Source organism: Physeter macrocephalus, chromosome 1, assembly GCF_002837175.3.
Source record: "Physeter macrocephalus isolate SW-GA chromosome 1, ASM283717v5, whole genome shotgun sequence".
NCBI lineage: Eukaryota > Metazoa > Chordata > Mammalia > Artiodactyla > Physeteridae > Physeter > Physeter macrocephalus.
This window is the reverse complement of record NC_041214.2, coordinates 26,981,466-27,082,993: the sequence shown is the minus strand read 5'-3', so window position 1 is coordinate 27,082,993 and position 101,528 is coordinate 26,981,466. Positions and strand designations below refer to the sequence as shown.

The 101,528-nt window shown below is 48.0% G+C and overlaps 1 protein-coding gene across 1 annotated transcript; it reads left to right on the top strand.

Annotated features, from left to right (window-relative positions):
* Positions 1-4,080: 4,080 nt before the first annotated feature.
* Positions 4,081-71,763, top strand: PXYLP1 (2-phosphoxylose phosphatase 1). Its single transcript, XM_055086876.1, has 10 exons — positions 4,081-4,139; positions 4,610-4,755; positions 5,336-5,582; positions 16,849-16,913; positions 18,311-18,403; positions 40,494-40,664; positions 45,641-45,940; positions 57,352-57,535; positions 65,794-65,933; positions 69,401-71,763. Exons 6-10 carry the CDS (start codon positions 40,547-40,549, stop codon positions 70,336-70,338), a joined length of 1,680 nt encoding a protein of 559 aa, XP_054942851.1. The 5' UTR covers positions 4,081-4,139; positions 4,610-4,755; positions 5,336-5,582; positions 16,849-16,913; positions 18,311-18,403; positions 40,494-40,546; the 3' UTR covers positions 70,339-71,763.
* The last annotated feature ends 29,765 nt before the right edge of the window (positions 71,764-101,528 follow it).

The following is a 101,528-nucleotide window of genomic DNA, read 5'->3' as shown; positions in this document are numbered from 1 at the left end:
CGGCATGTGGGATCTTCCCGGACCGGGGCACGAACCCGTGTCCCCTGCATCGGCAGGCGGACTCTCAACCAGTGTGCCACCAGGGAAGCCCGCCATCTCTTATTTTTACTTAACGTGGTTATTTTGTGTTCTGTTCTTCCAGATTTGCCTTTCTAATTAGATTTCACCCAGATAGATGGTAAAATGAGTTTGTGCTCCCTGGCTGCTCTTAGGAGGGGCAGGGGCTTGTACAATAAGCCTGCTGGGGTGGGGAGAAGAGGTTGCAGCTGGTAGCAAGTACAATGAATCATGCACACATAAATAATAGAGCACAGACCACCCAGGAGCTGGGAGGCCAGGATTGCTGTTTTGAAAAGTATACGTGTGGTAGGAAGAGTGCAGGATTTTTGAAAGAACCTAAGAAATGACCCCTAACCTTTTGCAGGATATTTATCTCCCTGAGGCCCTGGGGTGGCCAGTGGTGAAATGGAAACATGTATGGATTAGTTTCTCACTTTAAATCTTAGTTTGATGTTTACTATTTTATTTGACACCAATTTATTGCAGATAATTAAAATTTTCATCTTCATGTGTACTTAGTCTTTTCCCAAGTTTTCACAATGAATGGGAAATTTTATAATCAGAGAAACAAAACCCATGGTACATGGAACTTAAGAATAATATTTGTCATCTAGATATTGTGGTGGTCACAAAAGAAATGTTTTGTACAGATGTATAACTCTGTCGGAAGGCAGGGTTGTGGGCAGCACAGACCTTTGGAACTTAGAACCTGGTGCTAATAAACCACTTCACCTGGGCCCCTGGGGCCTCTCTGGTATTGTTAAGTTACCTCAGACGCTGTCAGAGACTAATTGTCTTCCCCCAGTCAACCCTTTCAGGGTGGGAGCAGTAACCCATTGTTTCTCTAAGTCTACAGTGCAGGACAAAGGAGGCTGTACAAATATTTGCTCAGCTTTTTTTTTGCTCAACGGATTGAAACTGAATTGAAGATGGCACCTGCTCCCAGCAGCTCAGGCAGGGACCGCTTGCATAAAACGACAGCAAGTGCTGCCTGGCAGAATATTCATGACTTGGCTGAGTCTGGGACTATTTTTATAAGATGGGAGGGTTGGACTTTAAACAAATTTTGAGTTTCCCTGGGGGGCCAAAATGTGTGTGTGGGAAGGACAAAGGGTGGGAATAGAAGGGGAGACTAAGGTTTTGAACAAATGGCACTGTGCTTTTTTCTTTCTACTCTGTTTTATGGTCATCGATGGGCACAGCTTGCTCCTGTATCCGATGAACAATGATGCTGATAGTTACTCTTTTGCAGGGACCAATGTGCCAGGAGCTATGCTATGGGTTTGTGCTACTCAGGACTCTTGGTTGCAAGTGATAGTAAAACCAATTCCAGTTTGCTTGGGGAAAAGCGGGGATTCACTGGACATGTACTTGAAAAATCCAGGTCCTGGTTTTAGGAGCAACAGAAAGCTGCCTGTCTCTCGACCCTGTTTTCCTCTGTGTCAGCTTTGGCATGGCATCCCCTGGTGCTGGCCAGAAGGCCACCAGCTGCTTCAGGCCCCATCTTACCTCAACAACAACAGAGGAAAGAGGTTTAATGGGGGGAATGGTTTTGAGATGCTGCCCAATATATATTTTCCCTGTGGAAATCTTTTTCTTTCCTGTAGCCCCTTCCTCCTTTAAGTTTCAGCCAAGAAGTGTTACTGCCCCAGGGGCAGGGAAGTGTGGGTACCGCTCTGAACCCAAAATCCACAGGGAGGAGGGAGAGGACACCTCCTTCAGAATGGAAGGGGGGATTAAGCCATCAGAGAATAGGGAAAGTGAGGAAAGAGATTGAAAGGGTGAGTCTATGGAGAATATGATGTCTGGTTCCCCAAGGGGCCTGAGGCCATCTCCATACCAAGTCTTGACTTACGGAGGGGGTATGATACAAAGACAGAAATCCCAGATAGGCTGAGGAGGAAGTTGTAAACAGAGAGGGCCTGTGCCCCACTTCTTGTTTGGAACAAAACACGCTGTGCCAACACAGGAGGGCTGCAGTTAGGTGAAGCGTATTGTGGTATATTTTGTGGGGAAATGGTTAGCAATGGTGTTCCCGTGTCACCTTCAGTCCCACTGTGACAGAGAAGAGATCCAGGAGCAGGCACTGGTTCCCTGTGGGGGATGAGAAGGTAGCAGAGAGGGAGGGGTCACAGTGGCTGGGAGAACAGGATGGACAGGTGACCCAGTCGTGCCAAGCAGATTCGGGACACAGGCTTGCGGAAATGGTGGGCAAAGAGAAGCCGTTTTTCTGTGAGGCTTGTTGCTGCGAGGTTGTGAGCCTGGATCTGCTGGGGTCTCGCATGGAGCCTGAGAGTATAGCTCACATGGGAGGAAGCAAAGCTGGGAGATGGAGAGTCCTTGAAGGCTTTGGTTTCCAGGGCCTGAAGCAGACGTGCCCTGAGCTTTTAATTTACGTAAGTCAATCAATTCCTTTTTGTTTAAGCGAGTGTGAATTGCGTTGCTTGTCATTTAGAGCAGGAAGTGTCCTAACTTGTGTAGGAAAGAGGGAGGCAGCACCAGGGAAGGGGTAGAGCCTGGAATTAGTGAGAGGACAGTCAGTGGGAAAGTGGAAGGAAGGAGGAGAGGTGTTGGGTGGGGTGTGGCAGACTGAGAGCCAGGTGGGAGAGTCTGGGGCGATGCTAAGGTGGACAGTGAAAGGATTTTGTGCTGGGAGGTGCGGTTCATGACTGGGAGGGGTTGTGTCAGTGGTCAGGGCAGGAAGGAGCTGAGCACAGTGTGGCATCCCAGAAATGGGGTGAGAAAAGCAGGTTATCAGGATTTAGAAGCAAAGCCTCCCTGGACATTGAGCCTTCAGCTGAGGAAGGCAAACCAGGGGGCTGCGTAAATGGTGAGAACATAGAGCAGATGCAATTGGGAGCTGGCAAGAGATAGAATTTGGTGCTGGGAGTGCTGAACTGAGATGGAAAGTTCTAAGCAGAAAACCAGAGAGTAGGTAGAAATATGGGTAAGGTATCTCCGTGTCGAGTGTGGATTTGGGAGCCATCAATACAGGAGTGAAAGCAGAGGCCAAGTGAGAAACTCCTCCAGAAAGTGCGCCCGAGAGGTCAATAGTAAATATACTTAGGAGCCTATTTTCCGCAAGACCAGTTGCTCTAAGGCACGTAGGGGTCACTGCAGATCTTGAACTGACACCAAATTCCTCTCTGACAGTCGCAGTTGGTCAGATCATCTCGGGCAGAGAAATCAGGTAGGAATCACCACCAGCTGGGACCCAACATTTGAAAGAAATGACCCCCAATACGGTATCATATCAAGCTCAACTGCACGTCTCTCGGGTGTCTTAACAGGGAGTTACAGAAATCAGTCAAGTGCTCTGTGGCTCTCCAGTAGCTCCGAGAACGCTGAGAACCAAGGCACGGGGAAGGGGTGGGGAGAGACGCTGCCCGGACCGCGACCTCGCCAGGGCGCCTGCAGGCCACCCAGAGACAGCAGCGTGAAGGTCTAGAGTTGACACACAGGGCCGGATGTGGTGAGAGCCGGAAAGGAAACGTGGAGTAGCCTGGGGGGGGGAGGGGGCAAGGTGGCGAGAATCGTGACAGTTTGGATCAGTCACCGGCAATGATGGACCCCAAACACGCGCGTCCAGCTCAGCACCGGCCCCCGGGTGGCGCCGGGTCAGGCACACGGTCCACAGGCACCCACACTAGGGCTCCGGGCCGTGTCTGTGTACTCGCATCCCTGATCCCGAGTCCCGCGTTGTTACGCGCGCAGAGGCCCTGCGCTCAGGTGGCCGCGGTCCCCGCGCACTCAGGGTGCCCGTGACCGTGACTTTCGCACGCTGGTATCTCTGAAGACTGGCCCGTCTCTGGGGCCTGTGTTTGACCTCCTCCAATCAGTGTCCTCTCCGCAGCCCCTTCTGTTCTCTTCCGGCCGCCTGGGCCGCACCGCATCGCCGCCTCCGGGGCGGAGCTCGAGGGCGGCGAGGCCACTAGGGGGCGCTGCGGGCCGTCGCGCTGCCCCGAAGTCGCTGCGCGCCGCCCTCGCCTCCCCTCGCGCCGGGCGGAGCGGGCGGCGAGCGCCGAGCGCCGAGCCGGGCGCGCAGTGGCGGAGCCGGGGCCGGGCCGGGACCATGGGCGGTGAGCGCGGCGCGGGCCGCGGTCGGGGTGGTTGCCTTTGAGGCTGAGCGGAGCCTCCCGCGGAGGCTCGAGGCGGGTGGGTGTCCCGGGGTGCCGGTCTCGGAGACCGAAGGGGTCCTCTGGACGCGCCAAGGCCGGGACGACCGGGCAGTGACTCCGGTGGGAGAGGGGTGGGGGGTCGGGGACGCGCTTGCGAGCTCCGGGTCTGAATCCGGTTACTGAGCTCCCTCTTCCATCCCCGCCCCTTCCCCAAACCCCAGCCCCCGACTCGCTTCCACTCCCCAAGCCACCCCCCCACGACCAGGCGCCCGGATCCCAGTCCCCGCCTTCTCGTCCACCGCCCCCTCTCCTAGCCCCAGCGCCCCCTCACCCGGCCTACGATTCCGCCGCCCTTTCCCCAGGCCTTTGCCCCGCAGCCTCCGGTGGGTGCCTCCCTTCATCCGCGTTGCGCCCTGCTTTTCCACCTCCAGCCCCGCACCTCGCCTGCCTCCATCCGCGGTCCCGCCCCTCCAGCCCGCTCCTGCCCGGCCCCCGCACTCCTGCCGCCTGATTCCTGCCGGAACTGGGGCTCGCAGGATCCCCCTTCCCCGGCCGTGGCGAGCCAGCTGGTCTCCAGGTAAGGAGGCTTAGGTGACGGCAAGTTCCCTGCCGTCTTCCTCGTGGGTGGGGCCGGCTCCTGCCGGAAGCTACCTGCGCCCGGCGCCCCCGGGAGTCCCGGGGCCCAGGGGAGGGGGCCGCTGCGTGCGCAGGTTAACATTCCGGGATGCTCAGGTTAGGACTGCGTGGTTTACACCCCCCAGCGTTGTTTTTGCTCGTGAAATTGCTTAGGTCGCAGTCTTTTAAAGAAGCCGGCTTTGTTACACACACGAAATTGGTTGTGCTTCAAGCTGGTGGCCTTCTTGGCAGCTGCAGCGGTCTTTCAAGGTGTAAGTGTGGGTGGTTAAAGGATTAGCAGTGCCGGAGGATGTGGAGCCATATTTTCCCGCTTCGGCGGGGCGTTTCGTGGGGAGGGAGGACATCCCTGCCTGGGTGGCCAGTGCCTTCGTGGGAACACAAGGATGCTTTGTAAGCATTCGAAAAGTAAAATCAGGAGAGTTATGGAATCAGATCGCGTGCGAATGGGCAAGTGTGGGGTGGACGGCCAAGGGAGCCGCAAGAAGGCTCCACAACTTGGGGACATTTGTTGCTGTTTGCAGAAGGCCCGCGGGTGAACCCGAGTGTGGAGCAGGCAGTGCCCAGCCAGCCTCACAGACGTGACGTGACTGCGGACAGAGCTTGGCAACAACTCCTCGGAGGTGTTGGTGCCCGTCTGAACATCTGTGCGAAGAGGATCTAAAGCAGGTGGTTTGAAAAGCCTCGTGTTCCCTGGAGAGAGGTGGAGATGCAGGGGGACAGCCAGAAAGCCAGTGCATGAACCTGCCCCATCCCTTCTCCTGGCTTTCAGTAAGTCTTGGATTAAGTTAATTGCCTATTTTAGAGAAAGGGCTTGTAGGAGTTATGTCTCCTCTACAGATTAGCTCCTGGCCAGCCCACCCTCACTGATGATGCTTGGGAGTCTACTTTGGGGCACCAGGGCCTAGATGGGCCACCTGACCTTTGGAGCACTGCATTTTGAGCATTTGCGGAACTGCGATATCTGCAGCTCTTTCTTTTTAGTGATTGGCTCGAAGAGTAATTAGCTCAATATTCGTTCACTGTTGAGTAGTGAATTAGTTAGTAATTAGCCCAAGGTCACACTGGGGCTGGGTAGGCTCCCTCTGAGTGCCTACACACTCCTGTGGGTATCCCCTCAACCCTCGCCAGGTTGCTGTGTGATGAGTTGTTGAATGTCAGATGCCCCACTGCCCAGGATCACCTTCAGAGGTGGGGTGGAACCATCTTTGTGGCCCCAGCACCCAGCCTGGCACCCTCTAAGTGACAGGTACTCAGTGTTTGTCTAGTAAAGAAGTGGGTGTCTGTCCTGAATCCAGGCTGAGTCCATTACCCATGGTTTTCCATTGTGCTGCACTGTTTCCAAAACATTATCCTTCGATTTATTAGATTTTAAAGAAATGTCTTATCTCAACAGAGACATTCATTTCTGTGTGTATTTGGGACAGAGAGCTCAATTTTTGGGTCAGGCTTGGACAACTGGGTCTCTAACCTCAGGCGGCACTCCAGAATTTCCATGAAGAAAAGCAGTTGTCCTCATGCCGCAGTGGGGGTGAGAGGGTGATGGGCCCTGTGGGGAGCTGAGGCTTTCTGCTGAGGGGTGAGTCCTCCACGGCTTAACCTCTAGGGCCCTGAGCTGTGGCCGCAGCCCCCTTCAGCATCCCTCATCCCCGCGCATGGAGGGGGGAAGCCACTGTGGAGCCCTGCTGGCAGCTTCAGACCACAGCATCTTCACTCCAGTGGATGCTGCCCACACCAGGGAGAGCTGGGAGCACCTCTTCTTGCGCTTTTCGGGCAATCTGATTTGCTGTGCTATTGGCGGGGGAGGGAGGCTGGTGTCTGGGGAAGGTGTTCTGTCTGTGGGAGGTGGCCGTGACCCACTGGCAGGTAGATCAAAGTCTAGCTCTTCGACCTCTGTCAAAGGCCAGCTCTGGAGAGAACGGCCAGAGGCTAAAGGGCTTGGGAGCGACCTGTGTCCCCTTTTCTCAGGAGTATGGGAAGGGCTGGAATTCAGAATGTCACTTTGATGTGGGAACCCGCACTGCCCACAGGTTCACAGCTGTCATGGGCTTATCTTCCTCACCTGGACTGTCTGTGTCTCCAGGTCTGGCTCATACCCAGGATAACTGCAGCTGGTGAAAATCTGTTTTCTAGGAGACATTTAATTAATGCCTGCAGTTTGTGAGTGAGAGAGAAAGTGGGGGAGGGAGAGAGGAAGAGAGAGAGAGAACTTGCTATATGGAGGGGGTAGGAAGAAGGGTAGCAGAATAGCCAAGGTCCTGCAAACTGACAGAGGTAGACTTCAGCCTTGGGACAAGGCTCTGGGTTGGTGGATGAGGACATGGGCCCACATTCAGGTGGAGGGGTTGCCATTCAGAGCAAAGTCACTGTGCTAGGAAAAACGGCCCCACAGTTACCTGGAATAAGGTGTGCTGGGCCCACTGTTCTGCTTCCTAGAAAGCCTTGAAAGCCAGGTGAGGGCTGCACATAGTGAGGGGGGAGAGCACTGAGCCATTTGAAGTTTTGGATGAGGGTTGTGCCCCTTTGGAAAAGGTGGCTTGAGCGACGCCATTGGTCTGGGGTCTGGCCTGGGGGAGGCAACTCACACCTGAGATGCTGAGGGGAGCGTTCAGACGGGTGCAAAAGAGATGCGGCTGGGAGGGTCTGTGCCCCTGCACTTAGGGGGTGGAGAAGAGGCAACAGCTGCCTTCTGGTAGGATGGTGGGCCTGTTGGCAGAAGCAGCCTCCCGCAGACTCTTCTTGAGCCTGCTGGGCAGCCTTGCAGGTGGAGTAGGGCCTGCTAAGGCCCCTCAACCTGGAGATCCTGCAAGGTAGCCATGAGGAGGCACCCGTGAACCGGGAATGACCTGTAGGTCTGCTCTGAGTCCAAAAGGCAGGAGGGCCAGGGTGGCCTAACTGAGCCGCAGACTCCAGGATAGTAAGTAGCCTTCATCCCTAGAACCAGGAGGCTGCTCCGAATCTTCTTGGGCCTTGGTTAGGGAGGCCACTGGCTTTGGAAAAGAAACAGGGCTATCAGTAATGAAGAGAGGAGACATCGCAGGAGCATGGAGGATGTTAATGATTAAAAAGGCATTGAGGGCTTCCCTGGTGGCGCAGTGGTTAAGAATCCTGCCAGTGCAGGGGACATGGGTTCGAGCCCTGGTCCGGGAAGATCCCACATGCTGCGGAGCAACTAAGCCCGTGTGCCACAACTACTGAGCCTGTGCTCTAGAGCTTGCAAACCACAACTACTGAGCCCTCGTGCCACAACTACTGAAGCCCACGTGCTCTAGAGCCCGCGCTCCACAAGAGAAGCCACCTCAATGAGAAGCCCATGCACCACAATGAAGAGTAGCCCCCGCTTGCCACAACTAGAGAAACCCCATACGCAGCAGCGAAGATCCGACACAGCCAAAAATAAAAATAAATAAATAAATAAAATTTGTTAAGGAAAAAAAAAACGCATTGAGAAGGCTTGGAGGAGGCTAGTTATGTGGTTCCTGCAGCCAGGAGGCAGCCTTCACCCATATCCTCTACTCCGCAAAGAGTATCTGGGATTCATCCCTGCGTTCCGGCCCCTCCCTCCCTCCCTCCTCTTCCCTTAGCCCCATCCTCCTGCACCGCACACATTGTTCGAGCCACCTCTGTGCTGGTACTAGGGTGGAGGAGAGGTTGGGCAACTCAAATATCTAGTGGTAGCAACTTAGGAACTTGCAAATTCTGTGTGTATTTGTGTAGTCACTTCCCCAACATATGTGTTCATGTGGCATCCTTTTGTCATCTGCTTACCACTCTCTCTGTCTCTGTGTATAACCGACTTCCTTAGAGAGAGCCACAGTCAACAGCATAGAAACCGGAGCTTTAAAGAACAGACTAAGATGAAAATTATTGCACGGGGTTCTGACACCGCCTCCCCCCTCCTCTCCTCTCCATTCCTGTTTGTGGTCAGAGTCATCATTTACACCCAATTAACAAATAGTTTGACTACTATTTGAACTGCCCCTCAATTACATGGAGACATGTGTCTTTCCAGCTAACAGAAACCACAGCTTACTTTCCTAGACCCACCTCATTCTTGGATCTAACACCAAACTTCAGGCCTTCAGAGATAGAGCAGTATCATTTTGAGCTTTTTAATTATAAAGCTCAAATGAAGCTCTGTTTGCTAATTGTGTCGGCTGCTCATATAGGAGAATTTGAAGTTAGAATAAGACATTTACTGCCTTGTTAACTCTTTATGCTTCTAAAATGAAAGGAGCTGTTGGATTAAGGTAGAGAAAGAAATGTCTGGAAACTCAGAAGTGATAACAGAGGGACACAGTCTTACAGAAATAAATTAAGCTTTAAACATTGTTGCTGAAATGTGGAGAGATGTAAATAGGAACTACGGTAGAAGTATATGCAAGTACAGAATTTTGACAAGTATAGATTGATAGGTAATAGAAATTCTGGTCTGTCATTTTATTGAAATATATTAATTGTTATGATCATATATTATGCTTATGTAGTAGCTTACCATTTAAATAGGCAACTATGTCCATGATCTTGTTCAATCCTTCTGGCAAGTCTGGGATCTTCTTAGAGATGGGGACATTGGACCACAGAGTATTTATGATAGAGTTCTGCTAGAATTCAGATCTCTTGAGTGGAGAAATACTATGTACGTAGATTTCCTGCTACAGTTGCTTGATAACTCAATGTGGTTACATAGTTATTTGAAAATTACAGAACATCTTCACAATGTTCTGTAAGTCAAACAAACAAAAACAGTGTATGCTTAGCGCCATCAGAAACCGTCTGGAAGGATTTTTCAGGGTTTGTGGGTGTCAGAGGGTCTCTCTTTTTATTTTAATTTAATTTTTTTTAATCGAAGTATAGTTGATTTACAATGTTGTGTAGAGGTTCTCTTTTGATGACTTCCTAATACAAAAGTTCCTGTGATTGTGTACTCAGCACAGTGCAGTGGTCCAGCATGTAGGCTCTGAAGCCAGATTGGCTTTAAATCCTGGATTTATCATTATTAAACTTGTACCCTTGGACAAGTTACTTAACCTCTCTATGCCTTAGTTTCTTCTCTTTTGTGAAATGGAAGTGATGATAATAATACCTACTTTATGGTATTGTTGTGAAGCTGAAATGAGATAGTGCATGACAAGGACTTAGAACACATAGTACATGCTTAAATGTTAGCTGTTTTTTGTTTGTTTGTTTTTGTTTGTTTTTACTATTCATTCATTCCTTAACATATTCATCCAAAAGACGTTTTTGGTACCAACCAACTGCACTGAGAGATAGTGGGTATAGGATGACGGGTAAGATACCCATAGCCTCTGTCCTCATGGAACGGAGGATATCACACTTAAGTTCACAGTGAAGGACAGGAATAATAGCGCAGGCATTTCCCAGGCACTCACCCGGCTCCAGGCAACCTTTTATGGCCGTGAGAGGCTAGGGTGTAGCCTGTAAAGGGTTCACCATGACGGGGGGTGGTGGCAGGGGGCTAGCAGATGATCTTCAGCTGGCACACGGTGGTGACGTGGCCTTGCCAGCTGTTGAAGACAGGCGCTCATTTGACTGGTCTGTGTCTGACACATGCTGGTTGTTCACGTTTTAACCATCACTCTTGGCCCCAGGTTGTTAGTGGGAAGCCTGATAAGAGACTGTAAGCCCAGTGTTTACTCACCTGGTTTGCCAGCGCTATTCTTGGTCCTGGTCGACAGCACCGGATGCCCTGACCTCTGTTCTGGGCTGGCTCTCTAGCAGCCCCGGAAGCCCACGATTCTATCAGAGACCCAGTTCTCTGAGTGAGGAGTGGCACAGCTGCTCCGGAGGGCGGGTAGGGGACTAACCTGAGGCAGAGGCCAGACTGCTGCTCAGACACACAATCCAGCCGAGTAAATGTGAAGGTCTAATTGGCTTTATTCAACGAGTCGTGAATTGGGCAGCGTCCCAGCTAGTAAATAGAAGCCCCCTCTGAGGGGCTGCACAAAATAGAAGGTTTTTATAAATAGAAGGAGGGAGGGGCAAGGAGGCCATTAGTAAAAGAAAGTCAAGGGTTGCTACAGGCCAGGTCACCTTCTTCTGGGTGAGGGGCAAGGGTCTATCATGTCGTTTACCTCTACTTCCTTTGGGGGATGCGGGGGAATAGAGGGGACCCATGTGACAGATTATTTCATTGGTGCTGGCCAGAAAATTCCAGACTGGCCAATTAAGATTACATTTCTGGGGAAGGCTGAAGCTGCAATTAGGTTAGGTAATAAAACTAGGTTTGGTATCATGGGTTTTAACGCAAGTGATGCCATTTGGGGCCTGTGGTTTTCTCTTTAACACTGTCATGTGTCCTGTGTCTGCCATAGCTGGAATCTTCTTCATCTGAAGGTCTCTGGGAAACTGTTGATAGGCTTGGGTTTAATAACAGGTCCTGGAAAGGGAGGTCCTTCCACCTCAGACCTCACCCTTCCTTGCTCCATGTGTCCTACAAAGAAACTGCAGTGTGGCAGCCTGCCCAGCTCGCCCTTGCCATCCTGCGGTGGCCCCCAGTGGTGGGCTGAGGACTAGAGAAACCTGTGCTTGCTGCCTCAGAACTTGAGCGCCTCTCTGCCTTGCGTGATGAGCACACCCGCTGCTCTACACTGGAGTTCTTTGTACTCAGAAGTCAGCGGTCAGACTGGAAACCTGATAATCAGTTCTCTTATTGGAGAGCCTGCTTATTTTATTCATTTTTAAACTTCTGGAATCTGAAGTCAATGAGGCTTTGTCTTTTTTTCTTAAAACACTTTCCCCATTCTTGGAAAGGAAAGAAATGGCAAGTAATGCCATTCATTAAAAAAAAAAAAAAAAATTTGTGTATAGGCAGCATTGAGTTAAAAGGAGGAAAACCTTTTCTCTAGTTTCCAGTTTGTTCCCTAGCTGCTCTAAGTTCTCTGGTTTGGTTGCCTCTTGATTTTCCAGATGGGGTTGACTTCTGTCACCAGTTTGTCTGCATCACAGTTCTTAATGGAAACACAGACCTGAGAATCGGAGCTTGGACATTTATGGTTGAAGGTCATGGCTTAGACATTTGATTCTTTTGGCTCTGTCTTCAAGGTGAAAAATTACTCTGTCCTTGAGAAAGAGAGTATATTTTAGGAGATCCTAATATCAACAGGCAGGAGGGTCTAAGCCAGCCTGCCTCATCCTCCGTTCACATAATTTCCAGCATTTCTAAGCGAGCGGCGTATGAGTTTTTATGTTCTCCTCTTGTGCATCTTGCTCTAATGACTGCTGATTATCTTGAAACAGTTGCATTAATTGATGGTGTTTAGGGACTCAACGTGCAGTACGTAGTTGCAGTTGGCTGGCTCGGCCGAGCATAGCACGTTCTTGCTGCTCGCTTTTGTAGCTTGAGGGGTGTTTGCTGTGTGTGCCCAGTGCCAGAGGGGGAGTGGGGAACTCCTTGCCTCGGTGCGCACCCACCGCCCAGTGCTCACCCCGCCCCCACCCCCAGGACATAGTGTGCCACTGCAGCATCCGTTCCCACTGCATGCAGATTGTCTGCTCAGAGGCCTTCTCCCCAGCTTGACTGGGAGCTTCTGGAGGGCAGGGGCTACACCCAGCTCACCCCTGAATCTTCATCCTTAGCCCAAGAACTGGCATGAAATAGGCCTCAATAAAGGTTGGGTGAATGAATGAATGAATGGTTGCAAAGCAGTTAGGATTGTATTTGGCTGCAAAGTAACAGAAAACCCTACCTTAGTGGCTTAAGTAGAGGATGGTTTATTTTTCTCATGTAACAGGATGTTTGAAGGTAGGTGGTTGCTGGCATTGGTTTCAACAGCTGATGTCTGTCTGGACTGACACTGTGTTATTTTCTTGGCCTTTTCTTCATGATGGCAAAATGGCTGCTGCAGGAAGGAGACACCAGCCACATTGGTACCTTTTATTAGGAAAGCAGACGTCTTCCCCAAAACATCCAGCAGACCTCCTCCGACGTGCCATGGCCAGAACTGTGTCACACGGTCACTCCCAGTTAAAATGGCCATGTGAGTATTTAGCAGGGCACATTGCTGCTTAGAAGAGTTAGGGAGGCTCACCGCTGAAACAAACAAACCGAATACAGTTGACCCTTCAACAACACATGGGTTTGGGGCACTGACCTCCCCCAACCCCCAAGTAAAAAATCTGCATGTAACTTTATAGTTGGTCCTCCATATCCACAGTTCCGCATCTGCGGGTTCAGCCAGCCTCAGATCATGTAATACTGTATTTACTATTGAAAAAGATTTGCCTATAAGTGGACCCATGTTGTTCAAGGGCCAGTGGTACATTTAATGACTCAAATATGATGGACATTTACTTTTTGCTCACACAAAGTCCAAAATGGCTGTTCCCGATTAGGCAGGTAGGGACTGTTTTCCAAAGGGCCATTCAGGGACCCAGGCTCTTAAGGCTGCCATGCTCATTTGCATCAATCAGTGGAAGAGGAAGGAACATGGAGGATGGAGGATGGGAAGATTTTATGGGCCAGACTTGCAGATGGAGAATTACTTCCACTGACATTCCATTGGCCAGGGCTCAGTCAGATGACCACACCTCCTGCAAGGGAGGCTGGGAAATGTGGTCCAGCCCTGTGCCTAGGAGGAAGAGGAGATGGGTTTCATGGTGAGCTGGCCATCTCTGCCACACTTTCCCTCCCCCGCCCCCCACCAAATCAAGATTCTGTTGGCAAGGAAGGAATGAATATTGAGGGGCAACTGGAGGTGTCTGTCTTGGAAAGAAATGCTGTGCTAAGAAAGCTCCAGCCAAAAATAGTCTCTATTCCCAGATCATCTGTCTTAAATCCTGGCCTCTGTTCCCGTCTTTGGGAACCGGACTAACAGGACAATGGAAAGTCCTCATTATCCCTCTTTCTTGACTCAGGCCATGTTCTTAACAGCTTTGAGGGAAGTGAGTCCTAGTGGATTCCCTTCAGCAGTTGGAGGTTACCCGAGAAGAAATGGCCTTCAGCCTCCTCAAGACCAGAGGAGCCTCTGAGAACTCGAGCCCGTGAGAACTGCTTGCTCATGAGCCTCCCTAGGGCCCCCACTCACCCAGCCCCCCAACGTTTCTCCTCCTCCCCATCCCCCACCCAGCCCCCCTCCGGAGAGGAGGAGAGGCCACTGCAGAGTGACCTCGGCTTCCCACTTAAACCCACTGAGAAGTATTTTCCTACCACTTCCTGCTATCTTTTCTCGGTTACCTTGTTGGTCAGTGGTTCATTGATCTGTTGGGTTTCAGTGCTTTGTTCTTGTTCAGTTTGCTGTAGGTTTCAGCGACAGGTGCTTCTCCATCCACAGCATCCTTCTTGGTGTCCTTCTTTCTCCCCTCCGTCCCTTCCTCCTTCCCACACACACCTCGTGAGTACCTGCTGCTTTCTCAGCTCCGCATCCACCGAGCCCTGGGGAGAGGTAGGCAAGGAAGCTGACACAAGCCTGTGGCATTGAGTATTGTGGGAGGGCCGTGGTTGCCCAGTGTGGGGGGACCTCACCCAGCCTTGGGTTCAGAGAAGGCTTCTGGGGAGAGGTGGGATTTGAGCTGAGTTTAAGGATGAGCGAGAGTTAACAAGGTCAAGACGGCATCTGGGCCGAGAGAGTGAAATGGCACAGACACTGAGTTAGCAGAGGGGGCTCTTGGGGTTGGGGGAACGGTGAGGAGTGCAGTGCGCCGCAGTTGACGCACTGGGAAGTGCGTCGTTCTCTCATTACACACTCCTGTGCTCCAGGCCCTGTGGTTAGAGCAGTGGACAAGGCAGATGAAGTCCCAGCCCCGAGGGAGCTCGAGGTCTGGGCTGTAATGGGGGATGAAGCTGCGGAGGAGGGTGGCCTTGGCTGCCGTCCTAGACTCTGCTCGGAAGGGTTTGCTGTTGGAGGCCGAGTAGGATGTGGGCCCCGTTGCTTGTGCCCTCGCCTCTTGTGCCCTGTCCCTCTGTCTCCAACTCCCTTCTGGTCCTTTGCATTACACAAGCTGTATAAAAATAGACGCTGGCACCAGAACATCAGCGTGTAGTTGGTGAGGAAAGCTGGAAACTGTCACTACATATCAAGATATGCGCCAGCTAGATTTTTGGTGGAGCTCATTCTTGGAGCCCCAAGGATAACGTCCTAAAGTTTGCTTACAATTTTTTTTTTTTTCTCCTTTCAACTCATACCAAAACTTCTGGCCACTTGGCTCAGAATGAATATGTACTGGTTGTGCCGATTCCCCACCTATGAGCTCATTGAAATGAACATTTAATGCTGAAATCCACCAAGTGAGGACTGGCCTTGCCCTGGGCCGGCCTGATTCAGAGGGGCTGAGTCATCTCCGCAGGGCAGTCCGTCCAGGGTGCGTGTCCAGGTGAGGACTGTGGTCATACCTGACAAGGGCCCAGCTCTCACCAGCCTGAAAAGTTTTGCTCATCTCCCCAAGGAAATGAGGGCCGAGCCAGGGTTTGGAAGAGCCTGTCAGCTGCCTTTTCTGTGACAAATGGGCACAAGGGTGGTTTCGTGCATTCTCCCTTCCCAGCCGTGTTTATTAAGGTGGAATTGACAGTGCTGGGGGCGGGGTGCGGAGAGCAGAGAAAGGAAGCTTCATGCTAGTCTGAGCTCAGGGCTGAATGAGGGGCACTTTGTTTCCAGATAGAGGGATCTCAATCTGTAGGCCAGTCCTGTGGTGTTTATTAGGTACCTTTTTGGAGCCAAGTGCTGTAGGGAACGTGCATAATAATAAAATGAAGAGAAGGAGGATCGTTAACAACCTGTGATGTTGTGATTTATAATAAGAAATATATATTTGTTCTTTGTCACTGTTTCTGGCACAGAGCTCCTACAACTCTTGATATTTCCTAGAGGAGACCAGAAAGGTGTCTTTTATTATGTTAATGAGGTGACTTTTGGAAAGCCCCCAGGGAACCTAAGGATGGGGGCTGGTTGCCAGGAGAACCAACCTTGTGATTAGAGGATTGGAACTTTCAGTCCCACCCCTGACCTCTGGGCAGGGGTAGGGGGCTGGAAGTTGAATCAGTTGCCATTGGTCAATGATTTAATCAGTTATGCCTATGTAATGATAATCTTGGTTCTAGTCTTCTTTGAAAAAAAAATTTGGAAAGAGATGGAGATTGTAAAGCAGGTAAAGTGTTTATTAGAAGCAGAGTACGTGTGAAAAGGACATACGAGTGGACTCAGAGGGAGAGTTACCCTTTTCGGGTGACTTAAATTGCTTATATGGGGCATTTTTCCAGGTTTCCCCAGGCCAATCATCTTGCTAGTTGTCCGTATCTGATCTGATTTAGGGCCCTGGCCAATGTGTGCGCGCATCTTTTAGCCAAGATGGATTCCAGTGTGAGAGTTTCTGGGAGGCTGGCAGGACATGTTATGGGCTGGCACCTCCTCCCTTCCCTGACCCCTGGGCGACCTTTCTGTGCACATGGTAGTTTGGGAGGTCTCCTTGACCCCAGGAACGAGAAATATGTGGCTTCCTTTTTCACCCAAGCAGGGATCAGCTCCTGCTGAGAATTATCTTTATCTTGAAGTTTCTGTCCTCTGGAGACAAATGCCAGCTGCTCAGCCTGGGGCCCATCTATCTCCTCCCTCAATGATGCCTCCATAAAAACCCAAAGGACACAGATTGGAGGGCCTCCAGGTTGGTGAACGCGTGAAGATGTAGGGAGAGTGGGAGAGAGTGGGAAAGCTGTAACACCTTTCCCACATACCTTGCCATGTGCATCTCTTCCATCTGGCTGTTCCTGAGTCATATCCTTTTGTAATACACCGGTAATCTAGTAAGTAAATTGTTTCTCTGAGTTCTCTGAGCCTCTCTAGCAAATTAATTGAACCCAAAGGGAGGGGGTTCGTTGGAACCTTCAATCTGTAGCCAGTTAGAAGCACAGGTGACAACCTGGATTTGCGGTTGGCATCTGAAGTGGTAAGGGGACAGTCTTGTGGGATTAAGCCCATAACTTGTGAGATCGGAGGCTATTTCCAGGTAGATGGTGTCAGAGTTGAGTTTCTCGACTGAAAAAAATGCATAACCTAAAATTTGAGAATTATGTTTTATTTGGCAGACAAAGCTGAGACTTAAGCCCAGGACACAGCATTTCAGATGCTCTGAGAGACTGCTTCTGCAGAGGTAAGGGAGGAGCCGGGATACATAGGAAGTTTTGCTACAAAGATCACACAGTCAGAACGTCAAAAGATTACTGTTAATTAAAGAAAACCAGATATCTCAAGTTAAAGAATTTAGCGCTTTTCTACGTATGGGACGATGCAAAAGTCAGGGCTCATTGAAATCATTCCTTTGATATGCACCTCAGCCATCTAGGGCTAGTATCTAGTGCTCTCTCATTCTCAGTCTCCTCAGGGTGCACCTTGGGGGGTGGGGTGAACAACCAGCTGGTGTTGGAGAAATGCTTGGTGCTGTGGGGAAGAAAACCCCACACACATTGGAATTAGATGAAGAATCATTAATGCCCTAAGTACTTTCCAGGAAATATCTAATCCCTTCCGCAAACCCAGGAATGGGGAATTTTACATTCCCCTGGAATGTAAGCTCCACGCGGGTAGGAATTTGGACTGATTTGGTCACTACTCATCCCCAGTTTCTATGACTGTACTTGGCATACAGCAGATGCTCAGTAGCTATTTGTTGGATAAATAATTGAATCACCATTTACAGGTGAGGAATCTGCAGCTCAGAGAGGTAAGGCAACTTGCCTGAGGTGCCACAGCCTGGATCTCAATCCCAGGGGAGGTATCATGAGCTGCGGCTCGGGGTTCCCAGCCCTGTTGCCCTTGGAATACGGATTACTTCTAGGATAGCGCTGACCAAGTGCAGCACAACTCTGACAAAAACTTGAGTTGAGTGGCCCAGAAGGTGGTCAGTCTTCTTTCTGCCAATGCCTTGTAACTCGAGGGTAGGATGAATATGCAGGAGTGTACCCGTCAGCAGATGGGTGCGTTCGGGAACCTCCCGTGGCTCCCTTCTCCTACGGGAACCTAGTCTGGTCCCAACCGTTCTCCAACGGTTCACTGATGAGTCGCTGCGTAAAGCCTGTCATCAGTCGACAGTTCAGGGAGGAGCTGGCCGCTCCGCCGCCCACAACCTTCACCCTCCTCCAAATGCCTGCTCACATCAGGCTCGCCCACTGATGTCCTCCTTGCCCTTTTAGTTTTAACACAGTTTCTGCCGCTTCCCTGAAGCCCTCTCTGGCCATTTTAGCACAAGCCACCGCCAGCTCCCTGCAGCCCCAGTCTGTTTGTACAGTGCATTTCCTAATGGTGTTCCCAGAACCCTGAATTCTGCAGTGTGCTGGGGCTTCTGCTGAGTGGGGCATGAGGCCCCTCCTAGCATACTCTGCCTTTATCTTTCTAACACGTCGAGTTCCATGTTGCATTGTGTTTTCAAAGGGGGTACTCTTTCAAAACCACTGGTCTGTTTATAATTTATCCTGTACCTACCTTGTGACTTCTTGCTTAACTACATGGTAAATAAATTTTACAGCTTGCTTTCTTTTCTGATTTTAAAAGTAAGACATGTCTACTTAAGAAAATTTGGAAAATGCAGAAAATTACCAAGGAGAAAAGAAATCTTCTGAGATCCCACCACCTCCTTAAAGAAATGTAAGCCAGTCTTCTGTCTTAAGATTTGTTTGTTTTAATTAGTTAATTTATTTATTTTGGCTGCATCAGGTCTTAGTTGCGGGATGTGGGATCTTTCACTGGGGCGCGGGCTCTTCTTTGTGGTGCGCCGGCTTCTCTCTAGTTGTGACGTGTGGGTTTTCTCTCTCTAGTTGTGGCACACGGGCTCCAGAGCATGTGGGCTCTGTAGTTTGTGGCACGCGGGCTCTCTCGTTGGGGCGCGCGAGCTCAGTAGTTGCGGCGCACGGGCTTAGTTGCCCCGCGGCGCGTGGGAACTTAGTTCCCCGACCAGGGATCAAACCCGCATCCCCTGCAATGGAAGTTGGATTCTTTACCACTGGACCACCAGGGAAATCCCAAGATTTGTTTGTTTTAAAGAAAATTAAGATTACTTGTAATCCCAGCTATAAGCACTCGTAACATTAAGGGCATTTTTTTCTCTTTCCATTGTTTTTTTTTTAATTGTTACTTGTGTTATTTTTTTTAAATAGTAATAGGTTCAAAGTTCTGAAGGGGAAACAATAAAAAGTCCCACTCCCGCCCCTGTTTCAAGCCACTCAGTCCAGTTTGGTAACATATCTTCTTTATAACATAATTGAGTTCAAACTAATTTTATGTATTAGAGCTTGCTTTTTTCATTTAGCAGTATAACATTTTCTGCTATCATTACTAATCTTATAAAATTTGTACACAACATGTTGTAAAACGAAAGCATTAAATATGTAAGTAGATATTGAAAAGTACACAATAGAGGTTAAAAGTCCACCCCTTTTAATTTAGGGGGCTGTCTCCTTCCAGACCTTTTTCTAGAAGTTTACTTGTTGTCTTAAAATTTCCATATGTCTGTTGAGATATGCAAATGTACATTGTACCTACATGAGATGCTCCTGTATCTGTTATGCTGCTACCAGCACCGGCTCGTCTATCTTTCTCTGGGCAGTGTCTTCTGGAGGTTTGTCCACCTCCACACATAAATCTGGGGCCTCTCCCGTTGCGGAGCACAGGCTCCGGACGCGCAGGCTCAGCGGCCATGGCTCACGGGCCCAGCCGCCCCGCGGCATGTGGGATCCTCCCGGACCGGGGCACGAACCCGCGTCCCCTGCATCGGCAGGCGGATTCTCAACCACTGCGCCACCAGGGAAGCCCCTGCCTCTTCGTTTTAAGGCTGAATCATGTTCCGTTGTATGGACAAACTAATTTTCCAGCCATTTCTGTATACGTGAACATTTCAGTTTTCAGATTTTTGTAGTTATTCGTATTGCTGCTTTGTACACACGAGTGAGCAATTTTGGGAACTAGATACCCAGAATACAAATTCTTAGGGCAAAGGGCATGTATGTTCATTGTTTTAATAAGACCACTGGTTCTCTCCAGATTCCATTCCAGTTAACCCTCTCACCAGCAGTATGTGAAAGAACGCATCCCTGTCGAGACTAGCATTCACTGGAGATGAACAATCTTTTATTTTTTTGCCTATCCGAAGGGTGAGAAATGCCATGTCATTTTAAAGTTTGTATATCTTTCCATCCTAGTTTTCCAAGCATATACATATATATTAGCGTCATGCGGTACATGGTTCTGTGTGCTTTTTTTCTTTTTCACATTAAGTCAAATTAAAATTTTCATATTTTCTTTTCCCAGTCATTGCATTGTCCTCAAAAGCTCAGTTGTTCGGGGGTGGTGTCTTAACTGAACTATTGCAGATCACCTGGAGTTTATTTCTGTCCTCGATCTCCAGAGACCCTGGGAATGACAAGGAAGAGAAAAGAAACCCTCTGTAGAGAATTGACACAGGGTCTGTCCAGTAAATTGGAGCCAAACTGAAATCTGAATTCGATGTTTGCTCAGGGGCTCACCCTGTAGGCATTTGGCAGGGAGGTGCCTAAAGAATCACCATGAGCTCTTGTTTCATGTAGGTATCGAATACCATGTGTTCAGTGGTAAGAAGCCTCACCGGTTTCATATGTTCCATTATAAAAAGCGCCCAGCTTTGTTTGTTGTTACAGAGCGTTTAACATCCGTGAAAATAGTGTGATGGGAAAAGCATTGAACTGGTGAGGCAGAGAGCTGGTTCCAGATTCCAGCTCTTCCCCTGACTGCTGTGTAGACCTGGAGAAGACGCTCAACCTCTTGGGTCTCCCGGGATCTGTGTGGTGAGGATGACCAGGGTGTGAGTAGATTTGGAAAGCCTGGTGGCAGATAGGCTAGTAGTTAGAGGCCAATGCTAGCTCAATATTAATGAGAATTCTAAGAATTCGCAACTTCTAACAATGGGATAGGCTGTTGTGGTATCATAAAAAACTTAATAGTCGGTCTTTGTCCCAGGTTCCCGGCACACAGCTCCTAAAAGCCTTGGAATCTCGAGTGCCAAGATTGTCTTTCTATGCTAATGAGATGACAGGTTGTGGTGGGGAGGCTGCATAGCTTCAGACTGAGGGCCTGCGTCTAAAAGACCAAGAAATGACTAAAGGGTTGTAATGATCAGCCCCACCCCAGATTTCCAGGTAGGGGAGAGAAGAGAGCTGGAGGTTGAATTCAGTCATCAGGGGCCAGTGATCTAATCACTCTTGCCTACATAAAGCCTCGATAGAAAACTCTAAACAGCGGGCTTCAGAGAACTTCCAGGTTGACAAACAGAAAGGTGCGGGGAGGGTGGCAAGCCTGGAGAGAGCGTGGAGGTTCTGAGCCCTTGCCCCATACCTTGCCCTTTGCAGTTCTTCTATTTGGCTGCTCCTGAGTTGTTTCCTCCATAATAAATCTATAGTAAGTAACAGAGTTACTTTTTCTGTTTCCACATTTGTGAACTGTCCTAACAAATGATCAAACCTGAAGTAGGGGGTTGTAGGAACCCCCTCTGGCTTTGTAGCCAAAGCAGGACAGAAGCAGGCAGCCTGGGGACCAAGACTTATGACTGGCGTCTGAAGCGGGGCAGTCTTTGGGACTGAGCCCTTAAACCTGTGGGGTCTGACGCTAACTCTGGGCACTCAGTGTCAGAAGCGAATTGAATTGTGGGACACCCAGAGCTGGTGTCCGGAGAACTGGAAAATTGCTTGGTGTGAGAAAAAAGCCCCACACGTTTGGTGTCGCATCTATTGTGAGTAAAGACAGCTGAGCTGAATATCGTTCTTCTCCAGAAATGTTCTGACGTGCCGTCAGCCGGCTCTGTGCCAGGCTTTGTCCGGTGCTGGAGACACGCTTGTGAACAGACAGACCCCGTCCCCGCTGTCGGGTGGCTTACGGTCAATCACAGGTGACAGCGGGCCAGGCAGGAATTTCAGTGTGCTTGGTTATGTTAAGTGTCATGAAGGAGAAGCACAGGGTGACTTGACAGTATCAGACAGGATGCTGATCTAGATAGGGGAGTTCAAGGGCAGCTGCCCTGAGAAAGTGATCCAAGGGCTGATTGGGAGTCAGCCAGGTAGGAAAGAGGGAGGGACAGGAGAGGTAGCATGCCGGCCGGCCGGAGGAAGGCAGGGAGGATAGATTGCCGGTGGCTGGAGTGAGCCTATTCTCTGCTCATTCATTCGTTCATTAATCCGACAGATATTGACTGAGGACCTGCTCTGGGCCAGGCATCGTTCCTGGCACTGGAGATACAGAGCAGGGAGCAAGACTAAAGTTCCTAGCCTCATGCTGTGCACTGTTGCTGCAAAACAAATCATCCTCAAACTGGATGCTGAAAACAACCATCCTGGGCTTCCCTGGTGGCGCAGTGGTTGAGAGTCCGCCTGCCGATGCAGGGGACGCGGGTTCGCGCCCCGGTCCGGGAGGATCCCACATGCCGCGGAGCGGCTGGGCCCGTGAGCCGTGGCCGCTGAGCCTGCGCGTCCGGAGCCTGTGCTCCGCAACGGGAGAGGCCACAGCAGAGGGAGGCCCGCGTACCGCAAAAAAACAAAAAGGTAAAACAAAAAAAACAACCATCCTTTTACTCTCATTCTCATGGTTTGGAGGTGAACCAGGCCCAGCCAGTGATTCTCACTCAGATCTCTCACACAGTCATTCAGGCAATGGCTGATCTGGAATCATCTGAACACGTTCCCTCACTCACATGTCTGCTGTTAGGCCTCCCCATCCCTGGGTGCCCTCTCATGTGGTCTGTCCTGCGTCGTGCCCTCAGAGCTCTGAAGCAAGTGACCCAGGAGAGAGTGAGCTAGGTAGAATCTGCATAGACTTTTCTGACCTGGTGTTGGAGCTCACACAGCATCATTTCTATGCCTTTGTACTCCTCAAGGCTGTCCAACGCCTCTTCCCAAGACCTAGAACCTCCTCCTGCTGGGAGATGTGACAGAGAATTTGTGGACATGCATTAAAACCACCACGCTCTCATGCTCTGCTCTCCCGAGCATTTCAGCCTTGGCTTCAAACTTACCTACCTGCCATGGCTCACTCACCAGAGTCTTCCCGAAAGAAGGCAGCCTAATGGCCCCTGGGGGTTCCACCTCCCTCCTCTGCCCGAGCAGCTTCAGAAAGGTACAGTTTTCTCCACCTCAGGTTCTTTCCTGTGAGGGGTTGTGCCCCTTGTGGACTAGCACCCCAGGCATCTGCCGAGCTGCCCCACCTCCTAATGGGTTGTCAGAGGACAGGCGTGGACACAGGTCCCAAGTTTCCAAGGAGCAAGGCTCTTCTGTGGGGCTGAGAGTTGGCCAGGATGGGTGGCTGGAGGGCTCTCGTGTATGAGCTTGAGGTGAGGCTGGGCCTGCAGGCCACGGGCAGGGTTTGGTCATCTTCCCAAGGGCATTATGGGAAACCACTAAAGTGCCAGAGTTCTAATGACCACCTGCTGGGAAAATGATAGAAGACCGTCCGTCTGGGGACAACAAGATTTTGGTTGAACATGGTTTTAAATGAATCTGTTAGAATGGTTTCTTTTTCTTACAAAGGAAGATGTCAGGTATGTTCCTAACTTGAGAAAAAGAAACAGATCTCCATCCTGATTCGATCAGTCATAACAAGACTAGTGATATGGCAGTCTGCGGTTAGTTATCACAAGGTTGGTGGGCAAAGCCAATCTTCCATAACCAACAGTTCACAGCACTGTTACTGAACGCGATCCACAGCAAACATTCCCACCACCGTGATGTCCTGTAATACACACAATAGTGCCCAACTAATAACGCCACAGATTTTGGAAGATGACAGGATAGCTCTTTGCCCTTTTTAGTAGACATACTTAGAAACTCAATTTAGAAACTCAATTTTATGGTGAGAATACAGAATAGGTATTTGCTCATCTAGCCTGAGTTTGTGGAAACTGGTGAGTAAACAGGGGTTCGTGACTATCCCCGTGCTTGGCATTCTCAAAAGCTCTTGCATCGACAGCTTCTTCCTTCATGTTTCTCATTAAGCACCGCTGTTTTTTTTAGAACCCCTAGTAAAGTACAAGTAAGTATGGCTCACTTTGGAAAACCTGAAAGGACCTGCCATCCACTGAGTGAGGTGGCTGTCTTTGTTCCGAGGTCTCTCCCTCTCTCAGCTCCAAGTTAGGGTTCAAGGCAAACATCATATCCCAGATCACAGTGACTTAAAGATGTAAATAGTCAGAACTCTGCAGAAAATGTTGCCTGATAATAAGCTTAGGGGGTTAGCCCTAATCTGTACATTTAAATATTCCTAGAAGATGCTTGTTCCAAAGTAAAAAAAAAAAAAAAAAAAAAAAAATTATTGGTGTATTTTCCGGTGGGTAGCAGACCCATGAGCAGAAAGGAATTAACCGTTACTGAGACTCAGGTGTTTCGTGAATATTTTGCTTAATCTTTATCAAAAGCTTATGTGTATGGGAGTTCCCTGGTGGCACAGTGGATAAGACTCCGCACTCCCAATGCAGGGGGCCTGGGTTCGATCCCTGGTCAGGGAACTAGGTCCCACGTGCGTGCTGCAACTAAGAGTTCGCATGCCACAAGTAAGGAGCCCGCGTGTCACAACTAAGACCTGGCAACTAAGACCAGATAAATAAATAAATATATATATTTTTAAAAAACCTATATATATGGACAAGTAACTGTTAGGATTACTGTTAAGCTGCTATAACACATAAACCCCTAAATTTCTGTGGCTTAACACAATAGATTATTTTTCCCTTACAAAAATGGTCCAGTTTGGTTCCAGGACAATGGTATCAAGGATGGTGGTGTGTGAAAGTGGTGGGAGCTCTGTTGCACACAGATTTGGGGCCCCAAGCTTGTGGAAGCTCTGCTTCTGTAGCATGTGACTTTCAAGTTGGCCTTTTTCTCTTTTCTTTTGGTTATTTTATTATTTTTTAACACTGTACATTCATATTTACTCAACATCAGTTTATATCCTATCTTCTTTTTTCCTCCAGTTTTATTGATATAATTGACATACAACATTGTGTTAGTTTAAGGTGTACAACATAATGGTTTGATACATGTGTATATTGCTAAATAATCACCACAGTAAGTCTAGTTAATATCCATCACCTCACAGAGTTACAAAAATTTTTTTTCTTGTGATGAAAACTCTGAAGATCTACTCTCTTAGAAACTTTCAGATATACAGTAGAGTATTGTTAGCCATAGTCACCATGCTGTATATAACATCCCAAGAACTTATTTATCTTATAGCTGGAAGTTTGTACCTTTTTACCACCTTCACCCATTTCGCCTAATGCCCACCCTCCACGTCTGGCAACCACCAATCTGTTCTCTGTTTCTGTGAATTCAGTTTTTTGGTTTTTTTTTAAGATTTCACATATAAGTGAGATCATACCATATTTGTCTTTTTCTGTCTGACTTATTTCACTAAGCTTAATGCCCCCAAGATCCATGCATGTTGTCACAAATGGTAGAATTTCCTTCTTTTTCATGGCTGAATAACATCCCATTGTGTATGTGTGTGTATATATATAAAGAACTTAAGTGTCCATCAACAGATGAATGGATAAAGAAAATGTAATATATGTATACAGATGTAGATATAGGTATATATCTTGGTTATTATAAGTAATGCCACAGTGAACATGGGATGCAGATATCTCTTTGAGGTAGTGATTTTGTTTCCTTCAAACATACACCCAGAAGTGGAATTACTGGATCATATAGTAGTTCTAGTTTTAATTTTTTGCAGATCCTCCATGCTGTTTTCTATAGTGGCTGCACCAATTTACATTCCCACCAGTAGTGCATATGGGTTCCCTTTTCTCCACACCCTCGCCAACACTTGTCATCTCTTGTCTTTTTGATAATAGCCATTCTAATAGGTGTGAGGTGATATCTCATTATGGTTTTGATTTGCATTTCCCTGATGATTGGTGGTATTGAACATCTTTTCAGGTACCTGTATGTCTTCTTTGGAAAAATGTCTATTCAGTTCCTCTCCCTTTTTAAAATCAGATTTTTTTTTTTTTTTTGCAGCTGAGTTCTTATATATAGTTTAGATATTAATCCCTTATTTGATATGTGATTTGCAAATATTTTAATCTCATCACATGGGTTGGCTTTTCATTTTGTTGATGATTTCCTTTGCTGTACAGAAGCTTTTTAGTTTGATATAGTCCCACTTGTTTATTTTTGCTTTTGTTACCTTTGCTTATGGTGTCCATAGGAGCCAAAGGAGTTTACCCTCTATGTTTTCTTCCGGGAGTTTTATGGTTTCAGGTCTTATGTTCAAGTCTGATCCATTTTGAGTCAATTTTTGTGTATGGTATGAGATAGGGATTCCGTTTCATTCTTTCTCATGTGGCTGTACAGTTTTCCAATACCATTTATCGAAGAGGCTATCCTTTACCCATTGTATATTCTTGGCTCCTTTGTTGTAAATTTATTAATCATATATGCGTGGGTTTATTTCTGGGCTCTCTGTTCTGTTGATCTATGTATCTTTTTATGCCAGTAGTATATTGTTTAGATTACTATAGTTTTATAATACAGCTTGAAATCAGGAAGTGTGATGCCTCCAGCTTTGTTCTTTCTCAAGATTGCTTTGGCTAATTGGGGTCTTTTGTGGTTCCTTACAAATTTTAGGGTTGTTTTTCTATTTCTGTGAAAAATGCCATTGATAGAATGTGTAGATTGCTTTGGTTAGGATGGACATTTTAAGTTCTTCTAATCCATGAACATGGAACAGCTTTCCATTTATTTTCCCTTCTGTTCCTTTCATCAATGTCTTATAGTTTTCAGTGTACAGATCTTTCACCTCCTTAGCTAAATTTATTCCTGGTATTTTATTCTTTTTGATGCAATTGTAAATGGGATTATTTTCCTAATTTCTTTTTCTGGTAGTTCATTTTTAGCGTATAGAAAGGCAACTGATTTTTGCATACTGATTTTGTAGCCTGTAACTTTACTGAAATTGTGTATTAGTTCCAAGTTTTTTGGTGGAGTCTTTAGGGTTTTTTGTATATAATATTACATCATCTGCAAATAGAGACAGTTTTACTTCTTCCATTCAGATTTGGATGCCTTTTAATTCTTTTTCTTGCCTAATTGCTCTGGCTAGGACTTCTAGTACTGTGTCGAATGAAAGTGGCGAGAATGGACATCCTCGTCTTGTTTCTGATCTTAGAGGAAAAGTTTTTAGCTTTTCACCATTATATATATGAGTACCTTGAGGCTTGTGTTTCATTACAACTTTAAGCTGAATCATTCTAAATGGAGCTTATTACAGTGTTATTCCCTATTTTATGGGAAGGGAGCTGGGACTAAATAGCAGTTCGGATTCCTTCCATGATAAATGTCTGTGATTCTATGTGACCGTGTTCTTAGCTCCATTTTTGCTCTACCTGTCTCTTTATACATGCAAAGAAACCAAAACACAAAACAAAACAAAAAAAACAGTTTTGAGAGTTTCTCAAAACATCTGAATCAGAGAATCCTTGGATCTCAGCACATGGATGCTTCTACAGGTCACCCATGCCAGCCCCTCCACAGCACTTCCAGCAGGTAACTGCCCATTTGACCACCTCCTTGGGCAGGAGGGCTCATTCTGTATTGACACTGATACTGCCAGCCTCCCACTGACTCACCCAGCAGTTTTCTGAAAGTTTTTTTTAGAGGCATGGAGTTCCTGCCCACCAGCACTGGCAGTGATGTTGAGACACAGAGGACCTGGGGCCCCACACCCACCGAGTCACGGGATGGGCCAGCAGTGAGCACAGGTTTTTTTTTGTTTTTTTTTTTTAATTTATTTATTTATTTTTGGCTGCATTGGGTGTCTGTTGCTGTGCACGGGCTTTTCTCTAGTTGCGGCAAGCGGGGGCTACTCTTCGTTGCGATGTGCAGACTTCTCATTACAGTGGCTTCTCATGTTGCGGAGCACAGGCTCTAGGCACGTGGGCTTCAGTAGTTGTGGCACGCAGGCTTCAGTAGTTGTGGCTCGCGGGCTCTAGAGCACAGGCTCAGTAGTTGTGGCACACGGGCTTAGTTGCTCCGCAGCATGTGGGATCTTCCCAGACCAGGGCTCGAACCCGTGTCCCCTGCGTTGACAGGCGGATTCTTAACCACTGCGCCACCAGGGAAGCCCGAGCACAGGTTTTGTCAAAGCTCTGTAGCTGAGTGTGCTCCCAGCCTGAAAAAGGCCTCCCTGGGAGAAAAGCCTTAATCTGTTGCATGGATGAGTGCTCCATTCATGTATCCACCCAGAGCAAAATTCTATTTCCACGTAGTATTGTTAACATAGAAAAAATGCAGCTTTCAGAAAGCATAAGTGGCCTTGGCAACCTGCACTTTCAGGCGTGCCTGGTTCACTTTGGACAGCTGAGATTCTCAGGACAGTGTGAGCTTTTTTGTTTTTTTTTTTTTTTCCTTTAAAATTTTGACTTCATCACTGAAATCTTCAATTGTACATCACTTATAGTTCCAGTTTTACAGCCCTGCCTATTTAATCCTTTTGTGCGTTCCTTGACATTTTAAGAAACTTTTAATTGACACAGTTTGCTTGCAAAATAAAAAGAATCAGCTGTATTTTTTTAAGTGGCTTTGTGGTGAGTAAGGCATGCCAACTGCATGTTCTCCCTTTTTTGTTGAGGTACTTATCGTTGCTCTTGACATTCTAAAATAAGAATGCCAGTTTCAGATGTGATGCTTCTAAAACTTAAGAAAGAGCAAAGCAGCCAAGTTGGCTGGCACCCAGACTTCTCCCCAAATGTCAGGGAAGAAAATCACTGAAGAGTACATAAAAGTGAAAATCCTGGCTTGCTGAATTATTTATTTCAGTCTCTTCTGGTCCTGAGAAACGATCAGTAGCCCTGACAAGTTTATCCTTTGTCGAGCTGGAAAAAAACCTCAAAGGGAAGGGTGGTGGGCATGTGTAGCTCACAAATGCAGGGCAAAAAAAACCCTTTACTATTTCAGGGATTTTAAAATACTAGGTCTGCAGATTATCTGCCTCAAAATACTTTTTTGGAAAGAAACGATAGTTCAATACTTCATGCTGCATATTTCAGCACATGTGAAATATGGAAAAGAAGTCTTGTCAGTAGAACATGTAGTCAGTAGTCTGAGGGATGCTGCTCTGCTGGTTGTACCCAAGCAAACTGATGCTCGTTAAACATATAATTATAACGACATGTGCTTTGATTGCTAGATCTGAAAAGGGCTGGTACTGTCATCAGATGACTGGGTTTGAGAATAATTTTTTAGAGTAATTGTGTGTGTTGTCACAGGCATCCCCTCCCTCCCTCAGTCCTAACAGAACTCCGATTCTGTTCACCATCTCCCTCCCTGCACGGGCCTCCGCCAGGAGGCGAATCCTGATTGGTCTCACCCAGTCTCGGCGGTCCATTCCTGGTGCTGGTGGTCAGTTTGGGGCATGGGCATGTGACACAGTTCTGGCTGTTAGACGTTTGGGGAAGTCCGCTGGAGGGTTTCTGGGAAAGGCATCCGGGCATCCAGTAGAAACGTGCAGGATCATCCCTTCTGCCTCTGCATATTGCCAAGGCTGATGCCTGGCAAGTGGTCACCATCTGTGATCCTTGAGCGGAGCCATCCTAGGGACACGACAAACACAGAGGGTGGCAGAGAGCCCAGAGATGGAGAGATCCTGACTTCCTGCTGATGCCTTTGAGCTGCTGAATTAAGCAACCCTGCTGCAGCAGTTCCTAGCACTGTGACTCATGTGAGAATGTTGATGGGTCCCTTTGCGTTAGCAGGGTTTTCTGTTACCTGCAGCCAAGCCATCTTCATAGATACATGAATTGTTTGAGATAAAACAAAAAATATAACTCAAAAAGAACGAAGGTTACCCCAGCCATGTCTCATTTATATCACGTCTAAGAGTGATGTTCAGCCTGGTCAGTAATGAGCCTAATGCAGTTAATCAGGAGTGTGTGTGTGTACTTATTCATCACAGCCCACAGAGGGAGCCCGCATGGAGAGGACCCATGTTCCTTAGAGCTAGTGGTGAGTTCTAGTTAGGCAATTGCTCTGGCTGCTTTAACAGAAATGACAATGACTTTTTTTTTCTTTTTAAATTTAATTTTTATTTTATATTATATTGGAGTATAGTTGATTTACAATGTTGTGTTTGTCTTGGGTGTACAGCCACCTGGTTCAGTTATACATATACATGTATCCATTCTTTTTCACATTCTTTTCCCATATAGGTTATTACAGAAATAACAATGACTTTAAAAGATTGTAAGATTGATTTTTCTCTCCCAAAACAGTTTGAGCTGGTAGGCAGTTAAGGAGATGGATGACCCATGGGGTCATCCAGGGTTCTTCTCTGTCATCTACAAGGATGTTGTCTCCATGGGCATTGAGAAAGCTGGCTCACCACCATGCCAGGGTGGAGGGGGGGGGAAGGAGGAAGGGCAGAGTCGGGTAGTGTAGGCAGCCTCCTTTTGACCCAGCATGGCACATATTACCTCCAATCACAACTCACTGACCAGAACCTGGTCACGTGAAGACAGCTAATTGCAAGGGAGTCTGGGAAATAGCTATCTCTAGCTGGGTGGCCACGTGTCCAGCTAAAACCTAGAGGATTCTGCTAGTAAGAAGTGTCTGCCACATATGTGCCCTCTACGGGGAAGAGGAAGAACGTGACCAAGGCAGGGTGCTGGCGGCCACTCTCTGGTTGTGAAGCAGGGGTGCGTGCCAGGAGGGCCAGGCTCCCTGAGCAGCCTGGGGCCTTGTGGTGGTCGTGACCTGCCCTTGGCCTGTCTTCCGGTCAAACAGGGGACTTGAACCAGGTGGTGTTTAAAACCTCTTCAAACTGACTTGGTCTGTTTGCCGCAGTGCAGGCATTTGTCTCTAGGGTGGGCACAGAGACAGGGCGGCAGCAGGGTGAGGACCCCACGTGTGGGTGGTGGGTATTAAAGCCATAAGAGAAGTCACTGCTGACACTGAGAGCTTATTAGGAGCCCGGAACTGGGCTGTGACCCTTACAAGGATTAACCCCGTGAGCCTTACACACCCTATGAGATGGATTGTTCCCATTTCGTAGATGGGGCAGCTGTGGCTCAGGAAGTGTTAGAGAAGGGCTCTAGACCTGGCCAGCTGACCCCGGAGCCCACATACTTAACTCCACGTCGTGGGAAGGAGGACTGGGGACCTGCAGTGGGACTCGTGGGGTGTGGCCAGGTCATCGTGAGCCCGGAGAGCAGGGCCAGAGAGCGCTGGGCCTGAGGCTGCCCTTATCCAGGGCCAGCTGCGGGCGTGATCTGCAGCGTTGATTGTTCCCCGCCCCCGACTGGTGACCCTGTAGCCAAGGAGGTGGATGTTGCCCCCTCCGTGTCACATCTGGGCATGACGCTGTCTTGGGTTACATCACCCCTCCCCAGCCCAAGGTAGAAGACAGGCTGTCCTTCAGCAGGAGAGTAATGTGGGTGAGAGAGGCGTCCGGGAGGGTTGGTGTGAGGCACAGCGCAGAATGTTCCAGGGGAGGCACGTTGCGTTGCGTGGCTCTCAAGCATCCCTTAAAGCGTCACCCCTGCTGAGAGGGGCAGGGAGGCCTCAGGGCCTGCTCCTGTCCTGTATTCCCAGAGGAGGCTGGTGCTGGGAAGAGATAGAGAATCCCAGCCCTAGAAAATGAGGGTCAGTCCACGAAGTAGGCCTGTCCCTCAAGCTGGCACTGCTTGGTGGCCTGGCTTCTGAGATCAGACCCCTCCTCTTGCTCCAGCCTGGAGGTCAGTGGCTTTGGGCCCTGAGGGGACTCCAGGAAGGGAGTGGGCATCAGTGGGTGAGCAGTCCAGTCCCTTGGTGGTGGGATTCCTTGGGGTCCATTGATAGGCTGGCCTAGGTGGGGGGAGTGAGGCCCTTGTAGCCACCTGCCTGTCGGCTCCACGGGGACGTGGAGGAGCTGACCCAGATGAGCTGAGGGCTCCCTGGCCCAGCCCTGGTGGGGCCTCTGGGCAGCCGGCTGTCCCCGGGTGCAGCAGACTCACTGCAGGTGCAGCTGTGGGGTGGTGCCCGGACCAGTCCGCCTCCCTGCTCTGGCTCCTCTCACACACAGAGATGCAAACCCTCCTAGAGTCAGGACGGTCTTACTTAGTGCTGTTTCTTTGGTTCGTTCCTAAAACGCACATGTTTTCCTAAAATGCAGTTGTGAACCCGTCAGCTCCAATCTGCTCTTGAAGATTGAGCTCAGCTCGGGCCCAGCTTTCTGCACAGGGAACAGTACCACCCGCTCTGGGCCTAGGTGGGTCCCCTCCCCTCCCCCGCTCTGCTTCCCCATCATGGTACTGGTTTCACAGGCCAAATGTTCTACTTACTCATTGCTCCACTGACCAGACTGTGAGCTTCCTTTTTTTTTTTTTTTTTTAACACTTAAAAAAAAATTTTTTTTTAACCTCAAACATACACCAAAGCACAGAGGATCATATGATGTGCCCTTAGGATTCATCACCCAGCTTCAGCAATTGTCAGCAGTTTGCCCATCGTGTTTCACTAATTAATTCCTCCTTGACCTTCCCCCGCCGCTCCCCCTTCCAGAATATTTTAAAGCAATTCCTAGATCTCATATGCTTTCTCTCGTAAGCACATTTCAGCTGTGAACTTCAAGGTGGCGGAAACTGTGTCCTGTATCCTGTGTCCTCAGCACTTTGCATGGTGCTCGGCAGATATTGGCTTTGGGGAGATAGGTTGTTTTGAGTCAACTAATTGACTGGATGAATGAATCGGTTTCGGCCTTTAGAGCCCAGCCTGCAGGTTAGCTGGAATTTGAATAGCTGGAATGTGAATGACTGCTGGGAGTTCACTGCCCCCTTGGTGCTTTCCAGGAGGTTCTGGAATCTTTCAGGCTCTCACTCCTCAGACTTTAAGGTTGGTTTATTCTTAGCCAAGCGTCTTTGATCTTGCAATTAAACTCCACTTTGAGGTGACCTTGGAGAGGGAGGACTAGGAAGATGTAGCTTTTACCTTTGCTTGGTTCATATTTAGTTCACAATTATAGACTTGAGGTTTTTTTGTTAATTATAATGCTGTATTTACTTAGGCCAAAATGATGAAGACCAAAAAAAAAATATACCAAAGTATAGAATACATCTAAAGCATTTTCTTTAATACCGTCTTTCTATTCCTGGTAATGGTATTTTAACTACACATATGAGATAATTGAATGCATAGTTTTCTTTCAAACGGCCATGTTCACGTTTAAAACCCTAAATTCTGTACACTTTGAAGGGGACTCTGAGACCGGAGTCACCAGACGTGGCATTTCCGGCTTTTACAAGGTGAAAATCAGGTCAGGGCTTGGGCTTTGGAAATCTCTGGTGGTAGAATGGGTAGCTTGTAAAAATGCCTTTGATATATTCCTTTTTCCTCTTAATTCAGCAATGGTATTACCATAATACAATAATGGGAACTGCCTATTTACTAGTGCTTTTTTTCAAAATTACATTCTAAAATATTTTCTCTCACTATTCAAATCTGTTGTAAAGTTGAATTAAGTTAACTGAGTTTTCTGTTTGCTTACTTGTTTGTTTTCTTTCTCGCTGCTTCATCAGGGATTCAGAGTAATAATTCTATTTCTGGATTTAAGATATTTTTACCATGTGGGTTTAGCAGTGGGGACTAAGGCTGGGCCCAGTAGACATTTGAGTATTGGTAACTATTACTACGTTCAGCCTGCGACATGAAACAGTGGTTTCCGCTGAAGTACTTACAGGGATTGGATTTGGTCATGATGTCATATTGAGTCAAGAGCATCTTCCATGGAAGGTGATGGGACTTGAGAGACGTTTGACGATTAGGAGAGGTGGGAGGTGTACTGAAGTAGGTCGCAATCCCGCAGCATTTCACCCTGCTGATGTGGCAGCGACTCTTCCTGTGGACTTTGCTTTCTGGGCTGTGAGCAGGCTGTGGGGTTTCTACTGTGGGCCCAGTCCTGGCTGTCTCTTGGCATGACTTGGACAAGTTCTGTGGGTTATCTGGAGGAGCTGCAGTAGATCCCAGGGGTGTGCGTGCTCCGAACTCCTGTGGAGGGAATATGCAGGAATATGACCAGAAGGGGACCCAAGGAATGCTTGATTTCTTGAGTGGCTGAGAGCCTCCTCGCTAGGGATGGAAAAGGAGAAAGGGTCTCTGGAGAATGGGGCTGGAGCTTGGGCCAGAGAGACGGAGAGAGCCTGTTCGTTGGCTGGTAATCCTGTCTTCTTAGGATGGGGCCCAACAGAAGCAGAGACAGATGTTCCAGGCTGGAAAGCCTGTGGCAGGGTGGGACACCACAGCTGAGTCAGCCCTAAGGAAGGCTGCAATGGTGGGGCGGGCCAGGAACGGGCTGTGAACGTGGCCGCCTGCCCTGCCGGATGGGGCTGGGCTCGTGAATAAGGCAGTGGCCCGCGGCCAGGGTTTGGAAGGGGAGCCACAGCATGGGGCAGAAACAGCAGCTCCGGGAAAGGGTGACTCTGTGTTTAGTTGGTGGGCAGAGGTCTGTGTGACTCCTCCAGAGCTGGGGGTCACACACAGCACATCCCTACCCCGCGCCAGGTGCTCTGCGTATTATGATATTTACTCCTGCTCTTTATTTTATTTTTAAAATAAATTTATTTATTTATTTGTTTGTTTGTTTATTTTTGGCTGCCTTGGGTCTTCGTTGCTGGGCGTGGGCTTTCTCTAGTTGCGGCGAGCGGGGGCTACTCTTCGTTGCGGTGCGCGGGCTTCTCATTGCGGTGGCTTCTCTTGTTGCAGAGCACGGGCTCTAGGCGCACGGGCTTCAGTAGTTGTGGCTCGCGGGCCGTAGAGCGCAGGCTCAGTCGTTGTGGCGCACGGGCTTAGTTGCTCTGCGGCATGTGGGATCTTCCCGGACCAGGGCTCGAACCCGTGTCCCCTGCATCGGCAGATGGATTCTCAACCACTGCGCCACCAGGGAAGCCCTACTCCTGCTCTCTTATGCTCTTATCCCTAATTTTATTTAAGATCAGGATCCTGAAACTCAGCAAAGTGAAGCTGTCAGGAGGACACAAGAAAATAGCGGCAGAGCAGGGAGCTGATACAGATGTGCCGGTCTCTGAAGCCTCATGTTTTCCACTGTATCAGGGCTCCCCGGATCTTTTCCACTGAAGAAGTGAAGAAACACCCCAGGGCGGAGCCATGCACCGGGTTCTCACATTGGGGTCCTAGCTCCAGCTGAAAATGCAAACTTCAAAGCCATGTAATTATATCGTTATTCTTTAGCCATTAAAAAAAAAGAACAGAACGTGACCTTCCTTTCCAAGTATTCTAGGAAAATTAGCTCCAAGAGAAGGCATGTATGTGTTTATCCCAGGTTCTGTGTTCGTGTGCTGCCCGCTTCCCCCTCCCTCCAGCCCCTAGGCTTTGTGCCACCAGGCTGGTCCTAGCACAGTGGCAGTAATGAGATTCTGACCATTATTTGCCATTTGCAGTCTTCCAAGGGAGAGTCAGAAGGTAGGGGCACAGAAACCCAGAACATATCAAGGGGAAACGGTGGGTGTCCCTAGATGGAGGGACCTGTGTCATCAAATGAAAAGCCACAGATAACGTGGAGACGTCAGTAGCCCAAAAACTAAAAGCAGTACAGCAGTCATATGATCCCAGCCATCTGGTTAACCCAACATATCCTCGGTATTTTAAATCTGGAACTAAATATAGCTCCTTTCCCCAAAAGCCCTCAGCATATTGAAGAATGTAGATGAGATGGAGCTTTTGTATGTGGTGCCTGCAAAAAAAAAGGTGAGGATATAGGGATCTAGACCCTGGCTTAGAATTTCCTGGTAAAAACCCAAGGTATTTTCTCTTTATTGGATCAGTTAGCTTTTGCTTTACAGGTCTCAAGCTCCCCAAACTTAGTGGCTTAAAACAGCAACCTTTACGTATTTGCTGTGATCTGGGGGTTGGCCGTGCCGTTCTTTTAGTCTGGGCTGACTCTCCCGATCTCCATCTACGGGTGGTGAGGCCGGGCTGGATGGTCTCCGATGGCCTTGCTCACACGTGTGGTGATTGGCAGGCTGGTGGTTTGAAGAGAGCCTCAGCCGGGACTGCTTGCCTTGGCCCCATGTGGTTTCTCATCGTCCAGCAGCTCGCCTGGGCGTCTTCACACGGTGCTCTTGGTGTTCTAAAAGCAGCCAAGGAGGACAAGCCCTAATGCATAAGTACTTTTCATGCCTCTGTTTGCAACTTCTTTGCTATCGTCCCATTGGCCACAGCATATACCTTGTCCAAGCTTAGAGTCGGTTTGGGAGGCATCTACCCAAGGCCGTGGATACAGAAAGGCATGAACAGACTGGGGGCCGTCACCGCAACAGATCAAACCTGTCTATAAGCCTGAGATTTAACTTAGCAAAAGCAGTTGTTTCCACCTGATGCCCACCTGAAGACGACTCTGAACCAGGCTATGACTCACCCTCGTGTAAAGAGGCAGTTCTAGTGGCCTCATCTGTTAGTAAGTGTGGTGGAAAATCTCCCGAGAGCCTGGAGGCAGGAAGTGCTTAAAGGTCAGACCCAGCCCAGCACCAGAAGAAAGTTCTCACCGCCCACACCCAAATGCAGGGCAACCAAGAGGCAAGTCTGGTTCCCGAGCTGCTAAAGCAAGAGACACCACCAGGCTCAGAAATCAGTGGTGGGTGGTTTCCCCCGGGCGGCAAGGCTGCATCCCAGGCCCACAGTGGGAGGCTGAAGATGGCATCTGAGCCGGAGCGACGGAGGGCCGGGTGGGGATGAGAACAGGTGACCATTTTAGCACCCGCATAGCTGGAGGAACCAGCAAACAGGTTAAGAAACTCTTCCTCTTTCCCAGGAGGAGGGAGGAAGCAGCAGAGTGAACTGACAGAAGATGAGTAGGTAACAAAGCCATTTTCATTACCATTTTCTTTTTTTAAGAAAATTTATTTATTTTATTTATTTATTTTTGGCTGCGTTGGGTCTTTGTTGCTGGGAGCGGGCTCTCTCTAGTTGCGGCGAGCGGGGGCTGCTCTTCGTTGCAGTGCGCGGGCTTCTCATTGCGGTGGCTTCTCTTGTTGCAGAGCACAGGCTCTAGGCGCCCGGGCTTCAGGAGTTGTGGCTCGCGGGCTCTGGGGCACAGGCCCAGTAGTTGTGGCGCACGGGCTTAGTTGCTCTGCGGCATGTGGGATCTTCCCGGACCAGGGCTCGAACCCATGTCCCCTGCATTGGCAGGTGGATTCTTAACCGCTGCGCCACCAGGGAAGCCCACCATTTCCTTTTAATATTTATTTATTTAATTTATTTATTTTCCTTATGTGTTTTGGCTGCGTTGGGTCTTAGTTGTGGCACACAGGATCTTAGTTGAGGCAAGAGGGATCTTTTTGTTACAGTGCGCGGTCTGCTCAGGTTTCTCTCTAGCTGTGGCGTGCGGGCTTTTCTCTCTCTAGTCATGGCCGCAGGCTCCAGAGCGCCTGGGCTCTGTAGTTGGCGGCACGTGGGCTCTCTCGTTGAGGTGCGTGAGCTCAGTAGTTGCGGCGCACAGGCTTAGTTACCCTGCGGCATGTGGGATCCTAGTTCCCCAACCAGGGATCAAACCCGCATCCCCTGCATTGCAAGGAGGATTCTCTACCACTGGACCACGAGGAAAGTTCCTGACAACCATTTTGTTTTGAGCGTCTACCATACGCTGGGGGTTGTACTTAGCCTCACAACATCCCCGGGTAATTAGTCCCAATTTACAGATGAGGAAACTGAGTCTCAGAGAGATTAAGTAACTTGGTCCATGGTCGCCGAGCTCGAGGTTCTGACCCAGCTCTGTCTGCCTCCAGAGTGCCGTGTGCCCTTTCTCTGCACGTGCTGCTGATGTGGTCCCACAGAGAAGCATCTTCAGGCAGCAAGAAAAGCAGAACTCTCCTAACAGAACTCTGAAAGGCCCCAAAGGCCATCTGCCGGGCAGGAACACTTGAAGATGTTCGTGTAAAGGAAATGGAGCCCTTCCAAAGGTGGTATTAGCCTCAGAAGAAGGTGGTAGCATAACAGAAGGGACAGGAAGGCATGAAGGAAAGCCCCAGGATAATTACCTTTTGGCGGAACAGGGACACCCAAAAGGAGACATTGCTCTGAACCTTCTCCACATTCTGTGATCCAATCTCCATCCACACACCCCGCTCACCTTGCCCAAATTAAAAGGATCCCCTTATAAGAGGGTCATTGTAAAGTAGAATAAATCCAGTCGGGAACGACTGAGTTAGTGAGAGGGTTCTGAAATCCACAGGCTGGTGAGCCAGAAGCAGCCAGCCGTCCTCAGGTAGCTAAGAAGCTGGCACATGCCAAGAGTCAACTTGTTCTGCGTAGATACACGGGTTGCAACTAGAATCAGTATGTAGACATGTGGGGATGACACTGTAAGGCATAAGAAAGAGCTTTAGAGGCACAGATCTCATTTCGTATCTTGTCATCACCACTTAATAACCTTGTGCCCTTGAGTTTCGATTTTCTGCTTGCATGTTAGCAATTACCAAGCCTGTCCTCAGGGCATGTCACGGGAATCCTAAGGGAATGGATGGTTTTGAGCAGTTAGAAGTTCCTGGTTCCTGGAGGTGTGGAGCAAAGGTTGGAAGCTGCCCAGGGGAGGCTGCTCCGAGAGAACGCTGACATTCCACCCGGGTGGGGTATATTTTGGAAATACTGGCCAGTGTTTGTAGCTGAATGTGGGTGCCTTCCATGCTCATCCATGGGGAGCTTGGCCAGACAGCAGAACCTGTCCAGGGTGAGGGGTGGAGAGACTGTGACTTGGATTTGACTTAGGTTGTTTTCTTTTGGGCGGGGAGGGGGGGACGGTTGCTGTTGAACCGTCAGATGAGCATTGCCGAGGACACCCCCAAGGTCGAGGATATGAGAGAATAGACTATGACGCCTCCCAGACACCCCAGGCAAGGAACTCGCCAGCCTGGATCAACGGCCCAGAGCCACCCAGGCTTGATGCTTTATATCTGGGATTGGGGTTTGTCCACATGAAGGCTTCACCCTCTTTGTTTCCTCAAGAGGGAACAACTACAGGGCCACAGTCAGATGGGCCCACATTCTGTCTCTCATTGTGACCTCAGCCACCTCGGAGGTTCAAGGCAGAAGTCCTGGCCTTGGCCTCTCACCAAGTGTAGATTCTGGTGAGCTGCTTTCAGGGTCTGTGGGTGTCCTTGCAAACAGCCCCAGGGGGAGGCCATGGGGAGTTTGAGTTTTGGAAACAGAAAACATTTATTTGGGGTCCTAAATATATTAAATCCTGGGTGGGATCAACCAGGGTTATGTGTTGTTTTAGCCAGAAATGCCAGAGAGCTTGTGAGGCTGGTGAGTCCTCCCCAGGGCAGGGAGGTGAGTGTCCCCAGGAGGATAGATCACCTCGGGACATGAAGTACTGGCCCCTAGATAGGAGTGGTGACTAAAGGGACCGAAGCAGTGCTCATTTGAAGGTATAAGTTGGGATCCATTTGTTAACAGAGTTGCCGGACGCTGGACATACAGGCTCAACTGTGAGGTGCGGGTGTATTTTCGTCAGTCTTTTAGCCACTGTTCTCTTGTGATAGAAAGTCTGACAGGTCTTTTAAAGGAGTGGTTCTCAAACTCCCTTGTAGGGCCCTGGGTGTGGAGGTGGGTGAGTTGGGGGAGGGCAGCTGGGAAGCAAGAGACCCCAGGACTCTGGCTCCTGCGTCGTTCCCTGCACGTGTGCTTTTTTTTTTTTTTTTAACAGCTTTGTTGAAGTATAATTCACATACCAAACAACTCACCCGAAGGGTATAATTCGATAGCTTTTGATATATTCATAGAGTTGTGCAGCCCTCACCACATTAACAGGTGAGCTTTTATCTCATTGCTTTTCTATTGCATTTGAAGGAGAAAAAGATTCTGCCACTAAAATCAGGTTTGAAATAACTGTTATAATCTTGCTGTGGTTAAGAACCTTTTGTGAAAAGGCTGTGATTTTCAAGTTCTATTTTAAACCCCAATGAGAATCAGGAAATAAATTTGGTACCTAGGACTGATGGGGTAAAACCCATAGCAACCATTCACTTTTTTCACAGGAGGGACATTTAGAGCCTCATTCAGTGTTTTTTTTTTTTTTTTTGAAGTCCTTTTGCACAGTTCTAACATGGTCAGAGAAAATTAGAATGGTGAGTGGGGCTGCAGGAAGACCCATGGATGCAGCTGAAATAGGCCCAGTGGTTCAGGATCGGGGGAGGTCTCTAATTAGCAGATGTTCCTGCTTGGCGTAGGAACAGATCCTCGACACAGCCCAGCTGTCCCTAAAGGCATTAAAGTGGGGCGTGAGGCAGTGATTGACATTCAGGGTAACGATCGAAGTTAAAGAAGCAGGGTCATCGTAGGGAAGTATTCATCAGAAATGGTTGAAGATTTAGAAGTCGGGGGTCAGAATGGGGTGAGCCTTTGCTGGTCCTTGTAAAGACTTTATGTGTCTAACACACTGTAAATGCTCAGTACACATCCTGTCTGTTTTTCTTTGGAAAGGTCATGCAGTAAAATCTCCTTCTTTCTTGAGGTCAGATAAAGGAAGCATTCACAGACCGTTCCCACTGGTTAATTTGAAGGGCACCTTCTCAGCTGGGCTAGTTTGGGGGCGAGGACATCAGCAACAGTGCAGGAATGTTCTCCGAAGGGGATTCACGCTTCCCTGCCGGAGGATGGGGCTGATTAGATTATTTCCGGTTGACAAACTTAGTTTTCCACCTTGGAACACATGTTTCTTGCCTCTCCTCTCTTCACAGGATGTGTTCCTGACTCGAGGTGAAACCATGAAGAGAAGATAAAACAAATAATAATGCTTTTCCGCAATCGCTTCGTGCTGCTGCTGGCCCTGGCTGCGCTGCTGGCCTTCGTGAGCCTCAGCCTTCAGTTCTGTGAGTGTGTGGCTGGGCTGGCGGGTCCTGGCGGGGGGAGTGCTTCTCTCTGAAATAGAAGGCCCCATGGGGAGGAAGCACATAGGTCCCGAAGCCTTTGTTCTCTCAGTGAACAGTGAGGTTTCAAACAACCCAGTCTTTTTACTGTTGGCCCTAGCGGTGGGTGGCTGTGATTCTGTGCCAGTGAGGAACAAGAGCAATCACTAAGCCTCGTGATTCGTTTTTGGCTTCTCCCTGGATTCTTAAACCGCCTGGTTATTCCTGGGTCTTTAGTTCAGGCTCCCAAGGCGAAGACAGTGAGTGGTCAGCTCGTGTCCTCCTGCCGGGTCACGCAGCAGAGGTGCCCGGCCCACCAGTTGGTTCTTTGGGGGTTGGGTGTCCGTTATTGGGGAGGGTTAGGGGGATTAGGTCCCAGTACCAAACTCAGCCCCTGGGCAGCAGGGACCGTGCACGGGAAACCCCACATGGCGAGCACAGCTGAGGAGCCAGTCCATGGGCCTCACCGCCTGCACTCTTCCCTTCACTGGGAGCCTGTGCTCAGGCTGGGCCCCAAATCTGTGTGCCCCCCTGCTCCCTGAGGGTGGTTGTCCTCAAATAACAGATCTGGTCTGGTACCTTCTTGGTTGTAACCCTTCAGTCAGTGGTGGGTCTCCAGGAGGCCCCTTGCCTTCCTGGGGCCCCTCTCTCACCTTTAACTTTACACCATCGGCTTGTCGAGTGGCTTGGCATTCTCTCCACATCCAGGCTGTGCTCTGTGCCCAGATCCTGCCGGCCCCCCTGCCTGGACTGTCCTCTTCACCTCCCTTCCATCTTCTCCACATGGTTCACTCAGCCCTTTGTTTTTCAGGAACGTTCCATGACTCCCTAACTGGGTCTGGGCTTCTTGGCTGTACATCCGGGGTGCCCTGAACCTGCTCCCCTCCTTACACTAGCCGTGCGGTATCATACTTTTCAGTTCTTGTGTCTTTTCCATCTACAAGACTGTCTGCTCTTTGAGAGCAGGACCCACATCTGTTTCCCTCTTTATCACGGGAACCAGCATTGCCAACCACACAGGAGGTGTCTCAGGAATGTTTAAGTGAATGAATGAATCTACACCTGCTCTGGAAAGCAGGCTGACCCTAATTCCCTATCCTTCTGGTGCTATGTACTTGAAGCCGAGAAAATATCTGGGCAATGCCGGCAATTGCGTTTTTGCTGCCACCTACCTGCCCTCCACTTCCCACCTCACCCCGATGGGTGGGAGACAAGGGCTTGGCCCCCATCACCGCCTGGGACATCTCTGTGAGGAGGTGGCGTTGCTGTCACTGTCTGCCTGATGGAAGGAAGGGCAGGTGGCTGCAAGAGCAGGATGTTCTGAGTGTGCTGGGGGACGTGGGAAAGACTTGGCGTTTGGAATAAGTGGTTTGAAGGGAAGAGGCTTTGAGAAAGTTTCTCCGCTTCACCTCCAATCTGTGACATATTCCATGCACACATCTAGTGCATATGACAGGCACTTCTAACGGTAAAGAGAATTAAAAATACTCACTTTGTCCTTCCAGAATAGGGAAAGAGGTCAAGAGAAGATGCTTGTGTACAGTTTAAAGATACTCCAGATGGTTAATAAACTGTCTTTTTAAAAAAAGAATCTTTTCCAGAAAGTGTGTTAGCACTGTCATTCATTTAATTGTTTATAACTTTTCATTAAAAACTTTCCATCCTGTCACTGGAGAGGTAGGATGTTACAATCAACCCTGATTGTTATTCTGAGACCCTGACAGGTTCTGAGACGTGAATGTGGGTTACTTGTGTTTGCTGTGTTTCTCTTGCATGAGGTGGTTTCCGCATCGCTGAATTGGCCTGTGTGTTTCGCTTATATAACTCTTCTGAAAGTACCTTCTGTTTTAGGAGAGCCGCTTTTCAGCCGTACTGTTTTTCGGGAAAATTTTGCAGGGTAAATTGGCCTGCCTGGGTCTGAGGTCTTTATTCTTGAATACATTGGAGTTCGGGAAGACATTAAGATATGAACATTCTTACTGCTCTTCTGCTTCTAGGTAAACTGTAACTTTGGAATTTAACTATTTCCGTGTGAAAATTGAGTTACATTGCTTTATTTTTTAGTCGCTTTATTGGTTGCTAATTATTATGGTGTAAGAAACTGGACTGATTCGTAATACAAAGGTGTCTGCTTAAGTAACACTTATATTTTCATCCTTACCCTAAAATATATGGACTTTTTTCTTTACCGTTTCTTTTGACTGATGTTTGAATACCGGCTTAGCACATATAATTGTTTTAGGTGATATATTTGAGGCAGTCAAATAGAACTTGGTTTTCTCATGTTTTAAATGAACAATATTGTTTTATTTGTTTTCTGAAATGATTGTATATTTTATTTTGTCTTGTTGATAGTTTTCTTTTTCTGATGTTTTGAATATGAGAAAGTTATGACCCAGGTTACAATGGAAAAAATCAGGTTGCTTAAAAAAGCATTTCTTCCTCTCGGTACAGAAAGTGTGTACGTGAACCCACATATATTTATTAAGTGCTTATGCGTGTTGGATATTTTTCTACACTGTTGGGGTAGAGGTGGTAGGGAAAGGATACAAAAAAGATTAAAATACAGTTCATAGTTTCTCAAACTACGTTTATTTTAAATGGTAGTAATGACTCCCTGTATGCTAGTAGACATTAATGAAAATCATTCATTTCGTGTTTTCAAGTCCTGGATGTTTTTGAGTTTGGAAATAGAGAGATTCTGAAATGCCCGACACTCAAATCGAAGAAGGGAACAAGTAAGGTATATATATCATTAGTTATTCTAGTTAAAACGTGTACAAGTGGAAAAATAACTTCTCAAATTGAGGGACTCCTTCAGTGCGACCGGAAGAGACCACTGGGTTATGAAAACCTGTGGATGATTCGTTATTTTGCTGCTTTTTCTGCTCGTTTGCAATCGTCCATTTTCCTGCTTCAACCCATCCTTTCCTTCATGCTTATCCTTTGCTCATTTCACCACATTCCAACCACCATTCCCCAAATGGCAGCGTGGCAGGAGCTCAGCTCGCAGACCCTGGAACCACAGCCTTGGGTTTGAATGCCACTCTGCCACTTAGCAGCTGTGTGCCCTCGGCAGGCGTGGCCTCCTGGAGCCTCTCTATTCCTTCTTCTGTAAAATGGAGTTCATTGTTGCTACTTTGAAACATTGGCGTGAGAACGGAGATTTTGTGGGAAAACCCTTGGCTCGGGGAAGCACAGTCCATGTAAACAGTAGAGTCCTGTCATGATATGTCATCACCAGAATCCAGGGCTCTTGGTGTCCCAGAGGCTGCTTCAGCCACTTGTGGAGAGAGCTTTTGAAACAGTATAGCATGCATTTCTTCCTTTTTGATCAGAGTTCATTGGCCTTGATAGGAGTCAGTCTACCCTGGGCACCTGTATCTTGGGCAGGGCCCTGGTTGACCAGAGCAGGTTTCTAAGGGAGATGTCCAAGGTGGACTGGAAACGCAGATCCCCAGGTAGAAGAGGGGAGGGTTAACCTGCCAAAGTGAAAGCCAGAGTGACGGCTGTCTTCGATATCTGAAGAGCCCTATCTCTATCCAGTATCTGCAAGAGCAGTTAGACCAGCTCTGTGTGGCCTGGTGGCCAGGGAGACGCATTTTAGTTAAGCATCAAGTGAAGCTTCCTGAATGTCATCGTCAGGCGGAGGTGGAGCGGGTTGTGTCCCTGGAGCATCACTCTATGAAGAATAGGACAGTAGGCAGGTCACTGGACCTGATCCCACTTAAAACCTCTTCAGACTCTGAGGTTTGGGGAATTTTATCTTTCCTTGTTGATCCAGTGCCGTGAGTTTGCATAGCTTTGTCCTTCAGCAAACATTCCACTGTGTGCTGGGCCAGGGCTGGGCGTTTCATCTCCTAGGAGCCACAGGAGCTCTCTGTCTGGTGGAGGAGAATCCCAAGCAGATACTTGGAACACAGTGTACAATATGCTAGGACAGGAGAGAGGCAGCCCCACGAGGAAGTGGGAAAGAACGTGGACTCCAGAGCCAGACTGCCTGGGTCGAGTCCCTGTCCTGCCACTTACCAGCTATGTGAGGTCAGGCACGTTACCGACCCTCGCCGTGCCTCGGTTTCCTCATCTGTAAAATGGGGATAATGAGAGCTCTTGTTTCATTGGGTTGGTAAAGGATATTTATAACACACCTAGAACAGTTCCTGGCACAAAATAATCACTCTATGCATGTTTGTTAAATAAAATGAACGAGAGATGACTCGTGACAGGGTGACATGGGCGGATGAAGGACAAGAAGCCAGTCCAGCGTAGGAGGTCAGGGAAGACTCATTCCCAGAGGAGGTGACATCCGAGCTTCAGCCTTGAGGGATGAGTTGGAGTTGTCCAAAGAGGAAGCTGGGAAGGGCATTCCTGGCAGATGGAGGTGGGTGTGCAAAGGCAGGGCAGGAGAGAGCAGGACCAGGTTAGTCACCGGTGTGTAGCCGTGAAGGTGGACAAAGGCCCAGGCCACCTCCATCACCATGTTATATCCTGAAAGTCTGGGGAGCCAGTGAAGCAGGGAAGACAGCATATCATTAGATTTGTCTGGGAAAGACCACAGTCTGGTACAGTGTTTGCCAAAGAGTGGTCTCCTGAGCATCTGGATCAGAGTAGCCCCGGGCGTCTGTTAAAATGCATGTTCCAAAAACAAAAAAAGAGCACATTTGTGCCCCTCCCCATAGAATCAGAACTGTGGGAGTAGAACTCCCTGGGGGTTCTAATGTACACAAAATTCGGGTGCTGCCCATTCAGAGGCCGGTGGGAGGCTGATACTGAGAGACAACCCGGGGCCACTTTCCTCCTCCGGTTAAAGGCTGGGAGTGGCTCCGATGAAGGTGTGTGCCCCGAAAGGAAGGAGCAAAGCTGAGAGCATCAGGTGATTCTGTGGACTTTCAGCTAAACGATCGGGCGGTGCAGCGGGACTGGGGTGAAGGAAGAGAAGGGAAGGCTCTGCCACTCCGTGTAGGGCTCAGGTGGTTCAGCGGATGCTGCCTTCGTTCACGCGTCCGCGCAGCCGCTCACACAGACGGCCCCTCCACCTGGCTTCGGTGTGCTGAAGGCCGAAGGAAGTACCCAGCGCACATTCTGGGAGGTCGACCATGTGGAGCTGTTGGTTCTGGACGAGGAGGCCCGGGGAGAGCGCTCTGAGCACGCAGAGAGGCAGGACAAGCCCAGGCAGCTGGGTGGGAGCGGAGCAGGCGAAGAGCTGGGGCCTCGGCTGCTGCTCTTCGAGGTCGGCTCTTGGCATTTGCAGCTCCAGCTCTTCGTGGGCCCCCCCGAAGGTCCGTGGCGTATGGTGGCGGGGATTTTGCTGAGGGACACATGCACATAATCACAGCCGTGAGCGGACACCTTGGGCTGGTCCTGCGTCCCGCCCTGCAAAGCTGCGGGGCTTTGTCATTCTCTCTTCTCTGTCCTGTGTACATTTTATGGAGGAAAGCATGTGTCCGGGTGATGTGTGTAAATTTGGGGATTCATGAAGATCTTAATATGTTTTGGTGGCAAAGGTTTGGGGATGCAGCCCTTAGGATGTCAAGGCTCTAATGTACTGTGTATTTAAAAAGCACAGTAAGGTTCCTGCTGGGTTTTTGTTTTGGTGAGTCGACGTCCAAAAAACGAGAAATTTAAAATGAGGGCTTGCATTTTTAACCTAAGGGTTCATAGGTTCTAAATAAATTCTTTATTTAGTATTTTTTAAATTAATCTTGATCCTTTTCTTGGAGATTTATTTTCTTTGATTTCTGAGAGTTTTAACGTTGCTTTTTCTTTGAATGTTTCATGCCCAGCTACCACATAGAGTTAAATATCTTTGCATAGGAAAAATTCTGTAGGTAAATGACAAAATTAAGTCTGACAAATCAGCTTTTATCATAACGTCTTAAGCTCATGTCATAGTTATTACTGGAGGAGGTGAGAGTATCATGTACCACGCAGGCCCTTCCACGAACTAAAATTGGGACACATTTATGTCCGTGGGTTCTTTCTAGTTTTCTTCCAGGGTGGGGACATTGTTTCTGTCTCTGTCTCTCTCTCTCTCTCTCTTTTTCTTTCTCCCCCCCCACCTTCCCCTTCTCTCCCTCACCTTCCCTCTCTCCCTCCCTTCCTTTCTTCCTTCTTTCCTTCCCTCCTTCCTTGTTTCTGATCTTAGAGAATTTCTCCTAAGCATAGATGGAGGACAGAGATGTATGCTCAAAGATGTTTATTGCATCGCTGCTTATAATAGGAAAAAGGGGTAGACAACTAAAGTGTCCAACAGGAAACACTGCTGCATCCATTATACCATGTTTACATAGACCCGTCTATATTGACTTGGAAGGTTGTCCAAATATATCTACTAAAAGGACATGTGGTACTTTTGTGTGTGTGTGTGTGTGTGTGTGTGTGTGTGTGTGTGTTTGTGTAGTCAGCAATATTGATAAGAAGGGGAATCTCCCATTTTAGAGGAGAGGAAACTATCCAGGCTAGTTAGTAAAACTAGGCAGTGTTAGTAAAATGAGTCAGTGAATTCAGGAGAACATGTGCCAGTCGCCAAGACTGTATGAGGAGAGAGACAAAGTAGGAAAGGAAGCTGCAGGATGTTGACATTGGAGTACCCACTGAGGGGGCCTGAGCCAGGGATGCAAAGGGAGTCCGCCCAGGTAGAGTTTGCACTGATCAGCTTGGACCCCACTCCTGTTGTCTTGGCAACAGGGCTCCAAGCTGATGACATTAAACAAAAAAAAACTTGAAGTGAGCTAAGTGCTAATCAGAGACAGAGCCCTGGGATCTTGGTAGCGTCCCACCAGGGGGAAGGGGTTGGAGGGGAGGTTTTTGAGACTGATCAGCAATGAGGTCTTGGGGGACAGAATCTGAACCCCAAGTAAGAAGGTGAAGTCAGGAATGCACACAGAGAGAGCTCTGGAACAGTCTCACCATCCTTCCTACCAGTGTGGCCCCAGCACAGGATGCCTCACTGGGGCCCAGCAGAGCCAGGCCGCCCAGAGTGGGAGGGACAGGGAGTTCACCACAATGCAGGGCCCTCTCTGAATTAACTGTTTGGGGCTCTGGCATCACCTCTTGCCCTCCCTGTCTCCCTCCCTGTTTTTTCTGTATCATCTGAGGGGCTGGACCCCACTGGCCAGGGGATTTGCCTCTTGGGGAACCTGGAACCCCGCTCTGCTTCTCCCCTGTCTCAGGTATCTAGCAGAGAGTGAGATGGCCAGTCTTCACAGCGTCCAGATACCTGAGGCCCCCTTGCCCCCCGCCGTGCGTGGTCTCTCACTGAGGTGGCCTCCCCAAGGTTCTCCCACCCACCTGACCGCTCTTCCTTTTGACCCTTTTCACAGAAGCAAATGACCAGCCTTGACCCACCTTTCTGAGCACTTGGTTTGGTGGCCTCAGTGGGGTGCAGGCCTTTGAGACACAGAAAACTTTTTGCTCTTGGGGAAGGGAGAACAGTGTCCTTGGGCCATAGTGACCCTGTCACCATTCCCAGCGGAGCAGGCACAGGAGCACAGTCTCACCTCTGGCAGGACATCCAGCCACACACACACTGCAGCATTCACTGTGGGTTCTCTGGGTGGGAAGACTGTGCGTGACTCACTTCTTTTCATACCTTGGTATCGATGGCTATTTTAGGATGAACACGTGTTTATATGAATTGTAAAGATCCCTTTTCATTTTGTAAAAAGAAAAAAAAATCTCTTCTCGAGGGTGTTGAAATTGGAAACCTATTTCCAGGTACACTGAGTTCTTAGCCTGAGTTCATGGACATCTGCATTGTCTCACATGGTTTCAGGGGTGCTGTGAACCCCCAGAAATCAAATTTAAAAGTAAGTGTATGCAGTCCTTTTTCAAGGGTGACGATCAGTAGCTCTTGTCAGATTCTCAGAGTAAGGTAGAGGGGATCCAGGCCCTGAGATGGTTAAGGATGTCTGAGGTTCTTTTCATAGCTCTTTTGGGGGACCTGTCTTGAACGTCTCTCCGATTTCTAGTCTCTGTCATGATTTGGAGTCCTTGGTGCTTGCAGCATCTAACCCAAGGGACCCGGTTAGGTCAAGGCCAGTTACCAGTGGTCCCATAGGAGTGTGAGATTTCCTGGCTCCTCCAAGAGTCCGCAGCCGGGCTCAGGCTCAGGTCACAGTGGGTCTCCTGCCCCTGCACTCTGGCCGTCCTGTGGCCTTGGGTCTCAGTTGTCAGAAGGGGGTCAGGCAGGGAGGAGATAAGAGCTTGCACACAGCCTAGGACAGGAACTGAGTCCTCAACCGCATGAGGCCCACCTTGTTGTGGGCTCTGGTGGCGTAGTTCTCGTTTTTATTTGAGAATTACGCACATTTTTATATTCAGTGCAGGCTGGAGACAGGGCATTAAAGACGCCTTAGTGGATTGAGGAACACAGAGGGAATTGTGGGAATTAACCTGTCAGAGCAAATCATTATTCTTTGGCAGGCCAGTGAAGGAGAGAATTCAAGAGCCTTTTGGACTCTTGGGAGGAAGAAATCGGAGACATCAGGTGACAGGACTAGGGGGGTTTAACTTATGAGGAAGAGGTGACTCTAGTCCCCTAGGGAGGTGAGCAGCCCGGGGCCAAGGTCCCAACAAGCGTGAGGCAGGCTGTGGAGCTAGCAAGGTGAAGAGCAGGTGCTGGGGCCACACGTCGGCCCCACCATGTTCTTTGCCGGCACAGTCAGTGGTGAGCCCTCTGGGCAGCTGAGCACAGAGCCGCGGAGACAGAGGTCAGCCAACACTTGCCCACCTGCCCTGGGACACCTGTGGATCCCTGACCCCTGTCCGCAACCTGCCAGGGTGTCTGTGTAATCAGAGGAAGAGCTGACAACTAAACAACAGCAGGATAACTAAACAACTAAGGCAGGGAGGGCAGGGGGTGCGGGTTCCGAGGTCACCTGACTCCTTGTAAAACTGACTCTTCCACATGCAGAAGCTCTTCCCTCTCCTGGAAAGGGCCTTTATTGGCACAGTGGGCTAGCTGCCAGGCCCCATCCCTGGGGCCGTCAGGATAGCAAGGGGAGGGTCCTGGAGGAGGGGCATGACCGCGCCCACCACAGCACAGGATTGGCATAGGAGAGGAGCCACCCACAGAAGGGAGGGAGGGGCGGTGCTCTGACCCAGGCGTGGGCCCACGGTGCTCCATCAAAATCTCCTTCCCGTAAAGGCCTGCACACAGCGGGTTCTTCAGGCTGGAGCTGCTGGGAGAAGGCCAGGAAGCAGGTGGACTCTTGTCCTTTGCCCTGGGCCAGAGCCCCCATATGGAGTGAAGAGCTGGAGGCCGTGGGCCACCGGCTTAGTGCCCTGGAGGAGAGGCACTGGCCTGTCTTCGTGCAAGTCAGAGTGACTCCCAGGGAATGAGCTGGCTGCACACACCTGGCTGTAACATGACCCGCCGACTGTGTGCGTCTCTGGGCGTCTGGAAGTAACTAAGGGGGCCTGAGGCCCGAGGCCAGACAAGAAGGAGCTCTCTGCCTAGCGGCCTGTGCTAAGTCGTGATCTGACCCTGACCCTGGACTCTTTGTTTCTCTCCTTTCCTCTCTTCTGTGGGGCCGTCAGTAGAATAAATAAAAATTAAAAGAAGCAAATCATCATTGGATGAAATATCTCTCTTCAGACATGTTCATAGCATTGGCTGCTGAGCAGGGACTTGCTGATAGGCCGTATTTCACCTGAGGCTCTTCTTGAGCACTCTTGTGGTACTTCCCAGTATCTTCTTTATATCCGAGTCGTTCCTGTATTCTTGCACCCGTACCCCCAAACCAACGACCAGGGAGTGCAGGGGCACCATGACTGAGGGCATTTCCCTCCAAGGACCGTACGCCCTTCTGCCCCCTTCTTCTTATTTAATATCTTAACACCCTCGCCAACTGGATTGTAAGCTCCTGCGGAAGGGCAGAGACCTTAGTCTTTTATTCTCTGAAGAATTCCCAGCAGGTGCTCCATAAATGTTGGATGGCTGGATGGGAGAAGCATAAATACCCGGCCTGGCAGGTCAGCAGGCCTGGCTTACAGGCTGTGGAACCCCAGGCCAGTCCCTTGACCTGCCTCTGCCTGAGGTCCATTGCCTGGCTGATGGTTGCTCTTCCTAGGGTGAGGTCCAAGGCTGGAAAAAGCAGTGTGGGCCAGTTGGCTCGACTTCTAGTCACAGCGACAGGGTTGTGGGCTCATGAGGCACGTGGATCCATCCTCTGTACATTGGGGAGGGGGCGGGTGAGACGGGGAGGGCCTACGTGAAACAGCACCTGATCGTTTTACTCTGTGGTTCTAAGAAGTTTGCTAGTTGCCTTTACGAGTGAGGGGGCCCAAGGAACTGCTTTAGAGGTCATGTTCTCTGCCATTATTTGACATTGAGACCTTGTTGGCATCTTTTTATACAAGAAGGTTTATGGATGTGAGGACAGGATGAAAATGACTGTAGGTGAGATGAGCAGGTAAAGCAGACGTAAATGGTAGAGACTCATATCCAGGGGGTGGCTTATGGAGTGCTCTCTTCTGCTGGGAAATCACACCACAAAGAAATTGCGTGCGCATTGGTGCCGAGTTAATTATCAATTAAAGGCGTCTCCTATTCTGTAATTCATGTTGGCCACAGCGATACTGTGGTCCCAGGGCACTCATCTAGGTTCATGGGGTTTTTACACCTACATGATGAAACTTGTTATCCTTCCGTCTCTTTGCCTGTCCGCTCTCCCTTCTGAGGCTCCCACAGTCCTTTTTTCTTCTGAGCTGCTGTCATCTGCGTGAGATCAGCAGAGTTCCTAATAGTCCTGAGGGCATCGGAGGAGCTGGGGAGGCCTGCCAGGAGAAGCAGTATCCTGCAGCGCTAGGCCCCAGGTGTGGAATCTGCTGCCGCAGCCCCCTTTGAGATGAACAAGGCAAGCCCAGGACTCCTAATGGGCAAGTCAGGCAGCAACCAGGGCAGAGGTGCCTCCAGCCCAGGTCTGCTCCTTTGCAGCCGACCTGTCCCCGGATCCCTGCACGTCAGCCCTGGTGGGAGCAACTGGACCGGGCTTCAGAGGTATCTAGATCCAGCCTGCTGCCTCTTGTCTGCTGTGTTTGTCCTCCCTCATCCTCCTCTCCTCTTCCCCGTGTTGCCAGCTTCATTTCTGCCTTTCAGTCCCAGCTTGGGTGTCTTCTCGAGGAAACCTGCTTGGACAATCCCCACCCACCGGGCTGGTCAGGTGACTGCTTTCCCTTGGTGTTCCCACATGAGGATTCAGGAAGGCATTTCACCAGAAGCATGGAGCACACAGCGCCTGGCTCAGGGCAGACCTTTAATTCAACAAGTATTTATGGAGGGCCTTCCCTGTGCTGGTTGCTGGGGGAATATAAACTTGAAAGAGACATAGTTCTGGCCCTCTGGACATTTGGGTTGGCGAGTTGATAAACTGTGGACACCTCTGCTTACATGTACTGTAGTGTGAGCTAGGAGGGCAGCAAGAACCAGGTGGGCTCATAGAAGGGGGATGTCCAAACTACTTGGGGATTCGGGGTGGGCTTCCTGGAGGAGGTGACCCCCGGGATGAGTTATGGAGTTGGCCAGATCTGGGAAACAGAGGTTAGGGTGAGGTTAGCATAAGCAAGAGAAGGGAAACATCCTGAAAAGCATCCTGTGGGAATGGGGGCAGCTCTGAGCATTTCAGGACAATGAGAACCAAGGCAGGGAAGGGGACTCAGGGAGATGGAGCTGGGGAGACGTCTCACCCCGTGGCCTCTATGCATCAGAACTTCCCCTGATTGTCTGGTATCTGGAGGACCCTTCAAAGGACCCCACATGGACTGACTCTGTGTCCTGGTGACTCAGGAAGGTGCGAAACAGTGGAAGGTAATCTCAACAGCTAGTGGGCGAGGTTGACAGGCCCAGATGCCAGAGGAAGCAGCAGATAAAAACTTTCTGGATGGAAGGTTTCTTTACCTGTGACTTTCAAACCATTGCTTCCTTGAGTTGTGGGTGGTTCCTATCTTAGTCTGTTAGGCTGCTAAATAAAAATACCGTAAACTGGCTGGCTTATAAACAACAGAAGTTTATTTCTCACAGTTCTCGAGACTGGGAAGTCTAAGATCAAAGCACTGGCAGATTTGGTGTCTAGTGAGAGCCCACTTCCTAGAAGGCATCTTTTTGCTGTAACCTCACATGGCAGAAATGGGGGTGGGGGAGATCTTTGGGGTCTCTTTTATAAGGGCACTAATCCCATTCGTGAGGTCTCCACCCTCTTGACCATATCACTCCCAAAGGCCTCACCTCCAAATACCATCACTTTGGCAGTTAGGATTCAACATGTGAATCTGGGGGGACATAAACATTCAGCTTACAGCAGTTCCCAGGCGGCAGCCCCAAGAAGCCTAACCCCGTGTGCTCTCAGATAAGCCAGCAAACTGTGGGGACTCTGGGATGTGCAGGGACCCATGCCCCTCTGTCCCTGTGTCACTCATATTATCATGTCTCCTTAGCTTCACTTTTCCCTGGCCCAGACTCAAAGGGAGTGTGCCCACAGGCATGGCCAAGGGGCCAGAACCTGGTACCACTTTATAACAAAGCAGAGTAAAGGATTGAGGGGTGCCGCACAGCCGGAAGGGCTGGGTCATTGACATACTGCCTTAGGACATCTACTTTTCATCCTTCTCTTGATCTGGCACAAATCCTCCCATGGTAAATGACCTCTGGACACCGGAGCTATGTATTAGCAGTTCTGGGGCCTTCTAGCTGTTAGGAAGAAAGTGGCTCTAGGACCAATCAAAGGGCTAATTTGAGTTGGTGAAGGGCCAACTCTAGCTCTGTGGTTGTTTTATCATAAGTAATGAACAAAAATGTGCTTATTGAAAAAAAAGTATATCTAGACATTATAGAAATACGCATATATTTCTATACCTATAGAATATATGTAACATATGCGTATTGTTAATCCATATCTACATATGTACGTGCGTGGATTTGTAAAACAATATAGACAGTTACAGAAAAACAAGTGAAAATACTTCTTCACACCCCATTCTACCCATTCCCCAAAGGCATTGTGATGGATGTCCTTGTAGACATTTTTCTGTTCATTTACATAATAAAAGTGCCTGTATATTCATACGTTTATGGTTAATTTTTTCTTTCCACAAAAAGGCTTATGTAAATATCCAGTGACTTGGTTTATTCACTTCATTTATCTTTGATTCTTTTCCATTCTTTTTAACTGTGGCAGAATATTCCACTGTGGATGTAACATTCTGTTCTGCTGATGAAAGATACTTAGGTCATTTCCCTTTTTTTTGTTGTTATAAACAGCGCTGCAGTGAATCTCTTTGGCCATACGTCTTGGTGATGGGAATTGATATCTTTGTCAAATAGATTCCAAGAGGTAGAATTTGGGATCATGGATAAAGCACATGTAACATTTTAGTGGCAACTGCCAAATACTCCTTCCAAAAAGTCCTTCCAGTTTCCTCTCTCACTTGCAGTGTATGGAAATGTAGGTTTCACACCCTTGCCAGTACTGATATTATTGTTAAAATGTGAATTTTTAGTCTGGTGAGGTGGGAGTGAATCATATCCTATTGTTTTATTTTGTATTTCTTTTAGTATGTATAATGTTGAACATTTTTTCATGTGTTTATTGCCACTGGTATTTATTTTTCTTTAATTAGCCTGCTTATATCCTTTATTGATTTTTCAGTTGTAGGAGAGCTGTGCACTTTGGATATTAATAATTTGTAATATATGTTGCAAATATTTTCCTCTCAGTGGATTGCTTATCTTTTACTTTTGTTTATAACATCTGTTTGCCAAAGGGAAGTTTTAAATATTTACAGAAGAATTTGCAGGAGTAGCTAGGGAATTTAAGTGGATTTAGACTGGTGATTGGGCCCTGTTTTAGCTGTTGTTCAAGTGTATGCATATATATTATGTGATGATTAATAAGCCTTTTAGAAGTTAAATGATTCATGGGCACACCTGTTTCTGTGTATTTCCTCAGTTGGCGATGCTAAAAATCCAACTATTATTTTGTAGGGAGTTCCAAATTGGGAACTCTTAGAAAGACTGGGGACCACTGACCCAGAGATGGACTTACATCTGCTTATAAATGATTGATAAAGTGTATGAACCAGGACTCATTTCGTTGAAAGTAACAGAAACCCAACTCAAACTAGCTGAAATAAGAAGACGACTTTCTCGACTTACAGAACTGGAACATCTAATGGACACTTTGACCACATCTGGACCCAGGGGCTCAAAGGGTGGATGTCCTCAGGTCTTCCTTCCTCTTTCTGATAGCTCTTTTCATTTGTTGGTCTGGCTTATCTCTACTTAGCCTCATTTTCTTCCACTGCAGAGGCTGCCCATGAGCGACAGATGGCTGGGGCAGCCCCAGGTTTCCATTCTTAGAGATCAGCGTCCAGGAGAAAAGGAGCCCCTTTCCCCGTGTCTGTAGTGTACCTCTCTCAGGGAGGCAGGACGATGTGATGGACAGTTCACCCGAACCACATGCGGAGAAGGAGTGGTTCACCAACAGAAAGAGCGGTAGATGGACAAACAGAGCAGACTGCAGGGCCCACCCGTGATATCCAGCAGACAGTGGGGGAGAACCTGGTCCGGAGGCAGAGGAGTGAGCTTGCGATGGCTTTCCATCCACCATGTACACCTTGGGCAGCTGCCTCCACCTCCCCTTGGATCCCTGGCTCTCTGCTCTGTAAAATGGTCTCTTGAGGATTGATGAGCGGATGCCTGTGCTTGGGCTCAAGGGCCCACAAAGTGCAAAGCAGATGATATTAAATGAGATACGTCAGACACCTGTCTAGCCCTTTGTAGGCACTCAATAGGTGATGGTTTTCCTCCTTAGTATTTACCAGAATTCAGAGGGTGTTCAGAACGAAGTAATCGGGTTGCGTGAAGTTAGTGTGTAAGTTCTTCCTTTACCACCATGGGTGAGGCCCCCTCTCTCTGGGGGGCCCACCTGGTGTTGCATAGATAATTATTGATAAGGAAAGGATAATGGCATTGAGAGAAAGAGGCAGGGCTTGGAGGGGGCTCAAGAAACAGTTGAAGCTGACTTTGTGCTACATTGAAGTCCAGCCTAATTCTGAGGGAGTCGATAGTTACAATGAAAATCCAGCTGCCCTGTGGGCCCGTCTAGCTGGCCTGTGCACCCTATCCCCTACCCCCGGCCCCCCGCCCGGGACCATGTGTGTCATGACCTGCTTCGCTTTCATCTATAAAATGACCTGGTGTTATTCTCCGTATAATTTAAGTCATCTCCAGATTACATATAATACCTAATAAAGTGTAAATGCTATGTAAATAGTTGTAAACACAATGTAATGCTGCTGTTTGGAACTTTCTATAGATTTTTTCAGGATATTTTCGATCCTCGGTTGGTTGAACCCGTGGATGCGAAAACTGCATCCTAAAATGGATGATGTTTTGGATTCTATGAAATAAGGTTAAATCAGTGACTAAGTTCTCTATCAGGATGCAATATTCAAAATGCATCAGCACAAGTAAGACACACAAGGTATAATGAAAATGTAAGCGTTTAAGTCAGACTGTGTTGAATTTAAATCTTAGCTTTTTACCACTTGATTACTGAGATCTACGTATTTATTTGAACCTCAGTTTTCGTATCTATAAAATGGGCATAATACCATTTCCAGAACTCAGCTGTAAGGCTTAAATAATAGCAATTAAAAATATACAAATTATGCTCACTACACTGGGCACTTTTACGTGCAAGCACTCAGTTAACGTACTCAACACTCCCATACAGAGGAGAAATCACTACCACTCTGAGTAACAAACCAGGGAGGACTCAGCAGCCTGCTGCAGGTCCCACTGACAAGCAGTTGTGCTGGGATTCAAGCCCAGACAGTCTAGCCTAACTGGAGAGGCTTCATTCTAACTATCACGCTCTGTGGGTCAATAATCTTCAGTTATCAAAGGCTATGGATATGATTCCTCCCAGTGTTCTGGTGAAGATCAGGTATTTCTTTTTTTTTTTAAACATCTTTATTGGAGAATAACTGTTTTACAATGGTGTGTTAGTTTCTGCTTTATAACAAAATGAATCAGCTATACGTATACATATATCCCCATATCCCCTCCCTCTTGCGTCTCCCTCCTGCCCTCCCTATCCCACAAAGGACCGAGCTGATCTCCCTGTGCTATGCGGCTGCTTCCCACTAGCTATCTGTTTTACATTTGGTTGGGTATATACGTCCATGTCACTCTCTCACTTTGTCACAGCTTACCCTTCCCCCCTCCCCGTGTCCTCAAGTCCATTCTCTACGTCTGCATCTTTATTCCTGTCCTGCCCCCTACGTTCTTCGTGACCATTTTTTTTTTTTTTTTTTTTAGATTCCATATATATGTGTTAGCCTACGGTATTTGTTTTTCTCTTTCTGACTTACTTCCCTCTGTGTGACAGACTCTAGGTCCATCCACCTCACTACAGATAGCTCAGTTTCGTTCCTTTTTATGGCTGAGTAGTATTCCATTGTGTGTATGTGCCACATCTTCTTTATCCATTACGTGAATAGTCTTGCCCACGTTTCACTGGAGGTCAGGTGACCCCCGCCACACCCCAGGGCCTCCCCGTGACTTCCAGGGGGCTGGGGCGTAACCAGCCCTCTCACGTTCCTCTGCCCTGCCCCGTGAGGCTAGTCAGAGGCCTCCCACCCAGCACAGCACCCTTCCACCATGATCACCCCTCCCTTCTTCTGTGAGGTCAAAGGGATGGACCTCTCCTGGGTGATAACCAGACAGTGTGCTTCTCTCTCGCAGGCCACGCTCCGCATCATTTTAAGCTGGTCTCAGTGCATGTGTTCATTCGACACGGGGACAGGTACCCACTGTATGTCATTCCCAAAACGAAGCGCCCAGAAATTGACTGCACTCTGGTGGCTAACAGGTAAATTGCAGTTTTCCTGAAAGTCATTTTCAAGAATCTGTTGCCTCTGTTGAAATTAAAAGGCTGACCGGAGAATTACAGAATCGGGGAGTGGCCTACACTTGTCCAGTGAGTACCGTTTGCCAGGAGTCTGATCTTCAGAACAGTCCTGCAGGTGAATCCCATTTCACAGTTGAGAGGACAGAGGCCCAGAGAGGTGAGAACACCTGTCTAAGGCCACACAGCAGAGAAACTGAGATTTGAGCCCAGGCCAACCTGCTCTCTGCAGTCTCCCACCTGCTATTCTTCAGTTTGAGAAACAACTGGGACGGGGTGCAGTGAGCCCTGGGTTAGGAGTCCTCGGACCCTGGCGTGGCCGTTCCATTGAGGGGAGCAGGTAAGTCCCTTAGGCTCTCCGAGCCTCAGCCTTCTGTCTCTAAAATGGGGGTGACGCTGCTGACCGGACAGGGATGGGGTGATGATAAGGAGGATGCACGTTACCAGTTGCAAAGCCACAACCGGAAGACATTTACTTCAACCTTTTCATTCTTCACAGCAGCAGAGACAGCCTGCCCTTGGTTGAGAGCCCTTACGATGAAAAATACTTGAAAAGAGAGTAGAAATTGTGCATGTGGACATGGCATGGCTCTAAAATGAGAGGCACAGTTAGCAGTAAAGTGATGGGCCAGGCCTCAGCAAATGTGTCAGGGGACACATAACCTCCCAAGCAGAGTTTACTGAACGAGGAGAGGAGGCGGGGGAAGTACTCGGTGGGGATGACGTTCTTTTGATGGAATGCCTTGGGGGCCAGCCTGCCCCGGGCAGCGCCAGCCTGGTGGAACCGTGGATTGCCTCCCTGCAGCCAGGGCTGTCCCTTCACAGTGGACTGCAGCGTGGACCCGGGGATTCCAGGTTAACCCTTTGCATCGTCTAATATCAAGGGGAAGATGAAGTGAACCATTTTATGTAAAAACATCACAAAATACCATGTGACTCTAGGCTTTCAGTTCCTGCTGGAGGCCACGAACCTCGCGGCCTGGGGGTTTATGTCTTCTTTTCTGAGTTCAGCAAGTACGGATGCATGTCTTTATGTCCCATGGGCTGGGAAACACCCTGGATGGAGTCCAGCCCGTGTCAGAGCACCGGGCAGTCCCTGGCTCTCTTCCTCGTCTCTAGCCCTCTGTGCTGGCCTTTCTGCTGGGACCCTCGGCCCCTGCCAACCACTGCCTGCCAGCCCCTCACCCTTCAGGCCTTTGCACCTGCCGTTTGACTCGCTGGCCCCCTTCCAAAGCTCCTTCAAGGCCCTCTGAGATGGTACGCCTTCTAGGAGACCTCTCCCAGTGCGTCAGCAGGGACTCTCTGCTTGTATCAGGCACCGCCACTGCCTCACTCAACCTGCAAAAGGGGGACGTAGGGAAGAATCTCAGAACAGAATACTTAACGACCAGACCTTAACTGGCTTAGGACTGGGCAAGGGTGGAGGCCACTTGCTGTGCTGGGTATTAGCCCTTTAGTTTCTGGGCTGGAGCATCCAGGGTAGCGGGAGGACACGGGGAGGGCAGCTTGGGGGAGTGGCTTTGCTCCTTCGGGCGCAGAAGAGTGTCAGCGTGTCACAGCTGGCACAGTCCTGCCGTTGCACAGGACTTTGAACAGCCCAGGGACAGGCGGGCCACTAGGCCGCTGAGCTGGCCGGACCCAGAGCAGCCTCAAGGGCTTTGTGGGAGGTACCACGCTTCAGCCGGCAGCTCGCGGCTTCTGCCCTCGCCTTTCCCTGGCTGGGCTCCAGGTTGCCAGGAGTGAGGATGGGTCTGCCCCCGGGCCGGTCAGCTGTTGCTGGAGAGGTCCCCGAGCACCACGAAGCCTCTGGGGGCCGCCTGGCTGTTCCCAGGGAAGGGCCCGGTGGGCAGGGCCGCCAGGCGGCGTGCAGGCCTCCAGCGGGTGTGCTGGCGCTCTACACGACTTGTCCTCCCAGCATCGCTGTCTGTGCTCTGCCCGCACCACCGGCCCCTCAGGGCACTGGGTCTTATTCCTTCCATATCGTGGTGCCCTGCCCGAGCCTGGCATGTAATAGTTGTTGGACTGGGCTGGTTGCAGAATGAATTCGGGAGCCCAGTGAGAATCACAGGTCATCACTGCCTATCATGTATCTATCATAGGAGATTTGAGTCTTGACCATGGAATCCTCTGAGACCGTTGTCACCGGTTTGATGTAGGGCACATCCCTTCACCTCTCTGAGCCCCTCAGTATCCTGTCCGAGAGCACGCGGATAGTAGTACGGTAAGTCCCCTGCATACAAACGAGTTCCATTCTGAGAACGCGTTTGTAAGTCCAGTTTGTTCGTAAGTCCAACAGAGTTAGCCGAGGTACCCAACTTTTACAGATGACACCAGACACGTGAACTAACTTACGTGATTGGACATGCGAACGTACGTTCGCATCTTTGAAAGCTTTGAAGGTTCGTATGTAGGGGACTTACCGTACCTCCCTGAAACATCCTCGTGAAGTCCACTAAGGTGATGGAGTGAAGTGCTCAGCCTGGTCCCCACTGAGAGCTTGAGAAATGGTGTTTCATTTGCCAAAGCAGCCTGGAATCTCCCAGGCCCGGCCTCTTTTCCCCTCTGAGCGGTCATGGCCACAGGGCCAGGTCGGGTCCCGGGGTCCCTCGTCCTGCCACAGCCCTGACGGGGCCACCTCTGGAGCTCCCAGCTGAGAGGTGCAGTTCCTGGGGGCCAGCTGCCCCAGCTGCCTCTGCCTCGTTTCCCCTGGCCTTGGTCTTTTGGTCTGGTTCTATTTCATACAGATACATTCTGTGTTTTTAGGAGCTACTTTCAGTCCTTTAGAGAAAGTGGGTGGAGTATGCATGTTTAATCAATCAATGGCATTTAATGAATTCCATCTTTTATAACAATAAAAGTTGACTTGTCATTATAAACACACATGTAGTGTAAGAGTGAGCAGGGCTCCCAGCTAAGGGGACCCACTCTGGGCCTCTGAATCCCCTGGGACTGTGGGATCTGGGTCCCCAGCTGTGCCTGCTGCCTTCCCAGGTGCCAGTTGGGCTTCACGAATTATTAATTTTTATGGCCTCCTCAAAGGCGGAGCGTCCTGAATTGTGCCCATTACTCCCGCCCGGTGAAGGACACTGTCTGGGCCGGCGGCGGGCAGGCAGCTGAATCAGCAGGAGCCGGACACCCCAGTGTTTCCCTCCATAAGGACACCTTCCACGACTCTCAGGGTCTTTGTAGTGGAAGCTGCCTCTTCATGAGTAGTCGTGGGGCTCAAGAACATTGGCTGGCTGGGAGGTAGAGGTTGACTTGAGAGTTTAGCATGCAGATGGCAGCCGAAGCTGTGGACTTGAACGGTATCACATACAGAGCCTCTGGAGTGAGGTAAGGGCCCAAACCAGAGCCCTATAAGAGCGGCAGCCAATTACAGCACAGAGAGAAAGGAGGGTCCCAGGAGGAGATGCAGAAGTTGCAACAGGAAGGAGGCAGGAGAGTGATGTTATGAGAGCTGAGGAAGCAGAGTTTCAGGAAGAGGGAGGGGGTGGGTAATCACATCAAACAGAGCAGAAAGGTCCAGAAAGCTAAAGACTGAGAAAAGTATACTAAGTTTATCTTTTTAGAATTTCATTTTATTAATAATATAAAATAATAAAGTCTTTAATTAGCATAAATTGTAAAAATCCGTGCCGTGAACTTATTATGGTTTCTAGCCATATAAGCTTTTTTGAATTGTGTTTTCTGGTAACAGTGTCACTGGTCTTATACCTCTTTTCTGCTTGTCTTAATGATCTGTACAGAACTCAGTAATTGCTCAGATTATGGCTAAAGCACAATAAATTTTCTTACAGGTGTGTAGATGAGCCTTGGGGTTCCATGTATGCTTTGTGGCATAAATAGGTGTGAAAATGCATATAAAAATATAAACAAGACCTCTGAAGTGAATGGTTTGAAGACTTAAGATGGTAGCACTGCTGGTTCTTTCCATTTTCAATATGAAAATAGATTTCCAATGGGAATACAGTAACGTGGGTTTTTCCTGAAGAAAAATTCATCATCACAGATATAATCATTTCTGTGCTGGTCAGGGTAAGGCTAGGCTGCATGCTGTTATAATAAAGAGAACCAAGGGGGAATTCCCTGGTGGTCCAGTGGTTAGGACTCGGCGTTTTCACTGCTGTGGGCCTGGATTCAATCCCTGGTCCGTGAACCATAAGCTGCGTGGTGCACCCAAAAAATAAAAGAGAGAACCAAGAATGTGTTGCCTTAGATAATAGAAGTTTATCTCTTGCATGAAGGTCTGAGATGAGTGTTCCAGGTTGTATAACTTGGCTTTACCTGGTCATTCAGGGCCCCAGGTTCCTTCCAGTTTGTTGCTCCCACCGTGCTCTAGGCATGCCTACGTGACTGAACCTGGGTTGCTGCAGTGCCTGAATAGTGGCCAGAAGGAAGGAAGAGAGTGTGAAGGGGGCACGCCCGTGATCTGAAAGCCTAAACGCAGATTGGCATACATCCTTCCATTCCACTGGAGAATACTTAGTCACGTGGCTCTACCTGACCACTAGGACTTCAGAAATGGGCTCTAACCAAGTTCCCAAGAAGAGGAGAATAGATTTTAGTATATAGTTGTTCAAGAAAAACCAGAGCCAGGGCTTCCCTGGTGGCGCAGTGGTTGAGAGTCCGCCTGCCGATGCAGGGGACACGGGTTCGCGCCCCGGTCCGGGAAGATCCCACATGCCACGGAGCGGCTGGGCCCGTGAGCCATGGCCGCTGAGCCTGCGCGTCCGGAGCCTGTGCCCCGCAGCGGGAGAGGCCACAACAGTGGGAGGCCCGCATACCGCAAAAAAAAAAAAAAAAAAAGAAAAAAGAAAAACCAGAGCCAGAGAACAGATAAAGTAGTAAAAGCAGATCTTATTCAGGTGTTAATGCAGAAGGGTAGAACTGGACTCAGTTCCAAATACAGCACGGACAAGTGGGGTTTTATAGCCAAGGAGCAGGGTGTGGGTCAGTGGATGGGGAATTACTGTGAGGAGACATCAGGGGTCAGGGGGTTCTAAGGCTAAACTCACTCCACAGGATTCTTGCTGAAGGCAGACCAGGGTGATCAGATACCACCGGGGGTGAGGAATTGGATCATGTATCAAGGGTGATCAGGTATCAAAAGTGGGAGATTCTGGCTAAACAGACTTAGCAGGATTTTTGCTGAAAATGTGCAATGCAAAGACAGATATAAATCCAAAGAACATGAAAGTCCAGAGGTCAAGGCTTGGTTGGGAAGAGGGTTCGGAGGAGACTAAAATTTGGTCAAAGAGAGTCTGTTACAAGTAACAGTCTCACTCACAACAGCCTTTATTTTTAATATTTCCATCAAAATCTGGATAATTTAATAAACACTATGGGAACTTGCCATATTCATTGCTACAGACTAAGAAGGCTTGGGGGGCTTCCCTGGTGGCGCAGTAGTTGAGAGTCCACCTGCCGATACAGGGGACATGGGTTCGTGCCCCGGTCCGGGAAGATCCCACATGCCGCGGAGCGGCTGGGCCCGTGAGCCATGGCCGCTGAGCCTGCGCGTCCGGAGCCTGTGCTCCGCAACGGGAGAGGCCACAGCAGTGAGAGGCCCGCGTACCGCAAAAAAAAAAGAAGGCTTGGACTTTTCTTGAAGCATCGAAGGTTGGGGCACTTCCCAGTTGAAATCATTTCCGTGTGCTTCTGAGGTATTTACCATGTGCCGGGTGCCCTCTCCGCTGCAGGGATGGAGCAGTAGATGCGGTTAGGCAGGACTAATCTCGGGTGGCTTTGGCTGTGGCAGCTTGAAGTGGGAATCTCAGTTGCCTGACCAGGGATCGAACCCAGGCCACAGTGCTGCCCTGGCTCTTGTGTGCTTTGAAGAAAGAATTCAGCAAAGAGACAAAAAGTAGTGAGGCAAGTAAAGTGTTTATTAGGAGAGAAGAGACGTGCGGAGAAAGCATGGGCGGGCTCAGAGAGAGAGAAAGAGAGAGCCGTGGGCTTTGGGGGTGGGTTAAATCACTTATATGGAGGCAGTTCCGGGTTTCCAATCATCTTGCTTTGTCTGGCGTTGAGTCCATATCTGGTCTGGCTCAGGGCCCTACCCTGGGTGCACGTGCATCTTTTAGCCAAGATGGACTCAGGCTCTAGGTTCCCTGAGAAGTTGACAGAACATATTATGGTCTAGCACCCCCTCCCCTGAGGATCCTTTCTGCGCATGCGTAGCTTGGGGGTCTCCTTGACCACAAGAATGAGAAATATGTGGCCTCTTTATCTTTTATCCAAGCAGGACTCAGCTCCTCCTTGCTCCCACCATGAGCTTTATCTTGGAGTATCTGTCCACAGGGGACAGGTTCTAGCTGCTCAGGCTGGAGCCCATCTATCTCCTGCCTCAGGATCTGGTCATTCAGATCCAGGACAGGCCCAGGGATTCAGGTTACCTGGTCCTCTTCCTGATTAAAAGTCTTTTGTTATTCTCTTCCGTAAGTGAAGTTTTTCTTCCACGAATCGTCATCTTTCCATATCAAAAACAAGTTTCCATGAATACAGTTAGATATTAATGCATCATTAAGGAGTCAGATTCCCTGAAAACTTTCAGTAGTGAAATTTCATTTCTAAAACTGGTAGCAAAGCTTTTCTTAGATCCTCAAACATCACCAGCCTGAAATAATGGCCTGGAGCAGAACATTTGACTCCTGTTGACAAATAGCCTTTGTTTATGTGGATTTGTTTTGGCAGCCTCATTATCAGTCCGGACATTTTATTTCACAGTTTGCAAATATTTATGTGTTTTAGCCTCAGGGAAAATAACACATTCTCTGTTTTTATGGAAAGCCATAATGCCCTATAGCAATCCAGGGTGATTTATTAGACTATATACTGTATGTCAGGATTAGCATTCTCTAATTTTAAAACATATTTCTGGAATGGATTTTTCTTTTTAGCTTTATGTTTTTGAAAGATAAACCCATTTTGGCAGTCATTGTAAAAGCATTGCCAAAGTTAATTAGGCTTTCAGACAGCGGGGGTCTGCCATTAAACAATTTATCTTTGCTTCTTTTCCTGCTGATTTAGTTTAGTTGGGAACTACTCTATCTGTCCACCTCTGTTCAGCTGGAAATGTAGAAACGTTCATAGGCCATTTCATTATTTAAAGAAAAGGTGTGTATACTCATAGGTCATCTCATTATTCAGAGAAAATGTGTATATATTCATGGGTCATTTCATTATTCAGGGAAATTGTGTATTAGTGACTAGAACAATAAATCTTGATTTACCATGTGCACTTCATGGCAGAAATACCATGTCAGATCTCATAAATAACCTGGGGTGGTTTTTTTTCTCAGTATTCAACCCCACCCCACATGCAATGAGGTACCATATGTGCAAAATGCATAGTGAGCTGTAGAGATCTGGGTTATCTTGATCAGTTAATTTTCTTCACAGGAGATTTTCCAGAGGTCGCATAAGTTAAGGATTAAGGGGTTACCCCAGTGAAGGTCAGGATGCATTTTCTAGGAGGAAGAAGCAGCATGTGGAAAGTCTTGGAAGCATGAAAGAACAGGTGTGCAGGGCCCACAGAAGGCAGATGCTGTGCGTGGCCAGAGCACGGCATTAGGGAGCCCTGGGCCTCAAAGTGAGGCAGGGCCAGAGTAGACTGGCGGCTGTGCGGGGCTTCTTGGGAAGGTGGCACCGTGGAAGAGCAGTGACAGTCGGGGTTGCCTTCTACGTCGACCTCACCGGCTGTGGAGGAGGCAAGGTGAGACTGCAGGCAGGCCAAGGAGGAGCCCATGCCATCCAGACAAAAGCTGACTGAGGCAGACCCTGCTCAGGGATGCAGGGATACAGGAGAGAGGGGCAGAGAAGCCCAGGAGGGCACACGTGCAGGGCGCAGGGGAGGGAGAAATCGAGGAGGACCCGCAGCCTCGGCTTGGCTGCCTCGGGTCGGGGGGGTTGGTGGCCTCCTGGAGGGGGAGGCGGGAGTGGGGCGGCCTGGGGAACCGGGTAGAGGAGGTCAGCGCTGACTCCCACGGTGCTGACTGACGTTGATGGGCACTTCGGTGGAGGGCGGGGTCTCGGGCCGGCCTCATGGAGTGGGGATTTCATGTGTAGGTGGCAGCGGGCAGGTAATCGTGAAACTGGAATGTACTATTATTGTGGGTGAGAAGGGGCTTGGCTCACTTGGGATCCTGCTTGCTGAGGCTGAAATCGTCACGGACGGTTTTGGAGCACGCTAACCACGGACTCTCTCTGTGTTGCCTCTTTAGGAAACCGTATCACCCTAAACTGGAGGCTTTCGTGAGTCACATGTCCAAAGGACCCGGAGCCTCTTTCGAAAGCCCCTTGCACTCCCTGCCTCTTTACCCCAGTCACCAGCTGTGTGAGATGGGAGAGCTCACGCAGACAGGTATGTGGGGCTGCCCCTCCCCTACTCAGTCTCTCCCACCCGCTCCTGTATTTGGCGGACGCGTGTTTCGGGGCCTCCTGGGAAAGACGCTGTGGAAACAGGAGTTCTCCTCCTACCAGATCCAGCGTCCCCTTTTATTAACAAGTGTTTTGTGGTGCTCCCTGAACTATCCTGAAGTGAAGTTCGAATATAACTTTTCTATATACATAATTTTAAAAAACAGTTGTATCAGGCACCCTAATTGTAAAATGAAGTAGAAACAACGGGAAACTAATTTATCATATAATTCTGTATATCTCAGTATAAATGCCTGAGCGCACCTTTGTTAGAAAATAGGATGAAATAATCAATTGCTTGCACTTCAGTGTAGATTGGCGTGTGTGACAGCTGCAAATGCAGACTGATCAAGGGATGCGTATTGGTGACTCTACTGCTCCGTGTCAGGACATGATTTTTTTGACAAGTTGTGATCAAAACAAAAGACAGGTGTCCCTTAATTTATATTGCATTTCTGGAAAATTCAGTGGATGTTAATGTTATGCAAAAATGGTTTTGTGTTTATAGACACAAAAAACCAGATTTGAGATTGAAGTATTTAAACAGGGTTTTCACATGAGGGTACGTCTTATACATTCAAAAGTTATGTGGAACAGAAAACAGTTCCTTGTGAAGACTGTCTGGCCCTTGGACCCCACCCACTAGGGATCAGGAACGTACTTCCCCATATTATTGTGACAACCCAAACCCTCCCTGAGGTCAGAGCCGTGCTTGCCTCGAACCACTGATGGCAAGTAATAGAAACCAACTCAAGTGGGAAAAGGACATTTATTATAAAGATTCAGGGTGACTCACAGACTCTTAAGGGCCAGAGTATGACCAGACCTCCAGAGACTGGTACCAGCAATAAAGAAGCTGTCTGTCCCTACCTCTATGGTTTTGCTGTGTGTCTGTCAACAGAGACAGTCCTAGCCACGTGTAGAGATGGATTTACATGTTCAGGTTCCTGAGGGAATCTCATGGGGTCCTTGAGGGGTCGGCGTCTGTCAGCTGGCTAGGAAGTCAGGGTAATTGCATCGAGCCCCTATTCATTCTAACCTTTCTTCTCCATTGACCTATGATCATCATCGTTTTCTAAATTAGTATTACCCTAGAAATCATTTTTGCGGTTGTTTGCTCCTCTCCCCTCGTTCTCTTTTAGTGGTCACTTTTATCTTCTATTTGAAATTTCACATCGCTGTTAGAATCATCATCTGTAAGTGGCACGCTTTGGGCACCCCACAGGAACTGTGTAAGACAGGACTGATCATCAGTGCCTACTCTGTCTGTCCCAGGGGCTTTGGCAGCTGCCGCACGGAGGGGAGGGGGGGTGGCTGGATGACTGAGATGCTGTCCGAAAGGAACCTGCAGCTGCAGTGGTACAGCGCATGGAGAGCCCTGAGGGTGTTGCTGCGAGTCGCAGGCTCTTACAGAATAAACACGGGTTTGGGAGTAGACAGACCTGTGAAACGGGGCTCATAACATCTTCCCGACAGCGCTGGTGGCAAGCTGCAGTAGACAGCATGTGTAAAGCGCCTAGCACAGTGCTAGCATATGCTAGGCTCCATGTGTGCAGCTGTTGCCTTAGCGGTCCAGCGGCCTGTGCAAACAGGAGAGAATGATTACTTGGACCTCTGGGGAGCGGGGGAGGAGGAGGGAGACAGAGAAGGTAGTACTGGAGCCAGGATGAGGATTTCACTGGGAAGAGAAAGGGAGGGGCGTGAACAGAGTCATGAAGATGCAGGTTGCGTTTGGAGAGAAGGAGAAGCCCTGAATGGGTAGTGTTTCTGCGGGAACATGTAGGGAGGAGGTGACGTGAGCAGGGACTAAGAGTACGAGGTTGGGCCGGGACAGGGGCTGGAGTTCTGCTCGGCCATGGCTCAACTGTGAATGGCTTGGGCCTCAGTTTGCTCATCTGTAAAGTAAGGAAAAGGGGGATAATAATAAGATGCCTTCTTTGCTGGGTTTTTGTGAGGATTAAAGGAGAAAGGTTGGCGCACCTATAGCCTCAGAATACAGGGTAGGCCCAGGGGGGAGCGGGGGCAGACACAGATTCTGGATGTTTGTCACTCATGGTTGGTCCCCTTATGCGGGCCATTTGGAGATGCGAAGACCTGCCCCAGCCCAGATCTCTCAGGGAATTCTGCTGTCAGTACTCTTCATTCAGAGTAGGACCTAGACATCCTTCTTTTGTTCTTTTCCTGAGCTGTTCCCCTTCCTGGGCCAACACCATTCCCTCTGTCTCACGCATTTCCGCCTGAAGTTGTCTCATCTTGGTGGTGGGGCTTTTCAAACCATTCGGGCATCTGAATAAGTGGCATTACTGGTTGTAGGGCCTGCCTGTGGTTGCCACTCTCAGAGAATGCAGATCTTGCACTGAAATTCCATCCCAACATCCTGTTGGCTGCAGGGTGAGCTTGCTTTTATCTGGGACTACCTTCTCCTGCTTGAAGATAAGACTTTTGCAGTTTTTTCCTTTTTTTTTTTTCAAGGTACTCTACTGTGGTATAGTTCCTGTGTGTAGTTCGAAACTATAACAGCTAAAGGGTAAACTTAAAATTCATGCTCCTACCCATGTTCCACCTCCCCCCCATTTCTGTGCCCCCATCATCCCCAGGTCACCGTTGTGCATCCTTGCAAAATTTTTCTATGCAAAACACAGGCAGCTGCCAATACACGTTCCTATTTTCCCCTCATTTTTATTTAAAAGCAGCATAATAAACATACTGTTCTGCAGTTTGCTTTTTTTTTCCCCCAGATATTCTTAGTATCTGGGAGATCATTCCAGATCCATACAGAGACACTGTCCTTGCTGATGAGCAGGTAAAGCCCTAGCAGGACTGGGCAGAATGTACCCAGAAGGTGAGCAGAGAGCCTTCAGCTGGGAGAGTAGGGAGGATGGTGTGAAGGAGGGAACGTCCCCGAAGTGAGGGGACTAGGCAGCCAGCGAGTGACTTGTTCTCCTTGCCTGACAGATTTCCATGAACTCCCCCAGGCACACTGAGGCATGATTTGTCCCAGGGCAGGAGGGAGAAAGCTCTCCTTAGGCCCCTGCCAATTACCTCCTAGACGTCCACCAGTGCGATGGTTCCTACCCTCTGAGCCCCGCCAGTCACAACCCTCCTCCAGGGGAAGGACCAGTCAAAAGGAAGGGATCAAGGCAGATAAATGGTCCTTGTGCTTCCCAGAAAGGCGTGGGTCCAGAGGACAGGGCCCCACCCTGCTCGTCCCTTTGTGGATGAGCCTGAGGGGCTCCCTTTGCACTCCCAAGCCCGTTCTCGGGGCTCCCACGCGCTGGGGGCCAGGCTCGAGGGTGTCATCGTCCGCTGTCTAAAGCATATTCCAGAGCTGGACGGGCCTCGACTCCTCGTGCTGTTCCTTTCGCTAAGCTGGTAGTAAGGCGGCAAGCGTGTGGCACTCTTGTGTTTCAGGGGTTGTGCAGCATCTGCAGAATGGCCAGCTGCTGAGGGACGTCTATCTGAAGAAACACAAACTCCTGCCCAGTGACTGGTCCACAAAGCAGCTTCACTTAGAGACCACTGGCAAAAGCCGGACGCTGCAGAGTGGGCTGGCTCTGCTTTATGGCTTTCTCCCAGATTTTGACTGGAAGAAGATTTATTTCCGGCACCAGCCCAGCGCTCTGTTCTGCTCTGGGAGCTGCTATTGCCCGCTGAGGAACCAGTACCTGGAAAAGGAGCAGCGTCGGCAGTACCTGTTGCGTCTGAAAAACATGCAGCTGGAGAGGACCTACGAGGAGATGGCCAGGATCGTGGACACCTCCAGCAAGCAGCTCCGGGCCGCCAACCCCATAGACGCCATGCTCTGCCTCTTCTGCCACAACGTCAGCTTCCCCTGCACCAGGAATGGCTGTGTTAACATGGAGCACTTCAAGGTGATCAAGAGGCATCAGATAGAGGACGAGAGAGAGAGGCAGGAGAAGAAACTGTATCTGGGGTACGCGCTCCTGGGCGCCCACCCCATCCTGAACCAGACCGTGGGCCGCATGCGGCGCGCGGCAGAGGGCCGGAAGGAGGAGCTCTTTGCTCTCTCCTCTGCGCACGACGTCACTCTGGCTCCGATTCTCAGTGCCTTGGGCCTTACAGAAGCCAGGTTCCCGAGGTTCGCGGCCAGGTTGATCTTTGAGCTCTGGCAAGACAGAGAGAAGCCCGGCGAGCACTCCGTGCGGATTCTCTACGACGGTGTCGATGTCACGTTCCACACCTCGTTCTGCCAGGATCACCACAAGCGGTCTCCCAAGCCCATGTGCCCCCTCGAAAACTTCGTCCGCTTTGTCAAAAGGGACATGTTCGTGGCCCTGGGTAGTGGTAGCACTAATTATTATGATGCGTGTCACAGGGAGGGATCCTAAAAGGTACGTGGTGCGGCGCTAACAGAATCTATGCCCGTACGGAGGGAGGGGAAAGGTCCGCTTCTAGTTCTTTTGGTTGCTAAGGGTACAAGGTGATTTTTAAAGGCCGGAAATCATGCTTGGGGGCCACATAGATTTAGGGTTGAACAGTGAATATGTTGCTGTAATTGGGTACTTGAGCTACTTGGTACACAATGGCCAGTTCACAGAGAAAGGAAGGTACTTTATCATAGCCAGACTTTGCTTAGGATCCCAGAATAATGCTTCAGTACCCAAAGCTGCCAATCCACATGTGTTCTTTTGATCTGCCTTGGTACTGTATGATGGAACCAGCAAACCTCAGCCAAAAGTTTCTTAATCTGGGACAATCTTACCTTGTCCTTGTTCAGTGAACAATTTCCTGAAGTGATTTATCTAAAGTAGGGGTAGGCAAACTTTTTCTGTAAAGGGCCAAGTAGTAAATATTGTTAGACATTGTGGACCAAAAGGCCACATATAGCGTCTGTCACAGCTACTCGATTCTGCTCTTGTAGCTTGAAAGCAGCGACAGACAGCATGTGAATGAAAAAGCACGGCTGTGTTCATAGGCCGCACAGAACAGGCAGTGGGCCAGGTGTGGCCCGAGGGCTGTAGTTTGCTGATCCCTGTTCTAAAAGCTAGGCTCTACTACAATTGCACTTTTAGCACTTTGCGAGAGAACCAGTTGAATACCCAGAATTATTCAGTGGTGCCTCCAGGAACTTCTGCTAGAAACACAGAATCTGGTCTGTATCCGACATTATAACAAAACTTGAGGGGAAATAAACATTGAATCAAAATGAATCATAGAAAATTTATTAGAATAATACTTGATGTTCATGATGATTATGGTATAAGATAGTTCTGAGTCTGTCTTAAATATTTGTCTGCTGTAGTCTATTTGCTGTACATGCTGAAATTTTTGTATTCCATTTAGTATTTTTATAGTCTAGGAAAATATTTTCTAAGACCAGTTTTAGATGTGCTCTGATTCCTATGAAATATTCAATTTACTGTATCTGCTTGGGGGTTAGAAGGGAGCCAGAAGCTGAATTCAGGCACTTTCTTCCAATAAAACTAATTATGGCTCATTGCCTTCGAAAAGCAGTAGAATTGGATCGATTTTTAAACCATTTTCGTGTTTCAAATGGTAAATTCGAATTGAGTTTTAAATAAGTTTTTGGAAGAACTTTGTTACTAGATAGTTAAATAATCTTTGTAAGGTATTTTATATATTAGAAGCAATTATAATTAAATCTGTGATTTCTGACTAAAATGGTGCTAGTTCTGTGCGAAGAAATATAAAGTGAGATTCCCCAATGTCGCTGGTATTCCAGCCTTTTCTCTTTGTTTTTTGTCCAGTGTTGCATTTGAATACATCCGTTTCTATTAATAAATTTTTGAAGATTACTCGTACACACAACTCATGGTTTGTACCTGTAAGTCACTCTATTTCCTTTCAAGTGAGTTCATATGTTTTTTTTAATTTATCTTTTTTTAAATAAATAAAAACATTTTAAATTAGAAAGCTCTACAGCAGGGGTCCCCAACCCCCAGGCCACAGACCGCAGCCTGTTAGGAACTGGCCACACAGCAGGAGGTGAGCGGCAGGCAGGGGAGCCGAGCTTCACCTGCCGCTCCCCATCACTCGCTCGCATTACCGCCTGAACCGTTCCCCATCCCCCCACCCTGTCCGTGGAAAGACTGTCTTCCACGAAACCAGTCCCTGGTGCTAAAAAGGTTGGGGACCGCTGCTCTACAGTACACGTGGGTAAGGGAGGGCCAGGCCCCAGCCTAGTGTGGCCAGCCACAGGCCAAGCGGGGCCCTCAGGGGTGATGGGAAGGGACGGCAGTCCTGCACTGGGCCACAGAGGGGCTGCAGCTTCCTTCTCTGACAGCAGCATCAGGGCTCGGTGGCCGAGAGGATGTGTCACAGCTGGTGGCCTTGGACTGGGTGAAAATTTATCCCCAGAGCTTCTTTTATTGCTGAAAATTGTGTGTTATCTCTCGAGTACTTAAAGCCTAAGCAGGTTTTTGTTGTTGTTGTTCCCACTCACAATCTATCTGAATCAGAACTGCTAAACACAGCTTGAAGGCTTAAAAATAAAGGTGAATCAGAAGATGTTTTAAAAATCAATTCGCAACATCTGTTGGTAAAGGTGGATATTTTGCCTAAGAGCCAACATTAAAAGTGTAGATAGAGGTTTTGCCTCCCAAGACATTGGGTATGCATGGCATTAAAGTATCCTCCTCAGTATCAAGTTCTGAGACATTTCATTTCCATAAACAAACACTGAGCACCCAGCTGAGGTTTCCTTTAACAAATGTCTTAGATATATTTCTCATTAAGTTGCTTCCCATAACAGTATATCTTGGAGAGTTCCACATTGAGAGAGGGTGGAGGGGCAGGAGAGAGAGAGAGAGAGAAAGGGAGAGGGAGAGAGAGAAAAGATGGTGGCCTAAAACAGACCTGAGTTTGAATCCTGGCTCTGCTGTTTCACAGTTGTGTGGTCATAAACAAGTCAGATGGCCTCAGTTTCTCTGTCTGTTAAATGGGCATGACGTCACCATCATAGGATAGGCTGAGAGGATGAAATAACAGAAGGGTTGCAAAGCACCTGACTCATTCTATCAAGGTACTACCTTAACAGCTGAAGAATAGGCTCAGTGGATTCCAGCGCTCTCTTTATCTCCTTTCTGCTGGACCCCAGCTCTCGAAACTTACACTTCAGGAGTGGGGAGAGAGAGCAGGGGGAGAGAAAGAGGAGAGAGAAAAGGAAGGAAAGGAAGGAAGGAAGAAAGAAAAAAAAGAAAGAAAGAAAAGAAGAAAGAAAAAATAAAGAAAGGGAAAGAAAGAAAGGAAGGAAGGAGAAAGAAAGAAAGGCAGGCAGCTCTGGGCAGCTCTTTTATAGCTATAGGCATAATTCATGATTTCATGATATAGATGAGACATTTTTAAATTTTCATTGAAAATGAATGAAATTAAAATGTAACACCAAGGTACTAAAATAGGACTACAAGGCTTTTGAGGTACACAGAACAAAGTAGAGAGACCAGCAACTGTATGTGTTGATTAATATGAATGGAGTACATATTCTTTCTCTAAATTCACTTAGAAATAGAATTGAAGAACTTAATCCAATATTGCTGTTAAGCCTATTTGAGGGTCTTTGTAGCTATAGCAGAATTAGATGTTTGAAAGATTTGAGTGATTCCTTTTTCTAGAACTCATAGAGACTGACGCGGGATAGGCAGCGATGCTTCCGTTTCTCTGAATCTTTAGAAAGCCTTCTGGACAGATTGAGCAGTCTAAGCGTGTTTAAGCACAACATAAGTAGAAAGCGGAAGACAGCTGGCGTTTACGTTGCGGGTGTGGCGTTGATCGGGGCTGACTCAGAGCTCTGGCCCGGGCACCAGTTAGCTCCCATTGCTCGAGGCCCCTGAACTGAGCGCTGGGTCGCGCCCTGGAGAGTGCCTGCCCAGTGGCCAGCTCAGGCGTAAGAGGAACCAGCTGACTTCATCAGAGTGTCCGGTCAGGCCTTCCGGGCCTGTGAAGCCCTACTGCCAGCTGAGAGTGGCCTTGATGAGGAGAAGGTATCCCCGGGACAGCTCCTCCCAGGGCTGCAGAGCCCCTCACAGAGGGGTGGCCTGAGGCCTGGCTTCTGGAGAACTCAGTAGTAAAGGCAGTATTTTTGGGGTCCTGCTTCCCTCGGGGGGGGACACCCCACAAACATCTCTATCAATCTAACCCTCCAAGGGACATCCTATTACTCCTAATTCAATGAGGAAACAGTCTCATCAGGGTGAAGTCACTTTTCAAAGGAAGAGTCAAAGTGCAGAGTCTAACCCACGTTTACATGACATCAGTGAAACTTACAGCACATGGGCTGTGACACACCGTGTCAGAGGCTTTCCTACACTCCTTTAATCCTCCCAATAACCCTACAATATACCATATTTGCTGGCGAGTATCAGTGAGTACTAAAATATAGTGGGATTACAACAGCTATAAATTTAAATCTAAATGGTTAGGAGAATATTCCAACTCTGCCTCTGACCAAAAACTGGTTACAGTTTTTGTTAAGAAAAAACTACTTACATGAATAATTTTACAAACGCATTTTTGCAGTGGTGTTATATTATACTCAGCCACTAGGGGGCAGCATCAAATATAATTGTTAGCCTTCGGGACCCAGTCTTCCATTTGTAAAGGAGGTAGGTATTTCGGGAAGTGTTTTAACAGGGTGACCAGCTGTCCTGGTTTGCCTGGGACTGAGGAGTTTCCCAGGATGTGGGACTTTCAGTGCTAAAAGTGGGCAAGTTCCAGGCAAACAGGGACAAGTTGGTTACCCTAGTGTTACATGAGACATGCATTAGGTGGTACTGTCATTTCCACTTTATAGAAAAAGGGAAGTGTGATGGAGTGACTTCTCTGAAGTTTCACATAGCTAGCTGGTATGCAGCAGAGCTGAGGCTCTGTCGTCCATTAACCCAAAGGCCCGCGTTCTTAAGCAGAATATGGTTACGCATCTCTGAACCATCCAGGAGTGTTCGGTCACATGCAACAGGAAACTGTCTACAGTGATTAAGCAAATAAAGCCTTCCAGTTTCTCCAGTGGCTCCACCATGTCATCAGGAACCCAGGCTGCTATCTACATCTTACTGGCCAGAATGGGGACCCGTAAGCCACTGCCACTGCAGAGAAGTCTAGGAAAGGGAGTATTTTTATTGGGCACATTGCTGTCTCAAGCAAATCAGGCCTTCTTAATAAGGAAGAAGGGGAAAGTGGACACCGGTTAGAGAACCAGCAGTGACTGTCACATTCTCCAAAGCCACCGCTTAGAACCGAGGTGTGGTGGATGCTACCCTACCCAGATTCCCCACTTCAGGACTTCTTTCCCCAGTGGCTGGGAGTGTGCAGGCTGGCAGTGCCTCTTTCCCAGGCAGCCACATCCACTGACTGGGCAGGGCAGGGACTGAAAGACCTGGGGACGACCCTGAAGGGCCATCCCAGCTTCGATGCTCCCCACGGGGTCTGCTGAGGCCTTGTGACTGCACTGCAGCCCATTTCTCCTGCCTCATCCTGCTTCCTTCCCCTCCTTCACAGTGTCGACCCCAAGAACACTCCCCAGTAAACTTCCTACATCCACATCTGTCTCAGAGTCTGCTTCCTGGGAACTGAGCTGCAATGGAAGGCAAGCAAACCCTAGGGACTAAGGCCTCTGCTAGTCTGGGCAGTAAAGCCGGAGTCATTTATTTGAAAGAGACAGTGTAGCTATTGATCACAAATTTCTTCTATCACTGCCTGTGAGAGGCTTACCACTTCTCTGCGGAAGCTAAGTAAGCACACGTGAAGCGACAGGAGACACAGAGGGCTGTTACAGTAAAACTCACCGTTTATTGAACACATATTAGGGGCTGGACACTGGGCCAAACACTCAACTGACAGAGTCTCTGTCTCAGAGTATGAGTAGGACCTATGATCTCCGTTTTACAGGAAAGGCACAGAGGGTCAGAGGCAGACACCTGCCTAGGATGGCGTAGTCACTAGTGAGTAGCAGACTCAGGACTGGGCTGGACTACGGAGCTCTCCCAGCTTCCTTAGCTCACCCCTTCCTCTACCCTCACACAAGTGAATAAGTAAAACTGGGAACTTGGGGTGTAGGCAAGAGTCCACCCAACCCCGGGGAACGATCGCTGTTCCAGATGTTCATGTTTCTAGCAGTTTCTAATGCAGCATTTCAAAGGAATTAGGGTCATCTTATAGTGGTTATCTTAGCCTGGGTTCCTTTGAAAAGCAGAGTCTGGGAAAAAACCCTTAAGTGTAGGTATTCAGTAGGAAATATGGTCCCCAGGGGCAAAGGTGAAGGACAGAGAGGGGGAAAGGGAGGGGAAGGCCAGCGCGAGGGGGCACACTGAGCTGACCACGGTGAGAGGCCGTCCGGCCGAGGGGCCTCCCAGAAGCCTTGCGAAATACACCTCCTCACTGGTCACCTGGGGGAAGGGGGGGTACATTTACCCCTCAGCTCTGTCCACAGCTGTGTCTCCCTCGCTTCTGGGTGGAACATGCATGAGTGGGTCCACCTGAGCACGTGAGAAGCCCTCGGGCGGGACGCAAGAGAAGGAGATGCTGCAGACCAAAGCCTGCAGGGCCTGGTGGTCACACAGTGGCTGGGAAAAGACACGAGGCCGAGAGGATTGGAACCGGAGCAGGCGACGCACAGGGTGAGGAAAAGCCAGCGTTCGCTGAGCGCTTTAACATGCCAGGCGCTGTGCCGTGTTTCATAAGCATAACCTTGTTTCATCCTCACAGCAACCCTGTGGCTTGGAAATCATCGTTCTCATCTCTCATTTGTAAGAGGAGGAAAGAAACAGAAGAGGTCATTTGCCAAAGCCTCACAGGCAGGAAGTGACAGAACCGGAGTCAAACCAGCCTGACCCCTGAGCCCTCGCTCAGGATCACTGTACCATTATATTAAACATTCCTCCCAGAGCCCCACGTGAAGTACGTGTGAGCGCTTACTAATATGCACTAAATACATACTCAGTATTTCTGCCATATATGGATTGTACCTTTGCGTCAGTGCAAATCAAATCATGCCACTCCTTGTTAAAAACCCTCCACTGCCTTCTAGAGAACATCCAAGCTCCCTCAGGTGACTCACCAGGCCCTTCATGCTCTGGCTCCCGCCTACCACTTCAGCTTTATTACTTGCAATAGTACATGACTGAAGGGCTTGTCCACAGATGGTAGTTGTGGTGTGTTTTTTTGCACACCTGGGAGAGAGAAAAAGGGTCTTTGTATCACCATGTGGGATGTCAGGTTTGCAGAGTCTCTGAAAGGCACAGTCCTGTCCAGAGCCACCCCCAGCAACTCTCCCTCAGGGTCTAGCAACCTCCAGTCCTTCACCCTCCTCCCCTTCCCCGCCTGTGTCCCCTTCCCCAGATCCCAGAAAAGGAAAGCACTTTGGAACCACACAGACTGAGTTCAAACCCAATTCTGTGTCACTTCCCAGCCATGAGGGCTCAGGCAAGGTATCTAGTCTCTCTAGGCCTCAGGTGCCTCACCTGTAAACCAGGATGGCACCTCCCACGAGAGAGCGCAGGTAAAGCCCCGCGCACGTGGGTCACCTCCACAATGGAGCCTCCATTACTGCCCCCACTTACGCTTCCTTTTAACTGTGCAGAGTTACCGAAACCAGCTAGAACCAGAATATTGTCCCTGCGCTTTTTTTTTTTTTTTTTTTTTTTTTTTTTGCGGTGCGCGGGCCTCTCACTGCTGTGGCCTCTCCCGTTGCGGAGCACAGGCTCCGGACGCGCAGGCCCAGCGGCCACGGCCCACCGGCCCAGCCGCTCCGCGGCACGTGGGATCCTCCCGGACCGGGGCGCGAACCCGGTTCCCCTGCATCGGCAGGCGGACACGCAACCACTGCGCCACCAGGGAAGCCCTCCCTGCGCATTTTTGAAAGCCAGGAAGCCCACCTGGAGGCACAGCATCACACTCTAGGCATAACTGGGAGATACAACTCCCTGAGCTCATGCACTTCTCTTTGGGAGAGGAAAGAACTTGAATCTTCTGAGTCCTGCCTTTGTGACAGTGTCGTATTTGGCACCTTATATAAACATCTCCATTATTTCTCAAGGGAAAGGAAGCTCATTGCTCGTCCTTTCCTCACGTTTCTGTCATCATCTATGTCTAACCTCCAGCTTCCTGCTTTAGTTAGAGTGGCTGTCAGTTGCAGAAGCAGCAGCTGAGCACAGCGTTCAGCAAAGGAATGGGAGTCTGGAGACTTTAGGCCATTGGTCTGGCCCCTCCATGGCCCCTCGAGGCACTGAAGGAGAAGCAGCCCGGGAAGTGACGTGCACCTCGACAGAAGACAGATCCTGCCCTGGGTGGCTCCGCTGTAGGAAGCTGCACCCCTCCCTGCTTCTGGGCCCACCAGTGAGGCACTCCTCCTCCATCCTCCCTCCTTCCCAGTGCTCAGGAACGGCAAGTCCTTTTCCTGGTGGGCAGCTCGCTGCTTCCTCCCAGCATGGAGCCAAGTGTGTCTTGGCTAGGCACTCCCCACATGAGAAGTCCTTTCAGGAGCCTTTCTTCAGAAGCTGGCCAGAGACGGGGTCTTCCACAAATGGTCAGGGGGCACCCTGTGCCCGTGAAGGGGCGCCACACCGCCCTCTAGTGGCAACTCCGTCTGGCCCTGTTCTGCAGTTTTCCCTCTTTCCCAGCAAACTGAAGCTCCCTCTGGTGGCCTAGGAGTCAACTCTTCTCTCCACCTGTGTCCGCTGTCTTCAAGATGTAAGTAGAGACACACTGTCTCCATATGGTCTCACCCCAACTGCCCTTTTGTCTAACTGATGAACCAGCTGTTTAGCAGTCTCATAACTAGCTCCCTGATAGACAGACCATTAAATTGACCTTCTCACTGATGGATCCTGATGGACTACTGTCCATCTGAAAAATTAATCCTGACTGGCTGGTTGGCTGATTAAGTTTCTAAATCACAAATCATTTGATTGACCTACAGTCTAACTGACCTACTAAGCCTAAATAACTCAACACCACCTGATAAGCTTTTTTTTTTTAGGCCACACAGCTTGTGGGATCTTAGTTCCCAGACCAGGGATCAAACCCGGGCCCCCTGCAGTGGAAGCACAGAGTCCTAACCACTGGACCGCCAGAGAATTCCCTACACCTGATAAGCTTGAACTGCCTGCCTGGCTGACTCACCCACTAACCAGCAGAGGACTGGCAAGACTGACAGCCTGGCTCTAACTAGGGCTAACACTTGGATGGGAGGAGAGGCTGCCCCTTCCTCATACCCTGATTCCTCTTCGGGCTTGGGGACCTACTCTTCTCCCCTCCAGAGCCACCTGAAGACTGCAGAGGGGGCAACCAGGAAACTGACCTTCTGATCTACCTCTAGTGAGGTTCTTAACCAGTGCTCCACAGATGGGTTTCAATTCTGTTTTCCAAATAGTGTGGCTATAAAGATATGTGCTATCTCGGAAGAGGGTTCACAGCTTTCACAGGATTCTCAGAAGAATCCAGCATACACAAATATCTTCAGAACTACTGCTCGGGGAAGATGCTCAGCAAACACATTCAGATAGGCAAAGCCCTTCCCTAAATTCAAGCCCCATTTCTCTCTCACATCGGGCCAGGGTGGCAAGAAGGTAACTAGGAAAACTGGGAGAGTTATAGTGGACATGGATGTAGCAGGATGGAAGAATAAAGGCTGAGCTGTGTGTGAATTTTCCAGAGAGAGGCCCAAGGATATCAATGTGTGTCCTTCTGGTTTGTAGGCTACCCTTAGCCCAAGATGCTGGGCACCCTCCGCTCTGGGCAGAGACTCTTTGAGCTGAGACAAAGGATACATTTACTAGGGCCTTTGTCTGGGGTAGGGAGTATGTGGCAGCGTGTGATTACGAGGAGCTATGTGGCTGTGTGTATTTACACACCAGTGTGCTCACAAGGGTGGGCATAACAGAGCCGTGTTGCTATGTGCGTCAATATCCTTTGGGTCAGTGTACATCTGAATAGTTTTGTGACTATCTACACATGTGTGCTCACTTGTGGACCCCCTCAAGTCTCTGGGGGAGGTTGAAACAGATTCTGAGTAAGAATTTCACTAAGTGAGAATATCTACAGACACGCCAGCAGCCCACACCAGAAATCTGGGAATCCTCTACTCCTCTCTCTCCTTGAACCCCCCGTCATCCCCTCAGTCCACTGTCACCATCGGCTCCCATCACCTCTCCCTGGACTACTATTCGGTCTTCAATGCCCTCCCCTCGCCATCCCTCCGAACCGCAGCCACAGTGACATTAAAAAATGAAGTTAGGATGGCAGTACGCCCCACCCGAAACAGACAACAGATTTACACTGTAAGGGGATAACGCCCATCTCCTCCGTGTGACTCGAGGGTCCCTGCATGGCCGTAGCCCTGCTCACTGGGAACTCTGCGCTCTCAGGCACCGGGCTTTAGATGCATCGCCCCTGGGTCTGGTCCTATGCCACACCCCGAGCTTTGGCCCTTAGGCGCTGCTCCTAACCCTCCCATCACGGAGATTATCACTTGCAGCTGTAACTGCCCAGTTACAACTGGCAACTGTAATTGACAGAGAACGTCTGTCACGTCCCACCTCGGGACCCCTACCCACAGGACAAAGCCTAAGCCGCCGTAGGTCAGAAGCCCACCACGCACAAGCGCACACGTCTCTCTCCCGCGCCGCGGTGCATTGGAAGCTGGGACGTGCAGACGGAAATGCGCGTGCGCATAAGGACCAGCAGGCACTACGACCCCCAGAATCCTCCTGACCAACACTCCATTTCCCACAAAGCCTCGCGGGGCCTACCCCGGAACTGCGCGCTCTTTTCCTGAAAGCGGAAGTTAAGGTGAGTCTGGCAGTGGAGTTGGTTTCGGAGGGAGTAGAACGGTGCGAGGTTTTGAGTATTGTCTACCTCCAGGGGTCGTTCGTGAGTCAGAGAAACCGGGACTTCAGAAGGACCCGGCGAGATCCCTCAGTGCATTGTTCCGTTCCCTCTGGCGCGCACGATCAGGCCCGCTGCAGCCTTGCGCTCTGCCCGCTGCGGCTTTGTCGACCCCCCGCCGCTGCGTGCTCTCTTCCCACCTCTGGGCGTCTCTGGTGATAGAGGCTGTTGGCTAGATGGTCTCAGTTACCCCTTATTCCCAATCCTGCATTGCCTATCTCCCACTAGGAAGAAGTGAAGACCTTGGCCGTAAGGGCATAACCCACAGGGCTCCCCCTGTGGGTCCCACAGCTCTTTTGCTTCTTCCAGCAGTAGCTGCAGGAGTCGAAGCTGTGGGCAGTGGGGACAGGTGTGGACAGTAGCAGGGAGGGTGGAAATTTGTGGTTCCTGACCTGCTGTCCCGGTTCCCAAGAGGATAACTTTGCTGTGGCCCCAGCCTTATGGCTATATAGGGTCCGTCCAGCACATGTCCTTAATTGCTTGGATTCTGGAGAAAGTCAGCCTCCTTCTTGAGACCTTCCAGTCCCAGCCTCATCCCTCAGACCCCAGCAACGCCTGTCTGGGCCCCACTGCCTATTTCACCTTTTCACATTTTCAAAGTGTGACTGGAGCTAGACTGTCTGCTGCCAGGGTGGCACACTCACATGGCTGTTGGCAGGAGACTCAGTTTGTCACCATGTGGACCTTTCCATAGGGCTTTGAGTATCCTCGCAACATGGCAGCTAGCTTCCCCCAGAGCAAGTGATCCAGAAGAGAGGGAGCAAGACAGAGGCATTGATGTCTTTTATGATCTACCCTTGTAAGTCACACTCTGTAATTTCTACCACGTTCTATTCATTAGGAGTGAGTCATGTGTAAAGCCCATACTCAAGAAGAGGGAAATTAATCTCCACCTCCTAAAGGGAGGAGGACCAAAGAATACGTGGACATAGTTTAATAGCACTACGTTTAGTGAACCAATATTTTCCAAATGCCCAATGCATGATGTTACAAAACCATGATGCATGGGTAAAAGAAATCTATTTCAATTGCAAGATAGCCCAACTGGTTTTTAATGTAACAGAGTATGAAAAGTTCATTGATGTAGTGTTAGATTCCACATTGCTACTAAGCTTTAAGAAGCTGTCATTTGTTGAGTTTTGGTATAGTTATCAAATAAGAATATCCAAAATTATCTGAAAAGGTTATTAAAATACTACCTTCGTTTCCAACTACTTATCTCTGTGAGGCCAAATTTTCTTCATATACTTCACCCAAAACAATATTAGAACAGACTGGAATGCAGAAGCAAGTATGAGAATTCAGCTGTCTTCTATTAGGCCAGACAGATTTGCAAAAATGTAAAGCAGTGCAGCCCTTCTCAGTAATTAATTTTGGTTTTTTTCTTAAAAAGTGTGTGTGTGTGTTTGCATTAACAAGTACTGGATTTATTATTGTAATTTTTAAATGAATTAAATATTTTAAAATCTTCTCAGTTTCAATTTCTAATATGGTCATTACGGATAGATATAATCCATATAAACAGGGGACTTCCCTGGTGGTCCAGTGGTTAAGACTTGCCTTCCAATGCAGAGGGTGTGGCTTTGATCCCTGGTCAGGGAGCTAAGATCCCACATGCCTTGCAACCAAAAAACAAAACATAAAACAGAAGCAGTATTGTAACAAATTCAATAAAGACTTTAAAAATGGTCCACATCAAAAAAATATTTTTAAAAAATCCTTATAAACCAAAGCCTTTTGGCATCCTCAACAATTTTTAGAGTGTAAAGGGGCTCTGAGACCAAAAAGTTTGAAAACCACCGTCTAAGCAATCACGATGGTCCTGTCACCCTTGAAATGACATGTTTAAGTATGGGCATGCGGTGCAGTTCTGGCCGATGACATATGAAGTGAGGTGTAGGCATTGTGTTCAGTTTTCAGTTCAGGGTATTAAATGGAAACATACATAGGGTCTTCAATGGAATTGGTAATATTCTGTTTCTTATGCTAAATGATTGATATGTGATATTTATTCACCTTCTTTATCTCTTACATATTAAATTATTTTGTATGTGAAATATTTCATAACAAAAAAATTAAAAGAACACATGTAAGAGAAGATTCCTCTTCCTCTACGTAAGCATTGTGTCTGTTTTGCAGCGTATTCATCTGGTATATTGGGCCCAAGTATGCACTGTTGGGCTCTGAAGAATTTGTGTGTGTTTCGTGGCTCTCTGAGCCTGTATCGACAACATATTTGTGATATTTGACTTGTAACCTGAGAGTCCCCAGACCTCTCGCCACATACGCAATCTCACCACATTCACAAGGCTGTCAGTTCAAGTTGTACAAAGTCCCTTATAAAAAGACCTTCCCTGCTCTGGTTTAGTCCCTTCTCCCCTAAGGTCAAGCAGGATACCAAGGTGTGTCATGCATCACATCTTTGCCAAGTTCTCTCACCTAAGGCCCTTACAAGAGTCGATATCAACTGGGCTTGCCAGCTCACCAGTTCTGCAAACTACCACACACTGAATCCACTTTAGACCCCTTTTAGAATTTGTATGAGCACCTTCTAAATGGAACCCACAACAGGTACAAAGGCAGGCTCACTACACCGTTGTTGAGGGAGTGGACCCTCTCCCAGTGTGGTCACCCATGTGGTTCCAGCAACCCACAGTCACATTGAAGGACCTAGAGCTATGAAACCATGGTTTCTGGGTTTTTCCTACCCCTCCTCTTAATGTAACTTTCTCAGAAATTCATGAATCAAGTAGTAAATTAGAGAATTAAACAATCCAATTAGGTTTGAGTGGATACCTGTACGAAATCTGGGCTTGGCTATCATGGGTGAAGGGGGAATACCTATTGGCCAGGTACAAAACATGTCTGCTACAATTGTCTACATATATACGTATATTTTAAATCTTTCCACAATAAAGTGTATTGGTGTGTGACTAAAAAAGAAAATGAATAAAGGTAATGAATATGAAGGGGAAATAGACAAATAAAACAAAGAAATGCAGCCACAGTTTGAGGTATTGAGATAGATATGCTTAGAGGAAGCAGACCCATTTGCTGAAACGCAGTTTACTGATCAGTGCACCATATTTAATTGCTGCTTTTGCCTGTTTATACAATTTACAGCAACTCATACTGGATGGAATTTTTAAAACAACCTTTGAACATTTCTAAGGTTTTGGAATACTGGCCAAAATCTAAGTAGGCCAGTATTCCATTATATCTGCATAACAGCACTTTAAGGGCTCTTCAGTCTGTCACAGCCTGGTTAGAAGAGAAGAGATGTCTAGGAGAAAATATTCATGAGACATATAAAAGATAAAAGCCATAGCCCACATATGTAAATCAATAAGAAAAGGGCAACCTAGTTAAAAAATGGACAAAGAATATAAACAGGCAGTTCACAGATTCAGAAATACAGTTGACTGAAATACATTTGACAAGGTTTTCAACATTAGTAGTAGAAAATACAAGATAAATACAAGGTAAAACAGCAGGAATATGCTTATTTTTACAACATATTATCATTTAAAAAGAGTAATAGGGTTGGTGAAGGTGTTTCTGACGTCAAGAATTTTCACAGAGTTCAGTGTTGATGTGAGTGTAAATTGGTACAGAATTTTTGGTAGGCAATTTGGCTGTAATCAAAACAGTATGGTACTGGCACAAAAACAGAAATATAGATCAATGGAACAGGATAGAAAGCCCAGAAATAAACCCACGCAGCTATGGTCAATTAATATACATCAAAGGCGGCAAGACTATACAGTGGAGGAAAGACAATCTCTTCAATAAATGGTGTTGGGGGGCTTCCCTGGTGGCGCGGTGCTTGCGAGTCCGCCTGTCGATGCAGGGGACGCGGGTTCGCGCCCCGGTCTGGGAGGATCCCACGTGCCGCGGAGCGGCTGGGCCCGTGAGCCATGGCCGCTGGGCCTGCGCGTCCGGAGCCTGTGCTCCGCAACGGGAGAGGCCACAGCAGTGAGAGGCCCGCATACCGCAAAAAAATAAAATAAAATAAAATAAAATAAAATAAATGGTGTTGGGAAAACTGGACAGCTGCATGTAAAAAAATGAAATTAGAACATTCTTTAACACCATACACAAACTCAAAATTGATTAAAGACCCTAATGTAACACTGGATACTATAAAACTCCTAGAGGAAAACATAGGCAGAACACTCTGATATAAATTGTAACAATAACTTTTTTGGGCCCTCTCCTAGAGTAATGGAAATAAAAACAAAAATAAACAAGTGGGATCTGATTAAACTCAAAATCTTTTGCACAGCAAAGGAAACCATAAACAAAATTAAAGGACAGCCCACAGAATGGGGGAAACTATTTTCAAATGATGTGACTGACAAGGGATTAGTCTCCAAAATTTACAAACAGCTCATGCGACTCAATATCAAAAAAAAAAAACAAACAACCCAGTCAAAAAATGGGCAGAAGACCTAAATAGACATTTCTCAAAAGAAGACATACAGATGGCGAAGAGGCACATGAAAAGATGCTCAACATCACTAATCATTAGAGACATGCAAATCAAAACTACAGTGGAATATCACCTCACACCACTCAGAATTCCATCATCAAAAAATCTATAAACAGTAAAGGCTGGAGAGGGTGTGGAGATAAGGGAACCCTCTTGCACTGTTGGTGGGAATGTAAATTGGTACAGCCACTGTGGAGAACAGTATGGAGGTTCCTTAAAAAACTAAAAATAGAGCTACCATATGATGCAGCAATCCCATTCCTGGGCATATATCTGGAGAAAAACACGGTTCAAAAGGATACATGCACCCCAGTGTTCGTGGCAGCACTGTTTACAATAGCAGAGACATGGAAGCAACCTAAATGTCCATTGACAGATGAATGGATAAAGAAGATGTAGCACATATATACAATGGAATATTACTCAGCCATTAAAAAGAATGAAATAATACTATTTGCAGCAACATGGATGGACCTGGAGATTATCATACTAAGTGAAGTAAGTCAGACAGAAAGACAAATACCATATGATATCGCTTATATGTGGAATCTAAAAAAGAAAATGATACAAATGAACTTATGAAACAAAGAGACTCACAGACTTAGAGAAGGAATATATGGTTACTAGGGGAAAGGATGGGGGAGAGGGATAGTTAGGGAGTTTGGCATTGACATGTACACACTGCTGTGTTTAAAATAGATAGCCAACAGGGACCTACTGTATAGCACAGGGAACTCTGCTCAATATTCAGTAATAACCTAAATGGGAAAAGAATTTGAAAAAGAATAGATACATGTTTATGTATAACTGAATCACTTTGTTGTACACCTGAAACTAACACAACATTGTTAATCAACTATACTCCAGTATAAAATAAAAATTAAAAAAAAAAACTTAAAAAATCACCATTAAAACACTTGTGTTTCCTTTGAGGTAGTAGGGGGAGCTAGGACAGAGTGGGCGAGGCTAAGGAATGACATAGTGGGAGGGGCTAAAGGACTGGAGTTTAAGGGGAGGGATCTGTGGGACTGGGAGTGATTTGGCCAGACTGGGATTGATGGGTGAGGGGGAAAGTGTCGAGGGTTTGGAGGAACCAAAAGGTGCTTGAAAGGACTGAGGGAAGTGAGAACCTATGGCAGTGGGAGGACTGAGACGGATTAGAAACAACTGAAGAAACTTTAGTTTCTTCAGGGGAACGGCTGGAACTGGCAGGGACTAGGAAGGTAAAATGGAAACAACTGGCTTTCGGTGAATTGACCCAGAGCCACCGGCAAACAGGACCTGTTAACACTGAGCAAGGCTCCTGTGGAAGAAGGAGGTTTGACGCAAACAGGAAACACTAATTTTCAGCATTCTACCAACTGTGCCTTGCAGAGTTCTTTTACTTCCTCTTGTCTGAGCTCTGTTATTACATTGTAGTTTGCCTCTAAATCAGCTATCTTTGAAGCTCCTTTGTCTGACCGTCAAAGGTGTGACTCTTTCCCACGTGATCCTAGGTACAAAATAGACATTTCAGCTGCCTCTAGTAGAAACTTCCTCTGTCACTCTTAAAACTTGGGAAGTTGCTTCAGATCCTGGGAGGGCATGAATGAAGGCTCTCCCTGCAATAGAGTGTAGGTATGCATAAGGATGTGCAGATCTCTTTCTCTTCTCTCTTGGTTTGAGTCATGCATTCTTTTAACAAGTAGAGGGCCCTATGGTCACTGGCTTTCTTGGTGGTTCATGCTATTTTCCACACAGTGAATCACAGGGCAACCAAACAGCAAGAATCTTCAGGGGGTGGAGGCGTGGGGTTATGGGCTGAATCATATCCTCCCAAATTTCATATGTTAAAACCCTAACACCTGTTACTTCATAATGTGACTATATTTGGAGATGGGGCCTTTAAAAAGGTGATTAAGTTAAATGAGCCCATTAGAGTGGATCCTAATCCAATCTGACTGGTTTTATTATATAGGAAGAGTGAATTTGGACACACAAAAGACACACCAGGTATGTGCACACACAGAGCAAAGGACACAGCAAGAAACTACCCATCTGGAGGCCTGAGTATAGATGGTCCTGAGCCTAAAGATGTGGATAGTGATATGGCCTTGCAAGGCTGAGAGAATGAAAAAAGGGGGAGACAACAGACTAGGGAAAGGATGAAGGAGTAGGTGACAGCTTGTTCCGCTAGAAGATTCTTTGAACCCTGGTATTCCAAAGAAACTAGCCAAACTCAGCAGACTCAAGGTTTTGTTTTGTTTTTTTCTTTTTTATTGAAGTAAAGTTGAATTACAATGTTGTGTTAATTACTAATGTACAGCAAAGTGACTCAGTTATACATATATACACATTCTTTTTCATATTCTTTTCCATTATGTTTATCACAGGATATTCAATATAGTCTCCTGTGCTATACAGTAGGACCTTGTTGCTTATCCATTCTATATATACCAGTTTGCATCTGCTAACCCCAACCTCCCACTGCTACCTTCTCCCACCCACCTCCCCCTTGGCAACCACCAGTCTATTCTCTATGTTCCTGATTTTGTTTCTGTTTCATAGATAGGTTCACAGGTGTCATATTTTAGATTCCACATATAAGTGATATCATATAGTATTTTTCTTTCTGACTTACTTCACTTAGTATGATAATCTCTAGTTGCATCCATTTGCTGCAAATGGTATTATTTTGTTCTTTTTTGTGGCTGAGTAGTATTCCATTGTATATATGTACCACATCTTCTTTATCCATTCATCTGTTGATGGATATTTAGGTTGTTTCCATGTCTTGGCTATTGTAAACAGTGCTGCAATGAACACTGAGGTGCATGTATCCTTTTGAACCATGTTTTTCCCTGGATATATGCCCAGGAGTGGGATTGCTGGATCATATGGTAATTCTATTTTTAGTTTTCTGAGGAACTTCCATACTGTTTTCCACAGTGGCTGCACTAACTTACATTCCCACCAACAGTGTAGGAGGGTTCCCTTTTTTCCACACCCTCTCCAACATTTGTTATTTGTAGACTTTTTAATGATGGCCATTCTCACTGTTGTGAAGTGGTACCTCATTGTAGTTTTGATTTGCATTTCTCTAATAAGTAGTGATGTTGAGCATTTTTTCATGTGCCTCTCGGCCATCTGTATGTCTTCTTTGGAGAAATGTCTATTTAGGTCTTCTGCCCATTTTTTGATCGGTTTGTTCGTTTTTTTGTTGCCGAGTTGTATGAGCTGTTTCTATATTTTGGAAATTAAGCCTTTGTCGGTCGCATCGTTTGCAAATATTTGCTCCCATTCTCGAGTTTCAGCATTGCCTTTTTCTTTGTATAATCCCTACCCAAATTCCAGCAGGCTTCTGAATTTCAGGCTTGTGCTCGCTGCTATATCCTCAGCACCATCATCTAGAACAGTGGTACTCAACAAGTATTTGCTGAATGGATCAATAGATGTATGTATGGGTAGACGAGTGTGTGTATGAATCTATCTGGGTCTAAGATGCAGTACCTGCTCCTACCTCCCACAGCAATTTGTGATTCTCTTTGTGGTGGGTCCATTTCTCCTTCCACCTGCCCCCTGATGGCTCTAAAAGCCCTTAGTCATTTGGCTCAAATGCCCTAGCTTTGGAGACCAGCTACTTATTAACTAAACCGTTGCACCACTCGCTCTTATAGCCTTAAATTAATTTGGGTTAATTCTTAACTGTTTCCTTTCTGTTCATGTGTCATTTAATGGTTTGCCTTTATCTGATTTTCCCCAATTTCCTGTACATTTGTGGTTTTCTACAGGAGCTCTGTACCAGAGGCCTCATGCGGCCACACCAAACGAGTGTGGACACCTAAGGTTTCCAGGAGGGTTCTCCTGCTGCTCTGGGTCTCATCCAATTGGTGTCCATCCAAATATTCCCAGCCAATGTTATTTATGCTAGAGGAGGAAGAGTGCCTGCCCCAGAGCCAGTTCTTGGGGAAAAGAAGAATTCTTGATATAGCCCGAGCCCCCAAAGAAGAAAGATTTCTCTGCAACAGCTAAAGGTTGGTGACATACTTTTCCTCCAGCTCAGTGAAAGCTGTCCATGTTTGCTTTCTTTCCCATGCATTTCATTAGTGTGTTTTGTCCAGATGACCTTTGGAATAAACCAGAAGGAAAAAATTTTAAATCAACAGAATAAGCTTTATGGGGGACTGAGAGTTCATCCGTCATTGATTCTCAACATCTAGCACAGTGCCAGACAGGCAGATACTTAATAAATGTTTGATGAAGGAAGGAGAGAAAGATAGGAGGGAAGGAGAGAAAAAGGAAAGGATTGGAGATTGCCATGAATGGAAAGAATGCTAATTTATTATTGAGAAATAATATGGTGATAACATAGTTGTGTTTTCAAAGCTAATTAGTTGTATTATCACTGACACCTTGCATTTTATTGATTTTAGAATCAATAAAACAAATTAAATCACTTTACAAATTGAAGGGTGTGTTTATAAAGATAAAATAAATAGTAGACAACCAGAGTAGCAACAACAAAAAAGTGCTCTCTGGAACTTAAGCATAAACAGCACTGCTCATATTTTAAGATAAATTCAAAACTCTGTAATGTAATAGCCATTTGTTCTGTCTATGCCCAATTCTCCAAAGCAAATTAAAACAATCAAGGACTTTATTTATGGATAAATGCAAGCCAATCATGGAGGTGAGAGAATTGACTGTAACTGGTCAGTATGGTATTTAGAAAAGGTCAACTAATCAGAAACTAATCAGAAAGGTCAACTAATTTAGAAAAGGTCAACTAATCAGAAACTAATGTGCATTAAATAAATTTACAAATATCTAGACTTCCTGCTATTGACAGGGATTAACCACTCAAAAGTATTTTCTTATGTGTCAAGGGAAAACATCTCAGTGCAGAAAAAGAAAGAGATTATGGAAATTAGCATTTTTTTAGTATCAATCTTTCATTTATTTAAGATCATACAGGCTACAAAGTTCAGGTCCAGCAAAATAACTCTAAATGACACATACATGGCAAAAGAACACACCACCGTGATGGAGGTAGAAGGGGAATAATTAAGCTATATCGTTTTTATAAAATAAAGATCTCAAAAGGGATTGTTTCTTCAGCAATTCAGATAGTGACGTATATTAAAGTTCTCAATGTTAGGAAAAGTCACTATAATTTTATATCATTTTAATTTGGGGAAAATAAAATATAACATAGGAGAAAAATCTAAAAACATTTCCAAAACAAATTCAGAGAAACATCCATTCTGATACCAGTCTTGCAAAGATTGTATTAATGAGGCATGTAATTTGTTTTGAAGGATTTGCCAGAGTGATTTAGACTATTATGATCAGCACAACTGTATTATAAAAGAAAACTGTTGGTAATGTAGGTAGATGATGACTGGTGACTGCCAAAAAAAAAAAGAAAAAAAAAATTTACTATCTTAGCTGCTGTGGGGTGTTCCCAAAGTTATAATAAGATGATTCAGGCTTTTGTGTCAATAAATTTCACCTGTGAAACTGATTAGTGCAAGAGTTCAGTGGGTCCCAAACTTCAGTCAGTGATCATTTTTGTCCTGTTTTTTTTGCCACTCACACCGCCATTTAACATGGTTTTTTTCCTTTAAATTAAATTATTTTTTAATTTAAATATATTTAAAAAGAAACTTAGTGGATATTACCACCTAATGTCATCTGTGATAGGCATTCTTTGGAAAACTCTTCAATAGCAAAATAATAATAATAATAATTAATAATAATAATAATCTAAGACTATTTCAAAACTAACTCTATGAGGTAGAGACATACTGGTAGAGAAAAAATTAGAATCCTTAGAACTCATGGGAAAGAGTTTGGATAAATCATATGCTCAGATTACAGTTTGCTTTTTGTGGCTTTATTTAAGAAGCAAGTTAATGTTTATATGACACTGAACTTCAAAGTCCAGGCAATAAGGAGGAAAACAGAGAGAGAGAGAAAAACAGTTGGCTTGTCACTTCTTGTTTTTCCTTACCCTGTGGCAAGGCCCCAGGGGGCAGCAGCACACAGACACTGGAGAGAACCAAAGCAGGGGGATGGGGTCTTGTCTTACCAGAGTACAGTACTTTTCAATTAAATTATAAAAATTTATTATGCTAAGATACAAGCGCTGTGTTTCCTGACTCACGTGGCACTTATTCTTGTTGGAGTTTCACTATGTCTTTAAATAATAATCTTCTTTTCTACAGTCTTGGTGTAAAATTCTTTACCTTACCTCCTTTGTATGATGCAATCTCTGACCATGTTGTGTGTCTTTACTGTGATACTCTTTGTTTATAGATGTGAGTGCTGTTATTGTAACAAAGTAGGACATTTTCTATATAATACTATGAAACAGCATTATTCTTTTCAAGTACTTCCTTTCTGATTCTTCCCTCTTGTGGGGGATTTTCACTTATTCTAGCCTCGTATGTAGAAATGTCAAGTCCTGGAAAAGGTCCCTTTAAAGTTGGACTCCATAATTGACAGGTCTAGGTGCTCCTAAAAGAGTATCTGAAAGACAGGAAAGGAAGCTGAAGAGATTTTCTTCCAGTGAAATGCAGGATGAGATTTCAAGAGCTAACTGTCTCGTCCTTCAAAGACAGGGAACATAACTCTGCACTCCTTAAGTGTGGGCTGCACAGCATGACTTCCTTCCAAAGAGCACAGCATGGAAGCGGGCAGGGAGTGACTTTACAGTGGAGAGACCTGACAAACACAACCTCAGCCAGGTGACCAAGGTCAGCATCAGCAGTGATAACTCATGTCGATAGCGTGCACCTTGATGTGACGTGATGAAAATGGCACTTTGCCTCTATGGTCGTCCTCTGCAAAACAAATGACCCCAGTCTAATAATGAGAACAACATCAGACACACCCAAACTGAAGGAAATTCTATAAATATCTGACCGGTAGTCCTCAAAACTTGTCAAGGTCATTAAAAAAAAAAAAAGTGTGAGAAACTATCACAGCCCAGAGGAGCCTATGGAGACATGACAACTAAATGTAATATGGTATCCTGAATGCTTCCCTAGAACCAAAAAAGGAGATTACCTACAAACTAAGGAAATCTGAGTAAGTATGGACTTTCGTTAATAATAATTTATCAGTATTGGTTCATTTGTTATGACAAATGTACCACACTAAGGTAAGGCGTTAACAGTAGGGGAAACTTGGGTGTTGGGTACCTGGGAATTCTCTCTGCTATCGTATCAACTTTTCTCTAGACCTAAAACTATTCTAAAATTAAAAGTTTATTTAAAAAAAAAAAAAAATGCTAGCTAACTGCCAGAGAACCACAGGCTGGAAAACTACTGAGACTCTTCGTGACTTCCAATATTTCCTGAAAATCCAAGAGAAACTTCGTAACCACATCAAGAATTAGGTGCTGCCTCTGGTGGCTGTTACCCCAAGATTAATGGGGACAGAGTCTAGTTGTACAGCCTAGTGCTTGAAGTTACCTCAAGAGGGAGGAGCCAGGAAGAAAGGCAGGGATAAATCATTTAATATACACATTCATTCATTCATTCACACACACACCCCTGCAACGAAACAGTGAAACTCTCTTTCCCGGTCAACTCTCCCAAGTCTCCATGGACTTCTCTGTGTCTATCCATCCCTGCAGGTGGTGTTTCTCATACACTTTCATGTACCTACTGCCCTACATCTTTCTGTCCTCGGCTTCATCTGCCACTTACTTGCCATAATTCTCTCACCTGTAAATGGATCCACCTGTCTAAGACGTCACCACATGCACAACACGCCGTGGTGCTCAGTACTCCTCAAAACTTGCCGAGCCTGTGCTCTTTTAATCCCTCTTTTTGTGACTGATGCCACCAACCCCTCAGGCACCCCGAACAGGAGCTCACCCTGTGCTGAGCCATCCCACAACAACAAAGCCCCTCAGCTACCGAATTGTGCAGATTCTACCTCCTAAATGTTTCTCAGAGCTGAGCCCTTCTCTCCAACCTCAGAGCCTTAGCTCGGCTTCTTACCATGTCTCATCCCAGAGACAGCCTCCGTCCCCTAGCCAGACTTCCACCTCCAGCCCATCTACCCCTCACCCTGCCCACACAGGGGTGTCTCTAACACACAGACCTGACGGCGCCATTCCCCTGCAGACGCCCTCCAAGATTACCTGTCACCCCTGGAATAAAGGCCAGGTTCGTCAACCCGGCACACAAGTCCCTTTGTGAATGACAAGCCTCCTCTTGTCATTCTCCCCTCATCTCCTGCCATGTTCCCAAACTCACCTTCTGCTTCTACCACATGACTGGGATTCTCTTGCCCAATTTCTTTCCGTGCCCTCCTCCTACTTGGGCTTCGATATCCGACCCAAATTCTCTTTGGCAACGTTCTCTGAGACTTCAAGCCTGAGGCAGGCGCCTTAAGGGCTCCTCCTTAGTGTTCTAAGTGCCCCCCTACCAATCCAGTCCCTAGTCCCCCCCTCCGCTCCACCCGCACTGTGCATAACTCAGGCATCGAGCTCAGTCATTAATTCAGTAATTGGCTAGTCTAAAGACTAAAAATACAGCAGTGAACAGAACAGAAAACAAAACAAAAAAACCTGTCTTCTTGGAGTGTTCACTCTTTGCACACTGCCTCTGATTTTCCTTCTCCCTAGGGAGATTCTGAAGGCGAGAACTGCTCTTATATGCGTCTTAAATACTTAGCATAGTACGCAGCACATAATTGGTGCTCAGAAAACACAGATGAATAGTCCACGAATGAAGGCCCGTGATTTTGTTCCTCCCATCCTTCATGCCAACTCAAGGAGAGGAGTTAGAGGAATGCCTTCATCGTGCCACGGAAAAACAACTTGAATGCCTCACTCCATCCTTTCCCCAATCCTCCCAATTAGTTCATTTCATTTCCCTTAGAGCAGCAGCAGTTTAGTGGCGCATCTGCATGTTCTTCTCTGAGGTTGTCCACTTGCCTCTGGAGGGAGCAATTCCTACACAATCAGAATATCATAAATGCTGGTTGTTTTTAATTTTAAGAATCAAGCTCTAGATGAAGCACAAACAATTCTACTTCTAGAACAGAACAAAGACGTTTTAAACTTTGTTGCCATGGAACCATGATAGTCCGGGGCCGGAGCTTAGGGATGGGGCGGAAGAGAGCATAAGGGGAAGGACAGGCAAAGTGGGTTAGTTTCCTCGGCTACAAAAACGGAAGTGCGGAAGTGTCGTGAAGCTGCTTTGCACCGATGTGTCAAGAACTAGAAAATTATCCCGAAACCTCTGTTGCTTCTTTTTATTGGACAGCCTGTGGTACTGTTTGAGCCTTTTTTAAAAAAATTAGGTACACACTATTATATTTGTAAATTTAGGAAGCTAGTTGGATTAGCAAAGCAGTGAAGGGATGGCATGCGTATTGTGGAAGAGGCATGTATACTGTGTGTGTGGCATGCACAGTCACCAGGAGGGTGGTTTGTGTTCCCTCCTCGCGGGGACGTGTGTTGGGAGGTGGACGAGGCCCAGTGTTGACTGCAGCCGGTGACCTCAGGGAGCTTTGGCCTTCCCATCAGTGCTGAGTCATTGGCTGAACTAAGGCTGACATGCTGTCCTGACTTTAAGGCCACCATGGTGGCCTCCCCTCGGCCCCCAGAGCCTCAGGAACAGACTCCTAGGAATTCCGCAGAGCTGCTGGGAAGTCTAGCACAACCTTCCGGAAAGCCTTCCTCCACCCGATGGGGGATGTACGGTGCCGTCCTCCTTCCTCTTTGTCCTCTTTTCTGATGATGTCATTCTTATCCATCCTGTGGAGCTGTTGGACAGAGCACAGCCTCTGCACCTGGAGGACCAGGATGAGTGGGGGGCCACGTACCGCCTTGTCCGGGAACCTTGTGCAGGATACTCAACTCTATACCTCATTTCCCTCCCGTCTTCCCCACATCTGTGGATTCTTGATTACGTAGGGGACACAGAGGCAGAGAGAGCTGGCCAGACCAAATGTTTTACCATCAAACTGTGTCTGGTGAGGGAGCATCTTAAACCGTCATCCCCAGGGAAGTTTGTAGCATCAGGGCCCTTCCCTTAGGGCAGGCCGAGTGCAGCCTGCACCTTTCCAGGACCCATTCATCACTGTTGCTCATGTCTGCTCCAAGAATGCCTGTGTGTGCATGTCATGTGTGGGTGTTTCACTGTGATGACCTTGGAGAGGTTTCAACCTAAGGCTGTTCTTCTCTGAATTCCTTTGGCTGTGTGTCGTAAGCTGAGGCTATAAGCTGAGGCTGAGCTGGGAGAGAGTTTGGGTGTTCCCCATTCCTGGATTTGGGCAGAAAGAGGAAGGTCTGAGAAGCACAGATCTAGTGGGAAACTGTTCTCACTGGCCGCTGCACAAGTGTCTGGAGATCATGTGTTCTTACTGGAGCGGATTCTTCTGGGAAGGCCTGTGAGTCAAGACCCCTGGAGTCCTCAGCTGGGTGACTTCACATGAGTCACCGCGCTGCTTGATGTCTGATGAATAAGTGGAGATAATGCATTTGCCTTCACTGATCTCAAGGCGTGTGACCCTTTTGGGGGAGGGTCAGCAGCGGGAAATGTGTCATCGTTTCCCATTGCTGACCACTCTCTTTTCCTGCAGACCGTGTCAAACAGCACATCTGAGCAGCTCGACGTCTGATTCTTGCTCTTATCTTGTTTTTCTTTTTCCTAATGTTTTTTTCCTCCTAAGTTGAATCATTCACAGCTCTTCATGGCCTCTGAAATGAGCTGTATTTTCCTGGCCTTTCATTCGCATTCTGCCTCCTTCCATTTTCCCATTCCAAACGGCCTGTACTCCAACCAAATTCATCAGCTAACCATTCCCTGGACACCTCACAGACATCTCCACCCTTGCCTGTGCCTCTTGTCTGGATGTACCCATCACTCCCACCCCTCAGATTTTACTTTCTCTTCTTATGAAATACACAGAAACCCTGCGCAAGCCCCACCTGGTCTCTCCTCCCATCTCTGAGCCCGTAGCCCTAAGTGTACTCGTGACACCCTTGTACCGGGCTGGGTTGATGGCTGCTGGCATCTTATCTGCCCTGCCTCCCCTTTGTGCTGGGGACAGGTCTTTCTCTTTGCTGTGTTTCCAGAGCATTTCCAGAGCTTGGGGCAGGCTATAGTAGGTCTATAATATGTAACGGGTGCTCCTTGATGTTTGCCTGAGATAAGGATGAAACAAGCTGCCGCCCTGAGCGCTGCACCTAATGTTTGTTCCCAGGGCCCTTGGGTTTTAGGGGAACCTGCAGCTGAGAGTAGGGGAGGGGCTCAGAGAGAAGGAATCCAGAGCTAACTAGGTTTATAGCTCTTCTGTTTGGAAGTTTCAAGTAACGTTAAAAAAAAAAAATCTGTGCGGAAACTTTGAAAACCATTGCATCCTGCTGTTATTATTTCCATGGCTCATGTGATAAACAGTAGGAAAAAAATTCATGCCCATCGCTGAACAGTGCACCTGTAACACTGAGAAACCATCAGAAAAAGAAGGGTTTGGCTCAAAGAGTGGGCATTTACACAGAACCAGGAAAAAAATCTGACTTGTAAGAAAGAGACAAATGAACTTTCTGAGACCATCTGAATTCTAGAAGTTTGCATTTTGGGTCACCAGAGGTCACAAGTGATGGAAGCTCTGACATGAATCGTCCCCGTGGTGACACCTGTCTCCTCCGTGCAGGCCTCTGAGGCCCCCAGGGGTCGGCGTGAAGCCAGGGCCGGTGAAGCCTTGGGTGGATGCAGGAGACAGAACGGAGAGGACGGGTCCAATGAGAGGGGCAGGCGGCGTGAGGCTCTGGGGAGGAAGGCTGGGACAGCCACCCACCCGCCTGGTTGCTCAGCTCAGCCTCCCTCAACCCCAACTTCTCTCTGCCGGCCTCTGCTTGTCAGCCCCTCCTTGTCCTCGAGGTGGCCACCAGCCCAGAGTCCTTGGGTCCTCCTGGCGCCAGAGCCTGCGGCCCTCTGACCCACTACCCCGCAGGTCACGTTGTAAGAGGGAGACCCTGGGGCTGACTGGGTCCAGCCGGCGCTGAGTGGAGGCGAGGGGTCGCCAGGGGGTCAGGCTGGCCACAGGAGGCCCAACAGGGCAAGCGGCCGGCAGACCCTGCGCTGTAGTTTGCAGGGGTTCTGAGCCCACATGTCCATTGTGCGAGCACAGGGGTGTCACGGGGGGGGGAGTTGCGCTGTCAGAATCCATCAGCGACTGTGAGGCTCTTGCTTCCTCCGCAGGCTGCAGCCTCGTTTCCTCTCCCCCAGGGTGGACTTTGCAGCGTGGGACAGGGTCTGGTTAACAGGCTTCTCAGCTTTGGCAACAGAGGAAGTCAGAACACAGGAGGCCTTCCTACACAGTGCGGTATCTTACGTACATGGCAGGGTCTGAAGCCAGCACATAAGATGAAAATACATGTCATCAAAACGTCTCTGGAAAATCCTTTTAATCACCCACAAGGTATGGGACCCATACGTCTCTCAGCAAACCCGACACAGCCGGTTTTTCCTTTAGCACCAGAGCAGACTGTGTTTTTTGGCTGACAACCAGGGGATGTGATTACTGTGCGTTCAGGGAGCCATGTGTTATGAAAAAAAATCTTTAAATGTTAGATCCATTCTCAGATAGAGAGCTCCATGGGCAAGTGCATGTCCTCTCTGAGGCATCTCCTCATAGGAATGTGGGGGGAATATCTCACAACCTAAGATCATCCCCCAGTCCTGCCCTTCTCTTCCCCAACCTCCTCTCCCCTGCCTGCCCGTCCCTCCCTCCTGTCTTTCTTTCTTCCTCCCTCCCTCCCTCCCTCTCTCTCTCTCTCTTTCTTTCCTTCTTTCCTTCTTTCCCTCCCTTTCTCCCTCCCTCCCCCTGCCTCATTTCTTTCTTTCTTTCCTCCAAGGATATATTATGGTTATACTGACCTCAGTTATTTGTTCCTGGGATGGGATGTCGCTGTAAAAGTACAGTACCTCTATTTGTCCCCCATTTGGCGCTGGTTATCTTTTCCCCACACGGGGACAAGGCGCTCTCTGAGGCAGGAACAATATCTTGTAGTCTGCAGCATCTCCCCTGTACCTTCCCCAACCCAGGCACCAGCAACCCCAGCCATCTGCATGTACCATGTCCTGCTTAGACGTGCCTTGGTTAACTGGTTGATTCCACCCATGCTTAGTTCCTCTACCTGAGGAGTGAACGTTAACTAAGGAAGGGAAGAGGTACCTTAACACAAAACACGTAGCTGATTTTGAACAATTAGCTAACCATGGAAGGCTCACCCTTCAGGTCATTTCCCTAAAAATGAACAGATGTGCTGGATCGGTGGTCTTCAACTTGGCCATCCGTAAGAATCACTGGAGAGAAAAGATTCTGATTCAGTAGCCTGGGCAGGTCAAGAATCTGCATTTCTGACACGACGGCCGCTGCTGCCATGTCCCCCAGCCCAGTGCTGATGCAGGACCACACCGCACCGTCACGGAAGGGGCTGTGATGGGAGAAACAGCCCCACATCCTCACGCGTGAACTGAGGATAATACTCTTCCCCAGGGCCTGGTATCTAGGTTTGTTGTGAGGACAAAATGGCTTAACATTTGTGAAGCACTCAGAGCAGCGCCTGACACAAAGTAAGTGCCATACAAGTGTTTTTAGGTAACAGTAACTTGTAAACCCCCACGCTAGTTGTCTGCCAGTACACTCTACCTCTACACCTCCTAAACAAATGAAATCAACTTCTCGGATGCGGGTGATATCCTGGGTGGAGACAGCTAGGAAACAAAATAAGAAGTGTGACTATTACTCATCATAATTTTCCTTGCCACGGAGCACGTAAAGGTGTGGTCCACATCTGCTGTCCTAGGCGGCTGGGTTGGAAGAACAGCCCCTACAGACACAGGCCTTCCATGGCTGCCAAAGCCAGCACAGTTATCCTTCCCAGGGCCCAGCTCACCTCCTCAGACGGCCTCCCCACAGAGGTCTCTGCTGGCCTCTGTCATATGTTGACACCACCCCTAGTCTCTGTCAATCACATTACCCCATGTTATTTCACCCTAACAGTCATCACTGTTTTAAATGATCTGATTTACATATATCTGTTTAGTTATGATGTCTTCCCTGCTAGAACGTAAGGATAGCTGTCTCATCCTCTGCTATATCCTGCGCCTAGAGCAATGCTTGACACCTAGTAGATGCCCAATTAATATTTATGAATGCATGTACCACAACAGTGTCAGAGAGTAGGAATTGAAGGGGAAAATATAACACATTCGTTCTTGTTTGCCTATCGTTATCTTTCTAGCTCTCATTACTGTGAGCTGGGAGCTGCTTCCCAAGGGCTGGGCATCTGAGGGCAGTCCGTCCTGTATGGGAACACTTAACCACTGGAAAAGGACCCCTGCCAACTTTCCCTGGAAGGCTGTCAGCCCTGGCCTGACTGCAGACCGGTGGGACATTTATCTTCAGGCCTCAGCTAGGTACAGCGGCACTGGCTGGTGCCTTAGACAACCCTTATTCTCAGAAATATTCACACGCTCTACATGGAGGCATAAAACCCAAGCCATTTGGGCTTCCCAGCCAGAGCAACTGGCATGCTTTTCAACTTCCTTCCCTAGCCCGTCAGGTATAAAATTTACTGTTTTATATATCCAGATGGATCGTGGGCTGGGTATCTCGGTAGCTCAAATCAAAGACAGAAAATTCCTAATGGGGAGTCACAGATGAATTTATAAGTACAACCAATCCAAGCTTTCGTAGTGTCTCTCACCAAGACCGCTGTTGGCATTTGGGCCGGGATCCTACTTTGTGGTGTGGGACTTTCTCACCCACTAGGACATTTAATGTCCCTCGTCCCTGGGGAACTAAATGACAATACCCTGGATGTCAAAAAAGTGCCACCAGGCATTTCCAAACACCCGCTGGGGGTAAGACTGACCCATTTGAGAACTGCTAGTTGGGGAAAGTAAATTGCTTCCCTTGACCTTAAATGTGGTATTTTAGCATCAGCTTGTTTGGGAAGTTTCAAAAATTAATTGGTAATTACAGAAGTAATCCTCTCTTTGTAGAAGTTTATTTTAGATAAAGCTGAAGTCTCCTTTGACACCTACTTCCAGTTTTAGTAGCCTGCCCACTTCTCTGTGAAAATGAGGGTAATGGTTTCTATCGGTTTCTATGTGCTTCCATACGTATATAGAAACCTGTATACAAGTCTAGTAGAGTGTTGCTGGTGTGTGTTTGTACACGCGCATCTCATCTGCAACTTGAGATTTTCACTCGGCAACGTGTGTTGCAGGCCTTTGCGTGTCAGCACACGTAGAGTGCCTTCTCCATTGCAGCGGCTCGCAGTATTTCACCGTGTCGATGGGCCTCTTAGCAGACAGCAGCAAAGGAAACTGCTTGCTCTGGTCCTGTGACCAGACCGCAGGACCAGATGAGACAAAGGCTGAGGTCGTTTTGAATCATTGTCTCCAGCCCTGCTGCTGTCCGCAGGACAAAGCGGTGCCTTGACTTGAATTTGGAAGTAGTATCTCTAAGCCTGGCTACTCTGGCTAGTGGATAAGCCCAGCTCTCTGAGTCTCCTGCACTGCAGTGGATCCCTTTCCTTCCTCAGCCTCTAATGTACCATCACTTATTGTTCCATCAATAAGCTGTGGTTCTAAGAGAGCAGGTTTGATGATCACCTTTGTCCCTGAGCGAAGCAATGCATGAAGAAGGATGTTTATTTTTGTGAGTAATTGTAGGTCTATGCAGTGAGTGCCTAATACCAGGCACTTTCATGCCTTATCTCTAAGCTCCACAGCATCCTTCACAATAGGTATCACTAGCTCATTTTTACAGATGAGAAAACTGAGACCTAGAGAAGTTAGACAACTGGCCCAAGCCGTTCAGTTGTCGAGTGGAGAGTTGGGGCACAAACCCAGGGCTTGCTCTCAGATGATAAACTGTGATACCAATGATTTACTTATTTAGTCAACAATATTTATTGAATGTCCGTAATGTGCCGGAAGTGGTACCCAGCACCAGGAATACAGCAGTGAACAAAGCAATAAACAAAGAGGAGATCTTTGCCGTCATAGAGCTTACCTTCTAGTCGGGGAGACTATTAGGAAGTAAACACACAGATACTGTAACTTAGAGGACGTTAAGTACTGTGAATGAATGTAAAGCAGAATAAGGGGACTGTGAGTTGCAAAAGGGGCTTCTTTTTTTTAAGATTTTTTTTTTGATGTGGACTTT

Bases quoted from the DNA above. Each gene is read 5' to 3' on its own strand.
- PXYLP1 (XM_055086876.1), top strand. From the start codon at position 40,547: ATGCTTTTCCGCAATCGCTTCGTGCTGCTGCTGGCCCTGGCTGCGCTG. The intron at 45,941-57,351 runs GTCCGTGGCGTA...TTCTTCTGTGAG, and splicing joins CTTCGTGGGCCCCCCCGAAG to GTCAAAGGGATGGACCTCTC. The intron at 57,536-65,793 runs GTAAATTGCAGT...TTGCCTCTTTAG, and splicing joins TGCACTCTGGTGGCTAACAG to GAAACCGTATCACCCTAAAC.